Raw genomic sequence first — 103559 nt, 5'->3', positions numbered from 1 at the left:
TGGCTCATTGATGGATTATTAACTTTAAGAGCGACCAGAAGTCACACAGGATGTTTACATAAGGACCACCTGTGAGCTGAGCTAAGAACACGTCCCACAGACGCTCCCCGACTCTGCGAATGGTGCTCGTGGTCGTTCGTGGTCATGACAGTTTGCACATTAATGAACATGACAATGAGCTTGTGGCTCGTTAGGCCACGGAGGAGGAGACGCAGCCCTGTCAGCATGCAGGCAGCTGTGGGGCTGAAGGAGCTGGAAGCAGCTGTGCACACGGCTGGATCACGTGACGAGTGAAAAACACGTTCTTGGTGTGTTCCTCACACTGGAGTCCCAGCTCATTACAGTGGACTCACACTGCGTACTATTCTTGTTGTGCGAGCACTTTGCAACTTGTTATTGTGTCTATGTACGCACTTCTGTTTGTCCTTCTTCGGTGTGAATCTCACTGGGAGCACTGGTTTTGATAAGTGTTATAGGTCTTCTTATACTTGAACACTGGGCGTTTCCAGTAGAGGTGGGAATCACCATACATCCCACGATACGATATTATCACAATACTTAACGCACGATACGATATTATTGCGATATTATTTTTTAAAATATTTTGCGATATTCAGATTCTGTACATAAAGTTAAACTTTATCAATATTCATTTTATCTAATATCAAAGTCTCGCACTCAGTCTTTCTCTCATTTCAGTTTTATTGTTGACAAACTGAACGGTTTGTATTACAGTCTAGTCCAACTTAACTGAATGCAACCATCTGGTACAATTATAGCTATTTATGAAAACTATGCAGCCCATTCAGCAACTGAAGAATTTGAAAGTAAATTAAAACAAAATATAATTTTACATTAAATAAAAAAGTTATACTTAATTAAAATAAAACATGTCTTAAATTAAAATAAGTAAACTGTCATGTTTATTGCTGCCAAAAAAAAAGTTAAACACATTTGGACAGTGTCAGGATTGTTGCTCAGAAAAAGGATCAACGTGCTCTGAAGTCAGAGCACAGAAACCTTTTTGTAACAAAATATCTGCTGTCCCTGTATCGATACATTATTAGCAAACAAAATATCACGATGCTACACAGTATCGATTTTTTCCCCCACCCCTACTTTCCAGTATGTTTTGTGTGAGAAACAAGCTGTACCTCTTCATAATATCATAGCATTATTTTTATCAGTACATAAAAGACTAAGCCGAATATTTATGGCTCATGTTTTTGTTGATTTCTGCCTATTTGATGATTGCTGACCAGGGGCCTGAGCCTCCAGTCCTCGAGGGCCACCTCAGCATGCAGTCACGTTCGATACTCGTGCTAATGACCTACTAATTGTATTCAGGTGTGTTGCAGCAGGACAGCGGCCCTCGAGGACTCCTGCTGCAGACTGCAGGTGCGATGTCACTGAGATCATCTGCGTTCCTCAAACTCAGCGTTCTTCCCGTCATCGTAGCGAGGAAGAGAAAGGACAGTGTGACTGAGAGCAGGTGGATGCTCACCTGTGGACACAAAGCTGTCCAGCTGCTTCGTCGGCTCCACCTTCACACCTGAGTTACACCCACAGGGGAGAAATAAACAGCAACACAGACAGTGATCCGAGTGCGTGCTTGTAATGATGTGGACTCACTGACGACTTAATGTAGTTGAAATCTGTTTGTTTTTAACTAATTGGAAACAAATTTCCAATAAAGTCAGAGAAGCAGTGGTGCTGAGTTCTGCCAGGACGGCCTACCAGCAAATAAATTCAGATTTTATTAGAAATATGACAGATTTCTGTTTTAAAAGGGCTGCAGTGATGTTCTGGGGCAGGGCGTCGTGCTGCGCTCTCATTGCTTCGCCTCAGCGCTGCCTTTCACACTGTGGGCCGCACATGTTAACCTCCTGAGACCCGAGCTCTTTCATGGCATTCGTTTTTAATTTCTCTTTCCTATTTGGGCTGATTGGGACCTGATGACAGTAAAAACAAAGAATTACTTGATTTTTGTTTTTTACAAAAATGAGATCCACATATGAGGACAGTAGTTTTAAATTTCAATAGAACAGCAGCAGTGCAACGTCCTCGTACGTGCACATCAGGCCCTTTGTAGAGCAAAATGTAGTTTTTTGGTCTCGACAACCCAAAATGTGATGTCCACTGTTAAGAAGAGATTACCTGAAGTGCCTCAATGCTGTGCTTTATATTAATAAGTGTTGTGTAAAGTGCTTTGGGTCCTTAGGGACTAAGTAAAGCGCTGTACAAATGCAGGCCATTTACCATTTTACCCAACATGACAACACACCGCCAGCTCTACGTCAGTCATCTGTTTCCACCCCCCTCTCACACTGACCACTAGTAGTCTCCTCATGCCATCAGGGAGCGTTTGATTGGTTGTCGTTTACCAGCCAATTCGGTGCAGTGAAAGAGGTCGTGTTTCGTCACAAGCAGGGATGAACCACCAAGGAGCTGGTGGTGGACTTCAGAAGGGGTCAGCACAGAGACTACAAGCCCATTATCATCAATGGAGCTCCAGTGGAGAGGGTGCAGTCCTTCAAGTATCTTGGTGTCCACATCTCCTCAGACCTGACATGGGCTGCCCACATTCAGGTCCAGACCAAAAAGGCTAGGCAGCGCCTGTATCACCTACGACAACTGAAGAAGTTCAGGGTCTCTCCAAAGATCCTCAGGATTTTCTATACAGGCGCTGTGGAGAGCATCCTCACACAGAACATGACATCGTGGTTTGGGAACAGCTGTGTGAAGGACCAAAAAGCTCTCCAGAGAGTGATCCGTACAGCAGAACGCTGCTGCAGGATTGCTCTCCCCCCGCTTCAGGACACCTACACCAGGAGATGCCGGACTAGAGCAGCGCAGATACTGAAGGACCCGTCCCATCCTGGCAACAAACTGTTCCAACTTCTGCAATCTGGTAGAAGGTTCCGCATCTTCTGGGCAAGGACAGAGAGACTCAAGAGGAGCTTCTATCCCCAAGCCATCCGTGCCCTAAACACACACACCCACCCTCTCACATCATCTATAATTGACTGAGACAGGACTCTTCCAGACATTAAACCAAGGCACAATGTACATTTCAATTCCTTTAATTTTAAATATGCTTATATTGTCTATCCTGTAAAATAGTCAGATGTCTATTCATATTAATGTACAGAATTCACCTGCTTGCTGCAACTACTGCACATTCACCCAGTGTGTGTATACACATATACATGTATACTAGGGGTGCAACGATATTCGTATCGATATTGAACCGTTCGATACAGTGCTTTCGGCTCGGTACGCATATGTATCGAACAATACAACATTTGTAATTTATTTTATCAACTTTCCTTCTGACGATGCTGTCTGTGTTGAGCGCTCAGTGAATCTGTGTTCGACTACTCCGCCTAGGCTGCACTGTCCAGCGCAGATCCACTGAGCGCTCAACACAGACAGCATAGTCAGAAGGAAGAGAGCAGGGCAAGCTAGCAAGGCAGAAGTTAAGCTCTCCTTGTAACATGGACCTCCCCCATCCTCATTCAGATCTGGCGTTTGGAATTATTTTGGTTTTCATGTGACGTATGACCCTGAAGGTAAGCGAGTCATGGACTAAAGTAAAACAGTATGTTGGATGTGCCATGCAATGCTTAATTACATTGGTGTGAACTAGTGTGTTAGCGCAGTTAGCTCGTTAACGTGTTGGCCGTCTAGCCCCATGCACGGGGCGATCGGCGGTAACTCGTTAACGGAGATTTGCCGTGTTGTGGCGTTAAGGTCATTTCAACGAGATTAACCTGAAAGCACTAGTGGGAACACAACGAATATGACTGCACATTTACGCCGACATCATCCTAGTGCAAAGACAAAAACAACAAGCATGCTACTAACTTTAGCCGAGTCATTTAGACAGCTGTTAGCACATGATTCTCCTTATGCTGCTGAGAATATAGCCCAGAAGAAGCGGATAGTATAGCTTTTATTTTGGAAAGAGACATTTCTCTGTAATAAACTCTCTTTTCCAAAGATGAGTGATTCCTCAATCAGATATAGGGCTTGCAATATCGCTAGCCCGACGTCCCGGAGCTAGCGATTTTTTCAGTCGGGCTACCAAAATCTATCTCTGCCCTGCCCGTCGGGCTATTGTAGGAAAAATATATGTCAATGCTTTTGCATTCTTTCAGAAATGTAGCTGGGTAATTATGTCATTGGCATCGGTGAGCCACTGTCAATATGTGACATATTGAAGTCGCGTTTGAATTTGCGCTTGTTTTTTTGCTTTCACTTTGCAATCGCGTGAACTGTGTATAGAGAGCGACAGCACTGATCTGTGAGTGATGATAATTTGTGCACCAATTCCTCTGACATCGTCTTATTAATCGTTAGCTTACTATGCAAACATGACAAGTGAAATCTCCCGCAGCTTAAACATGTGAGAGGTTGATCGCGCAGAGAATCGCTGAGCTTATGTGAGTCCGTGTGTAAAAGCATTTCAGTTCTGCTGAGCCAAATAAGACAGGTCAGGGTGAAGAAGTGACAGCCAAAGAAAAGCTTACCACAAAACGGAGAAGTTATGACAAATCAGACTATAAGGCAAAAAGAAAGTGCAGCTTTATGGTTTCATGGACAAAAGAATTTCTGTGGCTGCAATATGATGAGCTAAATAACCAGGGCTGCACATAAGTGGTCCGCAGGTGCGCATTCGCTGTCAAAATAAAAAACACGCACAAGGGTTAGGGTTAAATTTAAAAACTGTACTTTTGAGTTAAAATATATATTTATAATCTTAATAAATGACAAATTAAAAATGCATGAACATTTTTTTGTATCGAAAAAATATCGAACCGTGACACCAAAGTATCGAACCGAACCGTGAATTTTGTGTATCGTTGCACCCCTAATATATATATATATATATATATATATATGTATATGTATGGCTAGACCCCCTATGCTAAGCAAGCCTACCGCAGACATGAGCGAGACAGATAAATATGAAGGCATGCCGGCTTGGACGTCGCCCGGATCAACAAGGTCCGCGGTCAGGTGTTGAGGAACCAGGGCACCCTGACGAAAAGTGGGCTACTGGAACAAGAAGGCATCGGTGGGCAAGAGACGAAAACAGGGCGTTGTTGGAATGCTACTACGCAAGTAACCCCGGCGGAAGGGGCTACATGAATAGGATACATATATATACATATATACATATATATATATATAATGTTCTTCCTCTACAGCCCCCCCCCCCCCCAATTTTTGCACATGTCGAGGAGCGTGTCAGGCTACATTTCACTGTGTGTTATACAGTGGGGCAAAAAAGTATTTAGTCAGCCACCGATTGTGCAAGTTCCCCCACTTAAAATGATGACAGAGGTCAGTAATTTGCACCAGAGGTACACTTCAACTGTGAGAGACAGAATGTGAAAAAAAAAATCCATGAATCCACATGGTAGGATTTGTAAAGAATTTATTCGTAAATCAGGGTGGAAAATAAGTATTTGGTCACCTCAAACAAGGAAAATCTCTGGCTCTCACAGACCTGTAACATCTTCTGTAAGAAGCTTTTCTGTCCCCCACTCGTTACCTGTATGAATGGCACCTGTTTGAACTCATCATCTGTATAAAAGACACCTGTCCACAGCCTCAAACAGTCAGACTCCAAACTCCGCCATGGCCAAGACCAAAGAGCTTTCGAAGGACACCAGGAAAAGTATTGTAGACCTGCACCAGACTGGGAAGAGTGAATCTACAATAGGCAAGCAGCTTGGTGTGAAAAAATCAACTGTGGGAGCAATCATCAGAAAATGGAAGACATACAAGACCACTGATAATCTCCCTCGATCTGGGGCTCCACGCAAGATCTCATCCCGTGGGGTCAAAATGATCATGAGAACGGTGAGCAAAGATCCCAGAACCACACGGGGGGACCTGGTGAATGACCTGCAGAGAGCTGGGACCAAAGTAACAAAGGTCACCATCAGTAACACACTACAACGGCAGGGAATCAAATCCCGCAGTGCCAGACGTGTTCCGCTGCTGAAGCCAGTGCATGTCCAGGCCCGTCTGAAGTTTGCCAGAGAGCACATGGATGATACAGCAGAGGATTGGGAGAATGTCATGTGGTCAGATGAAACCAAAGTAGAACTTTTTGGTATAAACTCAACTCGTCGTGTTTGGAGGAAGAAGAATACTGAGTTGCATCCCAAGAACACCATACCTACTGTGAAGCATGGGGGTGGAAACATCATGCTATGGGGCTGTTTTTCTGCCAAGGGGACAGGACGACTGATCCGTGTTAAGGACAGAATGAATGGGGCCATGTATCGTGAGATTTTGAGCCAAAACCTCCTTCCATCAGTGAGAACTTTGAAGATGAAACGAGGCTGGGTCTTCCAACATGACAATGATCCAAAACACACCGCCCGGGCAACAAAGGAGTGGCTCCGTAAGAAGCATTTGAAAGTCCTGGAGTGGCCTAGCCAGTCTCCAGACCTCAACCCCATAGAAAATCTGTGGCGGGAGTTGAAAGTCCGTGTTGCTCGGCGACAGCCCCAAAACATCACTGCTCTCGAGAAGATCTGCATGGAGGAATGGGCCAAAATACCAGCTACTGTGTGTGCAAACCTGGTAAAGACCTATAGTAAACGTTTGACCTCTGTTATTGCCAACAAAGGTTATGTTACAAAGTATTGAGTTGTATTTTTGTTATTGACCAAATACTTATTTTCCACCCTGATTTACCAATAAATTCTTTACAAATCCTACCATGTGGACTCATGGATTTTTTTTTCACATTCTGTCTCTCACAGTTGAAGTGTACCTCTGGTGCAAATTACTGACCTCTGTCATCATTTTAAGTGGGGGAACTTGCACAATCGGTGGCTGACTAAATACTTTTTTGCCCCACTGTACTTGTATAACTATGCATGTGACAAATAAAGAACCTTGAACATGCTTACACCCTGATACAAGAGCTGTTTTTGTTGCTATAGATCATTTCTGCTTCAACAGCTGGAAGATGTTTTCTCTGAACTGTACTCAGGCTTAAAGTCTTCATTTTTATTACAGGTGGACGGAAAACACAGTTAGCTCTGTGTGTGTGTGTGTGTGTGTGTGTGTGTGTGTGCGTGCGTGTGTGTGTGAGTGTGTGTGTGTGTGTGTGTGTTCTACCTGACTGTGACTTGTCTCCTGTCTTCAGTGTTGTTGATGCTCGTCCGTCCCGCCTGCTCCTGACTGAACGCAGAGCAGAAGAGTCATCACAATATTTTTCTGGATGATACATTTTGACAGCCAACATCAGTTTACAGTCAGAGGTGCATCGTCCCATTGAAGCACACAGACTCGATGATTTGAATTATTGTCTGCTAACACTTTAGTGACTGAGAACCATGACAGGCTTTTAAAATGCAGCTCTATGATGTCCCCCCAACAATCCTAGCTCGGCCACGCTTATTGAAGAGAACACAAGTGTGGTTTAGAAGCTGATCAGATTTATCAGACTTGGTTAATAAAAGCTGACTCTGCGGCTACGTCCACATGTACACGGGTATTTTTGAAAACGCAGATTTTCCGTTTTCGTTTAAAAAAATAATCCCGTCCACACATAAAGGCAGAAATGAAGGAAAACGCTGCTATGAACATGCCAAAGCAGCAGGTGGCGCTAGATTCCTATCCGTGCAGAAATGTTGGCCAATCAGAAGTCTAGAAGCCTCGGTGGGGAAAAGTAAACAAAGCTGGGGCATAGAAGCAGAACCGAGTCGTCTGTGTGGACGGACAGTAACTGTGTGTATATGTAAGCATGTAAACACTGCAGAGAGTAGAATTAACAGTATTGTAGAAATTCATTTCACCGAAACAATAACGTGGCGCACAGTGGGACGTCAAAAAAGGCGCACATCTTTGACGCTGCGTTTTTTTCCGTTTTTCTCGTCCACACGTAAACGCAAAAACTGAGTTTTCAAAAATATCCACCCTGGCCGGAGTTTTTAAAAATCTCAGTTTTCAGTGACCGAGAACGCCGTTTACGTGTGGACAGAAGGTGCAAACGCATAGAAAAATCTGCGTTTTCAAGAATACCCGGGTACGTGTGGACGTAGCCTGAGAATCACAACATTTAATTAAATACAGACAATTCTGAACAAAGCACAGTTTGCCTGCTGAAGAAGTGTACGTAGGACTATAACGTAGAATTAAAAGTCAAAATGCCTTAAATAAATTCTGTAGAGTGAAGTTAAATAACTACGGTCACATGAAAGTTTCTCAGGGCTGTGTGTAGTGCTGAGAAACCGTTCTTTAGCCACACAGCGCACCTGACCGACAGCCTGTCAGCGATCAGGTGTCAGTGCAGTCAGACGACACGCAAAATAACACAGATGAGTTTGTCTGATATTCTTGATGCGTCTCAGAAAATATTAAAGATAAATATAAATCAAGTTGGCGCTCAGCCCAGCAGCTAGATTTATATTTAAAAGACACAAATCTAATCTGGACATTTACAAAAAACGAAACAGCCTGCCTAAACCAACAAACGAACACTTCCAGGACGTTCGCTCTTATCTGAAGCAAAGAATTCCAGCAGTATCTTCCCTCTGAAGACAGATTAATGAGAGGATGATGTATCCATACACCAGATATTTGGCTGAAATGCTGCTCAGTAAATCACTGACTCCACGTTGAACTCGGTCATCTACTTTTACAGACCAGTTTCTGATCATCTCGGTCTTTGATGGCAAAGCTGTGTGAGCTTAGCAGCTGCAGGGCACCGACATGTTCATCGGCCTGGATCTCCCTGAGCTGTCCAGCACCATGACCAGCCAGCTTTATTACAAATAAATTACACAACAGTGAAACTAAAGATGTGAAAGTTAGCACCATCCAAACACCATGATGCACAAGCATCGTGGTGTTTACTACTCATGGTATGAGCATCAGTCGTTACCGTAACAGACGGCACAGCTCTTGACCCTCCTCAGGTCAGCAGCCGGCTCCTGTGGCCTCCTCAGCACCGTGAAGATGGAGTTTCCTGTGTCGTCAGCCTGAGAGGAGACAGCAGCTACCGTTACCGACCGCTTCGCTCGTTCATGACAAACAGAATTCCTCTTCGGTCCATCTGTCTTGTATGTGCTTTATAACTGACAGCCATAAGATAAGATAAGATAAGATAAGATAACCTTTATTAGTCCCACACGTGGGAAATTTGATGAGAGAAGGCTTCAGGCACCACAGCTGTTTCTTCCTGTTGTACACTAACTTCTGGCTACACACTGTAAACATAACTGGAGCCGCACAGGGAGACTAAGTGCACAATGAGCTGGAACGACTTTGTGCTTGCAGGCCAAACAGGCTGGGAAAAAGGCCCTCACATCATGTGCTGAGAAGAGTTTAAAAAGGGGATGATGACCTTTAATGAAAGATTGATAGAAAGGGTGTGATTAAGGGTGGGTCTAACTTTTGATTAAGAAGTTCCTAGCCAAGGTGTGTGTACCATCCCTCACTTTCTCACTCAGATCCACTCCACACTGATCATGTCAGAGACACTCCTCACTTTTTATCACTAAAACATGGTTTATGATGCTTCGTCTCTTCAGTGACACTTGTGCTTTCTTTTTCTAAATCTCAGATGAAACATTGGAGTTTATCAGCCGCTGTTAAGCCAAACTCGCCTCCATCGCCTGATTAATCGCAGGAACGTTCTAGTTACAAATGACTTCTGTTACTCAGTAAAATCCTACAAGCAGTTGGAGACATCCGTCCAAAACAACAGTTTCAGATAAAAAGGTGCAAATATGTTACTCTTGTCCCGATGATCTCAGTCAGTCGGCATCTGTGGACAAAGTCTTTGCACTGTGCTCACCATGTTTGTTCTCACTAAGAGGAGACGTACGTACCGTGTGAACAAGCTGTGTGAAGCAGAAACATATTCACTTATCACAGCGCAGTCTAAGGAGCTTGGAAAGAAAAGCGTGTGGACTTCTTTAAGTTGCTTGAAGACGTTTCACCTCTCATCCAAGAAGCTTCTTCAGTTCTAATGGTCAATTTGGTCTCTCGACGTGGTGTTTGCTGTACAGTGCAGCGAGGAATGCTCAGACCTCTACACTGGAGAGACCAAACAGCCACTTCACAAGCGCATGGCACAACACAGAAGAGCCACCTCCACAGGACAAGACTCAGCAGTCCATCTGCATCTAAAGGTCAAAGGTCACTCTTTCGAGGATGCCAATGTTCACATTTTGGACAGAGAGGACAGATGGTTTGAAAGAGGAGTGAAAGAAACCATTTATATCCACTGTGAGCGACCATCTTTGAACAGAGGCGGGGTTTACGACACCAACTCTCTGCCATCTATAATCCAGTTTTGAGATCCTTCCCAGACGCCTTAACGCCCACTCACATCCTGGGCCATCTGACCTCAGGAATTCACATGATAAGGTGGGGCCAGGTTTCACAATGAACACACCCGAAACTCTGGCTGATTGGGACTAGGGTTGCAAAATTCCCGGAATTTTCAAAGATGGAATCTTTCCATGGGAATTAACGGGAATTTATGGGAATAAACGGGAATTAACGGGAATTTATGGGAATAAAGTGGGAATTTTCAAAATTGAAGGTTGGCTCTTCTTAGGGAACTTAAATATAGTTGAGGAAAGTATATTTTAGCATAATATTGACAAAAACAAACAAATGCAATTCAAATACACTTGAATATCCATGCCATTCCTTAATCACATGTACAGAGCACAAGCTTGCTGCATGGCTATTGAGACCACCTACTGGCACTGTGCATGCCTCCATCACATGTACACATGGACCACACTTTTGAGCCTGAAGGACAAAGAGTATTAAAGGCACACATTTGAGCCTGTGGACTTAACAAGTGAGGTAAGTTTTGATGATATTATGGGAAAATATATTCATTAAATGTTTAAATTGTGAATATCACATAAAATGTATTAATCTGGTAGATAGCAATCTGATAAGATGCTAAATAAAATGCTAGCATCTGATAAGATGCTAAATAAAATGCTAGCATCTAATAAGATGCTAAATAAAATGCTAGCATCTAATAAGATGCTAAATAAAATGCTAGCATCTGTTAGATGCTAAATAAAATGCTAGCATCTGTTAGATGCTAAATAAAATGCTAGCATCTGTTAGATGCTAAATAAGCCATAGCTAGTATAACATAAAGAAGATGCTAGCTTCCTCATTTGGTTGTTTTGTTTTGAAGATCATTCCAGTTGTTTAGCTAGCCTTACTATTTATATCTGTTTATTATCATATTGCAATTGTATTATTACGATCTCTTGCATTGCATTAGCATTTTTACAAGCTCTTGTTTTATTTTACAGAAAAATGCCACGTGCGCTATCTGATGTGTGGAGACATTTTACACCAGCTAATGTACAAGGGAAATCTGTATATATGTGTAAGTATTGTGATAAGACGTACGTGAAGAATGCCACAAAAATGCAGCAGCACATTGCAAAGTGCAAAAAAATTCCTCAAGGCCCAACACATGCAGCAGCCAGGAATTCCACTCAAGGGGAAAATGAATCTGTTTCAGCTGTATCAGAGTCAGATACCCACTCATCAGCTCCTGGTCCCTCTGGCATCGGAGGATTCTTTGATTTTATGGATGACACTAGCCAGAAAAACGCAGATGAGTGTTTCGCTCGTGCAATCTATGCAACTGGCTCACCCCTGATGCTGACATCCAATGTGTACTGGAAGAGATTTTTGAATGTTCTCCGACCAGCATACATTCCCCCAACCAGACATGCATTGTCTACTCATCTACTGGATGAAGAGTTCAGTCGAGTTCAAGCAAAGGTGAAACAGACCATTGACCAAGCTGACTGTATTTCAGTCATCACTGATGGATGGTCCAATATCAGGGGACAAGGAATTATTAACTACATAATCACCACTCCTCAGCCTGTGTTCTACAAGAGTGTAGACATAAAGGAAAACAGACACACAGGCCAATACATTGCAGATGAGCTAAAAGTGATCATCAATGACCTTGGACCAGATAAGGTTTTTGCACTGGTCACTGACAATGCAGCCAACATGAAGGTTGCCTGGGCACATGTGGAGGAGACCTACCCTCATATAACTACTATTGGCTGTGCAGCCCATACACTAAACCTTCTCCTAAAAGACATAATGGCACTAAAAACAATGGACACTCTGAATAAGAGAGTGAAGCAAGTTCTGAAATATGTTAAAGGCAAACAAGTAACTTCCGCTACATTTCTGTCAAAGCAAAAGGAAAAGAACAAGAGTACTACACTGAAGCTTCCCAGCATAACGCGATGGGGTGGTGTTGTTATCATGTTTGACAGCCTTCTGGAGGGAAAGGAGTCTCTGCAAGAGATGGCCATATCCCAGTCTGTAAGCATCGACAGTGACATCAAGAAGGTCATCTTTGATGATGTGTTCTGGGAAAGAGTATCTAGCAGTCAGAAAATCCTCAAACCTATTGCAGCAGCAATAGCGAAGATAGAGGGGGATGGTGCCATCTTGTCAGATGTCCAGTGCCTTTTTGCAGAACTCAAAGAAGAAATCCAGACAATTCTGCCCACTTCCCTACTACTGAAAGCAGAGGAAACGGCTGTGGTCAAGTCATTGGAACAGCGGAGGGAGTTCTGCATGAAGCCAGTGCATGCAGCAGCATACATGCTGGACCCCAAATATGACAAGGGCATACTTTCCGGGGAAGAGATCAACGGTGCCTATGCGGTCATTACAGCCATGTCTGAACACCTGGGTCTCGATAAAGGCAAAGTTCTAGGCAGTTTGGCAAAGTATCGAACAAAGCAAGGCCTTTGGAAAGGGGATGGAATATGGCAGTCATGCCAGCACATATCTGCAGCCACCTGGTGGAAGGGACTATGTGAATCTGAGGCCCTTGCACCTGTAGCCTCCATCCTCCTCCAAATCCCACCATCATCAGCCGCCTCCGAGCGCAACTGGTCACTGTTTGGGAACACCCACACAAAGGTTCGCAACAGGCTCACAAATGTGAGAGTGGAAAAGCTGGTCGGCATTCGGGCAAACCTACGGCCCTTTGAGCCTGACACAGAGCCATCCTCAACAAGGCTGGAAAGTGACACTGAAGAGGAAGACTCAGAGTTGGATGCTGAGGAAGTGGACATGTTGTTGGATGATGATGAGGTCCAGGAAGAGTCTATTGACTGAGCAAAAATGAGAAAAGAGGATTGCTTGAAGGAAGATTTGAATGTTTAATGGGGCGTTTTGGAGGATAAGTGGCATTTTTCATTTAACCTTTTGAATGGGACTTTGTGGAGATTTTTGGACAGGGGGCATTTTTGAATGAGCGGGGTTAGGGGATGGTAATATTGAACTCAACATTTCTGTTTTTATTCATCCATGAAACAAGTTATTGAAACGTGTTCTATTCTACTGTACTTACAAATAAATCTGTTTAAATATCTGTTGAAAACATTTTGCATGGAGGTTTTCTTATGATTTCTGTTTATATTTATGCTTGGAAATAATATATTCCCAGTTAGTTCTCCTAAATTCCCATTAATTTCCATAATTCCCATTATTTCCATGGACAGTTTCCAATATGGAATATTTCCAAAATTCCCAAGCTTAACTTACCATGGAAATTTACCGGAAACTTTTCGGAAATTTACCGGAAATTTTCCGCCCCTTTGCAACCCTAATTGGGACCCACACCCAGTTTCACACCTTGGCTCAGGCGATTAGAGGATCATCACGGGTCCTTTTGTCCCTCTGTGGGGGGAAACTCCCACTAGGTTTATATCTGGGACTCTCCACCATTTGACCTTAGAACTGAAGAAGCTTCTCGGTTGAGAGATGAAACGTCTTCAAGCAACTCAAAGAAGTCCAGACGCTTCTCTTTGCAAGCTCCTTTGACTACGAGGACTGAGAACCTTCACAGACATATCAGAGCGCTCATACTCTGCAGTTTGTGTTCAGATATAAATGCTTTTTCTTAATTTCCATATTTAGAATGATTAAAATGACCATTGACATGATCATTGTATCTCAGGTTCATCAAAATTTTCTCATGATAGTCTTTCTGGTTTAGCAATACTGTGCACCTACCCTTGTCTGCCGGAAGGATGATAATGTTGTTGACATCACTAAGTGATGTGCCTTCCTCTCCTCCATGGTGATGTTGGATGCTGGGGGCTTTGCATTGCTGAGACAGGCCGAAACTTTCGTCCGTAGTTGCTCTGCTTTCACTTCTGCAATATTGTTGTTTTAAATGGTTGTTTCTGTGGCTGTGATCAGCTCCACTAGCGGGATTTGTCTCGGTGTGACAACAAAGTTAAACCCTTTAGCAAGGATGTTTTTCCTCTGTTTGGCTGTCTGTCAGACAAATTCTTCACCCACTTGTCCACATCCTCAGTGTGGCATCCTTCCCTCTTGAGGACACTCTCCGTATTTTGCTGTGGTTTCCAGCGTACAACAAGTAAGTCAGACTTCCTTTGTTGCCTGGTCTTAGACTTCTTGTGCTGTGCTAGACAAGCCTTCTTGGTGAATTCAAACACCTTTTTATAAGTATTCTCATCTAGAAGCATGGTAAGTCTGTCGGATCCGCTCCTCTTTAGATTTTAGAACGTCGATGGCAAAATGTGTTTGTCTCACTTGTTCATTAAGCAGCTGGTGCTGTGCCTTCTGGAGATGTTATTGCTCGGAGGCCACTGACTGAAGAGCTCACTTGCAGACTTTTAGGAGTAATCCTGTTTTGTCTCAGGTTGAATCTCCGGTGGGTCCTGTAATCTGTGATCATATGTGCCGTTTGCTCATACTGATGTACAAACCTTAGGCAGTCCTTGCCAAAGTGCGTTAACATATCTTGATGCATGCTCAATCATCCAGGTAAGTAAATCCCAAACGGTTGATTCTGGAGGTTTTCAGTGGGAGAAACCAGCCCACTGAAGGAACAATGGGCTGTGAGCTCAGTTCCTTGATCATCGATATGCAAATTGTCATGAACATTGATCAACAACGAATGATCAAAGGCCATGAGTACCATTCACATAGAGTTGGTGAATGGCTGCAATCTGAAGAAGTTGCCTGGATGAGTGATGAAACGTTTCTCCTAGTGTGGAATAAGGGAAATATTTTACTGCTACTCATACTCATCATTATTACCATTGCATTAATCAAATTAATCATTTCAGTAAAACATTTATTGAAGCTGTTGGCATTACATTAACCTTTTTATTGCAGGTACAGCTAAGACCATTTTATACACATTGCATTTTGTGCTTATCAAAGAGTTGGAGCTCGGTCAATTAATTGGAGGTTGTGAGCCTCGTTCGGCGCGATGTCCGGACGATCTATTGCGTAAGTGACTTGGACCCTTGGACTTGGGCCCTTATGCCATTTACATCGGTAAATGGTAAATGGCCTGCATTTGTACAGCGCTTTTCTAGTCCTTAAGGACCCCAAAGCGCTTCACACTACATTCAGTCATTCACCCATTCACACACATCCACACACTGGTGATGGCAGCTACATTGTAGCCACAGCTGCCCTGGGGCGCACTGACAGAGGCGAGGCTGCCGGACACTGGCGCCACTGGGCCCTCTGACCACCACCAGTAGGCAAACATGGTTAGTATCTTGCCCAAGGATATTTGGCATGCAGCCAGGAGGCAGCCTGGGATCGAACCACCGACCTTCTGATTAGTGGCTGACCTGCTCTGCCACCTGAGCTACAGCCAACCTTGGGAGGAGGTTTTCTGGACTTTGAACAAGGCTACAGGCCTGAAACAGGCCTGATGTCATGTCATGTCTCAGTCTGGAAAAGATCCACTGCTCCATCCAGAACCAAAAGGGCACATTTGATAAAACACGGGGTCTTTTTCTGGAAAACGCCTCTAAACTTAAGGATGTTCCAGCGGACTAACGGATTTTCTTCTTTATAGTGGTCTGATGTCTGTCTGAGTTAACGGGAATGTGAAGCTCAGTGATGTTGTAGCCAACTTCTGTGTGGTTCTTATGGAAAGGGTTGGTTAATATCATAATCCCTCCTGGGTTGTGGCTTTTGTTATTTTGTTGAGGCCGGGGGGGTTGTTTTTGGGTTTTTTTTTGTTTTTTCTGTTGTTTTTAAAATTTATTTTATTTTGTTTTATTTTTTTCATATTTTTTGTTTGTTTTTTCCTTCTTCTCGTTACTTGTCTGGTTAATATATGAGAGGAAAACAATGTTCCAACAAGTTCTGTTTTGTAATTATTATAAACAGTTTGTCAAAGGAGCTTGCAAAGAGAAGCGTCTGGACTTCTTTAAGTTGCTTGAAGACGTTTCACCTCTCATCCGAGAAGCTTCTTCAGTTCTAAGGTCAAATGGTGGAGAGTCCCAGATATAAACCTAGTGGGAGTTTCCCCCCACAGAGGGACAAAAGGACCCCTGATGATCCTCTAATCGCCTGAGCCAAGGTGTGAAACTGGGTGTGGGTCCCAATCAGCCAGGGTTTCGGGTGAGTTCATTGTGAAACCTGGCCCCACCTTATCATGTGAATTCCTGAGGTCAGATGGCCCAGGATGTGAGTGGGCGTTAAGGCGTCTGGGAAGGATCTCAAAACTGGATTATAGATGGCAGAGAGTTGGTGTCGTAAACCCCGCCTCTGTTCAAAGATGGTCGCTCACAGTGGACATAGATGCTTCTTTCACTCCTCTTTCAAACCATCTGTCCTCTCTGTCCAAAATGTGAACATTGGCATCCTCGAAAGAGTGACCTTTGACCTTTAGATGCAGATGAACTGCTGAGTCTTGTCCTGTGGAGGTGGCTCTTCTGTGTTGTGCCATGCGCTTGTGAAGTGGCTGTTTGGTCTCTCCAATGTAGAGGTCTGGGCATTCCTCGCTGCACTGTACAGCAAACACCACATTGTTAAGTTTGTGTTTTGGCGTTTTGTCTTTCGGGTGAACCAGTTTCTGTCTGAGCGTGTTGCTGGGTCTGAAATACACTGGGATGTCGTGCTTGGAGAAAACTCTCCTGAGTTTCTCTGATACACCGGCTACATAGGGGATGACAATGTTGTTGCGTCTGTCCTTCTTATCCTCCCTCGCTGGTGTCTGATCTTCTTTTCTGTGCCTCTTTGCTGACTTTAAGAACGTCCATTTAGGATAGCCGCAGGTTTTGAGTGCTTCCTTTACATGTGTGTGTTCCTTCTTTTTTCCTTCAGGCTTAGAGGGAACATGTTCTGCCCGGTGGTGTAGGGTCCTGATTACTCCAAGTTTGTGTTCCAGAGGGTGATGGGAGTCAAAGAGGAGGTACTGGTCCGTGTGTGTGGGCTTCCGGTAAACTTCGATGTTGAGGTTGCCGTTCTCTTCAATGTGCACAGTGCAGTCCAGGAAAGGCAGACAGTTGTCCTTTGTGTCTTCCCTGGTGAACTTGATGTTTTTATCCACAGCGTTGATGTGCGCAGTGAAGGAATCCACTTCTTGTGTCTTGATTTTGACCCAGGTGTCGTCCACATATCTGTACCAGTGGCTGGGTACTCTTCCTTTGAAAGAGCCAAGAGCCTTCCTTTCCACTTCCTCCATGTAAAGGTTGGCTACAATAGGTGACACGGGGGAGCCCATGGCACAGCCATGTTTTTGTCTGTAGAAGCTTTCGTTGTATTTGAAGTATGTAGTGGTGAGGCAGAGGTCTAACAGTGTGCAGATCTGATCGGGGTTGAAGTTGGTCCTGTCCTCCAAGGAGCTGTCTTCTTGTAGTCGTTTTCTGACAGTCTCCACGGCCTCCGTGGTGGGTATGCAGGTGAAGAGAGAGACTACGTCAAAGGACACCATGGTTTCATCTGGATCCAGGGTAAGTTTCTGGACCTTGTCGGTGAAGTCGGTGGAGTTCTTGATGTGGTGTGGTGTGTTCCCCACGAGAGGCGCAAGGATGGTAGCAAGGTGTTTAGCAATGTTATAAGTGGCTGAGTTTATGCTACTGACTATGGGTCTGAGTGGGACAGCTTCCTTGTGGATCTTAGGAAGTCCATAGATGCAGGGTATGGCATCCCCTGGGTAAAGGCGGTGATATGTAAGGCGGTCAATGATTTTGTCCTTTTCAAAGTCTTGAAGGCAAGGTAGCTCCTTTGACTACGATGACCTGGATGACTGAGAACCTTCACAGATATAAACAGTTTGTGTTTTCAGTCTTCTTTTTGTCTGTGTAAACTATATCCATAAAATATTCAATTAAATATTTTGAATAAAAAACTTTGAACTTTGGACGCCCCAGGACAGGAAGCCCCAGAGTCTCCTCTGCTGCTGAGGGTAAACTCATCCGAGCCACCAGCCTCAGATTAGAGCCCAGATAGATGCCACACAGAGCTCCAGTAGCAGACAAATCTCTACAAGTTCAGAGGAGACTGTGTGAATCAGGCCTTTATGGTCAAATAGCTGCTGAGAAACCACGACTAAAGATTTGTTTGGACCAAGAAATACAAAGAATGGACATTAAACCAGTGGACATCTGTGCTTTGGTCTGATGAGTCCAAATCTGATCGCTGAGTGATCGCAAAGGGCCAACAAGAGCTCAGCATCTCTGGGAACTCCTTCAAGACTGTTGGAAACCATTTCAGGAGACGACCTCATGAAGCTCACCGAGAGAATGACAAGAGTGAGCGAAGCAGTAATCACAGCAAAGAGTGGAAATTATGAATAGTCTACATTATCAAACATGTTTTGAGTTATTTCACACTGTTTTGTTTACTAAATAATTCCATATGAGTGTGCACTCGTATTTTTGATGAGAACCTACAATGTAAATAGTTGTGAAAATAAAGAAAAACCATTAAATGAGACGTTAAATTCCCTACCAGCATTGCTCTGGGTCCCTGTGATCCAGAATTACACCTGGATCTCCTGGTTGGCCCTGAAACAACAACAGATTGGTCAAAACATTTACGAACCATCTGCTCTCATATGTTAATATGTGTGAACGGAATAATAAACTGGGAACTTGAGATACAGGGAGCGTTATGTGCTGTTGGCTTTCTCTGTTGTAAAGGAACAGGAAGTAGTTCGACGTCATTTAGATGAAGATACAGAAACCACTTTCTGACTGAAGAGAGTCCGATGCAACAATATTCAATTTGAAAAACCTACAAACACAGTCACTTTTACAGCTGGGTGCCATAGGAAGTGATGTCACGACCTCCAGCTGGCCCTGGTTCCCCAACTGGTCTATGTTTACCCTGCAGGAGGAACAGCTCACACTCTGTTAACATCATGAGCAGTGATACTGTTTAAATCAGTCACTATAGGCTTATCTGCACCGGTGAAGTGACGCACTCACCTGAGATCCTGGAAAACCAGGCATTCCTTTGGGTCCTGGTTCGCCGCCATTCCCCCGGCTCCCTGCAGCAACATTAATGCCTGATTACGAGTGTATATCCTTGTCATCAATATGAATGAATGACAATATTTAAAGTTGCGTACACACACACACACAGCTCCAGTGAATTTCTCTGGAAGTCTCTTTATGAGCTAAGTCCAACAGCTACACCACGCTGGAGTTAAACACATAACTGATGCCAAGGATCATTATTCATGAGAACTCTGTCTACTCGGCCAAAAACGACTGAAGGACTAAGTGTGTGCAGCTGCTCTGAATGAGCCTTTAGTGTTTGCTTCCTGGATGAGAAGTAGAGTAAAAAAGTGGTTAGAGATAGAAGTTTATATATCCCACAGGGACGTGATTAGGAATATGGGACCAAGGTCGTTTACAGCGCTCACTGGCTCAAAATGTGTTTCCGTGCTTGGGATTCGCTGGGTACTACAGGCCAAGCCACTCAACAACCTCACATGTGGATACCCATCCACTCACGAAAGCTCCAGAAATGAGACTTCTAAGAGCTCACAGTTTGATCCCAAGCAATCTTTGGTTCCAGGTGGAGTCCTGAATGCCACTTGGCTTTTGATACTCTCATTGACAAACTTAGCACTGCACCAGTTCTAGGTTTTGCTGATCCGGCATTGCCTTACATCTTCCACACTGACGCCAGTACCTCCGGATTGGGCGCCGCCCTTTACCAAGAGCAAGAGGGGAGACTTAAGGTGATAGCCTATGCCAGTAGGGCATTGTCATCCAGTGAAAGTCGTTACCCAGCTCACAAGCTTGAAGTTTTGGCACTGAAGTGGAGCGTGACAGAAACATTTCATGATTACTTGCATGGAGCAAATTTTACAGTGGTCACGGATAACAACCCTCTTACCTATATCTAGACATCAACAAAGTTGGATGCTACCGGCCATCGTTGGCTGGCTGTATTTCTACATTCTCGTTCAAGATACAGTATCGAGCTGGCAAGCAAAAACCTGAACCTGCTCAGAAAGATGAGGCACTAATAATCAGTTTGCTCAACAACATCTCTCAAGCAACAGTGATGATGAAATATCAGCTGAAGTCGCTGATGCGATTTGCCAAAGCTGTCAGGACCCAAGCTGAGAATAGTTTGGTTGAATCCCTGTCCATCAACACAGTGCTTCCTGAGAATTACTCAGAAGAGTCCCATGGACTTCCTGTTATTTCCACCATATCTATTTATCAAAAACAGAGAACCGATCCAACTCTCCGGGAGGTTATTCACCAGTTGGAGTCAGGAGAAAAGGTTCCCCCAACAGCCATGGAAGAGCTTCCTGAAATTCTCCGTAGAGAACTGAATAAATTGGAGCTGATTGATGGTATTCGCTATAGGAAGAGCTCAGTGGCCAGTGGATCTAAGAGCAGACCACAGCAACCTCCAGGTCCAAACTACTTGAAGGACTGTTTTGAGTTGACTGATATTTGTTGGATAACAAATGTTTTGAAGTTGTACAATCTGTATATTGCAGTTGAACTGTTTGTTAAATCCTAATTGGTTAAATATGTTGTTTTTTTATTTATAAGTTGTGTACACAGGAACAAGAATAACTTGTATTTAGCTTACCTGGCATTAACATTTTAATATTATTTTTGTGATTTCTTGTTGACCCTGTTTATTTAATACAGGCCAGGTGACCCTTTTGGGTTTAAAAAGGATGGCGAGCCGGACTCGTTTTGATACAGATGTGTGTTATTTATGGGGAACATTTTTTGATTTGAGAACCTATATTGCTTAATATAAGCTACAGGATTATTTAGTTGTGTTTGTGCACCCCAACTGGCTTTTTCTTTGTTTTGTTGAAATACATGATACCTGCAAAAGCTTTTGTGTTGTATTTATTAATTATTGACAATCAACTCCAGTAGCCGTTCTTACATCTTCTGATTAATAATAGCCCGATATTTAGCTTAATACCTGATATGCATTCATTCATTAGCGCTTTGTTAGTGTTACATGAGCATACCATCACGATAGGACTCACCTGTGGCCCAGCAGCACCTGGGAGGTTCTCGGGTTCCTCTCTCACCAGGTGAGTCAGATATCTGTGCACAGTAACAGACCTTCTCACCACCGGGAGCTCTTCTTCCATTACGACCCTGCACAAGAAAGAAAAACATGAATCAAATGTATTTATTAACAGCGTTGTAAACCAGAGCGACCCTGTGCGTCACAAAAAAGGTCTTATAAAATCTTTAAAGTTGTATCTGTGCGATTAAGGCAACAGATTAAAATGTGACTGAAGACTTTCAGCTTCGGTTTATCAAAGGTTTTATTAACTGTTCAGGGATGTCAGACAGTTTCATGCACAGCCTCCAATTTTCAAAAGCTTTAAAAGCAATTGGAAAAAAAAAAGACAATTCAATATAATTAAATAATATATTTATATTAATATAAATATAAGTTTTTAAACTTGGATGAAAATCCAATGACTGCCTGATGTACTGTAGAGACATCCAGGGACAAAACCCAAAAAACTTTAATTGTTAGTGCTTTTAATTGACAGGATTGTGTGCTGGGATTATGTGATCAATATGTTTTAGTCTGCACTTAAAATGAGCATTTGAATTAAAGTTGACAGCCTGTTCATTATTTACAGTCTTGCTGTTGTTGGGGGTGGGGAGGAGTGAGCAGGGTGAGTAGAGGAGGTGTCAGAGGTGGAGCAGCAGCAGTGGGGGTGGGTGAGGGTTGGAGACCGCCTCATGATGAATCAAACCTGTTGAAGTAATGATTCAGTTCGTTTGCCCACCTCGAGATGGCTCTGAGGCCCCTCCAGACCTCACCAACGTTGTTCTCTCGAAGCTGGTTGTCCATCTTCTGCCTGTAGCTGTCCTTCCCTTTCCTTATCAGTCCCCTCAGCTCTCTCTGCACCCTTTCCAGCTCCTCCTTGTCTCCAAATTTGAAGGCCCTCCTCTTCTGCTTGAGGACGGCTTTAATTTCTGGGGTAATCCAAGGTTTGTGAAATGTATTTATGTATTTATTCAAACTGGTATAATGTATACTGTGGTGGAAGGTTGGGATTTAAGAATTTACCTGAAAGTGGAATAATGGTTTAGTCTGTGACAGCTGAACATATTTAAGGCTGTCATTAGAGGGTTGATGTGCTGTGAAGAAGCTCGACAAGTGAATTGTTTGTAAGGAGCTGTAAGGCAAATAAATACTTATTGTTCCACTACACTTGCCTTGGTCCATCTTACTGTGTTTCCAGCCGCTAAGGGCCGCCCTGTTACAATGCTCAACTGAGAGGAACACCGGCGGCAGACCCAGAACCAATGAGAGAGATTATATAGATCCGCTTGCCCGGGAATGTCTTAAATGTTCACTCCCCCAGTGCACGAGCTGAATGTGGAGTAGCAAAAGGGTCCAGCAATCAGTGATTAATGACACAGGTTTGATGCTACACTGATACAACGAGCTTTACAAATACTCTGTGAAAGCTGCCAAAAACACTGAGAACAAACAAAAAGGCCCATGAATAAAAACCCTGTCAGACCGCAATACTTCACATACTCAAGACCAGTTATGTAACTAAATGAAAAACATCAGGAAACTCTTAAACAAATCTGTTTATACAAGAGGCCAAGTGCTTTGTAACTGCAAATCAGCCTTCATGTAACAGCATGAACGAGATGTCGTAAGTCTGATGAGCTCACCAGAATCATCTCCAGCATCCATCACTGATCCAGATGGATGTAGAAAAATGAACCTTACAGTTCAGCCCCAACATTTAACACTATAAATAACTGAGACCCCCAAAAGCTGCAGTTCGTCTAATGTCCACCCGATGCTCCTAAAACGAGTCTCCTTACCAGCAGACACCTTCTCGTGCAGTTACCTCTGATCCCCTAAAACTCGACCATAAAGTCGTGGCTTCAAAGGACTACTCCACCAACCAGTGGGTGATGTCATGGTCACTACTTCCATGTTTTACATGCAGAGTATGGATGTGTCTTACCAGTGTCCCTGGGCTGCCGGGGTCTCCTTTGGGTGCTGGTCTGGTGCCGTCGACACCCGGGGTGCCCCGTCAGACAAACAAATCCAGAGTCGTGTTCGGTTCTTGAGCTTCCAGCTGTTTGTGGAGCTGCTGTCGGCCTTCTGACAGAAGAAAGAGCAGATTTTACATTTTTACTGACATTAAAGACATTTAAGTTTCCTTGTATCTAGTCTGGTCACGTGTATGTTATCTTTCCATTTAGTTATTTTACTTTCTGTGTTTCGTCCTTTTGTCTCCTCGTGAAATCAGTCGTGTTTGTTTAATATCGAGTTCCTGCTCATTACTCCTGATTTGTGCCAGCTGTGTGCACAGCTGTCTGCCTGATCACCCTCACTGTCCCCTTCAGCGGTTTCTAGTTTTAGTGTTTATTCCCAATTACATTTAAGTAAGAGTAAAGCTGCCCTTTCAGTTTCTTATTTTGTGATTTTTGTTTACTCTTTTCTTTGTTTGGTACTTTGGATATTAGACTCAAACTGCTCGCCTGCGTCATCTACCAGCAAAGTCCTGCAGTAGTCCAGAGCTCTCCTATACCCCTGGGAGACTCGTAGTGCAGCCTAGATCCCGGCTAAGAGGTGACCGTGCTTTTGTCCTGGCAGCCCCGAGCTTCTGGAACAATCTTCCTGCTGCTATTCGCGCCTCTAATTCCATCTATTCATTTAACACGCTGTTAAAAACTTGGCTGTTTGACCGAGTGTTTTCAGCTAGTTAGTGCACATCCCCTATATTTTATCCTATAGTATTTATCTTCTACTGATGCTCCACTGTATAAATACCCCCACCTTATATTTATACTCAGTAATTCTCTTTTAAATTATATTCTGAAGTTTTATTGCTTATTTTATCTGTACTTTTTAGGGTTTTTTGGACTCCTATATCTTATATTCTAACCTTGTTGTGAAGCACTTTGATGTTTAAATGTGCTATAAATAAAGTTGTATTGCCTGCGATGCTGTGGTAGATATATCAATATCATATCATATCAAACATCCTTGAAAGAGTAGTTGTCAAACAGCTAACAGATCATCTGCAGAGGTTTATTTGAAGAGTTTCAGTCAGGTTTCAGAGCTCATCACAGCACAGAAACAGCTTTAGTGAAGGTTACAAATGATCTTCTTATGGCCTCTGACAGTGGACTCATCTCTGTGCTTGTCCTGCTAGACCTCAGTGCAGCGTTCGATACTGTCGACCATAATATCCTATTAGAGCGATTAGAACATGCTGTAGGTATTACAGGTACTGTGCTGCAGTGGTTTGTATCATATCTATCTAATAGACTCCAGTTTGTGCATGTAAATGGAGAGTCCTCTTCACACACTGAGGTTAATTATGGAGTTCCACAGGGTTCAGTGCTAGGACCAATTCTGTTTACATTATACATGCTTCCCTTAGGCAGTATCATTAGAAGACATAGCATACATTTACACTGCTATGCAGATGACACCCAGCTCTATCTGTCCATGAAGCCAGATAACACACACCAATGAGTTAAACTGCAGGAATGTCTTAAAGACATAAAGACCTGGATGGCCGCTAACTTTCTGCTTCTTAATTCAGATCAAACTGAGGTTATTGTACTCGGCCCTGAAAAGCTTAGAAATATGGTCTCTAAGCAGATTCTTACTCTGGATGGCATTACCTTGGCCTCCAGTAACACTGTGAGGAACCTTGGAGTCATTTTTGACCAGGACATGTCCTTCAACGCACATATTAAACACATATGTAAGACTGCTTTCTTCCATTTGTGCAACATCTCTAAAGTTAGAAATATCCTGTCTCAGAGTGACGCTGAAAAACTAGTTCATGCATTTATTACTTCCAGGCTGGACGACTGTAATTCATTATTATCAGGATGTCCTAAAAACTCCCTGAAAAGCCTTCAGCTGATCCAAAATGCTGCAGCAAGAGTCCTGACAGGGACTAGAAAGAGAGAGCAGATTTCTCCTGTTTTGGCTTCCTGTTAAATCTAAATAATCAGGCCCCATCTTATCTTAATGACCTTGTAGTACCATATCACCCTATTAGAGCACTTCGCTCTCGCTCTGCAGGCCTACTTGTTGTTCCTAGAGTATTTAAAAGTAGAATGGGAGGCAGAGCCTTCAGTTTTCAGGCCCCTCTTCTGTGGAACCAGCTTCCAGTTTGGATTCAGGAGACAGACACTATCTCTACTTTCAAGATTAGGCTTCAAACTTTCCTTTTTGCTAAAGCATATAGTTAGGGCTGGACCAGGTGACCCTGAATCCTCCCTTAGTGATGCTGCAATAGACGTAGGCTGCCGGGGATTCCCATGATGCACTGGGTGTTTCTTCTTCACTCACTATGTGTTAACAGACCTCTCTGCATTGAATCATATCTGTTAATAATCTCTGTCTCTCTTCCACAGCATGTCTTTATCCTGTCTTCCTTCTCTCACCCCAACCAATCACAGCAGATGGCCCCGCCCCTCCCTGAGCCTGGTTCTGCTGGAGGTTTCTTCCTGTTAAAAGGGAGTTTTTCCTTCCCACTGTCGCCAAAGTGCTGCTCATAGGGGGTCATATGATTGTTGGGTTTTTCTCTGTATCTATGAAGCGCCTTGAGGTGACTTTTGTTGTGATTTGGCGCCATATAAATAAAATTGAATTGTTCCAACTTAATACCTCAGGCAGCAGAAACCCAAGAAAGAGGAGGGAGACGAGGAACCATCATGGAAGTACAGGCCCCTGCACGGTATGTACCACCGGCAGGTAGAGGAGATGGCTAATATCCAGAAATCCTACCAGTGGCTGGACAAAGCTAGACTTAAAGGGAAGCTCTAATAATATCAAGAGCTGGAGAGGATGTGGAGGGTGAAGGTAACAGTGGTCACAGTGGTAATCAAAGCACTTGGTACGGTGACCCCCAAACTAGGCAAGTGGCTCCAGCAGATCCCAGGAACAACATCGGAGATCTCTGTGAAGAAGAGTGCAGTCCTAGGAACAGCTGAGATACTGTACATAGTGATGGGACGTTCTGTATCGAGGCTTCGGAGCGTGTGTCGAGTAATGGAGGGGGCGTTTCCGCGAAGTGCGTATCGAGGCTTGCTTCATTTATGGGAGGAGCTGAAAATGATGACGTCCGAAGCCTCGCTGCCCGGCTGTACCACGTGACTGGTTCATGAAGTGGTTCGAACTTTGCCGCGAGCTATGACAGCGATATAAACCCTCAGACTTCATTCAAAATGTGGGTGTTTGATGGAGAGTTGCGGTTAGAGAGAGTTTGGAGACCGTTTGGAGGTTTATGAGAGTGAGGAGAGAAAGTCAGGAGAGAATGGAGCCAGCTAAGAAGAGGAGGATGTCCTCCCCTGTGTGGGAACATTTTGATCTTATTCCTCCCAACAAGGTATGTAAATTTCTACAGAAGATGTATTTTCATGATACTGATGGTGCAATACAATTTATGTTGAGCTGTCTTGACTTTTGTACAAGGTGAAGTGTTTGCTATGTGCCAGGGAGCTGGGATATAACAACAACACCTCATCCATGCTTAGGCACTACAGAGCTTTGCATGAGAATAAGAGGAACACCGATTGTGGAGCAAGACCAGGTGAGCCATCAAATGCAATGATAATATAGCATGCAGTAATGTTACTAAATGATATAACAATATTATACAGCTGTTATAAGTTACGTGTGTGATATTTATATTTGTGCTTTATCTTTATTGTCTTTCCTCAGGAGAACAATCTCAAATAGATGAAGACCTGGTTACCATGGTGATTGAGGACTCACAGCCATTTAGCATTGTGGAGGACAAAGGATTCAAAAGATTTGTTAAATCATTAAATCCTAGCTATGTTCTCCCCACTAAAAAGGTCATAAAAGCAGTGAAAATTTAGTTTTTACAGAATAAAATGTGAACAGGCAGGAAGCCTCAGTCTGTAGCTGTCCATACCTCAACGTTACAAAAGCACAACTACTGTCCACACCCCAACCACACCTCACCTCACAGTAAATGATCATTTCCATTTCAAGCATTTCCAAATAATCATTTCCCATACTGCCACTATAAATATACACAGTATACTGCCATCACTACAATATAGATGTTTTACACACTCCTTTTGTTGTTGACATTTACAGGCTGTGTGCAAAATGCCACACTCTTCAAATTCATGCCAGCTATTATTTTTACGTCCAGTAGGTGTCCTGCTAGAGCAAATGAAGCTTCAAGAAGCTTCGCGTTGGGGTGAACCAATTGGATGAAAAGCTTCAGTGCTTCATGAAGCTTCATCTGCCCATCACTAACTGTACAGGACTCACACAGACAGGACTGGAACTCAAAACGCTGCCTTAATGCTGAAAAACCCTCATAAAAATAACTCAAAAACAAAAAGTAGAAACACTGGAACACGACAAACACACGGCATGGAGAAAGTACGACACAAAAGAGAGCAAAGGCAAACAGAGGGCTTATATACACAGGGAGTAATCAGGGAATGGGAAACAGGAGGGAGACACAGCTGGGAGAGATTAGGACTAACGAGACAGGGGCAGGTAAAACTGAATACACTGACATAGGACTGGGACTATCAAAATAAAACAGGAAATAAGACACAAATCACAAACACTCAAACGTGACACTGAAGGATAGACAGAAGGAATATAACCCATGAAACAGAAGACAGTGACTTAAACTAGAGGCCAGAACAACAAATGACACAAAGAGAACAAAACCCTTAGTGCACTGTATTGTTAATTTGAAGAAAGAAAGACAAAATCTGAGATCTCACAGTACTATTTCAGGATTAAAGAGTAAACAGTATTTCAACTTTAACCCTGAAATATTATATAATTTTATAATAATTATTATTATATAATTTATTTCATTACTGAAATATTTTTATTTTCAAAATTAACAAAAATAAAAAAGATCTTTGATTAAAGCACAAAGATCTGAGATAACAGTTGAAACAGCATGAGGGGCATAAGGCAGTGTCAGTCCATGCAACGTTCATCAGGCAGCACATTCTCAATGAATCCCAATCTGAAGAGGCGGCTGCACAGGCGTGCCAAGGTAAGAACCACGCTCGTCTTTTTGGGCTGAAGCGTTAATGCCCGTCTGCTCTGACACACCGTGAGCTGCTGCAGCTCAGTCTGTAGGTTGAGCTCCACTAAAAGTCTCAGCAGACAAGCAGCTGCTTTCACAACATCACAGCTGGAATCACACAAAACTGACCTGTGATCAGACATCATCAGGTGATATTTCAGGAGGAGACAGACGGTAAACTGCGCATGCAATCATTTCCTCTCTGACACAACAGGAAATTCCAAACTTCCCAAATTGACTCAGAAAAATCTGCATATTTTCTTTGACTGCAAGATCAAAGAGAAAAAGACGTGAACCCACTTACAGCTCTGCTGCAGCAGCATCAGCACCTCTGCAACCAAACACAGCTGATCCAGAGCTGCAGCTCAGGGCTGCTTTTAGAGGAGGAGAGGGGCGATGGCGGGGGGGTGGAGGAGGAAAGGTGGCACCTCCTCCGGCTCCTCCCGTCATCTTCCTCATTAGAGGTGGATTTACATGTTTGACTTGTGAATCAAAAGGATTTTCTGGTCACACTGAAGCATCTGTTGTGAGTTTTGGAGAGAAAGCAACACATCGTCTGCACATAGACTGATTTTATGTTTACATTTTATGCCCTTAATCACTGTATTCTGTCTAATTGCTGCTGCTAGTGTTTCGACAAACACTGCAAACAGTGAAGGGGAGAGTGGGCATCCCTGCCTGGTGCCCCTCAGGAGACAGACGCTGGACGATGTTTGCTCATTTGTTCGGACACAGGCTGTTGAGGAGTTTTGTGTAAAGTTGCAAATAAAAATTTCCAGTTAACTCTTTAAAATGTGTGTAGAGACACGGGAGCAGAGAGCACGAGGCAGTTGGGAAGAAGACGTGGCACGAGAGCCAATGAACTGTTTACATCGCTGTAAATAAACGCACTCGTCATCATTAAGAGTCCTGCATCTGGGTCTTCACTCCCACATCCCCACGGTTGGCCAGCGCTAACCGTGACAAAGAAAGAATATTCCTTACTGTTGGGGTGAAGGGAGCGCCAAAGTCGCAAAGCCAGCATCGCTCATCTACAGTTTGATTATATTTGTGGACTGCGCTGACTTCCTGCTGTGTTGAGCCTTTCTCTCTATTTAGTCCGAAGATGAGGTCGAGTGAGTAATTTAGGTGTTCAGAGAGTGCAGTGGAAGAATGAGGCGTCGTCAACATTTGGGCCATATTCACTTACGATACACAGCTTGTTGTCAAGTATAGATCATTTAATAATTATGAATCTAATCTCTTGATCTATGACTGTGAGTACTTTCAAATCAATATTTTTATGTCTATTGCTAACCCCTTTGTAGCTCACTACATACATACAGGCTGAGAACACGTTAGGAAACCTGTGACAGGCCTGTGGGTCATGGTCTCGGTCATATCACCCAGTGTTTGGAGTTCCTTGTGTCCTTTGTCATGTTGTGTTACTATTTGTGTTTTAGGTCCAAGGTTTATTCAGTTTATTAGATTTCCCCTCGTGTCTTTGCCCTCTGTCTCATGTTCCTCTGTTTCCTGTTTTATTGTGAAGGTCTCGTGTTTCCGTGTTTGTTCCTCGTTATCCGTCTCTCATGTCAGCGTCTCCCTCATGGTTGTGTGCGTTTCCCAGTGTTCCCAGTATCGTTTTGTATTCCCTTTTCCATTCTGAGCAGTAAAGCTGTATTTTGAGTTCATGTTTCAGTGCATGAGTCTGCGTTTGGGTCCGCTCTGTGCTGCCTGCACAGTTATGTGTCTGTTGTAAGACAACGTCCGCCTGGAGTTTTTCACGCTGGTTAAATATCTTTCTGTGCATTTTTAATGGGGCAAAACTGGAATTCACAGACTAATGAATAACATCACATTTCATCTTTACAGTCTGTGCAAAGTGAGGGACATGCCTGCTTCCTGATGATGCTCCCTTTGGCTCGTAGCGCTGCTGGTGGACCGTCCTGGAGCGGTGACACCGCCGGCGCTGAAGGTCATGTGACAGCCTTCAAACCCAAAGACGCATGATTTTCTTTTACAAAGGCTGGAATCCAATAAAACAAAAAGACTTAACACAAATGAATAATCACACTAATCTTTCTTTGTATTATAGAAATAAAATAAGGTGGAATAAAATCATTACTTTTGCTCTGTGGGCCCGAGTAGTGTAGTCAGTGTTTCAGGATTGCTGAAGAATCCCACGAGGCAGAGCAGCATCGTCCTGTGTTATGTATCATGGTATTAAACCTGCTTTTTACCAACAGAGGGGGGAAACTCCTTTCAGGTGAGTTACTGTTATTACTTCTGTGCTCACATTTGGAAGTGAAATGTAATGTTTAAAGACAGCAAAGACGATTAAAACCACAACTTGTCTAATAGACACCAGTTTACTGAGCTCGAAGTCTTAAAATGATCAAATAAATAAACCATGAGACTTCAGGCTGATGGGGATGTTTGTGTTTCCATCTTTCTTCACAATAAAAAATGACCTGTGATAAAGTCTTTGAGCGTGTGACCACAAAAACATCAGATACCAGTCTGGAGGATAACTCCAGCCTTCACGATGGTGCATCCCAGTAAACGACTCTATCATCCTGTCACTGTTATGTAACTCGTTGTACAGTAAATTATCCAAAGGAAAACCCGTTAAGTTCAAAAACTGTTGTATGAAAAGACTGTTTTTAACAGGAAGCGATGGAGCTCAGAGCAGCGCAGCTTCCACTGCCGCACGCTGCAACGATCACTCGATGCAGAGACGTGTGGCGTCCCTGTGCTGCAGAGTGGGCAGCGTCGCTGCTGAGCGCTTACCAATAACTCATTTTTACTGAGTGAGGGAGCCTGGGCCTGCTGACTGCTTCTTAGGCATTGCAGCGCCACCTTGAGGCAGGAACACAGCACAGCAGTACCGTCTTTGACCTGAACGCAGAGGTTGAACCTCGCGTGACAGGATCACTGAATATTTCATATGAGCTTTAACATATCAGGTGGATAATGTTTTAAACTTTGTTGTGCTGCGTTTATCTGTTTTAATGTCAGGTTTGGGTTGTTTTCACTGAAATCCTGAAGAGGCACACAGACACGGACACATGTCGGACTTTTATCTAAACACAAACTTTTATTCAGAAACAAACAGTACAAAATACATGCAGCTGTTTCAGAGGAGCTGCTTCAAGGCGCCTGCGAGCTTGGGAAATATTTGGATTTTAAAGGCAGGTTTTAATATTTTCAACAGCAGGGGGCAGCGTTTCTTGAGCTGGCGTTGTTTTAACTTTAGTTTTTGATGTTTCTAAATTTTCTCACAGATTTTGTTTGCCCGGCTGCAGCTGCAAAGGCACTGCACCAACGCCTGGTAGAAATTTGCATCACAGTCCTGCTTCCTTTGGCATCTGTTAAACATAATTCATAAAGGTTTTAGGCATAAAATCATTTTTCAACACATTCTCGTGATGTCTTTTCTTGGAAGCATTTAAAGTATTTAAAAATGAAAATACCTTTAAAAATAGCACCCTGTGACATAAAAAAGATTATTCCATTTCAGTAAAGTAGTTTCAGAGGAGTGAACTAAACTAATCATACATGGGTGGAGGACAAGGCGGCTCCTTGTGTGTGTTTAAGTCTTTACACTTTAACTGCCCAGAACAAAACCCACTGTGGACGAAGCTGCTCTGAGGTCGCTCTGCTGCTGTGTCAGCTCTCAGTGCAGATCGGTGGCCCGGCGCCTCATCTGTGCTTTGACAGACAAACTCTCTCGCATTCTGCCTGCGTCGCAAAGCGGTTTTCGTTGCCTCCGCAGCCGCTGTACCAGAAACGGGAGCAGACGCTGCGTTTGTGGTCGAAGAACCACCTGACCGTGTAATTCACACAGTCGCCAGCATCCTTGCCGAGGAAGCAGATGCCTGCAAGAGGTGACAGGAGCGAGGAGGCAAAATCAGCTCACAGAAAAACAAACTCAATAAAACAGAACAGAAGAATAGAAGAGCCCTTTATTGTCATTGTACATGTGCAAAATTATGGGCGCTCTGCAACGGAGGAAGAAAATATATCAATAGTAAAGGGCTTCAGGAATACATAGCAGACAGATCGGGGTCAGCAACCTTTAACACCCAAAGAGCAGTTTGGACCCAGCTTGTTGTTACCATAGTTCATGGAGGAGCTGCTCACTTACGTTTGTGGATCCAAAGATCCATGCTTGGCCTGCCTGGGGTTGAAAGCCTCGATAAATCCACGGCGCTTCGGCGGGTACGGTTATTTTGAGCGATGAAGAATACTAACATATCATTTTATTTTTGTATTTCAAGATCACGATAATCTTCCAATTGCGAACTACAAGTTAAAAAAGAACCAAGACAATTAAAATACACTTCAGTTACTTGTCATTTTTTTCCAAACCACGTGGAGCCGCAGTATAAGGACTAAAGAGCCGCAGGTTGCGACCCCTGCTCTAGAGGAATGTGAGTGTGTGAGCGTCCTGAGTGATGAGGGTCACTCAGACCATGCCTCAGATTGGTGGGCAGGGGTCGGGGAAGAAGCTGTTAGTGAGTCTGGAGGTGTGGCAGCTGACTGACCTGAGGCGCAGACCAGAGAGCAGTGGGTCAAACAGGTGGGGGGCGGGGTCACCTGTGATGGCCCTGGTTTACTTGAGACAGGAGGATCTGGCGATGGCCTCCAGGTGTGTCAGAGGGCAGCCAGTGATTTTTTTGGGGGGTGTTAATGACCCTCAGTGCAGCCTTCCTGCTCTCAGTCGTGGCCCCTGAGTACAAACACCTGGCAGGAGGATCACGCTCTCCACTGAGGAGGGTAGAGCAGCAGCTCTGGGCCTTCTTTGCCAGGGTGTTTGATTTGATTTTTGCAGACTATTATTAAATGCATAAACAATGAAGAGTGAACTGAACAGGAAGTCTGAGCTCGGATATCTGCCGTCTGCTCTGAAGGCTGGGAAATATCAGTCGTTGTCCTCACACGGTAGGCTAGCAGGACACTGGGCACAGTTTATGTATCGAGCTGCAAAGTGCAGCTGTGCTTCTTACTAATAACACTGTAACCTCCTGACACCCAGCACACTCGTTTATGTCCTCTGAAGGGGAATTTATTTTAGTCTGTATCTTTTGACCGGTTTGAGCTACCCCACTAAAAGACTTTCCCTCAGTTCTCGGCTGGTTAAACTGAAGTAGGCTGAATGTTTGTGGCTCATGTTTTGGTCAATGTCTCCCTATTTGATGATTGCAGACTGTAGGTGCGATGTCACTGAGATCATCTGCGTTCCTCAAACTCAGCGTTCTTCCCGTCATCGTAGCGAGGAAGAGAAAGGACAGTGTGACTGAGAGCAGGTGGATGCTCACCTGTGGACACAAAGCTGTCCAGCTGCTTCGTCGGCTCCACGTCCACATCTGTCAGAGACCAAACAGTCAGCAGGGAGTGCGAGCTAAAGCTGCAGAGCTTCAGTGAAGCAGGTTTCATTAGAGCACTTTACAACACCACAGGCTGAGTTACACCCACAGGGGAGAAATAAACAGCAACACAGACGGCCATAAACAGGCCAGTGATCCGAGTGTGTGCTTGTTAATGATGTGGACTCACTGACGACTGAATGTGAACCATTCGTGGTTAAAATCTGTTTGTTTTTAACTAATTAGAAACATGTCTGTAAAGGTTCTCAGTCATCCAGCTCATCGTAGTCTGAGGAGCTTGGAAAGAAAAGCGTCTGGACTTCTTTAAGTTGCTTGAAGACGTTTATGCTTCTTCAGTTCTTACAGCAACTGGTTTAAGCCCCGGCCTAAGAGGGGACGACGGACCCCCTAATGATCCTGTACCTAATCACACGAGCCGAGGTATGAAAACAGGTGCAGGTCACAATCAGCCAAGGGTTTGGGTGAAACCTAACTCCACCCTATCATGTGATTTCATTCCCGACGCCTTAACACCCAATCACATCCTGGGCCTTCTGACCTCAGGGAATCAGCCTCTTTGCTGATTTGATGAAAGCCCAATTAGGATAATCGCATGTTTTAAGAGCTTTCTTTACACGTGTGGGTTCACCCAACATCTTGGTTGATTGTGACCCCCACCCATTTTCACACCCAGGCAGAGGATCAATAGGAGGTCCACGACCCTCGTAGGGACACTCCCACAGGGCTTAAAAATCTGGGACGCTCCACCAGTCGCTCTGAGAACTGAAGAAGCTTCTCGGGTGAAACGTCTTCAAGAAACTGAAAGTGCAGATGCTTTTCTTTCCAAAATGTTTTTGAATGTTACTGAGCACTAATTAGTGAGTGTGTGTGTGTGTGTTTATGTGTGTGCGTGAGTGCTCTACCTGTGAGGTCAGCTCCTGAAAACGACCTCTTTCTTTTGCTCAGAGTGTTGATGACGCTCAGGTTTCTTGCCAAGATTCCCGTCTGCTCCTGGAACCAGTTTCTCGGCTGATCGGAAATCTCCAGCTCCCAGTCTGCTGAGCCCTGACTGGACACAGAGCAGCGGCACTCGCTGAGCCATCACAATAGCTTTCTGAATAACACGTTTAATTATTGCTGCTCCGAAACTGCTGTTTACTAACATTTATGTGCTTTATATTTCAAGGCATAGAAATACTACAGAGAAACCCAACAATCAGACGACCTCATATGAACAAGAACTTGGCAACGGTGGGAAGGAAAAACTCCCTTTTAACAGGAAGAAACCTCCAGCAGAACCAGGCTCAGGGAGGGGCGGGGCCATAAAAAACAAACTGGAGTCTATTAGATAGATATGATACAAACCACTGCAGCACAGTACCTGTAACACCTACAGCATGTTCTAATCGCTCTAATAGGATATTATGGTCGACAGTATCGAACGCTGCACTGAGGTCTAGCAGGACAAGCACAGAGATGAGTCCACTGTCAGAGGCCATAAGAAGATCATTTGTAACCTTCACTAAAGCTGTTTCTGTGCTGTGATGAGCTCTGAAACCTGACTGAAACTCTTCAAATAAACCTCTGCAGATGATCTGTTAGCTGTTTGACAACTACTCTTTCAAGGATGTTTGATATAAAGGAAGGTTGGAGATTGGCCTGTAATTAGCTAAGACTGCTGGGTCTAGAGATGCTTTTTGAGTAAAGGTTTAACTACAGCCAGCTTGAAGGCCTGTGGTACATAGCCGATTATTAGAGATAGTTGATCATATTTAAGATCGAAGAATTAATTAATGGCAGGACTTCTTTGAGCAGTTTTGTAGGAATGGGGTCTAAAAGACACGTTGATGGTTTGGAGGAAGTAATTATTGAAGTTAACTCAGAAAGATCAATTAGAGAAAAAGAGTCTAACTTAACATCAATGGTACTAAGAGTAGCTGTAGATAATATTACATCTGTGGGATGATTACTGGTAATTTTTTCTCTAATGATAAAAATGTTATTTGTGAAGAAGTTCATGAAGTCATTACTAGTTAACGTTAAAGGGATGGTTGGCTCAACAGAGCTCTGACTGTTTGTCAGCCTGGCTACAGAGCTGAAGAGAAACCTGGGGTTGTTCTTATTGTCTTCAATTTATTTGTGAAGAAGTTCATGAAGCAATAAAGAGAAACTTATTCCAGTTAATTAGTGCCAAACAGTAAGAGATGACATTGTCTCCAGCTTATGGGTTATCTGCTTTAAGGTGTGTTTGTGTGAGCTACACAGATGTGTTGTTGATGACAAAGCTGTGTGAGTCAGTGTGAGTCAGTGTGAGTCTGTGTGAGTCTGTGGAACCTGTGGCTTAGTGTGAGTCTGTGTGAGTCTGTGTGAGTCTGTGTGAGTCAGTGTGAGTCTGTGTGAGTCAGTGGAACCTGTGGCTTAGTGTGAGTCTGTGTGAGTCTGTGTGAGTCTGTGTGAGTCTGTGTGAGTCTGTGTGAGTCTGTGGAAGCTGTGGCTTAGTGTGAGTCAGTGTGAGTCAGTGTGAGTCTGTGTGAGTCTGTGTGAGTCTGTGTGAGTCTGTGGAAGCTGTGGCTCAGTGTGAGTCTGTGTGAGTCTGTGTGAGTCTGTGGAAGCTGTGGCTTAGTGTGAGTCTGTGTGAGTCTGTGTGAGTCTGTGGAAGCTGTGGCTTAGTGTGAGTCTGTGTGAGTCTGTGGAAGCTGTGGCTCAGTGTGAGTCTGTGTGAGTCTGTGGAAGCTGTGGCTTAGTGTGAGTCTGTGTGAGTCTGTGTGAGTCTGTGGAAGCTGTGGCTTAGTGTGAGTCTGTGGAAGCTGTGGCTCAGTGTGAGTCTGTGTGAGTCTGTGGAAAGTGTTACCTGTTCGTGTCCAGAGTGTCGCCTGGCTCTGACAGCTGGCTGCAGGTCAGTTTAAATGGGAGTGGAGGATAAGTGTTGAGTCCCTCTGAAATAAACCCGAACAGCCCGTCAGTGTGTGTCTGGTTACAGACGACAGGGAGATCCGAGCGTGCTCTTACTGTTGAGGGCGGAGAGGAAGACCCTGATGAAGCGCTGGGCGTAGCCCTGCTCGTCGGCCTTCAGCCTGTCGAGTCTGATCAGGTGCTGCTGTATCGGCACGCTGGCCAGCTCCTCCACCTCCATCCGGTTGTAACGATCACCCACCGTCACCACAAACAGCGCCACCCCCTCACACTTGGCCTTCTGGGAGATGTAGCGCAGCTTGGCCTGGTCTCTGTAGGCCGTCTTGGTGCCCACCACAGTCAGGACGGCCCTCTTGCTGCGCGGCTGGCCGGCCTTCAGCAGCACCTCCCTCAGGGTGTAGTCCAGCATCTGTCCCAGCGCCAAAGAGCCGCCCTGCTGCTGCATGTTCTGCATCATGTACGTCTTCATGTCTCCAGCATTCTGGTAGGTCTGCAGGCCGAACTCCACCTTGGTGCTCTGTTGGACCAGAGCTACTCGGGCCTGGCGGCCGGCTCGGCGGGGCTGTGGACTCACGGCCAGCTGCTCCACCACAGAGCTCAGCAGCTGCCGGGCACCGGCGTATTCATCGGCCTGGATCTCCCTGGAGCTGTCCAGCACCATGACCAGGTCCACATCCGCCTGCTGAGGCAGCACTGGTTCCTGGATGAAGGCGCACTCCTCTGCACGCCTGCAGGGGTCTGCAGAGACATCAGCAGCCACTGAAAACACCTTTATTCATCCACATACGCTGCTCGTGTATTTAACGTTAACTTCATTGTAAAAAGTGATTTTTCTCACGTATTACCAAAACTGAAACAAAAAAGTCTGATATTGTGTAAGTGTTTTTCATCCAGGGAAGGATTAGACACCTAAAGGCATAAAGTTATGTATCAACCAAAGTCTCTGTCAGTGTACAGAAGTTAAATATTTAACTGTTTTTCTACACGATGAACAAAGAAAGAAATGTGTGAAATCACAGAAAAAGTTCTGGAAGTTTTGTTTTTAACTGCAGTCGTATAAAAACCTTTCATTTGTTATTGCTTAATGACTCAGGGAGGTTTTAATCAGCAGGGAAAGTCGTAAAACTGCAGCAACTTGTTGGCGGTGAGCAGCAGATCCAACAAGTTAGAATCAAAAATGGCTTCAAGTGCACATTCAGGGCTGTGAGACTCGCAGGGGAGAACACGCATCACGTTTAAGGCCTGGACAAGTTGAATCGTTTTGTTCTCCATCGTGGAAAAATGGCTGAAAATAAAACCAGGCCAGCTTTAAAAACTCTGCACTCAGGTCTGCGGTCTCATCCCTGTGTTTCTGTCTGTGCACTCGGCCTGAAGCTACACTTGCTGCCTCGGAGTGTCGGCCCCCTTCCTTCTGTCACATATCGGTATAAATAAAGTCCCACCCCTACCTACTATCACAGTCACCTGCTGCAGAGCCGATAATGGCATCAATAAAAGTAGCCGCACGTCCTGAGAGCAGTGAGATGTGGCGATTTACATTTTTAAGAGGACTGTAAAGTCAAGCTTCCTCATATTCACTTTGATCCCACACAGCTCATCTAACTCGAACTAAAAAAGTGTGCAGTGCAGATGAGGTATGAGCATCAGTCGTTACCGTAACAGACGGCACAGCTCTTGACCCTCCTCAGGTCAGCAGCCGGCTCCTGTGGCCTCCTCAGCACCGTGAAGATGGAGTTTCCTGTGTCGTCAGCCTGAGAGGAGACAGCAGCTACCGTTACCGACCGCTTCGCTCGTTCATGACAAACAGATTCCTCAACGACTGAGGGAAGACGACAAGCAGCTTAAAGAAAATGATGTTTTATTAAACTTTCCCTCTTCGGTCCATCTGTCTTGTATGTGCTTTATAACTGACAGCCATGAGAGAAGGCTTCAGGCACCACAGCTGTTTCTTCCTGTTGTACACTAACTTCTGGCTACACACTGTAAACGTAACTGGAGCCGCACAGGGAGACTAAGTGCACAATGAGCTGGAACGACTTTGTGCTTGCAGGCCAAACAGGCTGGGAAAAAGGCCCTCACATCATGTGCTGAGAAGGTCCCAGATGTATTGGCTCAAGTGAGAGCAAAGAGTTTAAAAGGGAGATGATGAAACCGTGGAACCCTCCAGAAGTCATCACACTGTAAGGTCTAAAAAGGAAACGGGGACACCGTGACTGTAGCATCAAGAGCCAAATGTTTTTTAATCCAAGGCAAACACTCCGATAATCTCAGGGCGCCGTTGCTGTAACAGTGCTTACTGATTTATGAAGTCCCATCTTCATCCAAACCAGATATTACGATATCGACTCCACACTCCTGTATGTTCACACTGAGAGGCATGGTAGGTTTTGTGGACAGATAGGGTGGCACGCTCGCTGCATTATTGCATCACTTCCTGCTCCTGGTGCACCACATCAGTGGTGCTTGTTCAGTTGTCTAAAGAGCAGCAACATCAGCAGTAACTGTCTGAGAAGCTGGCTCTCTTCTGCTCACTTTGTCGGTTGTCCAATTATTCCTTTGCCTCCTTTAGCACCTGGTCGCCTGGTTGTAGCTCTGGAGGCCTGGCTCCCCACAGAGCCAGCCAGGCCCTGTGGTGCTTTGCAAAGGTACTGTTGGCCTGGTTGACTGTGTCCAAAGTGGGAAATCAGGCCAGTTTGGTGACTACGAGGAGGAAGTGTAGCCTCAAACAGAAACCTTCAGTACGTTTCCCTGTGTACAGACTCCCTGGACTGCTTCCTGTGTGGTGAGTGTCGGAGAGAGAGGCTGGTCGCGTGTGTGGATTGCCTGAAGAGGAATGAGCACTTTGCCCCTGGATTTCCCTGGAGCCCTGACCCCTCACCTTTTTGTATATACACCCGGTGTGCATCAGAGTCCTGCGTGTGAGTCCTCCACCTCAATCGTAACAGCAGCTCCCATTTCATTTATTAACCTTTTCATCGACGCTAAAAAAAAGAAAGAAAAAAAAAAGAGGCAGCACGGTGGCACGGTGGTTAGCACTGTTGCCGCACAGCAAGAAGGTCCTGAGTTCAATTCCACCATCAAGCCGGGGTCTTTCTGTGTGGAGTTTGCATGTTCTCCCCGTGTTTGCGTGGGTTCTCTCCGGGTACTCCGGCTTCCTCCCACCGTCCAAAGACATGCAGCTTGTGGGGATAGGCTGATTTGACAATCCAAATTGCCACTAGGTGTGAATGTGAGTGTGAATGGTTGTCTGTCCCTGTGTGTTGGCCCTGCGACAGACTGGCGACCTGTCCAGGGTGTACCCCGCCTCTCGCCCTATGAAAGCTGGGATAGGCTCCAGCGCCCCCCGCGACCCTGAAAAGGATAAGCGGATGGATGGATGGATCTACGCTAGTCCATGCTGGTATCAACATACTGAGTTATCCTGACCCACTGAGTCACAGCCAGACTCCTCATCGCACAGGCCGAGGAGGAGGAGTGGCAGCACTTCAGCTTATTAACCAACCAAAGACACAGTTTGAATTCATTTAAAAAACTGTTAATAAGCAGTTCTCATTTGTTATAACAAACAAGACATAATATTTGGTTACAGATTATTACTTCAGTACTTCAGACTAAAGAAGAAACTGATAGTTGGGGTGACCCTGAATCCTTGTCGGTTGTATAAAATAATGTCCAGCTTATGAGTTTTCTGATCAAAGCTGTGTGTTTGAGCTACCCCAGGGAGTCACGCACTTCACATTCCAGGCTCTATTCTTTCTACAGAATCCAGAGTCAAGATAAAATGATTAGCAAGACACCAGAACACTTTTCTTAAAGGTAACGCAGTTTGCTACTTGATTGTTCCTGGGAAAAAGTAATTTGCTTCACTACCTGTTACATTAAAAAAAGCTGTCTCACAACCACAGTTTAGTAACATGAACCTCAGGCTGCACCAAAGCAAATCCCTAACGAGGACTCACATCTCTGAGATCTTTCTCTTAGCAGAACACGAAGCAAAGACTGATTCTACTTTAGAAACGTGAGCAGGTAGACAGGGAGGCTGCAGCCCGACTGCTGTTTGTTACCTGTGGAAGGTAAAGTCTGTCTGGGCAGCATCAGCAACAGGTTTCCTACAAAAGCTGTTTTTGGTTCCCATCCCCAGATGGTCTCAGTCAGGTTTTAAGTCAGACTAAATGAAAGATGATTTTGTGCATGATGGTGCAGTTTAAAGTGTTCAGGTTAATTCATCAACATCGTTTTTTCCAACAACAGAAAAACTATGAAACATGTTTGAGAATTCATTTGTAATGTATCGTCTAATTTTAGCATGTTCACCATGGACCTGATGGAGGCTAAATCAAACTCACCTCCATCGCCTGATTAATCGCGGGAACGTTCCTCAGGGAGATGATTGCTGGGACGATGTTCAGAGCCCGGTACTCCATAATGGCAGCAAGAATGTCAGTGTTGTCCTGAGACGCTCCATTGGTGAAAAACACGGCCACCTTCCTCACCATGAACCCAGCTCGCACTCGTTTGAAGATGTTCTGACCCACAAAGCGCATGGCGGCGCCCAGCTGGCGTTTGTTGGACGTCTTCTCTAGGGCGATGTTCTTCACAGCTTCTATCAGCGCAGTCTTGCGATGGTAGTCCTGGAAGTGGATCAGGTACTTGGTGTAGGCGCTGTATCCAACCACAGCCACGCGAGCGCCTTGTGGACAGTTGCTCTCAGCGATGCTCAAGTCCTCCAGCAGGTGGAGGAGGGCGGAGCGCTGCCTCTCGAGGGCCGTCGGAGTCACGTCGTCAGACATGTCCAAGCCGAACACCAGCTCGGTGGGGTAGGCCGGACACTGTGACTCACCTGGAGGAGGTAACGTCAGGAAGAGCTGAAGTGAAACGACCGCGGTGTTGGAAACACGCTCAGGCCGATTAACAGATACTCAAAGACGACTAGTTACAAGTTACAAAGGACTTCTGCTACTCAGTAAAATCCACCAAGCAGTTGGAGACAGTTTCAGATAAAAAGGTGCAAATATGTCCCGATGATCTCAGTCAGTCGGCATCTGTGGACAAAGTCTTTGTGCTGTACTCACCATGTTTGTTCTCACTAAGAGGAGACGTACGTACCGTGTGAACAAGCTGTGTGAAGCAGAAACACATTCACTTATCACAGCGCTCGTACTCTGCAGTTTGCTTCCACAAACGTTCGTTTTAGTTTCCATCCTCTACATAAAAACTCATAAACAAACAGCTGATCATTGTTTTGCAAACGTGTTTAAAGCGATGACACTTACCACAGTTGTCCCTGATTTTGTTGATCAGTTCGCATTCCTGAGACGACAGAAAATGTTCTTTGTAACAACATATTTATTTTCAACCCGTTCTCACTCCCAAAGCGTAACATTTTACGCTAGGTGACAAATCGTCACCATATTACGTTTTCGGCTACCCACCACGTTCCTAAATGACGACCTCGGAAAAAGAGGAAATATGAGAACCGTCTGGACTGAACCTACACATGTTCGCTCTCTTTCTTCAAATCGCTTAGAAACACGCTATTTAACATCATTAAAGTCCTGGATAAGGTCAGGAATAAGGTTATGGTCAGGGCTAGGGATAAGGTTAGGTTTAGGGCTGGAATACAGGGCTGGAACGTCTACTACCGCGGGAGCGTCATTGCACTGGATTCCAGCAATAACCCGCCGCGTACCATAAGAACGCCGAAGGTCTCCTTTCGCGTTCCTCAGGAACGCCGCGGGACGTGACAAAACGTCGACATGTTACGCCTCGGGAGTGAGAACGCTCTGTTATTTTAAGCAGGTGAAGCGATTTAAAGGTGGACTTACAGACAGGCCTCTGCTCCCAGGAGGACCTTTCGGGCCCTGGATGGAGGAAAAACAGAGATTATTGTAAGTTTATTTGGGAGGATAATCAAATGTGACTTTTATCTGTGGCTTCCACAGGGTGATGACCCGCTTCCTTTACATGGTGCCGGTTTTACGTTGATGTGGTCCCTCCCTGACAACGGAACAGGATGCAGCGTTACTGCTGGAGTCTGCCAGTCATGGATGGATCTTGTGTGATGTCTGTTCCTATGGACAGTGATCCCAGCAATTTGTGATGCTGTGTCATTACCAGCTTTTTGAACTGAAATCGTCCATCAGTAACCAGGACGTGCTCACAGCCATCTGCCTCCAGCTCAGATACCATCCTGCTCTGTCACAGCAACCCTCTGCATGATCTCGCCAAATACATCCATGAAACCTCTATGAGGTCTTTCTCTTTTCATCCTGCCTGGCAGCTCCATCTTTTAATATGTCCTCTGTCTAATTTAATTTAAAAACTAAATGAGCTTTTTTTTATTGAAAGATTTGCTTAGAAGATAACATCATTCAAAGAATTATTAGACGTGCTAATGAGAGTGAAGGTAGGCAGGTGAAGATGCAGTTTAAACGTACTTTGTGTCCTGGATATCCGTCACCTCCAGGCTCACCTGGCTTTCCTGGCATGCCTGAGTTCCCCTGTATGGGTCACACATAAATCACAGAAGAAGCAAAAAGCCAACGTCTCAGTGACGCGACATCAAAGAAACCTTTCTTACCCCACGACCCCGGTTCCCCTTGGATCCTGGATACCCTTTCGGTCCCTTCGCACCGTCGTCGCCCTGAAGACAAAATGCCGTGTCTCAATCACCACAGAGTCCAACATACTTCTAGCTTACTTTGGCTGAACCACATGGTGGCATCAAAGTTTTAGTGTGTGGAAAATGGAAGGACTCACCGGTAAACCAGGGTAACCAGGAAAACCAGCATCTCCCTGTACAGAGAAAGGAAGAAGCAACGATTTCACGATTAAGACTTTCTAAAATGTTCGGCCACATGTGTAAATCTGTTTTACCCACATCATTGTCCAGCTGAACAGCACCAAAGACATCCCCATGCCTATGCAGATGATACTAAGCTGTATTTTTCCACTAAGCCCCCAAATCTCAACAGCCTCCCAGACCTCAATCACTTCACCACTGCCAGTGAAAAATGGACGAACGTTCCTTTTTCTGAATCCTGGTAAAACTGAGGTTCTTCAGGTTCTTATGAAAACTTGGGAGGGAACATTTTGGATTGTGCCAGCACAGAGCTTGGGTGCGGGTCACCAGTGACACAAACCACGGTGTATCCTGAGAGAACCAGAACATCTTCTCCTCCATCAAACGAATAGCTGAAACTAAAACCATGTGGCGTTCTTCTTACTGCTTTTCATTGTTGATGAAAACAGAATTCATTCAGTTTTTGTTGGTTGATGTCAAATTAAGGTTCAGCTCTACCTTTGAACCTTTCGGTCCTTCAGGTCCAAACCCGTCACGACCATCCAGACCCTGAACACAGAGAAAGTCTTGCATGAGATAACTGCATTGAATTACAGATATACACAAGCTCAGCTCATGTTCGGGATCCTACCGGCATTCCTCTGGGTCCTGGTGGTCCCAGAGCACCCTTCACACCTGGTTCTCCTGGTTGGCCCTTAAATAACAACCATGGACATTTCTCCATCAGAATTTACACCCCCATCCAACAAAACCCTGCCAAAATATCTTTCCATTTATAAATAAAGAGTACATTATTTACAGGCTGAATCCAGTTTTATTCACATTTTAAACATTTAAACTGCTGCTGTGGTTTATGGCCACGATCCTGGGCCATTTGACCCAGCGTTTTGAGTTTTTATACATTTGGATGTTTATGGTTTATGTTTAAGTTCATCAGGTTATCTAAGTTCATTTCTGTTATACTGAGGTTGCTGTTGTTTATTACAGTCCCCTGGTGTCTTCACCCCGTGTGTTTAAGTCTCCCTCAGCCTTCACGTGTTTCATGTCTGCGTGTCATTATGCTTCCTGTTTTATTTTGAAGAGGTCTGGTGTCCCATGTTCATTGTGTTTAGTTTCACTTCCCCTGTGCCGTCATTGTGTTTCCGCTTCATCACCTCCTGTGTGTATTTAGTGTGTGTTTCCACTCATTCCTCGTCCAATCGTCTGCTTTGTTTCCATGCCTCTAGGTTTATGGATTCATGTCAGGTCTTCAGGTTTCTAGGTCCTTGTTCTAGTGTTTTTATATTTAGCTCACCCAGTTTAGGTTATTGTTAGTTTCTCCTTTGCCTTTTGTTTTTGTGCTGCTTACTAGTGATGGGACGTTCTGTATCGAGGCTTCGGAGCTTGTGTCGAGTAATGGAGGGGGCGTTTCCGCGATGCGCGTATCGAGGCTTGCTTCATTTATGGGAGGAGCTGAAAATGATGACGTCCGAAGCCTCGCTGCCCGGCTGTACCACGTGACTGGTTCATGAAGTGGTTCGAACTTTGCCGCGAGCTATGACAGCGATATAAACCCCTCAGACTTCATTCAAAATGTGGGTGTTTGATGGAGAGTTGCGGTTAGTGAGAGTTTGGAGACAGTTTGGAGGTTTATGAGAGTGAGGAGAGAAAGTCAGGAGAGAATGGAGCCAGCTAAGAAGAGGAGGATGTCCTCCCCTGTGTGGGAACATTTTGATCTTATTCCTCCCAACAAAGTATGTACATTTCTACAGAAGATGTATTTTCATGATACTGATGGTGCAATAAAACTTATGTTAAGCTGTCGTTACTTTTGTACAAGGTGAAGTGTTTTCTATGTGCCAGGGAGCTGGGATATAACAACAACATCCATGCTTAGGCACTACAGAGCTTTGCATGAGAATAAGAGGAACACCGATTGTGGAGCAAGACCAGGTGAGCCATCAAATGCAATGATAATATAGCATGCAGTAATGTTACTAAATGATATAACAATATTATACAACTGTTATAAGTTACGTGTGTGATATTTATATCTGTGCTTTGTCTTTATTGTCTTTCCTCAGGAGAACAATCTCAAATAGATGAAGACCTGGTCAGCATGGTGATTGAGGACTCCCAGCCATTTAGCATTGTGGAGGACAAAGGATTCAAAAGACTTGTTAAATCATTAAATCCCAGCTATGTTCTCCCCACTAAAAAGGACGTAAAAGCAGTGAAAATTTAGTTTTTACAGAATAAAATGTGAACAGGCAGGACTGAGGCTCAAAGCCTCAGTGTGTAGCTGTCCATACCTCAACGTTACAAAAGCACAACCACTGTCCACACCCCAACCACACCTCACCTCACAGTAAATGATCGTTTTCATTTCAAGCATTTCCAAATAATCATTTCCCATACTGCCACTATAAATATACACAGTATACTGCCATCACTACAATATACATGTTTTACACACTCCTTTTGTTGTTGACATTTACAGGCTGTGTGCAAAAGGCCACACTCTTCAAATTCATGCCAGCTATTATTTTTACGTCCAGTAGGTGGCCTACTAGAGCAAATGAAGCTTCAAGAAGCTTCGCACTGGGGTGAACCAATTGGATGAAAAGCTTCAGTGCTTCATGAAGCTTCATCTGCCCATCACTACTGTTTACCAGCCTACAATAAACAGCTCGCTTTCAGCTAATATTAAGTCTGTTTCCACTATTATCTACTCACATTCACACAGTTTGCTTCAACCAGACTGTGACACAAAATCTCATTGGGGCCATTAAAGCTTGTAGTTGGATAGGGGTTGGGTTTTGACTTCTACCCGCTGGCTACATGGGTATTCTGGTTAAAAGCTTTCCTGAATGCAAAGAAAGGAAGCGATGTCACCCACCTTCTGCCCATTAGGGCCAGGACGTCCAGGTAGCCCTGGTTCTCCAACAGATCCATGTTCACCCTGTGGAGGAGCAGAGCTGCCACTGTTCACTCTATTCACATCATGCAAACACTGAACACTCTTTATGTTGCAGCCACTGGAAATACTTCTAAAGTCTTTAAATGTCTAAATGTTTAAATGACCTTTAAAGCAATAATAATAATAAAAAAAGCAATGTTGGTATTTTTCCTCATGCAAAACTCCCTTTAATCAGACACATGCTTCATTAGAAAAACACAATCAGTACATCATAATTGAACTCGTTGGTCAGTGCATGCATACAGCCTAGTTGATGAACGCACCTGATTTCCTGGAAAACCAGGTGTTCCTTTGGGTCCAGGTTCCCCATTGTCCCCAGCAGGGCCCTGCAGGGTCATCACAGTTTGATAACTGGTGATTATTTACACCTCTGCTCTTCCAATCAATGATGACTGATGGATAGTCTGCATAGCTGTACACTAGTAGTCATCTGTAGTGTACGCTGATAATAATATATATGTCACTACACTTTATTTGTATTGCTTCTAAAACAAAGAAGTGTTGAAAAATAATAATAAAATTAGGAAATTAAAAGAACAAGAAAAAACAAGGGCGCTAGGATGTCAATCCTGGAAAACATTCCATCAAACAATAATTACAGAGCTATGACAAACACAGCAAATCAGTGCAATCTGATCAGACAGCGTGTGGTTGTCTGCATGCGCCTGCCAGAATCCTTTCTACGGCCAAACTTCATGACGTCATGCATGAAGTACATCCTAGTACAGATGCCGGGAGTCTATGTATATATAACAGGATACTGGAGTCAATTCTCTATCATCTCACACGTCGATTTAATCAGTTTCTGTTTGATGGTTATTCAGCTGTGTGACAACCCGAAGGATGCGGCCTCCGAAGGATGCGGCCTCCGAAGGATGCGGCCTCCGAAGGATGCGGCCTCCGAAGGATGCGGCCTAGGTTTTGGGACACAGCTTATGGAAAGACCAGATGTTTTTCAGTCACCAGGGCCTGAGGCTAAGTAATTCACCTGGAATAATTTTGTGTGTCCCTGACCAAATGGCGTGGAACACCTGCCTTAAGAATTTGGTTGGTGTCATTTAAGCACTGTGTGCCAGGAAGAGGGAGGAGCCAACGCAGGACTCAAAACTCAAAAGAATTAACTAAGGCAGGCAAAACACCAAATACAAAAAAACGTAACTCAGACGTGAAACTAGACAACTGAGAAAGTGAGGAACAAGCAACTAAGAGCAAGGAAAAGGGGGGACACTCGCAGCAATATGGGACGATGCAACAATGGGCAAAGGCAAACGGTGGAAACACACGGGGAATGGGGGAGAGATCAAACATAATGAGGTGGGAGGAAGGAAAACAGATGAATGAAACTCAGAGACAGAACTTATACGAGAGACGTGACAGACTAACCAGGGAGGGAACAAACTAAACCAACAGGAAGTACAAATGATTACACTTGGAAGAACGAGGAAACTAAACAATAGCAAAGAGAACATAAGAAACAGAAACACTGTGTTAGCGTGACAGCAGGACGGCGTCATTCACACATCGTCACAGCCGCTCTCGTCTTAAAGAGCGCAGGATTTCATATGTTGCTTTGAGAAAACAGTCATGGTGTGGATCAGTGCAGTCATGTTTTGGGGAAGTACGATCTGACGTTGGCCACATTTCAGCTCAACAGTGAGCTTATTTGTGTCTGTGTGATACCTCCTAATGCTTTAGCTCATCACATGAACGTACGGCGGCCTGAATGTGCAGACGGAGAATATCACTTTCTGTCGACGTGAACACTGCCCATGAGACTGTTATACAACATGTGTTCACAAATACACTCCCCTAAATGAGAAACAGCTTTTCTTAAGTTGCTAACTAATACCAAGCAGAGCTGCAACTGCATCCTATCTGGCTTTGTGGTTTGACAGAGAAAAAAGAAATTCATGAATAGTTCCACTGAATTTCTCTGGAAGTCTGTCCATGGGCCAAATCCAGCACAAATCTGCCAAATCCAGCTGAGCGAAAGCCAAAGTGTAACCGGAGTGATGCAAAAACACAGACTAAACTGGCACCTCTCGAGTCCTGTGGGGATTTCTGCCTATTCAACTAAAACAAAACTTCTAAGGAATAATGTGTACAGTTACTGTCAATGATCCTTCAGGAATTTAATGCTAAATTCAACCAGATGCAGCCTGCGGGAGAACATTTACAGCTTACTGCCTCAGCTGTAAACTCTGTTAGCCTGGCTCTGAATCACGGCTCTTGAACAGTTGAGACTTCAATATTTGAAACAGCTTATTAGTTCCAACATATCGAGGGGTCTTACAACGCAGTGGAGATCCCTTTACAGGCCCAGCGACTTGAACATGATGCGTAGTGGTTACATACAGTTGTGGTCAGATGTTCATCACGGGCATGAATTTCAGGTCATTTTGGATTTTTAATGATTTCTTTAAACCTTTTCCAGTGTGCAACGATCGTAGAGAGTGTGCATTAGAGCAGGGCGATATGACCAAAAATATTTATCACCATATACATTTGAAAATTTGCAATAACGATATAACTGACGATATAATTGACACGAGACAAATTGAGATGAGAGATGAGATGAGATAGCCTTTATGTGTCAGTTGCAGGTCTTTTGCCCACAACCGAGATGACAGACCTTGCCGACCGTACCTACAATACACAAACCTCTCCTATCATTTCAATCCCAGCGGGCAGCCTTGTGGGGGTTTGAACAGCCGGTTCCGCTTTCTTTATTCTTTGATAAGTCAGGGCCAAGCCAGCTCCGATCAGCCAGAACCCTGTTACCATGGTTCAGAATAGGTAGATATCTTCAGCACTCAGGCTCACCCAAGCCCAGACTTCTCGTTGAGGAAGGGGTGTCAGTTGCATTTAGGGACCAGTTGATCAAATTCATAATTCCTTTTTGTTCCCTCTCTGTTCCAGGGAAAAGGAATACAGAAAAAAAAGAGACTAGACAAGGACACAAGCAGGGAAGATGAGGGAGAGGAGAAAAAGTGCGTCCGCCTCCTCCGAGAGCCAAAGAAGAACTCCTCAACTTTATTAGTGCAAAAAACAAAACAAAAAAAACCCCATCAATGTGTTTTCACTGAAACAAGCAGCTGTTTTTTATCTGCATTAAAGTTATATAAACATTTAACAGTGCAAACTGACAGTTTAACCAAAAGGCATTTCCAGTGGAAACTGGCCGACATATCCTCAGCATAACCATGTATAATATCCACAAACCTTAAAAAGAGGTGATACACACACAATACGGTAACATTATGCTGAAGCACAGCACGTATCACTCTGCGAGGCTAGGCCTACGACAGCCGTAATGCTCCAACAATCCATCAAGCGGTGCGGCTTCGTAGCTCAGCAAAGTCGTACTGAAACATCTGACAGATTTTCGAGCGCCGTGTACATAAAATCGTTTCCAGGTCAGTAAACACAACCAGAGTTCATACATAAGGCACACGGGATTATAAGGGGCTCTGTCGACTTTCAGAAAAATCAAAGGATGGATTTTAAGTGCGCCGTATTTTCCAAACAACGCGGTAATAACGACGGCCCGCTAGCATGCGCTACCAAAAATAGTGCTTTGTTGTGTATCTGACGGACGAAAGCTAAACCAGTTCCACACCAGTGAAGCTGCAGCGTTTTTACAAACCAGTTCTGGTTCATCGTTTCATTCAACGATCCGCTTTCGCTCTTCTCATTCTGCGTCGCCGCCATGTGCGTATGTAAACAAAGGCACTGTGCATGCGCGTTTTACCCATATTCTATCGCCATGTTTCATTTTCTTATCGTTGCCCAACATTAAACCGGTATCACCGTGAACGGTATGATATGGCCCAGCCCTAGCGTGCACCAAATGGATTTTCTCTAATGCACACTGTCACGGACCCGGCTCTGGAGGACTCGGGGGTCCGTGACCAGTTTTGACTGTTGTTATTGTTGTTAGTATTATTAGTATTTGGTGATGTGTGCTTTCTCCACAATGCTGTGTTAGTCTGTGTCCCACTCGTATGTATAGGCAGGGTGTGGGTGTATACGTGTGTATGTCTGCGGGTGTGGCTGGAGGATGGAGCACAGCCACCTGCAGGCCTGATAGGTGTGGCCCTGCGAAGGACTGGCCACACCTGAAGTTCCTGCCACACCTGTTGGTGATCAGGGCTCGTCGGGGGAGCTACTTAGGAGAGTGTTGGAGCTCCCACCGGCGCGGGATCATTGAGTTATCGTACCAAGTTAGTGTGTCAGCATATGTCTGTGTTGTTCGTATATGCCCGCCGAGGGTTAGTGTTGACGGCTGCCTCTATGGTTTCCCTGCAGGAGGAAGAGTGGTCCAGAAAGGCAGCATGCACGGGGTGTGCGGAAACACAACAGCGGGGAGCACGAGCACGAGCACAGACGTCGGAGGGAAGCACGCACACGGGGTTCAAGGGAGCAACGGGGAGTTATTGTGTTTACAGTTTTTCACTGTGAATAAAGAGCACTGTTTGCATCGCAGAGTCTGCGTTTTGGGTCCTCCTTTCCCCACATCCCCACGGTCTGCCAGCCAGACCGTGACACACACAGGCTCAAATATAAATAAACATACTAATTTTTGGCTAAATGTCTCAAAGTTCTTCACAGACGCTCTTGGTAGCTGTCGATAAGCTTCTGGCATAATTCTGGCTGCATGTTTGATCACTCTTTTTATCAGAACTGAGGACTTGACCAGAGGGTGTTCCCACTCTGAATGACCGTCAGCGTTCCCACAACATTCATAGTAAGAGCAGCGATGTGAGAGGAAGGCTGAGTGCGGGGAGGAGGGGTTAAACTACAGCAGAGGCAGTCGCGTCTTTTCTGAGTTAAATATGTTCGGTCTCACAATTAAGGTCAACCTGCCGTGCGTCCAATCACAAAGCAGACCGTCACGACAGAACCGGACTCTCACCTGTGGCCCAGCAGCACCTGGGATACCGGGAGGGCCTCGATTTCCTTTCTCACCAGGTGACCCCTGCAAACAGAGTCAGACGTCTGTGTACAGTCACAGATATACGGTATAATCCTGATGCTGCTTCATATCGTCTTCTACCTTCTCACCACTGGGACCTCTTCTTCCATTACGACCCTGCACAAGAAAAAAATGTCACCATCATCATGCTGAAGTCTTTCTGCAGCACAGAGCAGCACCTTCCTACCCGAGTCTCTGTGTGAGGATCACTGCTCTTCATGAAAACAGCTTCTCTTAGAGAGAAACAGAAGAACGATTTTTCTGAGAAATCTCACCGGGTTTCCATCTAGTCCACTGTCACCCCCGTACCCGTCTGGACCAGGACCACCCTGTGGATTAAAAAACATTCTGATAACTGCATCCAGCCATCTGTCCTTCTGCCCGTCCATCCACAGAATTATATACTTTGGTCAAAATATTATAATTATATATTGTGACCATTTGGCCTGGCTTTCCTCAGACCGTACACCAGAGAAGGTCAGGGCTGCATGGTGTCAGTCACTGGTTGGTAATTTCAACATTTTGGTCGTTGCCATCCTGAGTGAGCTACTCAGGACCAGCTCATATAGTCTTCACTCATTTGTGATGTACATCAGGTGGGCTTATTGATTTAAAAGTAAAATTAATCACATTTTATTCAGAAACACTTTAAATTAGCAACTGGAACCATAAATCCACCAAAGAGTGTTCAGCGCTCCTTTTGTCATAGACTTCTATCCAATCAGACCAGAGGACTCGCCCCCTGCCGACCAGGTTAGGATGCTTCTGTATTGGCTTCACATTCATGTTCAATCACTGGCCACATATCTGATCAGCCAATCACGTGGCACCAAATGAATGCATATAGGTCTATATGTGGCATGGTTGTTGGTACAGGATGGGTTGGTCTGACTATTCTGCTGATCTGTTGGGACTTTGCACACAATCATTTACAGAGGAAGCTCTGAAAAGACAACATGCAGCGTCAACAGCAGATCTCTGAGAGAAACGACCTCACTGATGTCAGAGGTCAGAAGAAACGTCTCTAAATCCACAACACATTAAACTTGAAGCAGATGTGTACTGCAGCAGAAGACCACACCACGCACTCCTGTCAGCTAAGAACAGAACTGACTGTCTGATCCAATGGCATCCTCTCTTCTGAAAAGAAAGTGACAGGGTGTCACACGCTCGCCCCGCGTCCTCCAGCTCACTTCCACAGTCCGAAGGCATGCTCGTTAGGTTAACTTGTGATTCTGAAGGTATGAAGTGTGAGTATGAGTGTGAATGACTGTGTGTCTCTCTGGGACAGACTGGAAACCTATCCTCGGTGAACAACAGGCTCTGCATCCCCTGAAACCCAACAAATACTTTAGTATCAAAAACGCACAGTTCCTCTGATGCCCAGAAGAGGCAGCAGTGAGTCAGTCTCCATAGACACTCGTGTTGGCTGTAGATCAGGAGGTAGATCAGGTCATCTACTAACTGGAGGTTTGGGCAACATACTAACCCGAGCTGCTCCCTGATGCATCGTCAGAGGGTGAATGTTAGAGAGTGAAAAAGTGCTTGTGTGAATGAGGCATGTTGTACGAAGTGCTCTGAGCATTCAAGTGCTAATTTAGAGGCAGTCCATATTAAAAACGTTTACAGCCTGATAAGAAAATCAGCTTTAGTCTCTGTAGATAATTTACGGTAAACTAGTGGCATCATGGCGGCTAACGTTCAGCTTTTACATAAAGATGTGGACGTGTCTTACTGGTCTCCCTGGGCTGCCGGGGTCTCCTTTGGGTCCTGGTCTGTTGTTGTCGACACCCGGGGTGCCCTGTCAGACAAAAACAGTGTTCGGTTCTTGAAGTGGAGCTTCCAGCTGTTTCCCAGCTGCGATCAGCTGTCGGGTTTTCCGACAGAAGAAAGAGCCGATATTACAGTTTTAACTAGGGCTGTGCGATATGACCACAATCTCATATCCCGATATCTGACGTCTATCGTCCGATAACGATATAAATCACAAAAATGTAACATTTTCTGTAAAGTCTGTGAATCTCGGGCAGCTCGACTTGCGTGAAGTGTTTCCAGCTGTGCGTCGAGTGTTTTAACGGATGCATGAAACGACACGTTTTAGACATAAGCTGTTACGGCCGCCGTTTTCTTTGTGAGTATTTATTACACGGCGTGCTGCGGGGAAAAGCCTGTTCTAACGTTGGAGTCTAAGCTTTATTTTTTAGCACCTGGCGGCTCTTTTTTGCTTCTCATCTGTAAATAATCTGCTCTTTCACGTGATTCAGTTTATTTTGAAAGGTCTCAACAGGATCTTGAGCTTTATTGTGAAAGGTTTATGTGGAACATAAACAAGCGGACACGCGATGCTGTTACTGTCGTTGTTGCTAACGACAACGCATAAAAACAGGTGCTTGTGCGTCCGTAGTGTGGTTATATTACATATAAGAGTAAGACAGAACTTTAAGAAATGAATATAGCCACTGCAGTGATCAAAACCATGAAAAAATGTTGCCGTAAACACTTTATTTTGCGACACCACGAAACAAACGACAGCGTAAAATGAAACGATAGACGTTTTTATATCGTCATCCGATATATATGGTTATATCGAACAGCCCTAGTTTTAACTGACATTAGTGACATTTAAACGTTTAAACACACAAAAACATCCTGAGAAAACATCGACATGCAGAGTTCTGTGATGGGTTTTTATGGCAGCACAACGTTTGTGGATTATTGTTGTAAATAAAGTGTTTTATGAGTGAATGTAGTGTGTGATCACACCAGGCTGGAAAAGCTCTCGATAAATCCCAGCTTATTTGTATTTGTTAGACAGATCAGACGGGCACAGACAAACTACACGATCAAATATCTTCACCATAATCTTTGTATCATAAAAATATGTGCAGAAACTAAAGAGTCATTATTTCAGGACATTGTTCATATTCAGGCTGTTGAAACAGGTTTTCTTTGTAAAAACAAAAAACCTGAAATATGAAAGGTTTATTTTGCTTTAGCAGTCTGATTGACCTGAACTTGACCTGCCTCCTCCTCTTCCTCGTCCCCCTCCTGCTCCCACATATTAAATAATTAGGAAAAAAAGTCCATGTGACTGCCGACCTTTCTGAAATGAAAGCACCGAAACTCACCGGGTCTCCTCTCAGTCCCTTCTGTCCTTTCAGCCCCTCCTCGCCTCCTGTCCCCGGGATGCCCTAAAGATGATATTTCAGCCTGTCAATCAACCTACCCAGAGGTCAGAGGTCAACAGCTCACAGCTTCATTTTTACGAGCTGAAGTCAAAACACATTTAAAAAAACGAAAACAGAAACAATAACAGTAAAATGGATCAATCGTTTCATTAGGTAACAACGATCAGAGCTGATGCAGCACGAAGCAAAGAAACTTTGAGTGGTTTTTGTTTACTGGGTTTCCCGGAGGTCCTCGTTCTGCTTTCAGTCCACCGAGTCCCGTCTCTCCCTGCAAACAAAACCAGAAGAACGCGTCATCTCTTCTTCTTCCACAGTCACGTGACATAAACCATCATACTCTCCTACCATGATTTGTAAATCACTAGGATAATACAGCATGTGTAAATGTTAATATAAAGAATAATTTTCATATGTAATAATTCATTTATCTAATTTAAACTTATATGTATAATTTAATCCACAGTTGCATTCAAATGATTATATTGAACAGCAGGAGCCAGGTGATGATAAATTCACTGCTCATCAGCAGGTGTCAGCATGTCTGTCACAGCTGTGTTCAGGTGTGTGTTAACACAGCACAAGGAACAAAGGCCTCAGTCAGCAGTGGGACATTGTCCTCAGCCCAGATGTTTGTCAGGCTACATTCTGTTTCACAAAGAGGGGAAAAATCATTACAATATTAGCCTCAGCTAATGTTAGCAGCTAACATTAGCTGATGTTAGCCATTAGCTACATTAGCTAACATTAGCTAATGTTAGCTGATGTTAGTCATTAGCTACATTAGCTAATGTTAGCTGATGTTAGTCATTAGTAGGGTTGCCAACTCCCTGAAAAATAAATAAGGGACACCTCGTGGCCAGGGCCGGGCAACCCAGTTGTCTTCACCCTAGACTAACATTAGCTAACATTAGCTGAGGCTAATGTTAGCCACTCCAGGGCCTCCTTGACTCAAACCAGTGTGTCCACTGGCCTGCAGGTGCCCGACACAGAGTAACGGAGTGCGCGCTGTGCCAGGATTTATACATCAGGGAAACCAAACCCCCCTCTGGCTTCAACACAGAAGAGCCACCTCATCAGCCCCCCCCGCAGCTCCCGGGAAGCTGAAGACAGCTTCAACCGTTTGTGTGTTGAAAAATAGTAATTTTCTTGTTTTAACAATAGAAATAATTATTAGTTAGATTACTGGTTAGTGAAAAAGTAACAGTGTTAGCAACGCGTCAGTGATCAGAAGGCCTCAGTCACAGATGTTCATACCTGCTCTCCATCGATGCCGTTCAGTCCATCCTCCCCGTCGTCCCCCTGCAGCGTTGGAGCACAATCAGCTGTTACGTCTCACTGCTCAATCTATGATAAACTGTCACTTCTCCAGTAAATGCAGCAGTGTCAGCAGACCTCAGTCACTCACCTTGTTGCCCGAGAGGCCTCGGTAGCCCTGCAGATACAAACAGCAGATTTAATGGTTAAAGCGCTCATGTTTGACTTTTTCAGCCCGGCTTCACAGGAATCTTTCAGTTATTTGGATTCGATTAAACGTCTGATATATTTAATATTTGTGTGATATATTTATAACAAACTATAAACAAACTTGTCAGGCTGAAGGACATCACGTCTGACACTGTGGTCAGCAGCACAGGAGCACCACAGGGAACTGTGCTGTCCCCTCTTCTCTTCACCCTGTACACCTCTGACTTCTGCTACAACTCTGAATTATGCCACATTCAGAAGTTTGCAGATGACACAGCCATCATGGGGTGTATCTGGGATGATCAGGAAGAGGAGTACAGAAGTCTGGTGAGGAACTTTGTCGCATGGAGTCACACAAACCACCTGCAACTCAACACCTCAAAGACTAAGGAACTGGTTGTGGACTTCGGGAGGTCCAGAGAAGGTCCACTGCCGGTTCAGATAGAGGGGGAGGAGGTGGAGGTGGTCAACAAGTACAAGTACCTCGGGCTGTGGGTGGACAATAAACTGGACTGGTCATGCAACACAGAGCACCTGTATAAAAAAGCCCAAAGCCGACTGTACTTCCTCAGGAGGCTGAGGTCTTTTAACATCTGCAGGAAGCTCCTGAGGATGTTTTACCAGTCGGTGGTTGCTGGAGTACTTTTCTATGCTGTGGTGTGCTGGGGAAGCAGCACAGCAAAGAAGGACTCATCCAGGCTGGAGAAACTGATCAGGAAGGCTGGCTCTGTGGTCGGCATGAAGCTGGACACTCTGGTGACAGTGGCAGAGAAAAGGACATTAAAGAAACTGATGGACATTATGGACAATGTTGGGCATCCTCTGCACACGGCCATAAACAACCAGAAGAGTCTGTTCAGTGACAGGTTGCTTCTCCCCAAGACAAGAACCAACAGACTTAAAAACTCCTTTGTCCCACACGCCATCAGACTGTTTAACTCCTCTCTGGAGGGGAGAGGGAGGGGAAACAGGAGGACAAAGGAGGGGGGAACAACTAAGCTGTAGTGCCTCTTCACCTCACTGTACAATACCTTTGTTAATAGTCAACGGTGCAATAGACTCCATACTTGAAATGTGCAATTCATATCAGAGGACATAGTGGTGGTAGAGAAACAGAAGCAGACGGCCGTAGTGATCGATGTAGCAGTTCTGAATGACAGCAATATCAGGAAGAAGGAACACGAGAAGCTGGAGAAATACCAAGGGCTCAGAGAAGAGCTCGAGAGGATGTGGAGGGTGAAGGTAACGGTGGTCCCCGTGGTAATCGGAGCACTAGGTGCGGTGACTCCCAAGCTAGGCGAGTGGCTCCAGCAGATCCCGGGAACAACATCGGAGATCTCTGTCCAGAAGAGCGTAGTCCTGGGAACAGCTAAGATACTGCGCAGGACCCTCAAGCTCCCAGGCCTCTGGTAGAGGACCGAGCTTGAAGGATAAACCGCCCGCAGGGGCATGCTGGGTGTTTATATATATATATATAATATTCTGTAACTCTGTAACTTCTGTCGGTGCTGTGCTTTTTTGGAAACCGAATTTCCCAGAGGAACCCACCCGAGGGATTAATAAAGTTTTATCTTATCTTATCTTATCTCTTGTTTTTCATGATAAGAACAAAAGTTAATGCTAAAAATCAGTCGTCACACAGTCTGACATGAAAAACATCTCCATGAACTCGTCTGTTCGACTGCAGCGTCATTTTCTCCACGTGATGGAGTAATGATCAGACTTCAGCAGTGCTCCTCTCAGAAGTATGACACATCGCGTACCTTCTGTCCTCTGCTTCCAGGACAGCCCCGGATCCCCTGAAGTCCAGGAAGTCCAGGAGGACCGCGCTCGCCCTGCAACACAAAAGCAAAGTCAGCGCACCTGGTTCGAGCTCTCAGTCTGCTTCGTCCTGTAGGTCCATCTTTCAGTTATCAGGTTATATGAATATTATCTCAATAATACATCTGCATTTAAGTAAAATGTAATTGCCAACTGCTTTTAGGTAGCCCCCATAAACAGGAGCAAGCAGCTGGCAATTGTAGGAAAAAAGAACTTTAACAAGAATTTTAAACTTTAACAAGAAGAACACAAACTACAAACTAGAAAATTCAAAATAAATAATTAAAAGCAAATTTTTTAATGGAAATGAATTCAGGTTTGAAGTTTTTTAATCAGGTTCAAGATCCTTTATTTGTCACATGCATAGTTACACGCAGTGAAACGTGTGCTGACGCGCTGCTCGACTGTGCAAAAGCAGAGAACATTATGTACAAATAACTGAATAAAATAAAACAATCTGGAAATTTTTACATTGAAAATCTGAAAATGTAGATTGTGCGAGTGTCTCATTTACAGCGGAAAGAGCTCGTGGTGGGATGAAGAAGAAGCACTTACACTGACTCCTTCTTCTCCCGGGAAACCCGGATGACCCCGCTCTCCCTCCTCACCCTGTTTATAAAGCAAACAGAACCATCAGAAAGAAAGCAAAGGGCTGGAAAAGCCTTCAGGACACATTTCACAACTAATTAGATTAAGTGGCAGCTGGTCAGTAACGTGATATATTAAAATGATATTTTAGTTATTAGAGTTTATGATATTTGGACAATCGTGTCATGGACACCAGAGCAGCTCCGGCTGCCGTCCACATGAACAGGTTAAAGCTCCATCGTGCAGAGAGGAGCTCGTTTAAAATGGACTGAGGCACAGTGGAAACTGATCTCAGGTCAGACCCATCCACATGGATGGGTCTGTGGGAGAGGGAGCATCCGCCCTGTGGAGCTGGCAGCTGGCACATCTGGACAGGCTCCGTCAGTGCTGAAAGCTATACACAGGTATCAGAGCAGCAGCTGCTCCGTGCAGACGTGTTTTTCATGTTTGAGTGGGATGATGCTAAAGCGCAGAATGCATCTGTTGCATCAGCACGCCTGCAGTCCAGACCTCTGGCCTGCTGCTCAGTTTCATGCAATGATGAATTTTTGCAGTTGAAACGTGAGATATGTTCTCTGTGTTCTATAGTGAAACATTCCTGGTGTAAAGTTGGGGTTTCACACTCACCTTTGCCCCTCGTGGGCCTGGAAGACCACGGGGGCCTTTGTCTCCCCAACATTTGCACATCACTCCGCAGCATTCCCGGGCTGTCACGGTGCTCTGCAGTCAGACGAGGGGGCGAAGGACATACATGAACAATGCACGATCTTTGTGAAGATCTTTAAGAGGCAAACGTCGGTTACTGAACGTTTTGTCTTCAGAGAATCAGGACTCATCAAAATATTACTCGCTATAAACTTTAAGAGGAACGATTATGTCAGCAGGAAAAATGGAAACAAGGAACTGGTCCAATCACAATCCTCCCGTCAGCCGCCTCCTGAATGGCTGATGGGATTATTGTCCCTTTGATTTCTTTGTTGTTTACGTGACTTTTCTTTCAACCTACCCGCATGTTTTGCACTTGGGTCCTCTTATCTCACCTCATGACTCCTTTACTGGTTATTCTGAATAAAATTCACTCACATTTTTTACATTATATGAATAACATGAACGTGGCTCCTTTTTACTCAGACTAAAGATTAAAACTTGCTTTATTTGTCATTTAGAAAAGGTAGAAACGCACTCATGAGCAATGGGACTGACTTACAATCTGTTGGAATATGGTGCTGCCGATGCTCGGCATGCTGATTATGAGCTGATCGGTGTACCCGAATCCGCGGCCAAACTCCACCTTCTGTAGCTGAATGTGGTCAGTGCCCCTGAGAGCCACGGCCAGCAGGGCGCTGACTCCTGCAGACAGGACAACAGACTGGAACGGCGTGGCTTCACAAACACAGTGCACGTACATTTCCACTGGATCTGAATCAAGCAAACTGATTAGGTCTAGAAATATTTAGTAACTTCTCCTCGTAGATTAGATGGATCCAGTCTGATGGTGATCCAAGTGCTTCTTACCCCTCAGCTGTAAAAGGCATTGATGTGAACGCTACAGCTCGAGCTTCAAATTGATATCATAGCTGCTTCTATTAAAATCTTTGATTAGTTTGAATCTCAGTGACCTCAGAGCCACAGCAAGTCTGATGAAGATCTTGCAGATGTAATAACTTGAGAACAAGACGACGTAGGAAATTGATATCTTAGGTGTGTCTCCTCAGAGGCCGAGGGGTTGCACTAGTATTATATTCAGTTCTTTCAGCTCTCTGTCATTCTACACAAACCACTTTTTCCTGGTTGTTTAGGAAAGTTCTTGTGCTTCCGCTTGTTCTGCTCCACGGGACTTCCTCGTAGCCCAGAATTAAAATTAAAGCATGCGTTTTTATGTTTTAGGACACACATGGGACACTAGCCCATACATCTAATGTAATAACTGAAGAATTTGTGTGCTAACATCAGATCAAAGTGCATGGGGATGTCAATTAAGATGAGCAATGAAAAGTAAAGATGACACAATGAGAAAACCAGAAGCAAAGTTGGGAATGAAGTGATCTTAGTAAATGCATGTTTTTACCAGACTCTCGCAGCAGCTTTGATTCCCGCTGTAGGCTCATGACGTTTTCATTGAGTCCATCAGAGAAGATCATCAAGACCTAAACGACAGAGTAAACCACGTCCGACAGTTTAATGTGGATGATGCCTCATGAAGTGGTAATGTTCAGGGCTGAACGATGAAGTCATAGCAGAAGCGCTAAACACTGCAGCTCCTCTAATGTCCACTAGAGGCTCCAGCAGTGAGTCAGTCCCCATATACTCCCGTGTTATAAACAAAGCTCTTTACCATTAGCAGTCTTCATGCTGGGTAACAGTAATTAATGTAATTGAATGTAGTGTGCAGTATTTGGCTACCCAACAGCCACGGCTGCAGTTTATGTGCTAAATTTTAACAAGATGAAAAATAGCACCGTTGCATGTTAACAACACAGGATATCAATTCAGTTACTCGGATAATTTCATGGTGAAAATGAGAACTGAAGGATTCTGAAAGGTCTAAACTAGAGCTGCCAGCGTTAATCTCCTTAAAATGACTTTAACGCCATAACCACATTAAAGCGGCAAATCTCCCTTAGCAAGTTACCGCAGATCACCCCACGGCATCAACGTGTTAGTGCGGTTAGCTCATTAACGTGTTAGCACCGTGCAGCTCACTAGCGCTAGCTCACTAACAGAGATTTGCTGCAGTCATGGTGTTAACATCACTTTAACGAGATTAACGCTGACAGCACTCATCTAAACATGTCTCACCTTGACAGTAGCCTTGGATTTGGTTTTGAACTTCTCCTTGTAGAAATTCAGCAGCTCAGAGTTAAAGTAGGTCGGCTGGGACAACTTCCAGCTCAAGACTTTCTTCAACACGTCTTCACTGAAGTCTGCAAAATTTGTATCATACAAGGCCCTGCCATCACTGTCTACCAAATGGAAGGCGATTTGGGTCTTGACCGGGGACTGGGGGACGCCAGTGCAGCACAAGTTTTCTTCTGTTGAAATATGTGAAATATGATGGACAATCTCTTCCAGGTGTTGGATGTAGTCACTGATCAGCATGTTGTTGGATCCACTCGTGTCAGTAATGTCGAATCCTATTGCAACGTCGATGGTACAATCTGAACATGGGAAGAAAAGCAGGGAAAGGATGTTTGTCTTTGACCTTTTATAGCTAAAGACAGTGACATGTGGACAAGAGGGGCTCACTTATCAAACAACAGGATTAAACAATCAAAGGTACTGATGCTCATGCTGGTACTGCTAACTTTAGCCACATTAGGCAATAGAGTGGATACTGGATGATTTATGTTTACTGTGAATGCAGCACCAGCAACAGTCTTTAAATGATAAGAGGGAAAACATTAGGCATTGTGAGATCATTATGCTATTTTATGCCATATTATGGTTGAAGCTATAAGAATGTGAGAAATGGTCAGGTCACATCTCCCATCCGGATGGTTTATGCTCAAAAGTGTTTGTATGGAATAAAGAGATTGTTGATTGAGCATTTATACACCGAGTGTTGTTCTTCCTTCAGCCCACAGATCAAAAAATTGGAATATTTAACAGCATCTACAATAACAACAGCAGCTCTCGACAAACCAAGCACAAATTACTCAAACCGAAGACTGGGTGTGTTCATACTCGAGGACGTGCATTTCACTTACTAGAGTGGGGTGAATGCACGCAGCAAACCACCACCGGTAGATACTTGCAGGGCTGGACTGGGACAAAAAATCGGCCTGGGCATTTTGACTAGAGACGGGCTCACGAGGTATAGGTAAAGCCATAAAGCCTTTGAATGAAAACAAACACTGTTGTGACAGTGATTCTGGTATATATGTATCAATCTAATAAACCTACACCATCCTCCCTATTCTGGTATTCTAAACAGTACTTAGCTGAAACCAAAAGACTGCTTGGTCAAGTTAACCTCCTGAACCATCTATAACCAAGGGCATAGATTTGGCATAGACGGAAGGGACATGTCCCCACCAATATCCAGCGATTATTGAATTGTCCCCACCAATAATTTGATCTCTTCCAGTAATGAAAAACAAACCCGATTGTCTGTTGCTGTAACAGTAGTTCATGTTTAGAATAACAAATCCCAGCTCACTGACCTGATAGGGGCAATAGTGTGCCTGTATAAGAGGTGCTGGTGTAGTATAACTGAAGTAATGTTGTTAAGTCCTTAAAGTCATATTCTTTTATTGTCATGACTGCATTTGAAGCTATTTTTATTTTTGTATGTTACCTGATTTATATGGAATATGGCTGAAGTGAACTAAAGCCTGAAATACTTAGTCATTTGTTTAATAGTAATTTAACATTATATAATTCACATATAAAACTATGAATTTTAATTTTAAATGGTTTAAAAGCAGGTAGAATAGGCAAGTACATTTCTCCTTTATTTATCAAGAAGCAAAAACAAAAAGGAAAAAAAAAAAGAAACAGGGCAGGGTTGGGTGGTTGAATCATCCGTCCCCCCCAACACCAAAAACAAATCTACAACACATGGTGGAAACCTGAAATCCAGACAGAGAAGACTAGAGATGACTTACATACATTTGACCAGAGATGAGTAATACTTACTTTACTCATTACTTGAAAAAAGTAATCGGGATTACTATTGCAAAAACAGTAATTAGATTACCGTTACTTTCCTGTAGGAACGCTGCGTTACTGCGTTACTAAAACCATAATTTTTTTGCGAGAATGTCTCATGACAGTAAGCGAGTGTGACAAGCGAGTGCGACATTCGTGACAACAGCTGTGTGCAGCGTTTAAAGCGTGGAAGCACTGACCTTACTTTGAGTTTGATTCCATAAAAAGTGACAAAAACATTAGTGTCCGCTGTGCGTGGGAAGAAAACTTCTTTTTACAGCGAAAAAACCCCTAAACTTCCAACAAGCAACTCGCGGATTCTTCCACTGACCGCGGCACACCTGCACCAGGGTAACCCTCCGCCTGCCCCACTCCTGCTTTACAGGTGAAAATAGAGCAACAGGACCGCTGAGTCTTTGACTTTATTTATTTTCTGCTGTGTTTTACTTGCATCTATTTGAAAGACTGAGTGTAAACACAAAAAATATTTTATTTCATGTGCTGGAATGTGTAGAAAATAGGTTTAAATGTTAAACTAATTTCTTCCAGTCAGAGAATGTTGCAGATAATTAAATGTTTGCTTGATGCATAAAGTTAAAAGATTAAAATTAATAAAACAAGTTTTAAAAAGAGACTTTTCCATTTGATTACATTTTGTATGATGGATTATGTAGAAAAAGTAGAATTGGGCTGAAAGATCTATCGCTTTATCACCTCTTCAGGTTGTAAATCGTGTTTTTAAAAAGTAACTAAGTAACTAAGTAATTAATTACTTTTGAAAATAAGTAATCAGTAAAGTAATGGGATTATGTTTTTGGGGAGTTACTGATTACCTTTTTCAAGTAACTTGGCCAACACTGCATTTGACATCACATGACTACTTCGATCATAAGATTCAGATAATTATTTAATAAAAACGAGACATTTTAAATGAGAATAAGAAAGAAAAGTACTTCTTTGTGCCCCCCTCTCCCTGTTAATGCCCTACCTGCCCCCCGACAACACTTTGCTAGACCCGCCCCTGCACAGTTACCAGCTGTCAGCTACTTAACTTCAACTCATTCATGTCACCTAAAAGGTAAACCTGTTTCTCCATCACCTGTTCAGCTCTGATGATTCAGTAAGGACGTCTCCTGGTTTCATCTTCATGTTTCCCTCTCACCACATAACCAAACCGACATCATGACCAGCAGCTTTACAGCTGTGGCTCCAGAAAACATCAGCTGATACTAGAAATTAATATTAAATAAATTCCAACAACAGCTGATCAAGCTTAAACGTGCTGCTGTTGTTTAGCGCAACATCTGCTGGTTTCCTCTTTCTGGCGCAAAGTGGGCGATAAACAAACAAGAGAGAAAAGCCGATCAGCTGATCATTGATCAGTTTCATGATTGAAGTAGAAACGGGAGAGGGAGGGGGGAGAATGAAAGAAGAAGAGGCAGCTGTGCAGCAAAGACAGAATAACTCCAGCTTTGTGTCTTTTTCATTGTAGCTGAAGTCCGGGACAAATCACTTCCTTTTCACCTCAGTACCATTTTCTTCTCTTTGTCTACGATAAGATTGCTTTCAGAGTCGTTGCCCAAGCAAGGGGGAGGGTGCATCAACCTTCTTGGCTATAATTGGTCCAGCCCAGAGTCAATCATGACCAATAGGCTACCACCTTTCACTCTATACACCGTTACAAACAAAAATGGCCCATAAAAACGAAAAATCACCATCGGGCAGTTGCCCGGTATGCCCGATGGCCAGTCCAGCTGTGGATACTTGTCCCCTGAACTGTGTGGTGTGAAAGCAGTTGCTGTTATAAATGGTGCCCCACATTACGTCACCATTTAAAATATGGAAATTGGATCTTCTGGCTGTCTTGGTTTAGTCTCTCTTTTAAAGGATTCACTCAAAGATTTTCTGTTCGCCTAATTATGAAATTACTAGTCATGTACATCTCTTTTTTCCAACTTACCAATTTTTGGCTCGTCGTCAGGCTCAGTGTCACAGATTTCATCAATGATCTTTGTCTTGATATTTGCCAAGCTGTCGAAGTTCTCGACATCAAAGACCTTCTCTGGTGTGCCAGTGATCTGCAGGAGCTGTAGGTAAAAGACATCTCCAACAGCAATGGCGAATACTGTAACCCCCATTTTCCTGAGCGCTTCTGCGGCATCCTCCACGTCATCATGAGAGTTACCATCTGTGATCAACACCAGGTTCTTGGGAACACCTGTGCGGCCTCCATTTGATTCATGAAAGTAGTCCCTAATGTGATCCAAGGCTTTTCCAAGATTAGTGTTTCCACCGTTATAGTTCATGTTAAGGATATGCTCAATCAGCTTCGTCTTGTCGTTGTACGTGTTAAGGTAAAACTCATGTTTAGGATTATCACTGAACTGTGCAAGTCCGACATGTGCAAACTCTTTTCTGACATTAAAGCTGTCCACCACACTTGCTGTGAAGTTTAACATAATTGTGTGCTGGCTTTGGTTGATGCTGCTCGAGTAATCGAGTAGGAAGACCAAGTCTGTCTGGTTGCAAACTGCCAAAGAAAAAGCAAGAAAGAGACATTTGATGCCATTAATACACAACTGTGCTGTGAATTTAACACTGTGGCATCGTCAGGCTTCCATCAATCAGCCAACCAACAACCTGATGCCATCTTTGGTTAGACTTTTGTATCTATTGTGACACCGGAAGAAGGGTTGACCAAAAAATTAGACATTAATGAAAAACTTGGGAAACATTAAACATACATATATTATATAATTATTATAATATATTAATCAGAATCAGCATACTTTGATTCCTAGGGGAAATTATTTTATATCATATAATATAATATAAATGTCCCACGTGTGGGACTCATAAAGGTTATCTTATCTTAATATAATATAATATAATATAATATAATATAATATAATATAATATAATATAATATAATATAATATAATATAATATAATATAATATTATAATTGTCACAGTTTGCCATGGCAAACTGCGTGGAGTGGATCCAGGTGCAGACATTCTCAAACTCAAACTTAACTGATGATGAACCATTTATTAAAGCAGACAGAACAGTACAAAATAAAAGGGCGAAAACAACACAAACTAAGCAATAACCTAAACTGGGTAAACTCAAAAGGAAACACGAACTATGAAAAACCCTGGCAAATAGAAATACACACAGGAGGCTAAGAAGAAGTGGGAACACACGGGGAACAGCTGACACACATGAACACAACGACATAACGACATGGAAGAGTAAAACTGAACACGATGAACACAGGAACACAAGACCTCTTCAAAATAAAACAGGAAACATAAGACGCAGACATGACAACCTGAACTTGACAAAGTAAGACAGACATGAAACACATGAAGGGCAAGGGAGACTTAGCAGGGGAGTAAGACACAAGGGGAATCTAATAACAAAGAAGTATAACAACCTAGGCATGAAAAAAAATGAACGTAGAAAACCTGAAGGGCTTAAACTAAAACTCAAAACGCTGGGTCAAAAGACCCTGTGGAGGACCACAAGAGCCACGCGCGTCGAAATAAAGATTTCTGTGCGTAAATAATGAATTGTAGAATAAATTCTGCATTTGTAAATTCATTTTGGAATTCCAATTTAATAAACTGCATTTCAAAATCCATTTCCCTTTCCTGTTCGCTCCGGGATTAGCTGCTGGATTAGCTGCTGGATTAACAACTTCATTTTAAAAATCGTGCGGCTATTCAAATTAGCCACACCGTGGGATGTAAGGAGCTCTCTGATTGGTTGGACAGACCTCTCTGTATGCTCTGTGATTATAAAGGCCTTAAATTCTGTGATATATACTGTCAATGGTTTTCACAGAGGTCCTAAAGTACTTAAATCTCTGCTGATAGTCTGGTTGTTTATATTTTCACATGTTTTTGTGTCTGTAGGGCTGTTTGATGACGTTTCGGACTCCACAAATGCAAAATTTATTCTACAATTCATTATTTAAGCACAGAAATCTTTATTTCGATGCTCGTGGCTCTTGTGGTCCTCCATAAGACCCAGGATCGTGACAATAATATAATATAATATATAAAGCAGCTTGAGGTAATTGCTATATAAATAAAACTGAACTGACTCAAAGACAACTAAAGGGAGCATAATAATTCCCTTTGGGACACTCTTACCTCGCTTAGTGGAATTGCAGATGACAGAAGAAATGTTCTGGTACAGAGTTTCCAAATCCTTAAAATTATCGACAAAGAAAACTTTGGATGTGTCACCACCAGCCATGGTCTCCAGCTGGTCCCTGCTTGCGTCCTGCACTCCGATACTGATGACTGTGATCCCATTTTGTCGCAGAGCATCAGATTCTGCTTTCAGTCTGTCAGAGTCTCGAGCTTCTCCATCTGTGATCACCATGAGAATCTGAGGCATTTCTTTCCGACCACCATGTTCAGCGTTGAAGTACGGCAGCGAGTATGCCAAAGCAGCACCTGTGTGGGTGCCTCCGCCTGGTTGTACCAGCTGCTGCAGAGCTTCAAGGACTTTTCCTTTGGAGTAAATTTCATTTAGAGTAAAGCTGGATTTGGGTGTGTCAGAGTAGAGAATGACTCCAAAACGAGTCAGATCTTTACCAACTGTGGTCTGGTTCACAACTGAAGCCATAAAGGTGTGCATACTTTTGAACTGTTCCTTCTTTATGCTTTCAGAACCATCAACCAGAAAAATAATATCAGCCTTTACTGTCTTTTTACAATCTGGATGAAGGAAAAAGAGAGGAGGTTAGCAAAAACAGAACTTTTTGTTGTCACAATAAAAACTAAAATAGCAAAACAAACATTTTAAAAGTCATTTTTATTTTACCAAATCAATCATTAACCATTTGTGCTGAGGTATTAATGGGTTTAATATTTTAAAAACTTTTTGAGTTAATTGACTGAATGATTTAGCACCTCCACAGACTCCACCTTTGGTTGTACCTTTTAGACAGTCACACATCACAGATGGTTTTAAACAGCCTCTCTTACCTTCCTCACAGAACTTCAAGGCCAGCTTGGTCTCTAGTTCCTTCAATGCATCAAAGGTATTCTCAATGAAGACCCTCTGCGATGAGCCACTGATCTCCGACAGTTCCTGCTTGTTAGCATTATCCACTCCAATGGCATAGATCACCACTCCTTTGGCCCTCAGAGCATGAGCTGGTTCTCTGACGCTATCTTGGGATTCACCGTCTGTTAGAACGACCAACCACTGCTTCAGCCAAGGCCGCCCTCCTCTGGCTGCATCAAAATACTGTGAGACTTCTGTGATGGCCGTGCCAGTGCGAGTGCCTTCTTTCATCTGCTCCATAACATCGATGGTGTTTAGCATTCCTTCCAGGTTGTAGTGTGTGGTGAGGTCGAACTCCAGGCGTCTGTTGGTGCTGTACTGCAATAAACCAACATGCACCTTATCCTGTCCAATGTTGGACTTGCTAATGACAGATTTCGTGAAATTTTTCATCTTTTGGAAGTCTTCCTCAGAGATACTCTCAGAACTGTCAGTTAAGAAAAATATGTCGCTTGGTATGTCTTTACAAGCTGTGGATGAAAAACAAATAGAGGTTAGTGTGGTTTTCTCTTTTTACAGTTATTTCCCTACCTAAATCTAGAATTGGCAATTTTGAACATGTGAAAGTCCCATAAAAGAAAGAGGAAATCATGTATACATCTAATCAAGTTTTTGAAATAGTTTATGGTCCTGTTCTCTATCCTCTCCTCTTATTATCTCAATGATGTGTGCTACAAAGCAAAGCCCAACTTAATTTAACTCACTTTCCGAACAGATCTCTCTGATGACGTCATTTTTGATGGTTTTCAGGGCATCAAAATTACTGACAAAAAACTTTCTCTTTGGATCCCCAGCAATCTCATTCAGCTCATTATCATTTGAGGCATTCACCCCGATGGCGTAGATGATGACCCCCTGCGCCCTCAGTTCTTCTGCAGCATCTTTAACTTTATCTTGGGATTCTCCATCAGTGATGACGATCAGGTACTCGGAGACTTTGTAGCCACGGCTCGTCTTTGCGTTCTGAAAATGTCCTTTCATGGATGACAGTGCTTTTCCTGTGTTTGTTCCACCTCCTTTGTGAAAGATTTCCTTCACAGCCTTTTCCATTGTCTTAGCATCTGAGTGCTGTGTTAGGTCGAACTGTAGAGAGGGGGAATCTGAATATTTAACAAGACCCATGCGAACATGGTCTGGCCCAATACGGAAGGTATGAAGAAACTCAATGATAAACTTCTGCATGTCTGAGAAATCTGCATTTTCAATGCTCCCTGAGTCATCCATCAGGAAGAAAATGTCAGCCAGGTCCTTTTTATCACATGCTGAAGAGAAGAACAAAGAGTTAGATCTTCTCACACAGTCAAAGAAAGCGAGTTTGAACTGAACATTCAGAGTCTGAAATGTTTGAGAAACCATGTTTACACCCAGCATTTTTACAGGCTGCTTATGAACAACTATAACTTAATAATGGATGAGCGGTTTCTTACTCTTTTTTCTTATCTGGGAAATTTATCAGGTAAGATCCAGTCACCCACCTTGACATACCTCTAACACTAACACAGAGCATTGCATCAATAATGCTACTACAAAAGTTAACATTTCTCAGGGAAAACTAACGGCAACTTATCAGGAAAGCTTAGTTCAAACCTTCTTTAGTCTCTGCATCACTTTCCTTGTCCTGGACCCCGATCTGGAAGATGGTGTTGCACAGGGTTGCCTGCAGAGTTTCTTTCAGGGGTTTCAGCTTGATGAAACTGTCCACAGTAAAAACAAACTTAGACTTGGGGTAAGATGCCATCTCCAGCAGTTCGGCTTTATTGGCGTCTTTGATTCCGACAGCAAAAACTGTGACACCAGCTCGACGGAGAGCGATCGCAGGTTCCTTCACATTATCCTGGGATTTACCGTTTGTGATTACCACCGCTACCTTCGGGAAATCCTCCCTGCTGCCCTTTTTTTCAGTGAAGATGTTTTTCAGGGCGAAGTGTAGGGCAGCTCCAGTGTGTCTATCACCTTGACGGTAAGGCAGGAAGCTGATGAACTGCAGAATGTCTGCCTTGTCTCTGAATGAGTTGAGGGAGATGTGTGCAGTCGACACGTTGTTGTATGTAACAATGCCTACTCGGATTTTAAATGGACCAGTTTCCAGGCTGCTGATGACCGAGCGCAGGAAGTCACGTATCAGCCTGAAGTTTTCCTCTCCAATGCTTCCAGACTCATCAACAATGAACACAATGTCTGCCTGGTTAGCCGTTTTGCAATCTGTGAAAGGAGCAGACTCAGTTTAGTCAACCCAACTGAAACTGTATGTGATGTGAATCTGAAGCCTAGACTGTCACATGTACCCCAATCAGAAAACATGGGTGAATAAGGAAGTGCGGCTTCTACTAAAGGCACGTACCAATACCGTCAGATCAGGGGACGCTCAGACCTACAGTACGTCCAGGAATGACCTGAAGAGGGGCACCAAGAAGGCGAAGCACAGCTACAATCTGAAGAACACTTTGTCAGCTCTGACTCACAACATATGTGGATGGGCATTCAGGCCATGTCTGACTACAAGCCCAGCAATTCCACACAGACAGCCATGGATCTGTCCTTCCTCAATGAGCTAAATGACTTCTATGCTCGTTTTGTTAATGACAACAAAGAAAAAGAAACCCTACCCCCTGATGACAGCATTTCAGGACGTGTGCTTTGAGCATGTGCAGAGCAGCTTGCAGGGCTCTTCACAGACATCTTTAACCTGTCGCTTGCCCAGGCAGACATGCCAGCGTGCTTCAAGACCATCTTCATCGTGTCAGTGCTAAAACACTCATCACCAACTAGCCTGAACCACTATCGCCCTGTTGCTCTCACGCCCATAGTTATGAAGTGCTTTGAGCAACTGGTCCTGGCACACCTCAAGGCATGCTTGCTCCCCACACTGGATCCTCACCAATTTGCCAATCGAAGCAACAGGAGTACAGAGGATGCTGTACCCACAGCGCTGTGTACTCTCACACCTGGACAACAAAAATACTTATCCAAGAATGCTGTTTATTGACTTCAGCTCAGCATTCAGTACAGTTATTCCCTCCAAGCTGATCACCAAACTTGTGGATCTTGGAATCAGCAGCTCCACCTGTACCTGGATCATGGACTTTCTGACCAACAGACCCCAGCATGTTAGGTCAGGGTATAACTGCTCTGCTGTGTGCCGAGCCCGTTCCTCTGACTGCAGACCTAGGTGAGTCTGCTACAGTGAAGAACTAAAGCTGTGTGGTGCTGACAATAACCTGTTCCTGAGTACCAGCAAAACCAAAGAGCTCATTGTGGACTTCAGGAGACAGGAGACAGACACCCATGTCCCCATCTACATAAATGGCACAGCTGTTGACCGGGTGTCCAGCTTCAAGTTCTTGGGGACCCACATCTCTGAGAATCTGTCCTGTTCAACTACAACCTCCAGCCTGGTCAAGAAGGCCCATCAGTGCCTCTTTTTCTTGAGGACACTGAAGAAAAAACACCTGTCTGCTGTCATACTGAGTAACTTCCACCACTGAGTGATAGAGAGCATCCTGTCCAACTGTGTCACAGTGTGCTGTGGGAATTGCTCTGTTGCTGACAACAAGGCACTGCAGCAGGTGGTGAAAGCTGCGCAATGCATCACAGGCACTCCACTTCCTGCCACTGAGGATGTCCACAAGACGAGGTATCTATGCCGAGCACGCATCATTCTCAGGGACTCCTCTCATCCTGCCAATCAACTCTTCCAGCTCCTGTCCTCCACAAGGCGCTACAGGAGCCTTCAGACTAAAACCAGCAGGTGAAGGCTTGATGCTGGTTTTAGTCTGGAAAGACTAAAAGAATAATTTGTCCTCTCAGCCGCAAAAGAATCCGGGTCACAGGCACCAATTATTAAATTCTGTTCTTTTGAATTCTTTTGGCGACAAAGAAAGACTTACGACTCAGAGTGGTCAAGTTCGAAAAATGATCTCTATTGTATATTTCTGGAAATGGAGACCTGTCACACGAACACACACGCTTAGGTCTGAAAGCATTACAAGCCAGCATGGTTATGTAGTTCTGCTGCACGTCACACACACACTCAGTTTACTTAGTTCCGCTTTTTCTATACTTCCTGTTTTCTGCACAAGACGTGCAGTCTACCCTGTGACTTTTGGCCTACAGTCTAACTCACAGGGGCGTTTTCCTGCACTGGACTCTATAAAACAATATAAACAGAAAATAAGCATTTAGAATATATATTTATATCGTAAAATTAGGAAGAGCTTCTTCCCCACAGCTGTCACCCTACTGAACTCAGTCCGCCGCTGAGCCTTTCCATCCACACTCACTTAAACCTCTACACTCCACCTTCCTCCTATCCTTCCCACTGATAATTTCATTCTCAACATTCACCATATGCTTACATTGGTTACTGCTACAGTTTGGGACACTGACATAGAATAGTCTCTGGTATAGTGAGTACACTGTTCATTATAGTCTTCTCCCACTGCTGTAGATATACTCATACCACTCTGTAGATCAGTTTACCTCACATCGACACATCTGTATATACTGTATGTAGCACATCTGTATATCTGCTCGTCTGTAGAGCAATATAAAGATCTGTATACTTAACTTATATGTACATAATCTGTCATAACTATTTCCATCTTTTATCCTACACATATCTGTATATAATCTGCTCCTATTGCACTTACTGCTTTTGCATTTCTGATTAGATGCAAACTGTGTTTCGTTTTCCTGTGTAATGATAATAACGTTGAATCCTGATAATGCTGCAGGCAGATTTCAGGCATGATTGAGTTTCACTCACCAAACAAAGCATAAAACCTAAGCAAAATATTAAAATGTTAGCCTCCATGAATAAAAGAACAGAAATGGGGGATTTCCTTCCTTCATTGAGTCTTTTTATGGTCTACTGTGACATGCGAGTGAAAAGGCTAGGCTGACATGTTCCAGATCCAGGTTTTTGTACACCTGGATCACAGTTGATAGTAACGGGTCTTAAACTACAGTGAACGGCTATTTCGTTTTAAAAGAGCAAAGGTACGTTGAAAAAAAACCCTCAGATGATTGTGTGGAGACTTTCTGCATCGTTAGTTGGGATGATCTGACTGCTTCCTCTGGAAAACTCTGGCTTACTTATAATAAACCATCGTTGCATTTATAGCTGCTTCAGAAACACTGCTGTGTAGTTACTGATGATGATGATGATGAACTGATGGCGGCTTTCTCACCTTTAGTGACAGTCTCCACTCTCCGGGCCGTGAGCAGGTCAATCAGCAGAGTTACTCTTGAAGAATCAAAGATATAGCCAGGGCTGGCAAAGCGGTCCAGAGCAGCCTTTGTCGCACCTGCGTCCATCCCCACAATAATTACCCCCTCGTCTTTCAGATTTTCAGCAGACCAAAACACAGGATCATCCGAGTCTTTTCCAGCCACTACAACCAAATACTGTGGGGTTCCCTGTTGTGCGCGGCCTCCTGCCTCAGCAGTGAAGAAGTTCTCTTTAGCGTAGGACAGAGCTTGTCCAAGATTTTGTGGTTGGCCTGTTTGTGAACGCAGTCGGAAACGTCGAGCAGCGGTCACGATCTGCTGCTTGGTTTGATAAGTGTTGAGACGAAAGTCAACTTTGACGTCCTGACCGTACTGGGCCAAGCCGACACGGTAACCAGACGCTCCAACTTCCAGTCGATTCAACAGTCTGGAAAGCTCATTTCTAAACAGGGTAAACTGATTGGAAGCTATTCCACTGTCCACCAGGAAGAAAACATCTGCAAACCTGTCGACCAAAGCTGAGGAAGACAGAAGCAAAAGTGTTTTAGTACAAGTTCATGTTCAGTATACAACAAGCTTAGCGCTCATGTGATCTACTACCTGTCATGAACTGGCTGTGCGCAGGCTGGAGAGGACCCAAATGCGAACTCTCGGAAGAGAGGACGTGAACTCAAAATATAACTTTATTTTCTGAACGGAAAAAGGCAATACAAAACTAAACTGGGAAATTCTACTAATACTAGACCCAGGAAAACAGGGAGAGGCACACAACCATGAGGGAGGATGTGACATGGAACTGAGGGAGACGCTGACATAATTACACAGAAGACAGCGAGGGACGTGGGAGCACACGGGGAACACAGCTGAGACCAATATTCATAACAAGACAGGGGAAGAGCGAACAGAGCATGACGTACAGCGACAGGAGACCATCAATGTAAAACGGGAAGCACACAGAGACGCAGACTGGAGGGGCGAGAGAGCACAGAGGAGCACGAGAGAGAGAGGACAAGACGAGCTGGGGAACATAGGAAAACATGACAAAATCAAACAAGGAGAAACACGGCGCAAGCACTCATACAACTAAATGAATATACACAGAAGGAGACACAGGAGTCAAGACACGAGGGGAATCTAAAAGGTTAAACAGAACAACCTAGGTTCTATAGAATAAACACAAGGAACCTAAAACATAAATAATAACACCAAATGACGAAAAACACAAGTGAACACAAAACACTGGGTCAACAGACCCAGGACCATGACACCACCTCACAGTGCTCAGAGGCACAGCTGAGGATGGACCAAGCAAAATGTGCATTTTCAGCTTTCTGTTGATTCTTGTGTCAAAACTGTATTCAGGTGCTTCTTAGATATAATTAATCGTGCAATAAAGAGATCACTGTATCAACCAATCAGCTTTCTTTACCTAGCGTCTGATCCTCCAGACTGAGACAGACCGTTTTCAGCAGGTTGTTGGTCTGGTCCCGGAGCTTCTGGTAGCTGACAGTGGTGAGGACGAAGCGCTCCGAGGGCCAGTTAGCAATGGTTATAAGCTGTGTCCTGCTGAATTCTCCGACCCCGATGGCGAACACGATGACACCGTGCTGCCTCAGTCTCCTGGCAGGTTCCAATACGTCATCTGTTGATTTGCCATCTGTGATGACCACAGCAATCTGAGGCACGCGGCGCTCGGCTCGGCTGCCGGCCTCTTTGGTGAAGTACTCCGTCCGGAGGAAGTCTATGGCTTTGCCGGTTTTTGTGCCGCCTCCTCGGTGGGCAAGGTTTTGCACTGCAGCCAGCAGGGAATTCTTGTCCCTGTGATCCGTCAGCTGGAACTCTGGATAAGGATCGTCGCTGTACTGCACCAAACCGATCTGAACCTTGTCGGGGTCGATTTCAAAGCCCTGGATGGTTTTGCGGAGAAATGTGCGGATCTCCTGAAAGCTTTTATCATTGATGCTGGACGAGCCATCAACTAGGAAGACGATGTCACCGACGGTGACCTTTTCACACTCTGGATAGCAGCAAAAGAAAATCAGTGTTCATACACAAGTATTACAGGGAGATGACACACAGTCCCAGAATAACATTATCAACTAAGCTCCATTAATTGTGATGAACTCATGAAACAAATGTTCTGTCTCCTGTTCTCTACTATTAATCCCACTAACCCTCTACGGCACACGCTATGAGCTCACCGAGGAATCAAATAGTCATGATTTGTTTTTGGTTTTTTGCTGCTTACTATTGGATGCTATACCATTGTGAAAAACGGAAAAATATCACACTTTAATGGAGTAAACAGAAATATATCAGCAGAAAAATGAATTAAATTGGTGTCTCAATTCCTTTAGAAAGGATAAAATAGACTTTTTAGTCTGGAAGCAACACCGTGCCCCTGATAGTTAACAGTTTGTCTTTGAAAGCAATCACATGAAATGTACAAAAGCACATGAGCACCTGGATTATCCTGTATCTAAACTCAGGTTTCAAAGACACAGCCCGGCATGCTGCGTTCAAGTACCGACCTCTGACTGTCTGAGCAGCGACGCCACAGAAGAGTGCCGCCGTGATGAGGCTGAAGAGAAGACCTGCCCTCCCCGTCATGTTGGGACCGCTCACGTAGTTCTCTCCTCCTACACCAGCAACAAGACGGAAAGAGTGCCAACAACATTGTAGACATTATAAATTACGTGAACTTGCTTTCACGCATAATGACGTGACTTTATTTTTTAATCAGTTCATTTCACGAAGTCTAGTCGTTTGTCCAGATGAAGCTTTGCAAACCTAAGCCGTGCTGCCGTGCACGTTTTTGGAGCGAACGTTCTCCTGTGACTCTGCCCACGGGCGGATCTACAGGGCTAGCATGGGCTGGCATGTGCCTCCCTAAAATAATAATAAGCTAGCATTAACACTTTGAGCCTAGCTACAATTAACAGTTAATGTGAACTCTAAAACAGAACATATTACATAGTGAGCCCCTCCCCCCCACCCCTCCACCGATGAAATGGTTCCTCCTGTAGCTCGGGACCAACTTTACATCTTTATGTGAGTAACAGCCGATGCTTGTGGTTGTCCCAGAGCGCATTTGAATCAACACCGTGGGCATTTCCAGATTTCACACACGAGGTTTATTGTTCCAGTCTGGAAATGGAATGAAGGTTATTGCTGTTAATGCCGGCGCCTCCAAATCACATGACCGATGTATAGGCTTTGGAGCGTGATGTCACGGGAGGGGGTGTGACCAGGATTTTTGGTTGAGGCGCCATATTTCTGGGCCAAACAAAGCGCTAGCAAAAGAGGAGAGAAAGCACACGGTTAACACGTACTTGCTGTGTGGTCGTAACGTCAGACGCACAACTGGCAGGAGAATAAGCTTGAAAATAGTTTATCTTTTCATTGTTTCCCCACCTGGAAGCATCATGAGGGTAGTTTTATTTGCGATGTGATCTGGGGTCATAACAAATTAGAACAAACATCCTAATGAGTGATTTTGCAGAACTATGTTCTATTTATAGAGTTGCTATTTGGCATTATTGCAGAAAAACTTGCCAATGAAATGGATGAAACACATCGTGACTGGTTTCCAGCGCTACACATGGGGCACTCTGAAATCCCTGCTTCAAACGTACCACCATGCCAATCAGATTACTTCTTCCATGTGAGGGTGAAGAGGGGACCCTCCTGGGTAAGATGGTGAAGGTTTGCTGTGTCTGCTGAACAGTCTGGTAGTAAAACCAGGCACAAATGAAACTTGCTCTTGTTAAATACTCTTAAAAGTCTTGTGCTGTAAATACCGGCAATTTTTCAAAAGATACATTAAACCGAGTAGTGTTAGTGGTGGGTGATATTATGTAATTTGAAAAATGTGTTTCTTTATTCAACAAACGTGGATGTGTCCCTCCAGAGGTTTATAATTGTGAAACTGGTTCACCTTGTACGCGCTGACTCCACAGACAAGATAAGAAAATATATCAGGCTGGGTGACTAGCGGTTGGTCTTCAGGGTTTCTACTCCACGGCTGTACTTCATACGGGTCCACATTTCCAGTGCTCGATATTTTTGGCAAATACCGTCTCTTTGCATCTGGACACAATCTGTCCCTGTACCGTCCTTTTTCTTTTGAGCTGCTTTTAAGCATGTTTCTAACAACCTTCCTTCCAGCTCACGCCAGAAATATGGTGCCACGCTCCCACAATACATTGTGCCGATACGTCAGTTCCAAAGCTCTATACTTACTGCTTTGATGTATTGTAACCATATATGTACAATGCACATTACAGGACGTAACAGTAGGTGTAAAAGAAATGGCTTTGGTTTCCATGCCACCCTGAGAAATCTTCTCTAGTTTTCTAATTCTACTGTTATGAACTTTAACCTTTACCATGCTGAGGCCTGTCCACCTGACCTCCTATGTCAGGCGTTAACGAGCACTGGTTAAAGTTTTTTTTGGTGTTTAGGGCAAATAAAAAAGGTTCGCTCGAGTCAGAGAATAATCTGAAATGCAAAGATGAGTTAGTTATAACACAGACAACACAAGAACCAACATTTTTATATTCTGCCAGTTAGAAATATTTCTTTGATTTTTAATCATTCTAAAACACTCAAATCAGAATCGTTAATCAATTCTATGAAATACTCAAGAATTTCAAAAATAAATAATAAATAAAAAGACGAGAAGTCAAACCTCATTCATTCTGCAAATGCAAGCTCGCGCAAACGTACTGTAGCAAAATGTCGAGAAAGAAAAGTAAATATAATATTTTGACTTTATTCTTAAAATTACTATTAACAACAGATTCTGGAGAAAAGGAGTGAGATTAGAGATCTAAAATCCAGTTTCAACCTTTTTCATGAAATATAAACTTTGATTAAATGCTAAAGCAAATAAAAAGCAAAAGTATAAGAAAGTAATAACATTATTTAAACATTTCTCGATGCATGCTTAGTCATCCAGGTAAGTAACTCTCCAAAAGTTGATTCTGTTCATCTGGACGGAGCATTTTCAGTGGAAATTATGCACATTTACATAATCATGATGAAGGAACTGCCTCCCAGCCCATTGTTCCTTCAGTGGGCTGTTTCAGTCATTATGTAAATGTATGTTTATAAGATTGAGACCTGCAGTCAGCTGAGACTGAAGACGTCACCTGGATGATGACGAAACGTTTCTCCCACAAAACGCTGCGTCCAGATGAACAGAATCAGCCTTTGGAGATTATTTAAATATTCTTTTTTAAATATGGCCCTGGTACTCCTTCGTAGGCAGAATGAGTTTTTACACATGAGCTGATGAACATAAGAACACACAGGCTGCATCTCTGTAGCTCATCAACAAACACCATCACACGCAGTCACCACAAAAGCCCGCTGAGGTAAAACAGCACGTCTTAATTCTCTACGCCAGGGGTCAAAGTTCAGTCCTCAGGGCCACATGTGCTTGCTGCGACGCGCCTGAATAAAATCAGTAGCAAGACTCTGTAGAACCTGACTGCATGCTGACGTTGCAACCCTACTCAGGTTAATTTGATTAAATGTTTGGAAAAATGTACTTTTACTGCACTGTGTTCATTCACTCATGAGCTGCTGTAACATGAATCAAATGGCTGAATTGCACCTCAGCATTAGGGCTGGGTTTTGATAATCGATTTATTGATTAAAAATCGATTCTGGCTTGGATAACGTAAAATCAATTCATTAAAATTCTGAATCGATTTTTTTAATATAAATTTATTTTGCCCAAAACGCCAGAATCTCAGGTTGAACCTCACAAAATTTCAAGAACCACCAAACAGCTAAAACAGTAAATGAGAGCAGGAACACAAAGACGTAAACACACAGCGCGACCCGCGGATCAGAATCAGTGAGATGTGACTTTCTCACGGTCGGGGCTGGAAGCCGACAGCTCGCTGACTCTGATCTGTCGGCGCTTTGTGTTCACGTCCTTTATGAGCTGATTCTAAAGCTGTTAGTTTGATGTCTCTCCAAACAATATTGACCGAACCAGCAGCAAAAGAAGATCCAAACTACGCTTCACATGAACATCGTCATGATTCACTCTTTCACTGTTTTGCTTCCACCGCGATGCACAGCTCTCTCTCTCTCTCTCTCCCTCTCTCTCTGTTTTCTGCATTATTCGCTTGCTTGTTACGCACCAGTCTACCGTTGCTTATAGGCTGTCGGCCGCTGTTCTTTTTTTCCTTTTACTTACTTCCAAAAAGAAAACCTAATTTCTGCCGTTCAGTTCTGAACAAATTTAAACTTTTTAAAATTATTCAAAATGCAAAACGCCGTGTCTCTAATAAAACCGCTGTAACGTCAGAGGTGATGTTCATGTGTTGATTAATGGTTTTCTTTCGTTTTTGATCTACTGCAGAATATTTTTATAAAATCCCAGAACAGGAAAACCTCCTTCATGTTTTTCTGTTTTATCTTCAGCTACTTTGACACAAAGGCCTCGCTGTGACGCTCACACCTTTGATAAAGTCTCGAAAGTGTCAGCTTCCTTTTTATAGATACAAAAATATGTAAATGTACTGATCTGAATTATAATATGACAGATATGGGCAGATCTGAAAACATGCTCAATAGTCATCTGAATCTACAAACTATAAATAGCTGCTGCTCCAGTGATCTGAGTCAGCAGTGTCAGTCCATCCAAGCAACATTCATCAGGCAGCACATTCTCAATGAATCCCGTCTGCTCTGACACACCGTGAGCTGCTGCAGCTCAGTCTGTAGGTTGAGCTCCACTAAAAGTCTCAGCAGACAAGCAGCTGCTTTCACAACATCACAGCTGGAATCACACAAAACTGACCTGTGATCAGACATCATCAGGTGATATTTCAGGAGGAGACAGACGGTAAACTGCGCATGCAATCATTTCCTCTCTGACACAACAGGAAATTCCAAACTTCCCAAATTGACTCAGAAAAATCTGCATATTTTCTTTGACTGCAAGATTAAAGAGAAAAAGACGTGAACCCACTTACAGCTCTGCTGCAGCAGCATCAGCACCTCTGCAACCAAACACAGCTGATCCAGAGCTGCAGCTCAGGGCTGCTTTTAGAGGAGGAGAGGGGCGATGGCGGGGGGGGTGGAGGAGGAAAGGTGGCACCTCCTCCGGCTCCTCCCGTCATCTTCCTCATTAGAGGTGGATTTACATGTTTGACTTGTGAATCAAAAGGATTTTCTGGTCACACTGAAGCATCTGTGCGCTTTTAGCTTAAAACCTTTAGCTTAAAATCTCAGAGTCGTGCCGAAGAGTTTCTAACTGCTGGCTTCTCTGAGCTTCTTACTGTGCCCTATCCAGTCTTTAAGTCTGACATCATTAGCTGTGCCTGGGCCCAAACTCTGCTGCAGGTCTCAAAGTCAAACGAACACTGCAGCATCACTGAGAGTTAAAAACTGTCTAAATTCTTTCATCTTCAATAAAATGATCAGCGTTGCTGCTTTACCAGGTGTAAAGATTAAGTTTAACATCCAGGCATCCATGAAAACAGGATTTATGAAGTTTAACACAGTTAGCAGGAAGTTAGCTCGCTAGCTTCCACCTAAGCATGATATAGCATGCTCTGACTGAGAGATTTATGAAAAATTCAAACGTACAGCTCTGCTATCACTTCAAACATAAATGAAGACAGAAAAATAAACAGCAGTGACGTTTGTAGGGTTACTGAAGTTGGGCTAGCTGCTATATAATGATGTGCTATGTGGCCGCTAGCGACACGGTTTGAGCATCGTTTAAGCACCGGCACCGTTTCAAAAGTACCGGTTTGGCACCGGTATCGGATAAAACCTAAACAATACCCATCCCTACTAATTAGTGTTAATTGGTCTTCCAGCTCTTCGTAATGCTCAAATGTATTTTTTCCAGCCTCTTATTGCTACTTGTCCCAACTTTTTGGGGATTTTTTTTATTTTTTTTAAATTTTTATTAGTAATATAAACATACAAACAAAATGCACCATATATTACAGATTCAGAGAATAGACCTTTCTTACATATTAGCAACTTTCATACATAGTGAAAATAAAATATAAAGATGGGGTCACATAATTCAACAAATTATTAACTCACTAAATCAAAGTCTTCCATAAAGGAAATAAAAAAAGCAGCCTTTTTCTTTTTAACTAAAGTCAAAGATTTAACCAACAGGTTTAAGTCGTTTAAGCTAGTGTTGGTTTAGTCTTAAAAAAGCGACATTTATGTATAAAATACTTACACAAGATTAATAACACATTAACACCATAATTAGCTTTCTTTTCTTTCAAAAACACTCCAAACATTATCATATTTAAGGTAAATGGGGTAATTTGAATCCCACTGGAATAAAGCCAGGTATGAAAATCCAACCAAAATATTTGTATAAAATTGCACAAAAAGAATAGATGGTCCAAATCCTCCTCTTCTGTTTCACAAAATACACAATTACCCGTTTCTAATTTGAATCTATCACCAAGGAGTCTATTTGTCGGGTAAATTTTATTCAAGATTTTAAATTGGACTTCTTTCCTTTAGGAGGGATAGGGAAGGTGTCAGTTCTTATTTTTTCAATTTCTTTCCTTTGGAAATCTTTTAATATGTAATTACGTCTAAGTAAATTTGGAGAATAAAGACTCCCTAATGAAGATCTAAGAAACTTATTGTTGCATTTAACATCACAAAATCGAATACCATCTATATATAATTGCCTTAACTTGGGGGAGATGTCAGAATATATTATATCATTTACAACTATGTTTTTAAGTGACAATGGAATGGATTTTATAACCCGATTAAATGTACTTTTAGAACATTGGATATTAAATTTCTGGCAAAAATCTTGATGTCCTAGAACATGTCCTTCCTCATCTACAAAATGGGCAATTGCCCAAACACCTTTTGATAACCAATCTTGAATAAAAATAGATTTTCTGTTCATCAGTATATATCTATTGTTCCAAATTGGGCTATTATGTGGAGTGAAATTATGTTTAAACAACATTTTCCAATAAAGAAGGACCTGTTTATGGAATTCAGAGAGTTTAGAAGGTAGTTTAGTCATTTCAAAGTCACACTTTAGGAGAAAGTCGATACCCCCCAGTGTGTTAAAGACCTTACTTGGTATAAAAAACCAAATGGAGTGTGGATTATTTAGGAAGGATTTTAACCATTTAAGTTTCAAAACACCATTCATTATATCAAAATCAATTGCGTTTCCACCGCCTTCAATGTATGGTTTAACCAAATCATCTTTAGATATATAATGGCACTTATTCCTCCAAATAAAATTAAAATTCAAGCTATTAATTGTTTTAATAACTTTATTCGATATTGATAAAGAGTAAGCTGGATATATAAATCTAGATAAACTATCCATTTTGGTTAATAATTAGTGTTAGATTAGAGTTAGTGTTTCTAAAATAAAAGGATGTTCTACTGAATCGAAAGCTTTATAAAAGTCCAAGAAAAGAATAAAACTGTCATCACTAATCAGATCATTGTAGTCCAGTAAGTCTAAAACCAATCTGATATTATTATGAATGTTCCTGTCTTTCAAAAACCCTGATTGTGTCTCACTAATTAAACTTGAAACCCCTTGTTTGAGCCTTGTTGCAACTGAGCTAGAGAAAATTTTATAATCTGTATTTAATAAAGTTATGGGCCTTAAGTTATCCAATTGTCATTTATATTTGTTTGGTTTAGGAATTAATGTAATTAATCCTTGTTTCATGCTAGACATCAATTCTCCCTTTTCAATACTGGCCAGTATAGCTTTGAATAAAATTTCCCGTAAGTCTTCCCAAAAAAACTGGAAGAAATTAACTGTAAGCCCATCTGGACCAGGGGATTTATTAAGTGCCATTTTCTTAACAGATGCATCTAACTCTTCAATTCTGAAGTCAGATTCACATAATCCCTTAAACGATTCATCAATTTTAGGGATCAGATTATCTATTTGATCAAAAAAGACATCACAATCTGCTTGGGAGAACTGTGAGGAGTATAAATTGGAATAGAATGTATAAGTTTCATTCTCCAAAATTTTAGGGTCGTCACATTCAATGCCATCAATTAACAGAGAAGATATAAAATTTCTTTTCTGTCTGCTCTTTTCTAAATTAAAAAAATATGAAGAATTTCTTTCCCCCTCCTCAATCCACTTGGCCCGTGAACGCACAAAAGCTCCTTCTGCTTTATTTAGGTAGAGCTGATCTAATTTAGTTTGCAACTCCATAAGTTTACTCCTTTCTTGGGTATTTAGATCATCTTTACTACAGCAATAAGTAATTTCTTGGAATAATTTACATTCATATTCTCTTTGCTTTTGACTTGTGTTTTTACTGAATTGAATACTAAATTCTCTAATTTTGAATTTAATGAATTCCCATTTACTGATATATCCTACAATTAGATGATCAGCCATAATATCTTTTATAATTTTTTTGACTATGTTGCAGTAGTCTTCATTTTGTAAAAGTTTGGCATTGAACTTCCAATAAGTTCTTTTATTTGATTGTCTAATTTCGGATTCTAAGCACAGTTCAATAAAGCAATGATCAGATAGAGGTGCATTTGACATCACAACTTTTACAGTGTGGCTAAGAATGATGTCACTTCCTAGCCAATAGTCTATTCTAGACTTACAAGCTCCATTTGGTTTAAACCAGGAAAAGCTCTTAATTCCTGGATTTCTTACTCTCCAAATATCTGTCAAGTTGTTATTTATCAAAAAATCTATAATACTTTTTTGGGATTTGTTGACACTGTGAAATTTTGAATCAACATATTTTTCCTTTCAAATGTTTCTCGGATTGAACTTTTGATCTGTCATCTACGTTCTATTCTGAATAAAATATTGACATTTGCCATCTCCACATCATTGCATTCAGTTTTATTCACAATTTGTTTAGTGTCCCAGCTTTTTTGGAATCCGGTTTGTACACGGCGTGCTGCAGGGAAAAGCCTGTTCTAATGTTTGAGTCTAAGGTCTATTTGTTAGCACCTGGCGGCTCTTTTTTGCTTCTCATCCGTCTCTGCTCTTTCACGTGATTCAGTTTATTTTGAAAGGTTTCCACAGGATCTTGAGCTTTATTGTGAAAGGTTTATGTGGAACATAAACAAGCGGACACGCGATGGTGTTACCGTCGTTGTTGCTAACGACAACGCATTAAAACAGGCGCTTGTCCGTCCGTAGTGTGGTGATATTAAATATAAGAGAAAGAGAGAACTTTAAGAAATGAATGTAGCCACTACAGTGACATCAAAACATGAAAAAATATTGCTGTAAACAGTTTATTTTGCGACACCACAAAACAAACGATAGCGTAAAATGAAACGATGTTTTTATATCGTCATCGATATACATGGTTATATCGAACAGCCCTAACATCACCTGTCTCCACCTGCTGGCCATTAGACAGACTGCAGGTTAAGGCAGTCCTGAAAATCCTGCACCCAAACTTTGCACTCTAACCAGCTATTTGGCTGAATGCTGAAGACTAAAAACACATGTCTGCTCTGATCCTGCTCACACTGGAAAACACTGTGTGTGAGAGAAAGAGGGCTGGATGGCACGTGTTCATGTTGGAAGGAGAATATTTGTTTTCAGAGGAAATTCTGCAGAAATTCTGCCTGAACACAAGCAGAATGAATCCAGATGAATTCCACACTGGGACCATCACAGCGAGGCTGCTGTCCAAAAACAAATCTGCTCCAAGGCTTCACAAAGCTTCTGCAGTCCCACTCAGTCATATTTTCCCTCATGGTTCTGATGGAGCTCATGGAGGAAGGGCTGCTAACTGTAATGTTCCCGAGCCCTCGTCTATGTTAATGTGTAACACTGCAGAGCAAACAAACAGTCTAGAAACGAATTGTGTAAAAAGCAGTTGAAGCTTAGTTGCTCTGGACGTTAGCTCCGAAGCAACTAACAGAGATTTAATGAGCAAAAGGAAACTGTAGAGTTAAACATGAATCACTTCTTACAATAAAAGGTGTGTGTGTGTGTGTGCGTGTGTGTGTGTGTGTGTGTGCGTGTGTGTGTGTGTGTGTGTGTGTGTGTGTGTGTGTGTGTGTGTGTGTGTGTGTGTGTGACACAGAGAGAGCTGGATGGGAAGAATTCATGTTGGGAGCAGAACATTTGTTTTCTGAGGAAATTCTGCAGAAATTCTGTGTGAACAGGGTGAGAGGCGGCAGCCTGCCCATACGGAAAAGAAATAGTAAAAACTTATATGTGATTACTCATGAAAGTGGCCACTTTCATGAGTAAATCATATAAGGCTTACATGATTTACTCATGAAAGTGGCCACTTTCGCATTACTTTCATACATTGTTTTAGTAAGTATCAGAAACATACAAGTTTCATTATATAATTTTTCAAGGGATATTATATCTGTTTTCACACTTATATGCTTTTCATATAAGTTTCACACAAGACAGATACAAACTTTATAAGATTTATGTATATCTTTTCCATATGGGTGTCTCAGGGCTCTCGTGTATAGCACATTTATAATTATAGATATAATTACTAGGGCTGCAACGATACACAAAATTCACGGTTCGATATTTTTTCGATACAAAAAATGTTCATGCCTTTTTAATTTGTCATTGATTAAAATTATAAATATATATTTTAACTCAAAAGTACAGTTTTTATATGTAATGTTGCTGAAACAACAAACTCATTTAAAAAATAATAAATCTATCTGATGGAGGAATCCCTCATCTTTGGAAAAGAGAGTTTATTACAGAGAAATGGCTCTTTCCAAAATAAAAGCTATACTATCCGCTTCTTCTGGGCCATATTCTCAGCAGCATATTAAACATATCATATTGTTGCGGTTTTTTAATTTGTTGCGTTTTTTAACAGGATATTTGCAAAATGGTCTTTGATCAGTGGTTGATGATCAATTGTCATAATAATTTGCATATTATTGATCAAGGAACTGAGCTCACAGTCATTATGCAGATGTCCTGTTTATGAGGTTGGAAACCTGCAGTCAGCTGAGACTGAACAAGTCACCTGGTGATGACGAAACGTTTGTCCCACTGAAAACGTCCAGGTGAACAGAGTTGAACTACGGGGCGTCACAGCAGTTTACGACAGTTCGTATCGTGTTACGGTAGAGTTAAGCGGTGCAGCTGAAGTAAACATGCGGTAGTGTGAGAGAAGACTACGGTAAGCTATAAGCGTGTAACGTTGACTGTGAATGAAGGCGGTTTGTCTCCGTTAGCTTCCCCGGTTAGCTCGGAGCATTGTAGCTAGCGCCGCAGTGCTAAGCTAGCGGAGCAGCCGCGGTGCGTGTCGGGAAAGTTGAGCGGCCACACCGAGGGAAGTTTAGTGTCCTCGGCTCCAGCCTCAGGGCGCAAAAGCAGCTTGAAGTTATCGCGCCAGTCTCCGTTAAAACCTCTGACAGGTTTGAAGCTTCGCTCTCACAGAAACAAACTGGTTCATGGCTGAACTTCTCCTGTCGTTTGCTCAATAAACTCTCCCTTATCTACACTGGAGCCCTGCTGGTTTTACTGGACCGGGTGAAAATGTGGCTGCACTGAGTCCGCGTCCGTGCTGTCCCCTGACTGAGCTCCGTGCAGACCCCACAGGCGTGTTTCTCACCCCTGCAGCTCTTTCTCAGGTTTTTCTAATGATGCCACATCGTTGTTATATTTTTCTATTTTGCGCTTTAAAAGTACTAATCTGCCGACTAACCTACCAGTGAAACCATTCGCCAAGTTAATGTTTGCCGCGCGTCCTCACTTAGCACCAGCTCTATGATTCAGTCTGAGCAGCAGTGACCCTGCAGCTGAGGAAGCCTCCACCTCATGATGCAGGAGCAGGACACTTGGGTGGAGCAGCTGCTTGGTGTTGAGTAGGTTCTGAAACACGGACAGGAAGGTAGAAAGTGTCTGCTCGGCTCGCAGCAGCAGCAGCTCTGTCAGACCTTTGTCACTGTTCAGAGCTGTCACTTACAGAGGGCAGTTATTTCTTTAATGGTTGCTGTATAAACACAGTTGATTTGAAGCAGGAAGGAGGGTAATGTGACTTCTCTGGGAGGATGTGCTGGACTGCAATCGCTCCTAAAATAAAGGTTTGGATGTGTGACACAAACCATCCTCAGCTAAAGTGCTTTAAGTTTAGACGGCGAGCACAGAGATCGCTCTGCACTCGGGCCCACGCTTGGCTTCGGGGCCGGCCTCCATCACAGTGACTGCAGCACCGCGGTCGGTGTAACGCCTGTCTGTTGTCTGTGTTTCTGCAGATGGAGAATTACAGCAAAGCTCGCACCGTGGAGCAGCCGTGCGTCTGTCCGTTCCCCGGCCTCGCCGCCGACACGCCGGAGATCCACGTCAAAGATGGCAGCAAGATCCGCAACCTGCTGCGCTACGCTCTGAGCCGCATGGAGGCCAAAACCCGAGCGGCTGACGAGGAAGTACGACCTCAACCCGAGGAAGGCGGCGTAGAAGCACCGCAGGAGGCCCCGGGCCGGCCGCTCTGCAGACATGTTGTCTTCACCGCGAGCGGGAAGGGCGTCTCCAAAGCCATCACGTGCGCGGAGATCGTGAAGCGGCGTGTGAAAGGGCTGCACCAGCTCACCAAGCTCCTGTACGGCACCGTGGAGGAGGTGTGGGAGCCGCTGGAGCCCGCCGCTGGCCTCGACAGCCTCACGGTCAGCAGGAACCTGCCTGTCATCTGGATCCTCCTCTCCAGAGAGCCGCTGGACTCCAACCAGCCGGGGTACCAGGCGCCGGGCCGCTACGACGCCCTGTGGACGCAGGCGGCCAACAGGGAGGAGGGCGGAGGGTTCAGCGGGCAGAGACCTGGACACAGGAGAAAGCGAGGAGGGGGCGGTGGCGGCAGAGGGAAAGGATCCGGCCGTCAGAGCGGTCGGTCGAGAGAGGCGGCCAAAGGACAGAGTTGATTCAGATTTCTGAAGCAGCTGCTTGGAGCTCGGAAACTTTGTCCTCCTGAAAAGTCGTAGCTGGAGACGCAGCTCTCATCACGGCTGCGACCACGAACGGGGAGTTTGTGTCCGTTTGAATCTAGGAAGAGCCGGTCTGGTGGAAACTGCACACGTCTGAGAAGATGACCTCACACGGAGGTCCCGCAGAGTTAAATCAGCTTTAAGTTTCTGAGTCCCCGAGTTTAATTTGTGTGTGAGCTGATAAGAAAGCAGGAGGCGAGTGTTTCTCACACTGAACTTTGCTGTTTGTAAAATAAATGATTTTATTTACAAGAAGAAAAAGTTTGTTTGTGGGTTATTAAAGTGGTAAAACCAGGTTTATTTTCTCCCTTTAATTTCAGTTTCTGGGATCACGGCTGAATTTATTTGTGCTCGATTAGCTTTTAATTAGCAACCAGCCGAATAACGTGATATAAGAGATGGAGAGGAGGCCCTGCTGTGCAGAGCTGGGGCCACATTTCATAATGATGCCGCTTTGCTAAACGTGGGCGATGCAGCTTCTCTGCACGCAGCTCGCCTTGACCTGACGCCTCCTTTGACGGCCACCCTCCCTAACGGGTTTGATCCTTTGCTCGTACCGAGGCTGCTGAGCTCTGGATAGCTTTAGTAAGGTAAGGTAACTTTATTTATACCCAAAGGCAAGGTAAATTTGCTTTACAGAAAAATGACAGCATTTGACATCCCTTTAAAAACACACATACCTAGTAAATATATAAAACTCACTGTGGCACATATATAGTAATTTTAATATTTCGAATCAAAAACAGTTCTTATTTAATTCAGTGACAGCAACGGGGACAAAGCTATTTTTATAACGCTTTGTCCTGCATCTCGGAAATAGAAACCTCCGTCCTGAGGGAAGAAGCTGAAATTCACCCTTTAGAGGATGGGAACCATTTTTAAGGATTGATAAAGCCATCCTCTGTACCTGCTCAGAGTACAGGGAGGCTAAACAAGACTGTAGCTCACCTATCAGACGACTGGACCATCTCACTATCTGATTTAGAGTTTTTCTCTGTGACAGAGGTCTGACCGAACCATGCCACCAAACAAAAGGATAAAACAGACTCAATAAAAGAACGAGAAAACAAAGTTAAAATTTTTTGGTCAATGTGGAAATGAACAAGTTTCCTAAGGCAATAAAGGTGCTGGTGACCCTTTTTACAAACTGATTTGCAATTTTGATCAAAATAGCTACTTAGCCTTTCTTCAAAAATCAAGTGTCTGCTTAGGTTTGTTGTGTTTGAGCTCTCTTTGCTCTCAGCGTGGAGCTTCCACATTAGCGTGTCAGACGAGAGCGTTCAGACACGTGAGGCTGACCAGCTGGAGACGAGCCGCCTGATCGCTGCGTCTTTAACAACAGTTTCCTGCCACCTCTCTCTCACTCACACTCACACTCACACGCGCACACACACACACACACACACACACACACACACACACACACACACACACACACACACACACACACACACAGTGTGTGTAAGTGCTGAACCCACAAAATGTCAGTGCTCACATCAAACTGGCTCTCACAGGGAGCTGTTTTTATTGGACTTCATTACTTGGATTTCCAGAGAAAACTGAGTTCAGTCAGTGCTTTGGATGTTTGATCCCACAGGCAGCCCAGGTCGCACACACATACTTTGTTCAGTGATCGAAACCTTACAAAACAGGTGATTTTAGGGTTTTCAATAAGTGCTGCATCTACAGGAAGTGACAAAAACACAGCATGGGTTGTGGACTCTGCACTAGACTTACTGATCCGTCCTCCCCCGAGGAGCTGCAGCCCTCTGGTTTCCTTACTTTGTGGGAAACTCGAGGGCCGGTGTCCTGCAGGTTTTAGATGTGTCAGCTGGTTTAAACGGCTAAATGACCTCCTCAGCATGTCTTGAAGTTCTTCAGAGGTCTGGTAATGAACTAATCGTGTCATGCAGGTGTGTTGACCCAGGGTCAGATCTCAAACCTGCAGGACACCGGCCCTGGTAACTGTTGCTGGGATTTGGTGTTTTATAAATAAAGGTACTGGAATTGAATGGAGGACCAAAGCCTGGAGGTCATCTCAGGAGGTTGACCAGCTGTCGTCTCCTTTACAGATTTACAAAATCCAAATCTTTAATCCAAAGCAGGAGCCGAGCAGGTGGAGGCGGTCGGCATGGTGACGAAACCGGGTCACATGATGGCACATAAGGAGTGCCGACATGCAGCTGCCGGGCAGGTGTGTATGCTGACCAGGTAACTGAACAAAAGTGAAACTAAAGAGGGCGGGGACAGGAAGTGACACTGACCCGGGACCACAGAACCAAACAGGAAGTGGATTCAAAGAGAAACTGAGCTTGTTGAACTCTGCTGTTCTCCATACAAGCCTTTGAATCTGCCTCCCTGAGTTCAGCATGCAGGCTTGAAGCTGTGTGTGTGTGTGTGTGTGTGTGTGTGTGTGTGTGTGTGTGTGTGTGCGTGCGTGTGTGTGCGTGTGTGTGTGTGCGTGTGTGTGTGTGTGTGTGTGTGTAGTCTGCTGGTGATCCCGGTGGCATCTTGTGTTGCTCTTGATCCTTTTATCTCTTCGGTCGGCCTCCTCAGCCTCTCAGCTGCTCACAGCACAAGAGGATTACTCAGTTTTCCTGCAGCCGTCTGCGGCCGGAGTGGGGAATGGGCCGGTTTGGACGGGTACAGGAGGGGTTGGGGTTGCTCCTGGTCTTCTGGCTGACGATGGGGCTGGAGCCGGCTCAGGTTCGGCACCCTCTGCCCATGCTGTGGCTGATGCCGGGAAGCTCCAAGTTGGGCGGAGAGAATCTGACGGCAGACGTGGCTCCGGCTGTAAGACTGGCTCTGCAGGACCTAAAGAAACAACCGCCACCGCTGGGGAACTACGAGATCCAGCTCCAGCGGCTGGACTCACAGGTGGGTCTCAGACCTGGTGATTCGCTGCCTCTATGGGGGCACAACTCTGTTCTAAAAACTGCTTTAGCTTCTTGAAACCAGACGAGATGATTGAGCAACAGCACGTGCTCACCAGGCTCCAGCTCCTGCTCTCTGGTCCTTTTTAAACTCTAATGGGACAATAATTTAAAAAAGCGTGTTTTAGACCAGGAAAGTGTTACTGAGCTCAGAGCTCATAAACGTCTATGTAATTAGATGAGTCGCCATCTGCTGGTCATATAAAGAAAGTTAAAGATAAAGGAGGTTAAGCGTTAGCTTCACTCCGAAGCTGTGCCCGTGTTTATTTATCTGCAAAGGCTATTAAATATGGGCAATTTTCTAACTGATCTTTTTTCCCGTGTTGGAACAAATACGTCTGTTATTATTCTCTTTTTCTTTCACTGCAGAATTTCACACTGCAAAGCAAAACAGAAATCAATAAATAAATACACCAAAAATAGATCCGTAGCAGCAGATTTTACTCTCAGCCTCGTATCTCTGAAACTATCAAACATGCACGTTTTTCAGATGTGGACTCTAAAGCGACCACATGCATGTAATGAACAAACAACTAAAAGATCTGAACGGAAAAGGAAAAGTTATCCAAAGAGTTTCTTGATGCGTCATCCAGGTGAGGACGTCCCAAAAGTAATTCTGTTCATCTGGACGTTTTCAGTGATGTTACTGGAGCCGTTCCCCAACTATCTGCGAGCGCTGCTCGTGACCTTTGACCAGTGGCCATGAAAATGTGCTTATTAATGATAAAGGAAGTGACCTCACAGCCGTCACGCTGACGCGGACACTCAGTAGAACCTGCAGTCAGCTGAGACTGAGGAACTTGGGTGATGATGAAGTGTTTGAAAACATCCACATGAACAGAATCAACCTTTTTGGACTTCTAAAAATATTTCAGGTCATATCCAGGTCCATTGTTGGAAGCCTACACCTGGCACAGGTGGTGCTGCAAAGCTGAATGATGTTTCCGTTGAACCTCTGCTCCATGTTCTCGCAGCTGAAACATGCATGAACTCGACCCCGTGTCACAGCTATTCTCACCTGTCTTCCAGTGCGACCCTGCTAAAGCGCTCAAAGCCCTGTTTGATGCCATGTGGGCGGGGCCGAAGTACCTGCTGCTGTTTGGAGGGGTGTGTCCACCTGTAACGGCGCTCATCGCTCGCGCTCTTCCGGCGCTCGGCCTGGTGCAGGTGCTGACCTCAGCCTCACAGTGGTGACGTAATGCAGCCGTGTATATGACAGGTAACTTCTGCTTTCCCAGGTGTCTTTTGCGGCCTCGGCTCCCGGCCTGTCCAACAGGAAGTTGTACAGAAACCTGTTCAGCACGGTGCCGTCAGACCGAGCGCTGAACCAGGCCGCCGTGAAGCTGCTGCAGCGCTACAAGTGGACCAGAGTCGGCGTGGTCACGCAGGAAGGACCCAGACTCTCCGAGGTGAACGTGGGGCGTAGCTTCAGCCTTAAGCATGCACTCTTTCTAATGCCCAGCAGGGGGCGCGTTTACCGTGAGAACATGAAACTACTGTGCACCTGATCTCTGACCTCACTGAACATCTTTCTGATGACCTGCTGGTTCTCCTAAGAGTCAGGAGGGCTGGAATTAATGCGGCGTTGCATTCTGGTTACCAATCCTTTACCGTGAGAGCGCGCCGTGTCCTCTGGCCTCTCACCGCCACCTAGAAAATCTAAGATCTCAATGATGAAAACAGCTGAACCTTCAGAGACAGGCTGTTGTAACCAGGGGCCGACGTCACAATAGCCATGTCCATCTTTTATATACAGTCTATAGTGGTGACTCTGAAATAATGAAGATTTTCATGAAACTCTGATATCGTGGACTTAACCACCATCATCAGTGCCTCTTATATTTATTTCATTTCTCTGAATCGTAGCTGCACTAAAACCTAAAAGCAGGAGCCAGGAGAGCACGATGAGCTCTGCCACTGCAGCAGAGTAGGAGGGGTGGATAATAAAACAATCTTAGTCGTGTTTTTAAAGAAAGAAATTCTTTGTTTTCAGATTCACGTGTGAGTACTTCGTCTCTTCTGCCTTTTATGTTGTTTCTTATTTTCAATGTGGGTCAAACTAACCGGCCGATTTAAGTTGAAGGAATCTGAACTCTGAGGAAACCTTTAAGGCTTAAAGTGAACTTGCAGTTTTTGCACTTATGAAGTACTCACAGTACAATGAAGGAGAGGGACGGGTCTGTGAATGTTAGGGAATAACAGCCTCATGACGAAGCAGCTGTGAGACGTCCGACTACTTTTATTTGTGCAGATGAAGAAGGACCTGATCAGACAGCTGCTGAGAGCCGGCGTTCACGTCGCCGTCGCAGAAAGCCTCTCTGGAGACGTCTGCGGCCGCCTGAAGAAACTGAAGGTACAGGCGTCCCTTTACTTTTGCTCACTTCAGTCTCTTAGTGCCGTCAAAGCAGCTGAGCCTCATCCCAAACTCAAGGATTATTACTCGCTCTTATTTTGAAGGATGAGGACGTTCGCATCATCATCGCACAGCTGGAAGATGAGTCTGTGTCTGAGGTGTTCTGCTGTGTAAGTACTCTACAGAGCCAAAAGTATGTGGACACACTTTAAGGGCCTTTTAATCTTCCAGGGTTTCTGTAATAACATTTCTGGCTTTTCCAGATTTTAGCGTAGAAGCCTGTGATGGACACGGACCTGACCTGGTGGATAATACGAGCCTGTTGTCTTGTTTCCTCAGGCGTACAGACTGAACCTGTTTGGAGCTCGGTACCAGTGGCTCGTAGCTGGCGGAGGAGCAGCTGGGTGGAGGCTGGGGTGGAAGTTTTCTGGCTGTACGGCCAACAACCTCCTGGTGGCGGCAGACGGGTCCATCCGGCTGCAGGTCCGAGAGCTCGGCAACGCCAACACGCCGGGAGTCTCTGGACGGGTCAGAAACAGTTTGAAACAAACATGCAACAGTCAGGCTTGTAGAGCCGCAGGCAGCGGCTTTAGGCCACTGCTCTCCCTCACACTGGGTACAAAAGATGGCCCCACTGATGCTTTTTGGCTGTTGGAGCGAGAAATGATTACGCTGGGATACGAGGGAGGAGCTTTTTAGCAAACTGAACCTACAGACTGTGAGGGTTTCATCTACAAATGAAGCCAAAAACATGGGAGTCAAATTTATGGGCACTGACTCACTCAAAGTCGGCCTCAAGTGGTCATTAGTGGAACTGCAGGTTACGGCTTCAGGTTCCTCGCAGCCCCCCGAATCTGTGCAGGACAGATGGAGAGTTAGCCTGAAATACTAGTAATAATAATGCAAATATAATAACTTTTATTTAGATATAGCACTCTTCACAGGAGAAGAACCAAACTGAGCTTTAATCAAAGGACAACTTTTGGACTTTTGATCATCCTTAGAATAAAGCAGGTCCTTTAATGGTGGCCTTGTCCTGCAGACTCCTCAGGACTACCAGGACTCCTATCTCAGGCAGCTGATCCAGGAGGGGTCAGAGGTCAGCTCGCTGTACTCCTTCGCCTATGATGCCGTTTGGGTCGTTGCCAAAGCTCTGAGCCAGGCGACGGAGGCAGCGAAACAGAGAGAGAAATACAGCCCTCGGAGGAACGTGACGGTCAGCGAGGAGGAGGTGGCGAGGATGTTGCTGGAGGCCGTGAGGAGCACGCGGTTCGAAGGAGTCACAGTGAGCAGACACACAGTAACGAGCGTCACTGACCACACGTGGTCATCAGGCCTTTCAAAACAGAGCGTAGACGTCCAGCTGAAAGGCTTGAAGACCAACTCTCCTTTTTCCCGGTGTGCGCCTCACCGTGAACATGTTTGTGCTTTCAGGGTCCGGTTTTCTTTCGTAACGGGGAGAGAATGACGTCGATCGAGCTGCTCCAGTTTCAAGGTGCCAAAGATCCCAAAGTTAATTTGATGTAAACAATGATTTCGTGCTATATCACCGTCAGTCAGTGATGAATCCATGATGTGTGTGTGCTCAGTCAGCAGTGGTGTCCTGGTGGGGGAGTTCAATACCAGCACCCAACAACTCCGCCTGATGCACCACCTGCTCAGGTTCAAAGGTCAGAAACTAAACTTACATTTTATTTTGAAAGGCATCAAAACTGGAAGAGATGAAGAGTTAAAATGTAAAGCTGCGGTGAATTGCACCGTTAAAGCCGACCTGCTGCTCGGTGACGATGAACCAAAGATAAACACTGATCAGATGTGCTGATGCTGCAGGTCCAGGACCAGCTACAGACCAGCCTGCTGTCCTTCTGCAGCACCGTCACATCAGCCTCCTCCTGTACATCGTCATATCATCGGCTGCCGGTGTGACCGTCATCATCGCTCTGATCGTCCTTTTCTTCGTCATCGTCAACCACAAACGCCGGTACGACGTCTGTAAGTTCACCGACACGTTACAGCAAACAGTGAGAAACTGAGCGCCCTCTGCCCGCAGGCGGCTCGGCTCGGGCGGTGCATCCCAGGACGAGCTGCTCCTGCTGGGCGTCCTGCTCTCCTCCTCCTCGGTGCTGTTCTCCGGCCTGGACGAAGCCTCGCTGTCGGACTGGATGTTTGGGGTTCTTTGTTCTGTGAGTTCCGCCTGACCTGAGTCTTACACGGCGACCGCGAACTGAAAACACACAGCTCTGTCCCAGAAACAGCACGAGGCTGGAAAAATCGAGTATTCGTGGTTTGGAGTTTTTACCAGAGAGTTTAACTCAATCAGGAAGACACGCAGAGCAGTTTTTAGCTCAGGGTGATGCAAAAAGGATTAAAGTATGTTGTGATGTGTGAACGGGGCTCCTTGAAATATTTAATAATCATAATCAATTATGAAAATTCCTCCTTAATATCTGTCTATCCATCCATCCCAGCAGGCACACCCTGAACTGGTCGCCAGCCTGTCGCACACAGAGACACACAACCATTCACCTCACATTCACACCTTAAACGGTGGGAGGGTGGAGGCGTACCTGGCCTCACTCCTGCCTCTGCTGGATGTTAGATGAACTGCAGTTTATGATTGCTGGAGGTTTCACTAACTGTGAGAGATGATAAATGATATTCTGGGTCCTGCAGGTCCGTCTGTGGACTCTCGCCGTGGGGCACACTGTGGGCTTCGCTGCGCTCTTCACTAAAACGTGGAGGGTCTACTCGGTGTCCAGCATCAATCAGAAGGTAAATCAGCTGCTACAGTCTGCTCGTAGTTTCTGAACTCCTGTGAGCCTCAGACTATAAAACTATGAAATCCCTGAAGTCTTGTTTCTGATTGTTTCTCTGTACGTCCCACAGCAGAGCCGAGCGCCGTCAGCACGCTGCGTCCTATTCTGGTTATTCCTGGTGGACACGCTTGTTTTAACCTCCTGGCAAATCCTGGACCCCCTCAGATGGGTGGTGCTTCAGCACAACACAGAGGTCTTTAAATGCAAATATTTACTGTAAATCACAGCAAAGGGGCTGATGGGAAATGCATCTGAGCTTTCATCACCACTATTGTTTATCAGTCAGTGATTTAGTGAAAATTAGAAATAAAAATATATTTACTGTTTTACTGCTTTGAGAAATTCATCCATCGTCTGTCCGTCCGTCCATCCATCCATATCCACCCTTACTGCTGCTGAGTGGACCCTGGCCCCTGCTGCAGATGTAAACTGAAGATCATTTGTTTGTGTGGACTGACGCAAACCAACTGTTCTGGTCTTTCAGGGCGACGCTGCTGAGGAGGACGTCATCATCCGGCCGTACTCTGAACGCTGCAGCAGTGTTAACATGGAGCTGTGGCTCACTGTGGTCTATGGATACAAAGCACCTCTGCTGGTCAGACTCAAAGTCCTTATCAAATATCTGATGTTACGCTGCAGTTTAGGCCAAGTTGCAATCTTTAAGAACTACTATTATTATTATTAATAATAATAATACAGGCACACCCTGTATGGACCACTCTCCTGCTCTGTTTTACCACCTCTGGCTTCTCATGTACAATGAACAGAGCCTTAGCACCAAATATAAATTGTTGCAGATGGAAGAAGTCCTTTTTTGAGCCGTCCTACCTCTATTTATTTTCTTCTTTATCTTTGCAGAGCCTCTTTAGCATCACAATAAATAAGATTTATAATAAAAAAAAACAAATTGGGTTTTTTTTTTAAATATAAGAACATAAGTTTCCTAACATCAACATTTCTATTCCTGGACGTTAAAACACATGCACAGTTCACTGAATAATGAGCAAGAAGAAAACAGTTTGTAGCCTCATTAGCACCCCCATGCGGCCATACTGTTCATCACATGCCATAAAAATAGACTTCGTCCTGGGCAAGTAGTATATATTTAAAAAAAGCAAATAAATATTTTTATGCTGATATTTAAAATGTGAATTTTATAAATTAGCATCCATGTAATTGGTTTTGAGACATGTGTGACAAATTAGAGGTTTGATTTATTGATAATCAATTAGAAAACCAATCAGTGATTGTGATCTCACAGATTTCTCAGTTTGAGTTTGTTTTGTGATAAGTTTCAGAACAAAAATAACAAAGATGCTCTAATATCAGTAATGTTGTAACTTTTCCAGTTTTAAAACTGTTAATCATCAGCTGATTGAAACCAGATTTTTATGGCAGCTGTGATCCAAGTTTAACAGAGTCCATCCAAGACAGAGCTGCAGGATCAGAGCATCAGCAGCTCATCATGAGGGTCACTGGATTTCTGCGCTTTGATAAAACCTGATGTTTTGTCTTCAGCTTCTCGGATGTTTCCTGGCCCTGAACATCTGGACCGCAGAGGTCAACGAGCCGGCGGGCAGCGGCAAACACCTGGCGCTGAGCACGTTTGCCCTGACGGCGTTCAGCGTGTCAGGAGTGTCGGGATCGCTGCTGATGTCCCACAATCCTCCAGTTCAGTTCTGTGTGAGCAGCATCCTCATCCTCTGCTGCAACCTCTTCATCCTGAGCGGGTGGTTTGGACCGAAGGTCAGCGTCACGCCTCGTATTTTCATTCTTTCATTTAGACTTTGAGTCAAACGCAAACCCGCTGAGGGTAAAAGACTCACGATCGAGAGATGTCCGCAGTTTAGGTCACACCAACAGATGCTGCACATCTGGCAGGACCGATGCTGCGTGTTGGACTCTTGCTTGTTTTCTATGGCAATGAGCAAATGTTACCCAACAGGAGGCCATGACAGGCTGAAGGGCAGTCAGCTGTTAGGTCGCAGACAGATGCAGACACCGCTGTTTTCGTGGCTCCTCCTTCATCACACATGAACGATGATGACTGACCTTTGTCTACTTGCAGATTGTGTTTGTGTGCTGGAGCGGCGGCGGCGGCGGCCTGCAGCGGGCGTCCGGGCTGCAGGGTGATGCTGCACAGGAAGATGAAGATCAGCTGAGCAGGTTGAATCAGCAGCTCAGGAGTGAAAGTGCACAGGTGAAGCGTTACACCTGCCTTTGTGAACAGTCAGCTGCAGCGAGAGAATAGAAGCACAACACAGAAGGAACAGTTTTATAACCGACGCCTGTTTTTCCTTCCTTCAAATTAAATTTGATGTAGTTTGAAGATTTGGCGAGCTTTTTCTCCACTTCCACTTAGATCCATAATTAGTTGGACAAAGACAGTTTTTGTCGTTTTGCATCTGTACACAATCAAAACTATCAAAACCTTCTACCACACATAGATTTTAAATCTAATAATGAAGACGTGAGTGAAGTGCAGGCTTCCACTTTGAATTCAAGGGGTTTCAAATATTGCTTAAACTGTTTATACACAGTCACTGACGCTGAGAGTTAAACTTTACTGGACCAATGAGCAGCTTCACTTTGATCCTGTTATGTCAGGGGAAATGAAGCAGATAAAATCACTGATGTTTATTCAAAGTGTTGAAATAGTATTTTATCGCTTTCATACACAAACATCACAAAATGTAACCAAGCCAAGAACACTTTGAAAGAGGTGGCGTGTCATTGTCCGAGTCTACAAGCAGGAAACAGCTTCATGAAGTTCACAGCAAGCTGCAAAAGGCTGGTTACACTCACGATGGCGGAGGCAGCGTGATGATACGGGCATGCATGGCTGCCTGGAGCCAGCTCACTGCTGATTACTGCTGATGTGACCGAAGCAGTGGGCTGAACTCTCTGCTCACATTCACACAGAGCTTCACAGTGCACGTGGATAACGAGCAAATCAAACTGCACAAAGCAACCCAAGAGTTTCTCACGGCATGAAATGGGGTTTTCTTCCATATGCAAGTCATCCAGATGTTCTTAGTGCAGTAGAGTTATTAAATACAAAAATGAAGGCAGAGACACACAAACCAGCTGAAGGTGCTGCAGGAAGAACCTGCACTGCCTCTGAAAACAGAGATCGGTGTAAGAAAATGTCTCTAATTACTAAACAGTTCATGCAAAGTTTTTTTTTTAATTCCTTAAATTAAAGTTGAACATCTGGACTTTGATCTGTTATTTAAAACTCACTGTGGTGGAGTAGAGAGGCGGAGCTATAGCAAATTATAGGCTTAAGCGTGTTTAACTACTTAAATGGAGCTTCACTGAGACAGTCTGTCTCTGTCGCTGTCTGCGCTTCATTAAATATTGGTTGGATTTTAATGTTTTATTCCCAGATGTGCATTTTTACGTGTGTGGTTTGTTTGTTTGCAGCTGGATGTGGAAATAGAAATCATCAGAATGGAGCTTTCTGAGACATCGGGGACGTTTCAGCGTCTGATGAGAGACAAACACGGTAATCATCACTCGCTCTGAGAGTTAAACATATGTACTCTGTCAGTGTGTGACTCCTGATAAGTACATAAAAGCATTTTTCCCGTGAAGCAGCCGAAATCGGATCAGTGACTCATGAAGCTCAGATCTGTGCGAAAAACACAAACAGCAAGAGCGAAGCTTCGACCCTGAAAGACATCAACTCACCCGAACAGTGAGTCCAACACACAAAACACCTGAGGGAAACATAGCAAACATTTTCTTGCTCATGTGTCTGTAAAGTCAAACGTGTATCGATAATTACATTGACATTATCTGGAAGTCCCACAGGATCTTGGCTCACTGAGCACGCGGTCGGTTGGGGCCATCTTCCTGATTTACTTGTGTATGCTAGTTGTCTCATCCTGTGGTAGTGACGCTTACTGCCTCCATGTCCTGCTTTTCACTTAGCGTACAGCCTCAGGGTGCTGGCTTTAGGGTGAAACCCTCCATGCATGGTGAGGAGCTTCCTTGTTTTGATGTTAGTGGCGTCTATTTCAGGACCTGCCTGACCCTCTGCAGGAACTTGGTAGTTGCAGCTTTCCTAGCGGCCTCTTCATGGTTCCCATCTACCTGTGGGATGCCCAGGTACTTGTAGCTGTCCTCTATGTCTATGGGATTGCACTTCTGGAAGTTTAGAGTATCTTCCCTCTCTTTGTTACCACCCGACTACACTTCTCCAGTCCGAACGACATTCCAATGTCATTGCTGTATAGCCTGGTAGTGTGGATCAGTGAATCGATGTCTCGTTCACTCTTGGCATACAGCTTGATGTCATCCATGTACAGGAGGTGGCTGACAACTGCTCCGTTCCGTAGTCGGTATCCGTAGCCAGTCTTGTTAATGATCTCACTGAGGGGGTTCAGGCCTATGCAGAACAGCAGTGGGGACAGAGCATCTCCTTGGTAGATCCCGCACTTGATGGTAACTTGTGCTATGGGCTTGGAGTTGGCCTCTAGTGTTGTACGCCACATCCCCATTGAGTTCCTGATGAAGGCTCTCAGGGTCCTGTTGATCTTGTACAGGTGTTGGCATTAGGCAGTGAGGGGCATCGAGTCATGGGCCTTCTTGAAGTCAAACCAAGGCAGTGCACAGGTTGGTCAGTCTGGTCTTGCAGTCTTGGGTGACTGCTCGGTCTGCTAGTAGCTGGTGTTTCTCCATCCACGTATTGAGCCATGTGTCTGTTCATCCACTATGATGCCTCGCAGGTTCTTCCACATGGTCCTGAGTCAGGTTATTGGCCGGTAGTTGGATGGGCCAGTTCCTTCTGGGCTCCTTTGGCATCAGGAGTGTCCCGCCTTCAGTTAGCCATTCCAGGCGTCTCTCATTGATTAGCAGGCAGTTCGTTTGTGCTAATTGATGCTAATGGAGTGCAGTCAGCTTCTTTTGCCAGTATAGGTGTCTGTCATGTCCAACTCATCATACTGGAGACCCTTTTTGGTATGTCTGCCACTGTGATGGTTACTGGTCCCTGTTCAGGGAGGTTGCCATGCTCTGCTCTTAGATCCACTAAGGCCTTCTTGTTATGTTCTGCGTCCTTCACCCATATACTCTTCCAGTATTGCTCCGTCTCCAGCCTCGGTGGTGTTGTTCTCATATTGGTCCCCTGCCACTGAGAGTACACCTTGGACGGGTCTGTGGAGAACAGCTGGTTTATTCTCCTGCCTTCCATCTCTCTGGCGCACCGCTTTAGCCAAAGCTGTGAGTCTTTGCTTGGCAGTTTCCAAGGCCTCAGGTATGGACTGCTTGCTGTACTTCTTAGGTGTCCTTTTCTTCATCACACCTTTCTGCAGCTCTGATAGCTGACGAAATTGCTCCGTTCTACCTTGATCGTGGCCTCTAGTTTCCTTCTCGATGCTACTCCTTGTGACTGTTCATCAAGCATCTCTGTGAACACTGGCTCCCCCTTGCTGTAGAATTTGTGTTGTACCTTATCGACCTCTACTTGTGACAGCATTTACGTCTTGCCGATGTCTGTACACCGAGTTACCAGATGTTTCACCGTCAGTTTGCATGTCGGGTATCAAATATTCCAGAGATCCCCTTCATGTAACCCCTTCTGCTGGGGTTACTTAGTCGCATTCCCACAGCGCCCTGTCCTCATCTGAAGATGAACATATTTTTGTGAATAATGACATTTTCCAAATTTCAGTGCAGTTTTCTTGCATAAATATAAACTTAAGCCAATCAGTGTCCTTAATAAATGTATTTAACAGAAAAATGACACATTAGAGGCGCGTGAATATTTGAAGTGGAAGAAGTTTTACTGCTTCTCTTCCTGTCTGTGATTTCTGTCAGCATGCGGCGCCGCCTGTCGGTCCAGCTGCCCATCCTCCATCATTCCTACCTGCCCGCGATCGGTGGCGTCAGCTCCAGCAGCTCCAGCCTGTTCAGCAGCCAGGAAGTCTTTGTCGATCAGCACAATAACTCATTGTACACCTGATGGCAGGAAGCTGCAACTTTGACCTCCTTGGGAAAGAAATATGAGACTTTATGCTGCGCTTACACAAATCAGCCAGAACATTCAAATCACCTGCAAATATTTTAACCTCGGTGTTTGAGGTGTGTTGGGGAGGCTGCTGCCATCTGGGAGTGCCACGACCACCGCACTGTGAACCCAAACGCCCAAAGTACTTAAATAAATTAAGTAATGCTAACTTGATTTTTAAAAAACATTTATACTCAGTTCATTTTACACTTTGTTCCATTTAAGTTTAATTTAACTTATTATTTTTAAACAAGTTCAACTATTTTGCATATTAAGTACCTGCTACTTAAAAAATTAAGTTAATTTTACTGATTTATTTAAATGATATGGCAGTCATGTTTGGAAGGTTTCAGGTCAGTTTGACCCCAAACGTAAAGACATTAGAAGGCAGGAGTCTGACGTAACAGCTGGACTGATTCTGAGGAGACAAAGGAATAAAAGTAAAATGGCCTCGACGTTTTTGTTTCATTGCTTTGTTGTTGTTTTTGTGGTTGCTTTTATTTCCTCTTTCAAACATTACATAAACATTTTAAACATTTAAAAAAACAATTTGATTTAAAAATAATGAATTTGTTGGGCATTTAAAAAATGTGAGTGTTTTATTTACATTTAAAATGTTTTCAAATTTTCTTTTCTTCTAATAAAGAAGTGAGGTAATTTCCTGTCAGATATGAAGCTCCGCCCACTCGTCTGCAGTTGATAATTTTGAAATGTGAGTGGGCGGGATTGAAGACTCATCTGGAAACACCGGCACTAGTGATGGGAATTCTGGGGGGTTTAGGGAGCCGGCTCTTTCAGCTCACAACCGGCTCTTCAGGTTGTTTTGTTGCTTTAGTTAATTTATTATCAACAACAATATAAAATTATCCACAAAATGAATATTTTTTCTGAATCCTTTAACATCCGCAACTGAAAATAGTTGGAAATAAAGTGCAGTCATGTTTGCAGGTCTTTATCAGCTGAGTTCTGTCTTGCTGGGTCTCATAGAGCTCTGGGTTGGTTTAGGTGGTTGTGGTGTGTACTGCAAGATGCTCCAGATGCAGCAGCAGCAGTAGACACA

The 103559-nt window shown here is 44.0% G+C and overlaps 4 protein-coding genes across 10 annotated transcripts; 3 read left to right on the top strand and 1 right to left on the bottom strand.

The window, feature by feature from the left end:
* Window positions 1-10462: 10462 nt before the first annotated feature.
* Window positions 10463-13663, top strand: LOC113032589 (uncharacterized). Its single transcript, XM_026185581.1, has 2 exons — window positions 10463-10854; window positions 11325-13663. The coding sequence occupies exon 2, from the start codon at window positions 11329-11331 to the stop codon at window positions 13174-13176; it is 1848 nt and encodes a 615-aa protein (XP_026041366.1). The 5' UTR covers window positions 10463-10854; window positions 11325-11328; the 3' UTR covers window positions 13177-13663.
* A 17786-nt stretch (window positions 13664-31449) lies between these two features.
* LOC113031844 (collagen alpha-6(VI) chain-like) lies at window positions 31450-80457 on the bottom strand. 2 transcript variants are annotated; one of them, XM_026184299.1, is made up of 40 exons: window positions 80413-80457; window positions 75949-76056; window positions 74847-75434; window positions 73378-73935; window positions 69776-70390; window positions 68893-69450; window positions 68107-68658; window positions 67264-67836; window positions 65065-65634; window positions 61254-61612; window positions 60523-60601; window positions 59662-59804; window positions 59082-59174; window positions 58422-58475; window positions 57809-57880; window positions 55987-56013; window positions 55836-55880; window positions 54796-54849; window positions 54522-54584; window positions 53129-53194; window positions 51669-51722; window positions 51475-51510; window positions 51334-51396; window positions 46682-46744; window positions 46338-46400; window positions 44091-44153; window positions 43958-44008; window positions 43417-43452; window positions 43238-43300; window positions 43095-43157; window positions 42483-42518; window positions 41931-41967; window positions 41764-41775; window positions 41004-41497; window positions 38312-38408; window positions 36754-37395; window positions 36596-36680; window positions 34668-34813; window positions 33697-33744; window positions 31450-32253 (listed from the first exon to the last, which is right to left on the bottom strand). In XM_026184299.1, the coding sequence occupies exons 2-40, from the start codon at window positions 76025-76027 to the stop codon at window positions 32078-32080; spliced, it is 7476 nt and encodes a 2491-aa protein (XP_026040084.1). In that variant the 5' UTR covers window positions 76028-76056; window positions 80413-80457; the 3' UTR covers window positions 31450-32077. The 2 variants fall into 2 exon arrangements, with proteins under 2 accessions (XP_026040084.1, XP_026040083.1); XM_026184298.1 differs by lacking the exon at window positions 80413-80457 and adding an exon at window positions 76208-76313.
* Window positions 80458-86426: 5969 nt separating this feature from the next.
* Window positions 86427-88645, top strand: rpp25l (ribonuclease P/MRP 25 subunit-like). 4 transcript variants are annotated; one of them, XM_026184302.1, is made up of 2 exons: window positions 86427-86533; window positions 87662-88645. In XM_026184302.1, the coding sequence occupies exon 2, from the start codon at window positions 87662-87664 to the stop codon at window positions 88319-88321; it is 660 nt and encodes a 219-aa protein (XP_026040087.1). In that variant the 5' UTR covers window positions 86427-86533; the 3' UTR covers window positions 88322-88645. The 4 variants fall into 4 exon arrangements, with proteins under 4 accessions (XP_026040087.1, XP_026040085.1, XP_026040088.1 ...); XM_026184300.1 differs by having other exon boundaries at window positions 86428-86583; XM_026184303.1 differs by lacking the exon at window positions 86427-86533 and adding an exon at window positions 86590-86821.
* Window positions 88646-90936: 2291 nt separating this feature from the next.
* LOC113032727 (gamma-aminobutyric acid type B receptor subunit 2-like) lies at window positions 90937-102954 on the top strand. 3 transcript variants are annotated; one of them, XM_026185789.1, is made up of 19 exons: window positions 90937-91261; window positions 92347-92484; window positions 92556-92726; window positions 93569-93670; window positions 93775-93840; window positions 94010-94198; window positions 94713-94955; window positions 95105-95165; window positions 95260-95340; window positions 95501-95651; window positions 95721-95853; window positions 96344-96442; window positions 96557-96679; window positions 96971-97081; window positions 98005-98232; window positions 98555-98686; window positions 99913-99994; window positions 100087-100186; window positions 102310-102954. In XM_026185789.1, exons 1-19 carry the CDS (start codon window positions 91010-91012, stop codon window positions 102452-102454), a joined length of 2607 nt encoding a protein of 868 aa, XP_026041574.1. In that variant the 5' UTR covers window positions 90937-91009; the 3' UTR covers window positions 102455-102954. The 3 variants fall into 3 exon arrangements, with proteins under 3 accessions (XP_026041574.1, XP_026041573.1, XP_026041575.1); XM_026185788.1 differs by having other exon boundaries at window positions 100084-100186; XM_026185790.1 differs by lacking the exons at window positions 92347-92484; window positions 92556-92726 and having other exon boundaries at window positions 100084-100186.
* Window positions 102955-103559: the final 605 nt, after the last annotated feature.

This window comes from Astatotilapia calliptera, chromosome 11 (assembly GCF_900246225.1).
Source record: "Astatotilapia calliptera chromosome 11, fAstCal1.2, whole genome shotgun sequence".
Classification (NCBI taxonomy): domain Eukaryota; kingdom Metazoa; phylum Chordata; class Actinopteri; order Cichliformes; family Cichlidae; genus Astatotilapia; species Astatotilapia calliptera.
This window is presented reverse-complemented; position numbering and strand designations above follow the sequence as displayed.

What these genes read in the sequence shown, in the direction of transcription:
- LOC113032589 (XM_026185581.1), top strand. Translation starts at nt 11,329, where the DNA reads ATGCCACGTGCGCTATCTGATGTGTGGAGACATTTTACACCAGCTAAT.
- LOC113031844 (XM_026184298.1), bottom strand. Translation starts at nt 76,298, where the DNA reads ATGCCAGCCCATGCTAGCCCTGTAGATCCGCCCGTGGGCAGAGTCACA. An exon ending in AGGGACTGAGAGGAGACCCG is followed by an intron (nt 53,195 to 54,521) that starts GTGAGTTTCGGT and finishes TTTGTCTGACAG; the next exon opens with GGCACCCCGGGTGTCGACAA. An exon ending in CTGGTTTTCCAGGAAATCAG is followed by an intron (nt 46,401 to 46,681) that starts GTGCGTTCATCA and finishes GCTCCTCCACAG; the next exon opens with GGTGAACATGGATCTGTTGG.
- rpp25l (XM_026184302.1), top strand. Translation starts at nt 87,662, where the DNA reads ATGGAGAATTACAGCAAAGCTCGCACCGTGGAGCAGCCGTGCGTCTGT.
- LOC113032727 (XM_026185788.1), top strand. Translation starts at nt 91,010, where the DNA reads ATGGGCCGGTTTGGACGGGTACAGGAGGGGTTGGGGTTGCTCCTGGTC. An exon ending in TGTTTGGGGTTCTTTGTTCT is followed by an intron (nt 95,854 to 96,343) that starts GTGAGTTCCGCC and finishes TGGGTCCTGCAG; the next exon opens with GTCCGTCTGTGGACTCTCGC. An exon ending in TCTGATGAGAGACAAACACG is followed by an intron (nt 99,995 to 100,083) that starts GTAATCATCACT and finishes TTTCCCGTGAAG; the next exon opens with CAGCCGAAATCGGATCAGTG.